Source organism: Vulpes lagopus, chromosome 16, assembly GCF_018345385.1.
Source record: "Vulpes lagopus strain Blue_001 chromosome 16, ASM1834538v1, whole genome shotgun sequence".
Lineage (NCBI taxonomy): Eukaryota > Metazoa > Chordata > Mammalia > Carnivora > Canidae > Vulpes > Vulpes lagopus.
Window position 1 is genome coordinate 44,733,825 of NC_054839.1, and position 144,179 is coordinate 44,878,003.

Here is a 144,179-nt window from a genome sequence, read left to right on the forward strand (position 1 = left end):
CTCCTGGTGCTAAACAGTATAAAATAAAATCTAAACAAGAATCATAAACTATACCCCAAAACAACATCTTAATCTTCCCCTTAAAATCTGCTCAGTCTTCTTTAGTTAAGTTCATGATAACTCCATCTACCCAGTTGTTCAAGCAAAACCTTTGGTATTTCCTTGTATTCTCTAGTTCTTTCATAACACAAATCCAATTCATTAGAAAATTCTATCGGCTCTATCTTTAAGACATATCCAGAATTCAACTGCTATTCATCACTCCTACCAGAACCACCTCATTCTAGGTCACTATCATCTCTTGTCTAGGTTACCAAGAGCCATTCCTAGCTATTTCTGTTTCTATTCTTGCTTTCTTAGAGTCTATAATTCTCAGCACAATAACTGTATTAGTTTACTATTGTAGCTGAAACAAATTACCACAGAACTAGTGGCTTAAAACAACTATTTATTATCTTATAGTTTCCATGGTCCAAAGTCCAGGAACAGTGTGGCTCAGCTGGTGGGTTCTCTGTTTCAGCCAAAATCAAGGTGTCAGCAGGGTTGTGCTCTTTTCTGGAGGTTTTAGGGAAAACCATGCTTCCACAATTGTTTGGGTTGACAACAGGATTCAGTTCTATGAAATATAAATCTAAGATTCCTATTTCCTTTCTGGTTTTTGGTTGGGTGTGGTTCTCAGCTTCCAGAAGCTGCCCATATGCCTTGGTTTATAGCTTTTTCTTCACCTTTGAAGCTATGAATAGTGACTGGCATCTCTCCTATACTTTCAATCTCTCCTCTGCCTTCCTCTCTCTTCTGCTACATCCCTTTGACTAACACCAGATGGAGAAATTTCTCTGTTTTAAGGTCTTAAGTGATTATATTGGACAAGTCCAGATAATCTGTGATGATCTTACTATCTTAAGGCCTATAATCTTAATTACATTTGCAAAGTCCCTTCACATTAGTACCTAGATAAGTACTAATTGAATAATGAGGGGAAAGAAACTTCGGAGAACAGGTTTAGAATTCTATTTACCATAGCAATTAAAGGAGCCTGTGAAAACATAAAGTAGATTATTCTTCTCCTCTGCTCTATACTGTATAGTAGGTTCTTATCCCGTGCAAAGTAATAGTTAAATTTCTTAGAATGGCCTACAAAAACCTACACAATCCTTTATTCCATTATCTATGATATTTTTAAAAAGATTTATTTATTTATTTTAGAGTGAGAGATTGTGGGAGAGGAAGAGGAAGGGTGAAAGAGAGAAAGGGAGAGAGGAGGGGGCAGAATCTCAAGCAGACTCTGCACTGAGCACAGAGCCTGATGTGGGGCTCAATCCCATGACCCTGAGATCATGATCTGAGCCAAAATCAAGAGTTGGCTGCTAACCAACTGAGCCACCCAGGCACCCCTATGACTCCTATGACTTCATTTATTATCCCCAGTATTCATCTTTTCCTCTAAGAAGACATTTATTGAGTATCTTAGCCTTTTTGAAGAACTTTAATAGTCACATTAAGTATGCATACCTTTTATCTAAAGTACATTAATTTTTAAAAGTTTGTATAAACCAGTGTTTATCTCAGACTATTTACATTTTAAACCAGATAATTCTTTATTGCAGAGAGCTGTTCTGTATGTTACAGAATGTTTAGTACATCCCTGGCTTCTACTCACTAGATCCCATTAGCACACTCTAGTTGTGACAACCAAAATGTCTATAAAATGGGCAACGTCTTTAGAGTGGCAAATCCCACTGGTTCTAATTTCAGAACTTTTTAAACAGTTTATATAAATATATTATATTGAAATGGCAAAGCAGAAATGCTTGAAGTTTCTGTATTAATGAACAATCTTCATTCAATCAGAAACATGAATCAAACATAAGTTAAAAATGAAAACAAAGTATAAAAATGAAATGGGTGGGCTATAGCAATTACTGACATAGAAAATATAACTGGGCTGGTAAACAATACATGATCATCACCATCAGTCTTTTGTATAATAGATTAGCAAAATCTGTCTTTACATAAATGCCTGATATTAATATCCAATCTCCTGGTTTTAGGAAATCCATTTTCAATAAACTAAGGCTGCATGTTTAAGAAGTCTCTACTGAATATTTAAAATACATCATAAATAGATTTTAAATAAGAGCTTAATGCATGTCCTCTGGCATTCAGTGTAAGGTTAGTTACTACAGAACTTCAGGGTATTACAAGATTTGGGAAAAAAAACTCTAGTAAATGAATCTAAGTTATCCTCAAATGTTTTGGTGGAAAAATTATGTATGATGTAATGTTCACAAGCTATTTTTGGTTTCTGGACAGGAACAAAAGTATCAGTTCAGAAAAGAGCAAAGTCAAGGGCATATTCTAGTAGCAGCAGCAGAAAAAGAGAAATCAAACCTTCAGATACAACTACCCACGTTAATTGAAAAAGTTATCTCCAAGGTCATCAAAGAATGTATGTATCTTTAAATTAAAGCACCATTAAAAGCACAAAGAAATGTTTCATTTTCGCCAGTCAGTAAGCATATGAGTGATGTTCAGAAATAAAAATTAAAAATCAATTACACAATTATCAATTATTAATATTTGTGAACAAATTAACTACGCCTAGAACATTATTAGAACTGGTATTTCTAATATTTAGCATTCTTTTAAAAATTTATTTATTTATTTATTTATTTGAGAGAGAGAGAGAGAGAGAGCATGAAAGAGCATAAGTAGAGGGAGGGACAAATGGAGAAGTAACCTCTCTGCTGAGCAGGGAGCCTGATATGGGGCTCAATCCTAGGACCCTGGTTTCAGAACCTGAGCCGAAGGCAGACACTCAACTGAGCCACTCATGTACCCAATATTTAACATTATTTCTAAAATGATTTAGTCTATATAGTCCATGTTTTCAGTTAGACAAAAAAAGATACCATTTTAATTGTTATTGTTTTATATTTAGAGATGTCTAGCATCCATAATTTTAGAGAGACCTTCTTTTGTTAATATCCAATCTGCCATTCAACCAACATTTCCTGAGAGTCTTCTCTATGCCAGGCGCTGTTCTTTTGCGTTAGTGAACAAGAGAGATCTGGCCCCTCAGGTCATGGATCTTGTGTTCCAACAGAGGAAGAAGGCAAATAAACAAATTAAGAAATAATGAGTAATAAAACACTAGGCAGTGATAGCAATAAGGATGAAAGGATAGAAAGAGCTTGAGAGACTGTTAGATCAGGTTGTTGGGCAGGACTCCCAGACATAGTGATTCTCAGGCTTAAAGGACAAAAATATTTCTCACATTCTGGGAAAAGAAATAACCTTCAGGCTGTGTAAAATTAAGCACTCCTTAGGAGCAAGCTGAAGTGCAAGGCATGGTGTTTCTCCCTAGAATCATGGAAAGGAACAAAGTAAAAATAAACCATAAGAGGCCACAGGTTCTGCTTATTAGCATGTCAGCAGTTGCCATAATCTTACATACATCCTAGAAATATGACACTTTTATGACCTTGGTGATTCTTCAGGCAGAAACGAGTCCTATGATTTCTAAATTAAAAGTGCAAAGTTCCAATCAAATGGACAAGTTCAAGTTTCTGTGGAAAGGAATTCAAAATTCCAAAATAGAAAAAATTGGTAATCAAATACCCAACAAAAGTTCAGAAGACTGTAAGATTGAAAAGAAAGATGTGGTTGAAGTCAAAGAAATAACTGAAATGTTTATACGTCCTGGAGTCAAGGGGAGAGATGTTAAGGAAATGCTCAAATCCAGAAGTTCATGATTGTCTTGCAATTTTGAAGAACATACTGATTTCAAATATGCTGTCTGATTTTCTTCAGAGGCAAACTAGTATCTGTCAGAACATGAATACTGAACTTGAGCTTGAAAACTTTTTCTATAAAAATGAATCTAATATTCATGCGTGGGAACCCACCTTTTATTTTGTAGAAAGATACCACAATCAGCTCCTATTCTTGAAAACCACAGGACTCTAAATATACCCATTCTGTATCTTTTTTAAAGATTTTATTTTATTTTTTAAGTTTTATTTTAAAGTAATCTCTATGCCCAACATAGGCTTTGAATTCTCAACCTCAAGATCAAGAGTCACATGCTCTTCCAACAAAGCCACCCACGCACCCCTGCCCACTCTTTCTATCCTGATTTGGGAATATGAGTGAGTCCCATGTTAGGGGCTAGAAAAAGCTGAAACTAAGAATGAGGTAGGCATAAAGGTCATGGTATAAGGTAAAGAAGATGACTTTCTGTTGTTATCTTCAAAGATATCTTAAAAAATCTCTCCAAATTAAAGATCTCCAGTTCTTTGCCCCATTATAATTTATTTATGGCATATACCACTTACCTTCTCCAAATTTCACTCCTAGGCATTTATTAACCCCCAGTAATTTCTTTATCAAATTAATTATCAACATTAAGTTTTTTAAGTTTCATTGTCAATTATTAAATGTGTATTTTTATTTTTTAAAATTTATTTTTAAATGTGTATTTTTAAAACCAGTAATATAATCAGGCTATTTTCCATGTTTCCTACTTTCCATTAAAATTCTTAAGCATTTCTGTGCACTCTGATGGACCTGCATAAATATGACCAAAGGAAAAATTAGATTAAAAAACACAATCTGTTGGTTTTAAAATAAAAACCCAAAAGTAGAATGAATAAAATATTGGCATTTAGTTACTCCAAATACATTGCCAAATCATTTGTAAATGCCCGTGAATACTTGTAATACACATTGTTCTTTAAAGTTACTCATTGAGAAGTTTTTTCTATTTTCCGAAATAGAGGACTGCCACATGGTTCAAAAGCAAACAAGACCTATAACAAAGCATAAGGGTTTGTCCTTATTGTGAATAGATGTATTTAAAAGTGGTGATAGTGATCTCTAGGGTGATATATGAATAATTTCCACTTGGTAGATGTGTTAAATTTGTCAAGATGTCAGAAGATCATTGAGAAAAGAAGGAAATAACTTATTATGTTAATAAAAACTTAACTGGCACAGTGATTCTTAAAATAAAACATTTTTCCTCCTCACTGTTAAGATGAGAATTCAGGCATAACTAAGTATTTGCAATCAAACGCCATACCTGTATATTGAAAAAAGTTAGTATTGACATTTTAAGTATAAAATGACAGAGTGATTTGTTTTGTTACCAGGGATTTGATAAATTGCAGTTTAGCATGAGTAATTCCTATAAGCATATATAAATGAAGTGTGGACAAAAATATTGTTTAGGGAATTTTGTATTTGTGTATATTAATTGCCTGAGTTTTCAAGGATGACTGATGCATTATAATTCAAACTTCAAATGCCCTTCAAATTAACAGCCTGTACGTGAATTTAAATCCTTACAAAGAAATAGCACTGGAAGCTCTACTTTCTATTTTGAGGGTATCTAGAAATATAAATCACTCTTTTTATTTTTAATCTTAAACTGTCTACTGACCATCAAGCTTTATATGCATCTGGAATATGGAATATTTTTTCTAAAAAAAAAACACAACAGTTTGTTAAATGGGTATACTTTCAAGGTTAAAGAGAAAAAATGAAGTTAAAAGTCCTATTCCAAACTTTCAAAAATTCACTTTATCAAAATCAAACAGTAGTAAAATGAATGAATAAGTGTTTCCTGCTCTCTTCTTAGTACCAGCACATTTTAGAATGCATGGCAAGGAGATCTTCTCAGTGATTTGACTCAATCTTGATTATTTAAATGAATAATCAACTCAAAACCCACCTAGTTTTTACCTTGGAATAATCCTTTTTCCAAGTCTCCTAATATTTCCTGGCTCACTGAATGAGGAGTGGTGATTTTAAAGATATTTTTGATAGCTTTTTTTTTTTTTACCTGTTTTTGTGATTTCATTTCCATTTCCAGACAAAATAGGGGAGTGCTAAAAATAACAAACGTGACTAATTCTCAATTACCTGCAATAAAGAGAAGGCAAATGGAGACCCGGCATGATGGAATAAATTACATCCACTGATAGCTTAAAAATCCAATTTTAACCATTACTTTCAACCTCCTTCTTATTAACAAATAAAATTGGATTTCTCTAAATTCCATTTCCTCTTCCTTCATCTGAAAAATCCCCTGATGGAGTTGCTGGCATGAAGATAAATGTCCCAAAGATTTGTAAATGGAGACAAAAAAGTAGCAAAAAATATGGGTCATTTATATATTTAATGTCTCACTCCAAATAAAGAAAATTAGGAAAAAATAACTTAATTTTCTTAAACATTATTTCAAAGTACTTAACCCACTCACTTCAAAATCAAATTTTAAATGGGCACTAGGATTGGAAAAAACATAGAGGATACTAATATTCCTCTGAACTTTAAAAACACAGGCTTTTGTATATACTTAATAATACAGAACTGTATCTTCATAAATGGCTGCAAAATAATTTTTAAAATTCACAAATAGGAACACATTCATTTAAAATATGAATCTCCTATTTCATTAAACTCATTCAGTCAAATTCACTGTAATTCATTAAATTCATAATTCATTAAATTTCATTAAATTCATTGAAATATGAATCTCACAAAATATTGTGAGAAAATGTGGATTTTGCACAGAATGTTGATCTAGAAATCATGAATTCTGAGGCACGATTAACCTTCTAATTACCTTGCACCAATCATTTGATTTGGCCATAGATTCATTTGTGTAATGAAGAAGAAAATGAGGATGTTGAGAAGCACATGATCTCCAAATTCTATTCTAGATTTGATTTTTTAATCTAACAAGGAAATATAAGCTGTAAGCAAAAAATCTTAGAAGAAAACATAATTTTTATTGGTTGACAATCTGTGCCTGACATCTGTGTTGTACTTAAACATTTTTTTTATCCTTTAAAATTGAGTGGTTACTGGATAGATGGAGAGATAATATATACATATGTAATAAAGCAAACATATGAAAATAATAATTATTAGATTTAGGCATATATATTTATATGAGTGTTCACTGTACATTTTTTTCAACTTTTCTGCCTGAAACTTTTCATAATAAAATTTCGGAAATAAAAATCAGAATTCTCTGAGAAATTCTCTACAAGTAAATTTAAGGTAATATTAGAGGAGAATTAAATATTAAATAAATTGATCTTCTCTGAGCATATCAAGTGTTTTGAGTATGTGAACTACTAGAACCTTTAATATGGGAACAAAGGCAAAAGAAAAAAAAAAAAGATTAAATCTCCTTATTGCCTACAGCCCTTTGACAAGTCCTTGAAACAGGTAGAGTGACCTTCCTCTGCAAGCTCAACTGTCTTGATGTTGACACTTTGCTGAGGGCAAAAGGCAATTTTAGCCTGACCCCCAGGGTCCTGTGAATCTACTTTAACAATATAAAAATTCCTTTGGGAACTTATTTTGTCTCTACTTGTTAAGATACATGTTAGCAATCATCCTCTAGGCATATGGCCCAATGATATACATGTAAAGGGTTTCATGACTGAGAGTTTACTAAACAGTAATAAATGACCTTTTCCTAATGATAGCTAGTCCCCTTAAGGTTCTGGAAACCTTGTTTCCAAAATATCTTGGAGGCTTGTGCTGTCCTAACCCCCTCCCAACTTGACAGTATATAATCAATCACCTGTCACAACTCCAGTGCAGCTCTTTCTGCCCACTGGTCCTATGCTTTAATAAAACCACCATTTTGCCCCAAAGACGTCTCAAGAATTTTTTCTTGGCTCTTGGCTCCAAATTCTAACATTTCTTACATCACCTTCACACATTGCTGGTAGGAATATAAAATGGAACAACCACTTCAGGAAATAGTTTGGCATTATCTTAAAAATTTAAACATTTAACTACTGTGTAACTCAACTATTCCTATCCCAGGTATTCACCCTAGGAAATAAAAGAAAACATATTTGACACAAGGATAGTAGCTCTACACATAAGAGCCAAACACCAGAGAAAACACAAATATCTATTAACATGTGATGGGTAAATAGTTTACTGAAAGGAATATTCATCAGCAATAAAAGGAATGAGGTATTTATACATGTAGCAATACAAATGAACTTCAAAATCATTATGCTGAGGGAAAAAGGCTAGGCAAATGTACATATTCTATGTTTGCAGAAAATTCAAACTAATCTACAGAGACAGAAAGCATATCAGTGGTTGCCATCCGGCAGGGTGAAGAGAAGAAAGGATGGATTACAAAAAGGCACAAAGAAGCTTTTGAGGATGATAGAAACATTTATTACCGAGGATGCATATGTTGAGAATTGCCAAGTTTTGCACTCTAAATATGTGTACTTCAATGGACTTCCACTAGACCAAAATTATAAAAAATGGCATAGGTTGGGCTTTTCAATACCATTAGAAGCATTATACAGTAATGTGAAGGACTTTATAATAAAAAACTGATATGCACAGGGCTTTCCTTGTGTAGAATGTCTATCTAATGGGTATCATCTCCAAATAACCTTCATGGGCATGGGTCTTATTAGGTATGCCAGTTTTGGGCTTTGTGGTTGTGCAATTTGAGTCCTCACAGAGGATTCCATCCATCCCAGGCTTGTTTTAATGCCCTGCTGTTTCCATCTCAAAATTTTTCATAATTTTTATTTTTATTTATTTTTAAAGATTTACTTATTTATTATTTGGTGTGAGGGGGGAGGGCAGAGGGAGAGAAAGAGAGGGAATCTCAAGCAGACTTCCAGCTGACATAGGGCCTAATATGGCACTCAATCCGAAGATGCCAAGATCATAACCTGAGTGGAAATCAAGAGTGCAGTGGTAACCAACTGAGCCACCCAGATGCCCCTCTTCATAATTTTTAAACAAGAGGCTTCTCATTGTCATTTGCCACTGCACTTGGCCAATTATGTAGCCAGTTCAGTCCCAGATCATAGAATCTTCATGGAGGCAACTTAAAAGAACGAAGCCACTTGCTAATAAAGAGTACATCTGTATTCAAGGCATCTGTATCCATGTTTTAGAAATTCTACAAGGGACAAGATATGGGAAATTAGATGGCACAGTGTGGATTTTTTTGTATCATTGGCAGAATAGAGTGTTTATAGACCCAAAGTACATGCTAAACATAGACTTTCCTGATGAAACCAGGAAAGAAGAACTATTCGAGCTCTCAAAAGTTAATGAGAAACTTTTAGTCGGTCAGATTTCTTTCACTTTTTTTCTTTCTATATCAGGATATAAATTATACCTCATTCCCTGATATGTGCTCAGTAGTTATAGGCCATCCCTAAGAGTTATTTGAGCGTGATGACGTACATGTTATTTGCTATGGGGCTCTGCAGAGACAAACATGTTAAACCATCCTCCACAGATGTTTATTACACCACAATTGCAGAAACAGCCATGCACTGTACTAAATTTCCAAATATAAAGCAGAAACAGAGAACGATTGTAAGAGTACTGATGTTATTCAATCTCCTCCCTCCTCTTTTTTTTTTTTTTTTTTTTACCAACAGACATGATGAACATCAACAAAGTGATCCCTGCACTGTCAACAAGTGGAGCTGATTAATAATGTATCCCTAGGTAACTTGCTGGGATTTCTTTGTAAAACAAAAGCTTACCTTCTCTGTTTCCTCTCCCTCTTTAAAAGCTTCAGGTTTTTGCATATCACTGAGTAGAGGCCAAGAAAAAGCCCTTGCCTTAGCTACAGAAACTGGGAAGAAAAATAACAAGTCCTGGGCCACTTGCTTGATATCTTATAGCTAGATGCAGCTGCCTTTTATAGCCTGTTTATTAAAAAAAAAAGTTCTAAGACTTTGCTGAGCTATGAAACGTCTTGTTCACCACAGAAAAAATAGACAAAAATTCAGGACCTGAAAACAAAAAGTAGGTGAGGAGGTGTTTGCATTAGTAACTATGAATTGGGCTTGCAGGATGGGGAGATGTATAATAATGGTTATCATACTGCATATTTCAGCTCATAGGCAAATTGTTCATATCATTGAAGAGACTACTGTAAACACATTATTACAGGTTCGAATCAGAACTCGGAGGATGGAGGATGCGATATGTCAACAAGCACAGTAGACTATTGTAAGAGTCATGTCAAGTGGCCTGAGCATTTCATCAGAATGAGTTTTATGCCTTAAATACTGACAATTTGTTCCATCCATGGTACAAGGATGACCCTGAGCTGATTATTGGTTGGTTGACTGCCTGAGGAGTATCTCATCTCAAAATTTGCATTAGCACACAGCTCAAGAAATTTGACTCTGTCCTGGATTATCCTAGATCCAGAGTCTAAGGCAAACCAAGAAAATTACTAGACTAACTCAGGGATTCCAGGTTCCAAGCCAGGATTCCTCAGCCTTATTCAGTCATGACCTTTAGGCTCAGATGATCACCAAATATCTCATATCATGATTTCAAATGCTGTAGTTACTTTTAAAACCCATTTCAGTGAATGCTCTATAAATTAAAATAATATATCACACAGATTAACTGAAATCCCTAACTCAAGTTAAATGTGGCCACACTGCTGAAGTGGACATTATTCATATTTTCATCTTTGTCACTGAGTTTTGGCAGTCACTTTTTCAAACTTTACTTTTATCACATTGAGTTTTATCCCACAATCTTGAAGTACATACACTATCTCCCTCCCTCAACCCCAACAAAAAAAAGTAAAGGAGGAAAAGATGTAGAATTAAATTTGCCTTCCTAAAAGGCAGGAACTGTTCATCCTACCTAGGTATAAGGCTATAATAGAAGTCTGCTTAGCTATCTTTCTGGTAAGATCACAGAGAGGAAAAAAATTTCAGAATGCCAGAATAATAAAGTCCTTAGAAGAAAGCTATTCTAAGTCCTGCTTCTACTCTAAAGGCAAAGATTTTCATTTTCACAATAATACTATTTTGTGGTTAGGAGTGCAAGTGAGAAAAATACATACTTAAAAAAGCAAGCACATAATAACATAATTTTACATTTATTTGGAAAAGGGCGACGTCCTAATAAAATCTCGATTTTTTTATACTGACCCCACCTTGGTGTTGTCTATACCAATTTCTCAGCCTTGGCACTGTTGTTATTTTGAGCCAGATAATTATTTGTCTTGTACATTCCAGAGCATTTAGCAGCATCCCTGGTCTCTACCTACTATATGCCAGCAGCAGCAATCCATAATCCACAACTCATGACAATTAGAAATGTCCCCAGACGTTGCCAAGTGGCTCCTTGGGTGAGCAAAATCAGCCCTGGTTGAGAGAACCACTGCCCTAAATGATACTGCCTAGAATAACAAATGTCATAGTCTCCTCACACAGCCTCTGTATATAGTGTTTTCTCTTCCTGGCTTGATCTTCTTCAGATACACACACACACACACACACACACACCTCTTTCAGATTTTTAAAAAATGACTTTTTAAGGGAAATGTTAAAATTTAAGAGCTATATTTCCTTATTTGAGTTCAACCAATATTTACTAAACACTTACTATATGCAGAGCAGTGTGCTATTCATTAAATAAGTTATAAAAGTGAATAAAGAAAATTCTCTTCCAAAAAGGGTTTGCAATCTATTAAAGAGGGATTCAAATTACTGGAACACATTGCAAAGTAAAGTAGCACCATAAGAGGGGAAAGATGATGAGGAAATTAAAAGAAGATATGACACCTAGGCTATTGCTCAAACAATCTCCTCAGGGCTCCTTGTAGAGTACTGTGCTCCAGCCCTGCCCTGCTTCTTGAGGACATATTTAAAAGCTTCTGAATATAAATCTATCTCCCCAAACCACCTTCTCATTTTTAGGAGTGTTAAGAGACATAGAAGCACACAGATTTCCCTCAAGTGACAATAAATTTTGGGGTACCTAGGTGGCTCAGTCGGTTACATGTCTGCCTTCTTTTGGCTCAGATCATGATCCCAGGGTCCTGGGATGGAGCCACACAGGGCTCCCTTCTCAGCGGGAAGTCTGCTTCTTCCTCTGCCTACCGCTTCCCCTGTTTGTGCTCTCTCTCTCTCTCTCTCTGTGTGTGTGTGTCAGATAAATAAAGAAAAGCTTTACAAAAATTTTAAAATGTGACATCAAATTTCAAGGCACTCAATCAGAGGTGTGTGGTTATTCATCACTATTCAGTGTTAATACTCTTACCTCACGTTCCCTGCAGATGACTATTTGCTCTTCACAGAACTTTGGTAATTAACTGAGAGAATTACTAACTTCATTCTGTGGGAAAGAACTAAAGACCAAGAAAAACTCAGATTTTTTTTTAAGACTGCTGTGAGAATTAACTTACATTCTCCTTTAAAAACTTAACTTACATTCTCCTTTACAGACCTAATATTGTCAGCTTAAAGGTGGATTAAAAGTTATATTCTAAAAAAAAAAGTTATATTCTAATGAGTTTTTTATTGAAAGATTTTATTTTTTTTAAGATTTTTAATTTATTTACTCATGAGAGACTCAGAGAGGGAGGTAGAGACATGGGCAGAGGGAGAAGCAGGCTCCCTGAAGGGAGCCCAATGTGGGACTCCATCTTTTATATTATATTATATTATATTATATTATATTATATTATATTATATACACTTATATTAAGGACCCTGGGATCATGGCCTGAGCCAAAGGCAGATGCTCAACCACTGAACCACCCAGGTACCTCTAAATATTTTATTAATTTATTTGGGAGAGAGAATGATTTGGGAGAGAGAATGAGAGAAAGCACAAGCAGGGGGGAGGAGCAGAGGGAGAGGGAGAAGCTGACTCCCCATCCAGCAGGGAGCCCAGTTTTGGACTGTATGAGTTAATTTAATGGTGGGGCAAGTATAGCGGAGAAATGCAATAGCTCCCAACATGTTGACCTTATACCAAGTCACAGAGTGGCAGTATGTAGAATATTTTGACAGGAAAATCATCAGAAAAGACAACAACCTCATCCATTTAATAATCATGGATAATGAGATCAGGGGCAGTGGGTTAACTGCAGGCTTCTTTGGTATTTTGATAGCGTTCAAGAAGGTATTTAAAAAAACTTTTCTAAATTTTGAAATAATTTTGGCTTATGGAAAAGTTGCAAAAATAGTAGAGTTCTCACATCACACAGTCTGCCTTAATGTTAACATTTAATATATTTTTGAATAATTGTGTGAATAATTAATATTGATAGAATACCATCAAACTACAGACATTATTTGCATCTCTTTTGTTTTCTCTCTATTGTTTTTTTGTCTGGACCAGGATCCTACGTTGCTTCTAGTTGTCATGCCTTCTTAATGTCCTTGAACTTGTCACAGCTCCTTAGTCTTGGTCTTTCATGACCTTAACATGATTGAAAAACATTAATCAGTTATTTTCTCCCTTAAAAATATCCCTTAATTTTGGTTTCTCTTATGTTTTCTCATGATTATATTAAGGACACTCTTTTTTGGCAAGAATACCACAAAAATAAAGTAATTACTTTCTCAGAACATCATATTCGAAAAAATAAATAAATAAATGACAATACATCTCATTACTTATGATCAATATTGTATCTGCCCAGATTTGTCTGCTATAAAATTAGTAGAACCTTCAGAAGAAACACTGCCCTATGGACACATTAGTTTTAGCCAGTGAACCCATTTTGAACTTCTGACTCTCAGAACCATAAAAATTTTTTTTGCATTGTTTTAGACTACTGAGTTTGTGGTAATTTGTTATAGTATCAACAGGAAACTGATACAGTACCCTATTATTCGTTAAAATAAAGATATCCAGTTGTTAGATATCAGAAGAAAAGGTATTTGTATTTTTTTAAATTTTTTTTTAAATTTATTTATGATAGTCACACAGAGAGAAAGAGAGAGAGAGAGAGGCAGAGACACAGGCAGAGGGAGAAGCAGGCTCCATGCACCGGGAGCCCGACGTGGGACTCGATCCTGCGTCTCCAGGATCGCGCCCTGGGCCAAAGGCAGGCGCCAAACCGCTGCGCCACCCAGGGATCCCGAAAAGGTATTTGTATTAATCAGAGTTTATGTCCTTTGAAAAATAATTTGACCTAACACTCTGGAAAACGAAGAAGCTCTAATTCCATAGACCACAGTAGGCTGGAAACTACAGACTTTGGATCTGAAAATGTCAGCATTTACATTTGCTGTTAATTCTATGATTAGCCTGCTCCAGAATCAACAGAGTCATAGTACATCCTCAAAGACATAAAAATCAGGAAAAACTTTTCAACTCAGTTGGGTAAATTAATGAAGTAGAGAGTACATGAAGTGAAACCCAGATTTCATTGTAATGAAGAAATTTTAGAAAACCATTCAAGGTTATCTAACTAAATTCTTTGGCTTGAATTTAACTGAATAACATCTTCCACATATAATTTATTTTTTCTGCAACCAAATATATGTGTTCGCATGCATGCATGTGCCTACATACGTCTATATTCATAGGGGATTAAATACGGAGTTAATGAGGTTTTTTAAAAATTTTTATTCATTTATTTATTTGAAAGAGGGAGTAGGAGGGGTGGGAACAGAGGGAGAGGGACAGATTCTGCCCTGAGTGGGGCTCAATCCCACAACTCTGAGATCATGACCTAAGCCAAAATCAAGAATTAGAGGATTAATTTACTAAGCCACCCAGGCACCCCTAGAGATAATGTTTTAATTTCATTAAAACAATAGGTATTGGGGATTCCTGGGTGGCTCAGTGGTTTAGCACCTGCCTTTGGCCCGTGGTGTGATCCTGGAGTCCCTGGATTGAGTCCTGCGTCAGGATCCTGGTATAGAGCCTGCTTCTGCCTCTCTCTCTCTCTCTCTCTTTCTCTATCATGAATAAATAAATAAAATCTTAAAAAATAAAAAAACAATAAGTATTACATAAGTATTTTCTGTTGATGGGAAACATGATGTCGATAACAATGAGAAAAATATTCACATTATTCTTATTTTTTTTCCCTTGGACCACTGTAGCCATTCTTTAATATCAGTTTGATTTTCTCTGGGTTCATTTTTCAAAATATCGACTTTTTTTAACTTCAGCTTTATCGAGATATAATTGACATATAATCTTGTGTAGGTTTAACATATACAATGTGATAATTTGATACATATATATATATTGCAAAATGATTACCACAATAAAGTTAGTTAACACATTCATCACTTCACAGAGTTATCCTGTGTGTGTGTGGTGAGAACATTTAAGGTCTACTCTCTTAGCAACTTTCAAGTATACAACACAGTATTATTAACTATAGTTACTTGAATCCCAAGCGCTTATTCATCTTATAACATAAAAATGAACATTTGCATCATTTTATCAACATCTCCCTATTTCCCCCATACGCCAGACCCTGGCAATCACCAACCTACTCTCTATTTCTATAACCTTGGCTTTTAAGATTCCACATATAAGTGATACCAGGTAGTTTTTATCTTTCTGTGTCTGACTTATTTTACTTAGCAACTGACTATGTTATCCATGTTATCACAAATAGCAGGATTTCCTAAATTTTTGTAGCTAAGAAATACTCTATCATAAATGCATGCATATTATACCTATATATATATATATACACATATATATACACACACATATGTATATATACATATCACATTTTTTTTTATCCATTCATCCTCCAACAGACATTTAGGTTGTTTCCATGTCTTGGTTATTATGAATAATGCTACAGTGAACATGGGAATGAAGATATCTCATCAAATTTCATTTCCTTCTGGGATATACACCCAGAACTGGGATTGTTGAATCGTAAGGTAGTCCCATTTTCAAGTTCTTGGGAAACCTTCATACTGTTTTCCATAGTTGCTAAACTAATTTATACATCCGCCAACAGTGCATGAGAATTCCTTTTTCTCTACCACACTATTCTTAAACATTTCATAAATTTTTCCCTTTTCTTGGATACTAATTGAAAAAGTCATATACTTCTGTGGTTACAGGAGTACTGTTTTCACTTTGGATATATCCTTTATAATCTTACTTTTGCTGTTCTTCTTGACTGGGGCATAAAAGTAAAGCTTGAATTTATTATCTTGACTATTTCTGACAAAAAATAAATCATTACTCTTTTAAGTTTACAATTTTTAATTGTTGCTATTAGGTATCTAGATTTTGAAAGTACTCCCAAGGAGTTATCTCATTTTGGTAAAATAAATTTAATTTCAGTAATACTGCTTAAATTTAGAAAATTCTAAAGGATGTCTTTTGGTATTAAATGAAATATAGTTTTTTTACATTGACTTAATTCATTTCAACTTATTTCCTTACAAAAAAAAATCTGCAGTGCAAAACAGAAGCTAAAATAAGACCAGATGATAAAGGTGATGATTCAGATAAATCTTTTAAATCCTACTTCATTTAGAACATTATCAAATCAAGAAACACTCTTATTTTTTCCTTAGTTCCTAAAATACAATTGGGAAAACAAGAATTTTCTTATCTTTTAGAGAACTCAAATGAATATCCTTACTTTCTAAAAATATATTTTGCTTTTCAGAACACAATGCAAGAAAGATTTTGTTTGTAACCTTTATATTATCATATATAAAAATGATCATAAAAATCTATATTAATTTCTGTTATCAGTCATGGAATAAAACATTTCTGAGTGATAAACATAACCAATATGTAAAAATAAACAATAAGATACAGAGAAGATAGCTGGAAGTGTTATTAAGCTTTTGGCTAGACTTTGCTTAGGGCAACACAGGCCAAGAATGGTAATAATAAACTGTACTAAGGCAGCCCAACATGTCAGGCTGAAGCCTGATGAATGAGATGGAAACACAAGGCACCACTGAGCATGCTTTGCTTACACTGATTTAAGTGTAAGAGATGAAACTTAGAAAAGTAAAGCTTTCCCTTAGGCAGGGAAAGAGATGCATGAGTGCTTCTCCAGGGGATGGGCAGCTGCCAGTCTAGAAAACAAGCTAACTAGTGTACCAGTCACAGCCAAGAAAGCCAGGAAGCTTTGCCAGGCAGGCAAGGATGATTAATATTCAACCATTTATTCACCCAACGGGACACATTCACACTTCAGATAGCAAAAGTTGAACACAAAAAGCATTTTTTTCCCCTTTGCAGTCTTTTGTGATGGCTTGATTGTTAACTAGCTTGCTTAGTGATCATGGTGATCAAATTACCCATATTGTCATCACTTTATTTATCCTCTCATATTCTGGAAATATACCATTGAATTGTTGGTGATTTGTTTCCTGTTAAATATTCTATATTATATGCTGAAATTTTTAGAACCTTGTAGTGCCTTCACATGCTTCTTGTTCTAAATTACCTTAGAAAATTAACAGGAAGCACAGCTTTCTTAGAAGCTCAGGGACACTTTATATTTCCCAACATCAATGAGAAAACTGGTACCCAAAAACATAGCTACAAATTTAGGAGGTTAAGCAAAGGTGATAGGGACCTTCATTTATTTGTTATGCTACCCTTCCTGTGTCTTATTTGCTTAACATTGCTCTATTGTTATTAGAACCCCTACAGTTAGGTAGAAATAAATCATAATTAACATCAAATACTTACCTTTTGGGGAAGAGGATGCCTAGGTGAGTCTGGCACAGATTAAGCCTTCCATGAGAGTCTAATTAGAGTATTACTTATTCTCTAGCTACTACTTGCAATTATTCAACATAATCTTTGATCATCAGCTTATTTCAACATCTAAAAATACTAAGGTACAGTTAGGAGAGGTCTTTTTGAGATTAGCTCCTATACTTCCCTGAAACAATTAGGGAAGTAAAATAAGGAAAAACCAAGATTGTCTTCCTTGGATGATTTAGAACACAAAATGCTACCTCTATTTCTGTAGCACAATTCTTTTACTGAAGTTCATGATATGATAAGATTCACAAGACTTAGGAAATTATATCCAGACTACTTTTATGAATAACTGTGTACTTAAAACTTCTGTGTCTTTTGTAACATCTGGGAAATGTTGCAAGAATTTTTAGAATTCTTTGAATCCACTAGTCTATAAAATGCACAGAATGTAATAAGATCCAATAAAAATATACCAGTAGCAGTCAAAAAGGGGAGTTACAACTTTATGCCTTAAATCATAAAATATAGTCACCAAAACAAGGAACAGAAGGTTCTGGGTTTGCATTGCGCTCAGTTCCTTCCACTGCTCCCATCCTTGCCAAAACAGACTGAAAAAAATAAGTGAAAAACATACTCATTAATATCTTCCAATTTTCTGAATTTGGAGGAAAAATGGTTAATAATGAGAAAGGTCAAGGGGCAAGATTTCATGCTTAGAAGCTCTGACATACCACTTTGTGAACTATAGCAGAGATAAGAGGGGTATCTAGGGCTTCCTATTCTCAAGGACATTGTACTATCAGAGAAAGAGATGAGGAAGGTTATAAAGGGACCAATGATTAATACTTTTCTTTTTCTTTTTTTAAAAGATTTTATTTATTTATTCATGAGTGACACAGAGAGAGAGGCAGAGACACAGCCAGAGGGAAAAGCAGGCTCCTCACAGGGGGCCTGATGTGGAACTTGATCCCTGGACCGAGATCACGCCCTGAGCCAAAGGCAGATACTCAACCGCTGAGCCACCCGGGTATCCTACACCTTTCTATTTCTTAATCAGATTCTGAATGTGTCAAAAAATAAGGCAGAAGAATCAGTCTATGGAAACAAAAAGTTATCCCTGCTAGTGATAAAATGGCATAGGAGGATGTAGCAAGAGTTGCAAGGTAGTGAGCAGGCTTCCTAATTCTAGGATATTGATTTAGATTCACTAGCCCATGCAATAACAACCAGAGTTGGAAATCTGAAGACTTCCTCCTGTGAAGTCTCACCCTTGTAAAAGTTAACAGGATCTAAGAGCAGACCAGTGCTCATGCTTCTTGTAAGTACCTTGGTTCCCAAAAGGAAAGAGTGACTTGTCTACATGCATGTCTATTTCTGTGGCCCAAACACCAAGCAAAACTCCTTCCAGCTCATTTCCAAAAGTAGTGGATAAAGGTGGTCTACTTAGGGGAAATGTTCTGTTGGTAAAAGCTAGAGAATTGAGGACTAAGCTCCCTTCCAACTAAGATTATTCTCCTGTCTGCACAGAGTGGGTTCTGCTAACAGAAAAGTAATTGAGTCTTAGAAGAAAGATCAAAGTCTCAGATAAACCCAGCCTCATCCCAGCTCTCTTTATAGACTCCAGAAATTCCAGGTCTCAAGAAAAGGAACAGAAAAAAGTGGTGAGTGGAGTAAGGAAAGGCAGATTGGTCCCAAATAATGTAAGTATCAAAGGAACATCTCCCACATTTCATTAGAACAAATAAAATGTTTGCATAAATATGCCTGTATCAGAGAGATAAATGAAAATTAACTTTTGCAAACATACTATAAACACACGTGAATGAAAGAATGAACCAAGAATGAAAGAAAAACAACAAATGCAGAAGAGAGACAACGAACTCTGCACAGGAAAAAGTATCATCTAAGAAATAAAAGCAGCAATACATAAAGTGGAGAAACACCAAAAAAATGACATAATATAAAAAGAGCTCAAAATTGTATAATTAAAAACTCCAAATTAGACGAAAACATATGGACACATATGGAAACAACAAGGGCTTAAGGAAACAAATACAGAAATAAACAGTTTCATTACAAATATATTGCCTAAGTTAAAAAAAAGTGATGAGTAGAATAGATGTGGATAAATAAGAAAAGATTTAACAGAACCATAATGGGTAGGAAAAAGAAAGTCAAGAATAAAGAAATGACCAATGAGGAGGTGAAAATTAAAGCAGGCAAAAAATGATTCAACATAAAGATAATATCTTTCAAATAATGATTATAAGGAAAATGGATCTGAAATATAGGAAGAAGAAATGACTAGACAGATTAAGAATATACAATATCTCCCCAGAATCCTGATAAAAACAAGTATGTAAATTATGGCTAACTATTGAACTATAAAGATAAAAAAGGTGGAAGCAATTCAAGATGGCAGCAGAGGAAGACCCTGGAGTCACTTCCTTCTACGGATACATCAAATTTACAGCTACATTCAGGGCAATTCTCTCTGAAAAAGACCTATAAAGTAGATGAGCAGCTCCTCCACAACAAAAAATAAAAAGGCCACATCAAGATGGGTAGGAGAGGCAGAGACATGGTCTTGCCAAAAACTCTACCCACCAGTGCCACACCTATAAATGGGAGGGATCTCACAAATGTAGAGCATATTCCTGAGGAGTGAAGGGTTCAAGCACCATATCAGGTACTTCAAATCATGGGAAATACACAGAAAGATGAGCCCTCAAAATGTCTGGGTTTGAAAACCCATGGAACTTATATCCAGGGGACATCAAGAGCTATGAAAAACTGATACTTCATTCTTAAGGGGCTTGAGCACAGACCTACTTATCCTAGGACCTAGCACAAAAGTAGCAAGTTGCAAAGTACCTCAACCACATGTGAAGGAGATTACTGGCTAACCTTAAAACATCTTCTGGAGGAGTAGGAGTCTGTTGGAACTCTCTCCAGGGATGGAGGCACTGGTAGGCACCATTTCTTACAGGCTCCCTCTACCTTCATAGCACTGCATGCCCCAACCTAGGGCTTCCTGGGGCCCCACCCTGCTAAGTCTGGCAGGTGGGAGAACCCAGGCCATGTGTTCCCCCATGGCCCTTCCCTGTTAAATCCAGTTGGCAGGCAAACCCTGGCCTGGCATTCTCCTGTGGTCCCACCAAGGCTGGTGGGTCCATTTAGTCCACAGAATGGATACTCATTGAATGCCCAGTTCTGATGGCCAGAGAAACTTGTATTTCTGGGCCCCATGGGACTGAAACAATTTGAGACACAGTTCTTGGCAGGCTATAATCCCCAAGGTACTGCACAGACAGCAGACTGAAACATCCCTCTGTCTTCCTGTGACCATTCCTTAAAGACTGGGAGAGATAGCTGTTTCACCTAATGCATAAAAATAAACAGAGAAAGCCAAGTAAAATATGTTCCAAATGAAAGAACAAGATAAAACTCCAGGGAAAAAACCTTAGTGAAATGGAGATAAATAATTGACCTGATAAAGAGTTCAAAGTAATGGTCATAAAAATACTCACTCATCTCAGGAGAAGAACAGATGAACCCAGGGAGAGCTTCAACAAACAGATAAAAAATATAGGTAAGTATCAAGTCACAAAGCTGAAGAAAACAATAACTGAAATAAAAAATATGTTAGAAGGGTTCAACAGGAAACTAGATGAAGCAAAGGAAAGGATCAATGACCTGGAAGATAGGTTAGTGGAATTCACTCAAACAGAACAACAAAAAGTAAAACGAATTTTTTAAAAAATAATTTTAAAAAGATTTTAAAAATAGTTTAAGGGATCTCTAGGACAATGTCAAGTGGAACAACATTTGGATTATAGGGTTTCCAAAAGGAGAAGAGGGAGATAAAGAAACAGAAAATTTATTTGAATAAATAATGGTTGAAAACTTGCTTAACCTGGGGAAGAAGGAAAAAGACATCCTGATCCAGGAAGTCCAGAGAGTTCCAAAAAGATGAACCCAAAGAGATATACATTAAGATACATTATAATTAAAAGGTCAAAAGTTGAACATAAAGAGAGAGTCTTAAAAGCAGCAAGAGAAAAACAACTTATTATATACAAGGAAACCACCATAAAAATATAAGCAGATTTTTAAGCAGAAATTTGCTATTTAGAAGACAATCACATTATATATTCAAAGCGTTGAAAGCAACAAACTTCCAACTAAGAATACTCTACCCAGCAAGGTTTCATTCAGAATTGAAGGAGAGATAGAGTTTTCCAGAGAAGTAAAAATTAAAGTTCACCACCACTAAATCACCCTTAAGATAAATGTTGAAAGGACTTTCTTGAAAAGAGACGGCACTAACTGGCAACATAAAAACATATGAAAGTAAAAATCTTACTGGTAAAAGTAAATATATAGTTAGGATAGTGGACTAATGATCACTTATAAGCTAACATAAAGGTTAAAAGACAGAAGTAGTAAAAACAACTATAACTACAACAATTTATTAATGAACATAAAAAATAAAGAGATGTAAAATGTGACATCAAAAACAAAAAATAAGAGGGGAAAAAAAAGAGAGGGGGAATATCATGCTTCTGGAATTTCAAACTATATTACAAAGCTATAGTAATCAAAATAGCACGATATTGGTATAAAAACAGCCACATAGATCAATGGAACAAAAAAGAGCTCAGAAATCAACCCATGCATATACGACCAACTAATTTACAACAAAGGAGGCAAGAATATACAACAGGGAGAGGACAGCCTCTTCAACAAATAGTGTTGGAAAACTGGACAGCCATATGCAAAAGAATGAAGTTGGACTAACATCTTATACGGTACACAAAAATTAACCCAAATGGATTAAAGACTTGAATATAAGACCAGAAACTATAAAACTGCTAGAAGAAAACATAGGCTATAAGTTCCTTAATATCAGTTTTGGCAATAATTTTTGGATTTGATTCTTTTTTTTTTTTAGATTTTATATATTTATTTGAGAGAGAGAGCAGGAGAACGCAAGTGGGATGGGGAGGGCAGAGGGAGAAGGAGATGCAGACTCCCCACTGAACAGGAAGCTCAATGTGGGGCTTAATTCCAGGACCTTGAAATCATGACCTGAGCTGAAGATAGATGCTAAACTGACTGAGCCACCCAGAAGCCCTTAAATTTGATTCTAAATGTGGGGCAAGAAAAGCAAAAATAAACACATGGGACTCAATCAAACTAAAAAGCTTCTGCACAAGCAAAGAAAACAACAAAACAAAAATGCAACCTACTGAATGGGGTCAGATAATTACAAATCATAAATTCAATAAATGACTAATACCCAAAATGTATAATGAACTCTCCCACATTCAATAATAAAAAAACTAAACTAATTAAAAACCAGGCAGTGGATCTAAATAGACACTTTTTCAAAGAAGACATACAGATGGCTAATAGGTACATGAAATAATTCTCCACATCACTGATCATTGGGGAAATGGAAATCAAAATCATACTATATCATGTCATGTATGTCAGAATGGTTACTATCAGAAAGACAAGATATAATATGTATCGGTGAGGGTGTGGAGAAAAGGGAACCTTCATGCACTTTTGGTGGGAATGTAAACTGGTACAGCCACTATGGAAAGCAGTATGGAGTTCCCCCAGAAAACTTAAAGTAGAACTACCATACGATCTAATAATTCTACTTCTGGGTATTTATCTCTAGAAGTGAAAGCAGTAATTTGAACAGATATACTTACCCCTATGTTTCTTGTTGCTTTATTTATAGTAGCCAAGATATGGAAAGAACAAAATTGTCTATCAGTGGATGAATGGTGTTAGAAGACGGAGGAGGGTCAGCAATGTAACCTCTGAACTGAGAAGGCACTTTGAGATTGAAAAACAAAGCTATCCATACCACTTACATAGAGTTTTATTCAGGGTAACTTACTGACAAAGGGAGTGGATGGATGGATGATCTAGGTGCTATTCTCCATCCAGTCTGGACCTGAATCCACAGCTTTTAAAGAGGCAAGGGACATTGTGGTGAAGCCGAAGGATAATTATCTAAAGTGGCACCATCTTTGTGACAGAGGATCTCTACTAGTTACTTAATGTGAATTCCAGTCATCTCTACTAGTATCTAAAGGGGCATCTTCTGTGTGTCAGTCATCTCTACTAGTTATTAAGTGGTGCCTTCTGTGTGCCAGTTTAGGGAGGATCAGAACAAATCTTCTCGTGTTCTGGTCAGGGCATTTATTAACTTTCAGTGGGCCTAAAACATAGCGGGCTAAAGATGGAGAAGATGGAGTCAGTGTCGTCAGCACTCCTACAAAAGGATAAAGAAGATGTGGTACAACAACAACAACAAAAAAAAAAAAGAAGAAGAAGAAGAAGAAAATGTGGTACATATACTTACTCAGTGGAATACTACTCAGCCATAAAAAGAAGGGAACGTTGCCTTCTGCAAAACCATGGATGGATCTTGAATGTATTATGTTAAGTCAAATAAGTCACAGAGAAAGATATATACAATATGAATTCACTTACATGTGGAATTTCAAAAAACAAAACAAACCAACTCATAGATGCATACTGGTGGATGCCAGAGGGAAGGGAGGTTGAAGGTAAGTGAAATGTGAGAAGATAATAAAAAAGTACAAACTTCCAGTCATGAAACTAATAAATGGTGGAGATATAATGTACAGGTTGGTGACTATATCTACCAGTCAATAATATTGTACTACATATTATGTAACTTTATATGGGGAAACTAGACTTATTGTGATAATCAATTCATAAGCATATGCAAATATTGAATCATTAAATTGTATACCTGAAACTAATATAATATTGCATGTCAATTACACCTCAATAAAAAAAAACAAATAAGTTAAAGGAAGATTTGTGACATCCAGGTACAAAAGGTAAACTATTTACAAAAGGTAAATTATCTAAGAGAATAAAATTAAATCTAGATCAATCTCAGATATAACCCAAGCAACAATCAATGCCAGAAGATATGGAGCAACTTCTAAAAATTTCTAGGAAAGACACTCTGATTCAGTACCTAAGACAAAAGTTTTCTTCAAGTTGGATAGAAATAGTCAAACACTGTAACCATGCACTAATTCAGGGAAGAAAGTAAACATTAAAACAATTATCTAGATTTATCAGGAAATAAATCATTATCATGTCCTTATATAACATGGATAAAACTGGTGGTATGGTTTGCAATGACATTTGAAATATTATTTTTTCTTGCTTTATACTATTTGAGTTTACTCAAAATGAACATATATTATATTAATAAAAAGCAGGAAGTCTGTACTTTTCATGTATAAATAGTAGTATTCCATATAGGTAAAAATTTAAAACAGTCAAAATTAATTTATACATACAGAAATAAGTCAACATTTGACTGGATCCAAGACTGCGAGTTACTTGCAAATGTGTCCACGGGAGCTTTTGAAAGATGGAAATTTCTACTTTTTGACTGTGCTAATCTTACAAAGATACATAAATTTATCAAAACTCATACAACATTATATTGAAAATAGGTGCATATTACATTGCAATATGAGGAACTGGTGAAAAATAATCTGGGGCACAGTGATTGTTAGTCATGTAGAAAATACACACACACTTACTTTATACCTAGTGTCTATAATTATTTTCCTATTAAATGTATCAAATGAATTTTGATACTACAATTTAGGTAAAAGGTTAAACCAAAGCTCCAAAATTTAAATCACTGCTCCTGTGTGTGATACAAAGATCCCCATGAGAAAATTTTCCTAAAGTCATTTCTCATTTCTAGTCATTTATACCTATGTCTTTATCTTTTCACAGAGATTTTTGTTAATTCCAGTATATTACCATATAGTATTATTTCAGTTTCAGGTGTACAATATAGTGATTCAGCAATTCTATACATTACTCAGTGCTCATCATGTTAAGTGTAGTCTTAATTCCCTTCACCTATTTCACTCATCCCCTTACCTACCTCCCCTCAGATATGCTTTATTATAAACAAGCCTCAGTTAAAGTTATTATTTTTTCAACAAGAACATCTTTTACTTGAAGCATACTTCAGAATACATGGTTCCTTTTTATATAATTTTTTAAAATTTATTTTTTAGTAATCTCTATACCCAAAGTGGGGCTCAAACTCATGACCTCAAGATCAAGAGTCACATGCTCTTCCAACTGAGCCAGTCAGACACCTCCAGAAACATGGTTCTAAAAGATAAATATAAAACATTCCATCCAAGAAAAATAGAATACACATTTTCTCAAGTACACACAGAAGAATCTCCTGGTTAAATCACATAAAAAGAGACATAAATACTACAAATTTAAGAAGGCTGAAATTGTACCAAGTATATTCTCCAACCACCATGGTACAAAACTAAAGATCAACAATAAAACAAAGCTGGAAAATATACAGTGCAAATATTAAGTAATATGTAAATATTAAACAACATGCTATATACTGTACAAGCAATGGGCCAAACAAATCAAATAGCAAATCAAAATATATCTCAAAACAAAAGAAAAAACCCCCACAATATTTCAAAATCCATGGGATGCAGCAAAAGCAGATGTTAGAATGAAATTTATGCTATAAGTGTTTGTATTAAGAAAAAAGTTCAGGGACGCCTGAGTGGTTCAGTGTTTGAGGTCTGCTTTCCACTCAGGGCATGATCCCAGAGTCCAAGGATCAAGTCCCACATCCGGCTCCCTGCAGGGAGGCTGCTTCTCTTCCTCTGCCTATGTCTCTGCCTCTGTGTGTGTGTGTGTGTGTGTGTGTGTGTCTTGTGAATGAATGAATAAAATCTTAAAAAAAAAAAAAAGAAAAAAGTCACATAAAACATTGCACCACAAAGACCTAGAAAAAGAAAAAAATTAGTAGAGAAAGGAAAACACAAAGAAAAATCAGAAGAAATAAATAAAATAGAGACCAAAAAACCCCAATAATATAACATTGGAAGTAATGACCAGTTCTTCAAACAAAACAAAACAAAATTGGCAATGCTTTAACTACATTAACTAAGGGGGAAAAAAGAAAAAAGATTCAAAAACCAAAATGAGAACTAGAAGAGAAAACAATACACCAGATAAGCACAGAAATACATAGTGTGATAATAGATTACTATGAACAACTATATACTAACAAATCAGATAACTTGAAAAAAACAGATTCCTAAAAATGCACAAGTTACCACAATTAAATCATGAATCTTGACTCCAAGAAACAGGAAATTTTCTTAGAATAATAAGAATGAAAGTTGAATTAGGAAATAAGGAAATTAGTAAATAATTTTGGATATCTGCAGATGCAGAAACAAATACCCAAATTTATTTACTAATTTCATCGTTAAACTCTGGCTCAGTATATTGTGATAGAGAAGAACTTGATAGATAGAATTCAAACTACTATTTAACTTTACTTCTTTAGTTCTGAAATACAATTTCAATGAAGTATAAATTTGTCATTATCCTGGGTGACGGGCACTGTGGAAGGCATTTGATGAGATGAGCACTGGGTGTTATACTATATGCTGGCAAATTGAATTCAAAATTTAAAAGTGTAAAAAAAGTTGTCATTATTATTTTTAAGAGTTTAGTATATATTTCATATTTAAGACCTGCTCAGAACTCTTTAATTCATATGATTTTTATATTCATAAATATTTGTTTTACTTCATATATTGATGCTTATAACTACTGTTCAGATAGATGAAAGATTAGGTAGACTTTATTTTTTTTTCTAGATATCTCCAAAAGTCAGTCTTTGCAGTTCTGAGAAACCATCTTCAGAGTAGGATCGAGTGTGAAACTAAAGAAGCTCCAGCCTTAGGCACCCTGACTTTTGGGAGCTTCTATGAGTGCCAGAAGTTGCCATAAGGTTGCATCCAGATTTCTGTTTTGAGATTTTCCAGGTAGCAGCACAGAGGAGGAACTCTGGTAGAGTATGGAGTATATCCTGAGTTGAGGTAAAAAGCCTCATGAAAGGGTAAGGACAACAAAAGGGCAAGAGCTCACAGTCAGGATCAAAGAAGAAAAACCTACCCACAAGAAAAACTAGAAGATCTTCACAGAGTCCACCTCCAATATTCAGCACATGTCTACAAGGAAACTACACAAATCTGGGAAAAGAATCATCCTAAATGATTACAGGGGGCAGTCAAGAATGCTCACAGAAGGCCAGGAATAATTCCTTTTCACAGCAGTGAGACTTGCAAACCTTATTACTATGGAACATTAGAAATGTTTAATCATAAGTGTTTTATCCTAGGAATGGCGAATAATTAGGGTCAGACTAAATATTGCTCTGGTCTAGCCCAACAAACCATAAAAGCATCACACTGTTTCCAAGAACCCTTACTGTATCCCAGAATAAAGTTCAAGAGGATATACAGAAATATAAACATTATCAAATTCAACAAGTTAAAATTCATATTGCTTGGCATCCAATCAGAGATTATGAGGCATGGAAAGAAGCAGAAAAACATGACTCATGAGGGAAAAGTCAATTAATAAATGGACACAGAAATAATAAATATATAAGGATTAGTAGAAAAAAAACATTAGAACAGTAATGATAACTGTAATCACAAAGTAGACAAATGTAAAATATTTTAAAAATATCCTCAAATTTCAACTGATAAAATCGACCATGTCTGAGATAAAAATTACTATAGTGAATGAGATAAATATCAGACAGAATTTGTGGAAGAAAAGATTAGTAAATTTGAAGACATTATAATAGAAACTTCCCATAATGAAACATACAGAGAAAAGAGAATATTAAAAGGTGAAAAGAGGATGAATTAATGACCTGTGGAACAACTTCAAGTGGCCTAGGATACTTACAATCAAAGTCTCTTAAAGAGAGGAAGTATAAAGCTGAAAAGATATTTGAGGTAATAATGACTGAAGGTTTTCCATATCTCATTAAATTGTAGACCCCCTGATGCAAGAAACTCAACAAGCCCCAAACACAACAAACATGAAGAAAACTGCCACTAGTCATAATATAATAAAATGTTCAAAACCGGTGACTAAGAGAAATATTAAACATAGCCAGAAAACAAAGACACATTATGCAAAGAGGCACACAAATAAATATGACAAAAGATACTTAATTGGAAACAATGCAAAGAGAAGAAAGAGAAGCAACATATAAAAGTATAATTTAAAAAAAAAAAAACTATCAACTGCCAGTCTCTTCAACAACTGCTGGGAAAACTGGACAGTAACATGCAAAAGAATGAAGGTGGATCACTTTCTTACACCATACACAAATGAATTAAAAATGGATTAAAGTTCTAAATATGAGACATGAAACCATCAAAATCCTAGAGGAGAACACAGGCAGTAGTCTGTGTTTGACATCAGCGCCTTCTTACTAGAAATGTCTCCTGAGGCAAGAGAACAAAAGTGAAATAAACTTTTGGGAATCAACAAAATAAAAATCTTCACAGTGAAGGAGAAAAAAATAAAAAAAACGAAAAGGCAACCTATGGAATGGGAAAAGATATTTGCTAATGATATATCTGATAAAGGATTAGTATCCAAAATATATAAAGAACTTACACGGGGATCCCAGGGTGGCTCAGTGGTTTGGCACCTGCGTTTGGCCCAGGGCGCGATCCTGGAGTCCCAGGATCGAATATCACGTTGGGCTCCCTGCATGGAGCCTGCTTCTCCCTCTGCCTGTGTCTCTGCCTCTGTGTCTCTCACGAATAAATGAATAAAATCTTAAAAAAAAAAAACACAACTGACACAACACCCCAAAAAACCAATAACCCAATTTTAAAAAGGGCAGAATGTATTTAGAGAAATAATACTGAATAGTGATTATAAGCAAAGACCCTAGAGCCAGCTAGAGTTTGAATATAGTTTAGTCATGATATTGGGTAATTTACCTAGCCTCCAGTGCTTCAGTCTCCTTATCTGTAAATTAGGAATAATAGGACCCCATAGGTTTATTTTCAGCATTAAAATTGGTGAATATAAGTAAAGTGCTTAGAACATTACTAGCATGTAGTAAGAGCCATAATGTTGCTATTATTATTACCACCTTTTAAAAACACACACATATATATATACATATATTTATATATATCTTACTTTGTTAAAATATAATCCATTATATATCACAAAAAAATGGACAGAAGCCATGAAGAGACATTTTTCCAAAGAAAACATACACATGAAATCATGTGTATTTGTCTTTCTCTGACTTATTTCACTTGGCTTATTTTTACGTATTTCTCTTTCTCCGTCCACATCATTGCAAAAGATAAGATTTCATTCTTCGTTTATGGCCAAGTAATATTCCTGTGTATGTGTGTACACTATATATGTGTATATATGTGTAAATATATGTATATATATATGTGTGTGTGTGTATATATAAAATTGTTTTGAGGGGCAAAATAACTTTTATTTTTTTGAAATGAATACACCAGTGCTGCCAGCATTAGATGCAATCCTGGGCCATAAGTCTGCACACTCCTTTGCAACTATGACCCCTGCATTATCTTTAAAGTAGAGAAACACATAATCTGTCAGAATGGTTAAAATTAACAACACAAGAAACAATGGGTGTTGGTAAGGATGTGGAGAAAGGAGAACCTTCCTATACTGTTGGTGGGAATGCAAACTGGCACAGTCACTCTGGAAATCAGTACAGAGGTTCCTCAAAAAGTTAAATAGAACTATCCTGTAATCCAGCAATTGCACTACTACCTAGTTACCTAAGAATACAAAATACCAATTCCAAGGGATACACTTACCCTATGTTTATAGCAGCATTATCTATAATGACTAAATTATGGAAGTCGCCCAAGTGTCCATTGACTGATGAACAGATAAAGAGGTGATATATAGAGAAAGGCAAACCAGAACACAGAAAGAAGATACACCCAGCAGTGGTCATTTGACAATGAAAGTCATATCAGAGGAAAGATTATGTGTTTCTCTCCTTTAAAGATAATGCAGGGGTCATAGTAAACAATAAAGGTGAAATGAGAGGTTCTGCTATCATAGGACCAGTTGCAAAGGAGTGTGCAGACTTATGGCCCAGGATTGCATCCAATGCTGGCAGCACTGGTGTATTCATTTCAAAAAATTAAAAGTTATTCTGCCCCTCAAAACAATTTTATACACAGACACACACACACATATATATATACATATATTTACACATATATACACATATATAGTGTACACACATACACAGGAATATTACTTGGCCATAAACAAAGAATGAAATCTTATCTTTTGCAATGATGTGGACGGAGAAAGAGAAATACGTAAAAATAAGCCAAGTGAAATAAGTCAGAGAAAGACAAATACCACATGATTTCACTTGTATGTGGAATTTGTGAAATGAATAATGAGCAAAAGGGGGAAAAATAGAGAGATACAAGCCAAGAAACAGACTCCTAACTAAAGAGAACAAACTGATGGCTGCCAGAGGGGAGCAGAGTGGGGGGATGGGTGAAACAGGGATGGGGATTAAGGAGGGCACTTGTTATGATCAAAACCCAGTGTTGTGTGGCAATGTTGAATCACTAAATTGTGCCCTGGAAACTAATATTACACTGTATTTAACTAACCAAAATTAATATAATAACTAATAAAAACTTTTTAGAAGTTAAAAAATTTTTAAAAAGCGAAAAAACTGTCAATTTAGAATGTCTTGCCAAACTGATTTCATTATTATTGTTTTTGATCTTACCATTAGTTTATAAACATGCCAGTGTCGTTAAAGCTTCACAAACTCTAGACAGTATTGTTTTTAACCATCCTCAACTGATGGCAAAAAAAAATAAAAAAGGTATCTCATCTTAATTAAATAAATTAGTTTAATAATTAAATAAGATCAACGAAATTTTAGATATGTCAAACATTTTGCATTAAGATGTAGAACATTCTGCATATTGGCCTCTTATATTTTTCTTTTGAGATTTGCAAAAAGGAATTCTACTACACATAATTTATAGAATGGAATCCCTAGTCACAGGGTTGAATTTGAGAAGCAGTATTCCTTAGGGAAGACCCTCAATCAAAGGTAGGGTTATAAAAACATCAAGGTGTTTGGCAGATTATTAATTTTTTTAAGTTAGGCAAAGAAGACAAAAAGACAAAACAGACCTTTCTCCATTGTCAAAATTCATATAAACATTTTGACTCAAAATAAGGTAAATGTGAGATGCAATTAGTGAGACGAAAAGACACAGGTGAAGTAATAAAAGACAAAGTTGGACACAGACCTAGTATCTAGCAGTGTGCTTGACATACACTAATTGGTCAATAAATATTTGTTGAATTATTGAGTGACTGAACAAACCATGAAAAACAAATTCGTGGGATCCCTGGGTGGCGCAGCGGTTTGGCGCCTGCCTTTGGCCCAGGGCGCGATCCTAGAGACCCGGGATCGAATCCCACGTCGGGCTCCCGGTGCATGGAGCCTGCTTCTCCCTCTGCCTGTGTCTCTGCCTCTCTCTCTCTCTCTCTCTCTCTCTCTCTCTGTGACTATCATAAATAAATAAAAATTAAAAAAAAAAAGATTTAAAAAAAAAAAAGAAAAACAAATTCGTCTGAATGTTCTTTCCCAGCAATAACATTTGTTTCTCTTGGTATTTTTTTCTGCTAAAATCCTTGTAATGTTATTTCTTATTATCTTTTAAAATGTCAATCTCCCAGATGTTCCAGCATTTAGTACAGATCTGGACTATATTGAACATAACATAAATATTTTTAAATGAACAAATGAAGGAAGAAAGAAATGAAATAAAAAATGATAAAATATTTCATATGTTAGGGTTTACAACAAATTATCTATTCAACATTACCTATACAGAGACACCTTTACCACTTCAACAGCATTTTCTTCAAACTGGAGATAAGTTCTGGTATTTAGACGATGTCTGAATTTCCACATTTTGGACCAAATATAAAAGATCTTTACAATAATGGTCTCCATAATCTAGAGAAAAATGTAATTTTTTTATGGTTTCCAAACTTTTCCTGCATATCATTTTTAAAACCACATGTCAGATTGTAATACCATTTTACAAGTAAAACAACCTAGTTAATTGCTGATTTTTTAAAAAGCGAGCTTACTGGAGTCATTAGGATTTAAATAATTTATCCAAAAAACTGCCAACATGTTCATTTCAATTTGCTTTAAAAAAAACTGGAGGGTGTTACTTTTGCTCTAGAATTAAAACACAGGTCTGATCCCAAAGGTCTTATTTTCTCCTGCCACAATCTTACAGGGTCTTCCATCCATGAGTGTCACTGAGCATCTGAAACAGCAATATAAAAATGCCTCAAGAACTTTTGAGTTTCACTACAATTTTTAGGCTGAACTTTACAGTAAAAAAAAATCTTTTCAAGAGAATAGTCATTCGAAAATAGTTTTATCTGCTCCCATATGATATCCCTTACAAATCTTGTCAAGAGTTCTGCTGAGTTCTAAGTGAAGGAAATAGAAATAGAAAAAAGAAACACAGCGTTGTATGGTGACGGATGGTAGTGGGAGCTAACACTTGGTGGTGAGAGTGCAGCATAACGTAGAGATGTTGAATCGCTATGTTGTACACCTGAAAGTAATGGAACATTGTGCATCAACAATGCTCAAATAAAAATATAATGAGAATTAAAATGAATTTAAAAGCAGGAAGAAAGAAACAGCAGAGATAAACACAAAGATATGTTTCTTAAAAAATCATTACTTGTATACTGGAATTAAACTTGTCGCTTTTAAATTGGGCTTTTTATTGTCTTTTAAAATCAAACTGATGCAAAATATATGATTACATATTTTGACTTCTACTTTATTCAAAGAGCATTTATTCTGTAGAAAACTTTTTCTAAAGTCCATTTTTCTTCTGTTTATTAACTTTAAGTGCCACAGGGTTTTACAACCATAGTTTTGATAAAGATAATTTCATTTTCTCCGCTTAAAAAAAATTTACAGATAGATATTGGTGCCATGAGAGAGAACAACGGACAATGCATTTTTAATTACTTTAATTATGCATAAATACTGCTTTTTAAGGAAAATAATGCATTTTAAATTATATATAAGCTTTAACTTCTATTACTTTTATATTTCTTTATTCACTGCCTAAACCTGTTTCAAAGTACTAAAATCTTAGTGCAATTTTTAAAAATTAGCAGTATTCATAATTATCACTTAATTTTACTAGTTAATTACTAACTGCATTGCTTTTGTAAGGCATAGTTTAACATAAGATTTTCCAAGTTTCCAATTTGAAGCCAAAAAAATTTCCGAATTCATATAGCTAGTAGACCTTTCTAACAGTTTAAAAGAATATTACTTGCTCTTCAATCTTGATGACATTTTATAATTGTCTTGTGACTTCTAAAGTGGAGGCATAACAGAGGGAAATAAAAACTATCTATCAAAAGGTAGGAAGAATTGCCAGAAGTTATTTTGTTAAAGGCCAATATCCATTTCTAGGACTTGGTCAATAAAATTGCTTTAAGTTTTACCTTAGTCAGAAATTCTTTAACTACATTACTACCATTTTAAATGAATACTTACTTAAAAGAGGTACAGACAGAACTTTACTTTTTCTGTAGATGGTCTTGTATCCAATCTGGAGGTATATTTATGTTAAAAATGTGAATACCTATTTTTTCTCATTTCATGTATGTTTCAAAAAAAAAAGCTTGGTAAATCTTGTTAGACAACATTTCAGAGAAATTCATTGGCATCTACTTCCTTGGTAAGAGCAGGAACAGGGGATCCCTGAGTGGCGCAGCAGTTTGGCGCCTGCCTTTGGCCCGGGGCGCGATCCTGGAGACCCGGGATCGAATCCCACGTCGGGCTCCCAGTGCATGGAGCCTGCTTCTCCCTCTGCCTGTGTCTCTGCCTCTCTCTCTGTGTGTGTGTGACTATCATGAATAAATAAATAAAATCTTCAAAAAAAAAAAAAGAGCAGGAACATTAATTATCACCAATCTTGGTCATCTCCAAAGTACTTACCCACCTTGTCCAAATCATGTGCACAGACTCACACTATGAGGTTTAGAAGGGCCAAAGTAAAAGAATGAATTGTAGATCATTTAGTTAACTTGTATATGTGTATCTGCTGGCTTCTGGGCACCCAGCTATTTCTGGGTCATTACTGCTTTGTCTGGAGGTGTATGTCTTGGCCACAAGTGACTAAACTACATATTGTCATCTTTAATGAACATGCTGTTAGCCATTCACCACCCCTTTTTCACTTGCCATTTATGTTACCAGACAAGTATGCTTTGTAAACCTCATCCAAATTTTATTTTTGGAAGTGCTTTAAAAAGGAAAATTCTTGGCTGAAAAGTCATTGGAGTAGGGATATATTTTAATCTTTTCATGTGGGGAATATCTATATTGGACTCTCTAAGCTTTTAAGATGAGATCACGAAATTTCAAATAATCTAGCATTCTTAAAGAATATATGGCTTAAAATAGATGTTTGCAAGAAAAACAGAGGTGAGATATATAAACGCTGGCTAAAATATAGATAAAGGAAAGCTTTCATAAGGAAATGGGTTGTCCTGAACATTTTAAGGTTTGATTAGTCAGTGTCTCATCTCACTCTTCATTGCTGTAAATGTTAGTATTTTCTATCTCTAGCATTTTTCACTAACACGGGTTTTCACAGAAGATTACTTTTGAAGACTTTAATATTGTTAATTCAGTTATAGCCAACTCTAATAAATACAAATTCAAATTTATGAGCACAGTGTGGTGGTGAAGAAGGCTCTGGTGTTCTAGTACTTGGTTTTTCTTGGGCTCTATCACATGCTAACTTTATGATGCACAGCAATTTGTTTGGTTCCTCTGTACCTCCATGGCTTCATTTCTTTTTTTCCCCCAAGTCCTTATTTAAATTTCAGTTAGTTAATGTACAGTGTAATATTAGTTTCAGATGTAGAATTTGGTGATTCATCACTTATATACAACACCCAGTGCTCATTTAAACAAGTTCCCTCCTTAATCCCTATCACCCATTTAACCCATCCCCTTGCTCATCTCCCCTCCAGTAACCCTCAGTTTGTTCTCTAGAGCTAAAAGGCTCTCTTATGATTTTTCCTTTTTCTCTTTTATCCCCCATGTTCATCTGATATGTTTCTCAAATTCCATCTATGAGTGAACTCATGGTATTTGTCTTTCTCTGACTTATTTTGCTTAGCATAATATTCTCTAGCTTCATTCACGTTGTTGCAAATGGCAAGATTTCATTCTTTTCATGGCTCAGTAATATTCCATTGGATATATATATATACTGTCTCTTCTTTATTCATTCATCAGTCAATGGGCAGTTGGGCTGCTTCCATAATTTGGCTATTATATACAATGCTGCTATAAACATTGGGGTGGGTGTGCCCCCTTTGAATCAGTATTTTTGCATTCTTTGGATAAATACCTAGTGTACAATTGCTGGATTTTAGAGTAATTCTATTTTTAACTTTTTGAGGAATCTCCATACTGATTTCCAGAGTGGCTGTACCAGTTGCATTCCCACCAACAGTGGAAGAGGGTCCCCCTTTCTCCACAACCTCCTTTACACCAATTGTTTCTTGTGTTGTGAATTTTAGCTATTCTGACAGGTGTGAGGTGATATCTCATCATGGTTTTTATTTGCATTTCCCTGATGATGAGTGATGTTGGGCATCTTTCATGTGTCTGTTGACAATCTATATGTCTTCTTTGGAAATATGCCTTTTGCCCATTTTTTAATTGGGTTATTGGGTGTTGAGTTTCATAAGTTCTTTATATATTTTGGATACTAACCCTTTATTAGATATATCATCTGCAAATATCTTCTCCCATTCCAAAGGTTGCCTTTTAGTTTTGACTGTTTCTTCACTGTGCAACTTTATCTTGATAAAATCCCAATAGCTCAATTTTGCTTTTGTTTCCTTTGCTTTAGGAGACGTATCTAGCAAAAAGTTGCTATAACTGATATCAAAGAGGTTACCACTTGTGCATGGCTTCATTTCCAAATTGCAATAATAGTAACCTAAAACATAAGCTGTTTGGGGGCACCTGAATGGTGCAGTCAGTTGAGCACCCAACTCTTGGTTTCAGCTCAGGTCATGATCTCAGGGTCATGAGATCAAGCTCCACATCAGGCGCTAGTCTCAGTGCAGTCTGCTTGAGACTTTCTGCCCCTCCTCAATCTCCCTCACTCTTAAATTTAAAAATGTCTTTTAAAAAATTGGCTGTTTGGAGGTTAAATGAGATAATGCTGTGCTTTACAAGAGTAAACATTCAAATATCATTATTACTGATAGTATTGCAAATAACTTCATTGGGTCTCTGCTTCTGCTCTTGTTTGCCTATAATTTGTGTTTCCCATAGCAGCAGGAAAAATATATTTAAAAATTAAAATAAATAATACACCACTATGCCTGAACCCTTCAGGAGATTTCTGTACAGTTATAATACATTCCAAACCTCTTACCAAGACCTAAATGGTAATGGTGACCTGTCCCCAAATGTTTTTCTGGATTTGTCACCTAATGCTTAGTGCTCTGGCAACAATGGCCTTCTTGCTTCTCTAGCACACCAAAGTCTTACGGACATGGCACTTCGTGCTAAGCTCCTCTCTTTTCTTAAAGCACAGGATGTGTGCAAGGTTCATACTTTATTTTCCTTTAGGCCTCAGCTCTGGTGTTGGCAAAATCTTCTTTAAGCATCATGTTTCCTGGGTTCTTTTCTTCGTAGAATTCAACATTAGCTAAATTACCTTATTTATCCATTTACTATTTGTTATCCTTCTTTCAATTAGGCTAAAAGTCTCACAGGTACAGAGACATTTTCTATCTTACTTTCTATTAGCTCCAAGACCACGATTGTACTTGATAAATATTTGCTTAATGACTTATTAAGCTTAGCCTGGTTCAAAGGTGATATAATTTATGATAATTTGGCCAAAGCCCACTTTAGAGTAAAAATCTCTATGGCAGGAGAGGGTTTCTAGACTAGGAGTGTTTTATTTTGTTTAAATTTTACAACCCCTTTATATTAGGGATATGTAAACCATGGGAGGTTTGTGACTGCTGTTTTTTTAAACCACATATGATCATTTCAGTCTCAAAATTCAAGTTCTAAGTCAATAATTATGTGAATATATGTAAAGGCTACAAGATGACAGAATTTTTATGAAAAATAGCCTAAATACTATCCAAAAGAACTGATTTCTGACAAGCTTCCCTAAACAAAACTTTCCTCTCCTATATTCATCTCATCCAGAATCCACGCTCTGATCACTGTACTCAAGACATTTTGTAGATTTGCTGCTCCTTCCTCTTGTTTTTTTTTCTAATGCTAACACTGTATTTATTGATTATAATATTATATAAAACAGATGACACATTCAAAATTGGAAAATGTGAGGAAAAATTAGTAGGGGAATTATTTCATAGAGATGTGGGCAGGAGGCTAGTATATAGGCTGTTGTTGTTAACTGATCTGAGACTTCACAACCCTTTGATCTTAGGGTCACCAGAATTCAGTCAAGTGCCTGAGGAGGGTAGCCAGACCCCAGCTGGCTTGAGGGGAATTCAGCCAACTGGTTGCACACTAGCAAGGGAGTCAAGCAATCAACAGCCCATCTTACTTCCCCTAACCTGTAGACATCTCCTGCTGGTGCCTTACACTGGCCCACAGAGGTGGTCCATATGAACTATCTGTCCCTGCCCTCCTCCAACAGGGAGGGTGCAGACAAGGGAAAATAGATCTGAAGTTATGAAGAGAAGATGAGCAGCACCTCTTCCATTCTGTCCTCTCTAGAGTTGTGATCCACCCCTAATAAATTTGAAAGGATTAAACCCAAACCTACCAGCTTTGCTATGGAAGCCCTTCCTGAGATCTCTGTGCACTCTGAATGCTACACATTCTCTGTACTCCTAATCTCTACTCCTCAGACTGTCACTGTTTCCTCCTCACAGTTTTGTCCTTTCTGTTGGAACATACGCTGATCCCAACCTAGAGTGAAGGAAGCAGCAAAACGGGCAGTACATCTTAAAAGGCCTCTTCTATATTTTCTCTTCCAAACTCTTCGAGGAAGTAATCTACTCCTCTTGCTCCTATTTTATCACCTCCTCTCTCCTTTAGTTTGCCATACCAACATGTTTCCACTAAATCTTCAAACATCCACTACAATTATTTTAAATTCAGCCTACCTCTAAACAAATAGCATTATCTTTCCTCCATTTTCCATCCTTTTTCCTCTGTCACCAAAGGCACCATCATCTACAGGGTTCTGCCCTTTGTTATCTTTCTACATGCTATTTTGATTTTATCTTAACTCTGAACAGTTTTAGGTCTTCTTACTTTTCCTTTCTATTCAATCCCTAATTTATTTAATACCATTACTTTAAATACTTTTATTTATCATCTTGCACATTGGCAATGCCTCCAATTCCATTTTTACCTACCTAATAATTATTTCCTCCCACTGATCCACTTTCAAGCCTGTTTTGCTTCTCTTGGTTATACTTTAGCTATCCTTCTTCTAATGTCATTGGAGAAAAAAATAATCTCAACATTTATTCTACCAAATAAATTGGTAGCCAAGTCCTTCCATATTTTCTGTTGTACTATCTCTACTATCAATTTACATCATCATCATCCTAGAAGATCTAGGCCTTGATATTTCTTGACTAGATGGTTGAGACTAACACATGTATTTCCCTCCCTCAAACTCTTCCCCAACCAAACCATCCTTCTCACCATGGGCCAGAACCACCTCGTAAAATCACAGAACTTATAAGGTAATTCCCTTGAGGAGAAATTTTCAATGGAGCTTCCACTGCATTCTGAATAACTCCAACACTAATGCATGTAAGCAATTTCCCACAGAGTCTATAATCTTCTAGTTAATGTTTTATTTTTTTACTTGATGTTAAAGATTCCAAAGAATAAAACTTAATTTATTGGTTAAAATGAAAATATTATAAAAATTTTACAAAGTCACTGAGAGAAAAAAATAATTACTTGTGAAATGACTTAGCCTGATATTTTAGTTGTTTTCATGACTCACTTTCTGAATTTTTGTTAGATGTGGAGGAGAGAAGAAAGCACTGAAGTTCACATGGCTTTATGACATTTTCCAGTTAAAATATTTTCACTCTTGTTGGTAATTAATTTTACCTTTTCTTTTTTTAAATTCCACATCTGTTTAAGTTCATGGCAAGATGCAACTTTCCGACTAAACTGGGGATTTTAACTGTAGAATTAGGTCTTACATGTTTTGTATTATGGATGATGTTGATTAAAAGGGTAATAGGGAATGACTATAATTTTGATATTAATTATATATAATAGAATTATCCTTATAAGAGCTTTATAGAAAAGAATCTAGGTACTTTATGCAGAATTAATTTTACTTCTAAAAAAATTTAAATTATTTCAAAATGAAACATGAGAGTACAACAACATTAAAATGTAGTGGGGGAATTATATGAAAAGACATTTGAAACAATCATGTTAAGGGGAAAGGACTGAGCATTGCACCCAGGGCAGCCTAGGAAGTTGTCAGGAACAGACACACAGTCTCTGGAAGGAACTCCAGGAGACTAGCTACCACAAAGTCAGGCAGCCAAGGAGAAGCAAACTCATCTTTTGTAGATGCTGGCAGTGAGAACTTCACCTCCCTGGGAAGGGCCCTGGTAGATGAGAGTGCTATTTCTATGGATGAGTTTACCTGTCCATATAATCTGAAGTATACAAATTTATTGGCTCCCTTCATTCTCCAAGCACACTCAGAGCCTGTCGACTGAAAGACATAGAAACTGGCTGCAGCAGGACTAGGCTGGGGTGTGATAAGGGCTTGATTTGGAGTCCCCTGCATTGCTGTTCACAGCAATGTCTGAGAAGCCCTCCAAGAGCCCCTCTGCTCCTCTGACAGACATCACCCTGAAGCCAGCCATGCAAACTGTGCTCAGCTGAACTGAGCACAGCAATGGCCAGCACCATGTCCACCACCAAGATCATTATGTCAGCATTGGTGGCCCACAAACTCATCAACTTGCTGCACTCCTTCTGCTTCACCCAGTGGATCAAGAGCCAAGTATGCTGCCTACAGGAGCAGTAGAGAATGACGAGCAGAAGGCCCTGTCACAGAGGGTCAGCCAATATAACAGCCAGGTACACAAGCTTCAGGAGAAGCTGGAGCTGCTTAAGTGAGTACCTACTGAGCAGCCTGCTGCCCCTAGCTGTGAACCCCCCAAGATGAACCCAGTGATGGAGCCATTGTCCTGATGGTTAGTATCTGGATGCCAGATCCATTCACTGGGACCTACCTGATGCTACAACTCTTCTAGTAACTAGAAGAGGTACACATCTCCAATGTGGGCCAGTCCATGTAGAACTTCTGATTTGATGCCTTCCGCCCTGACATATAAACCATGCATAGGGAGTGTAGCTTCATCCACCTGAAGCCTGACACCAACAAGAAGGCCTTTAGTACCCAGAACTCAGGTACTATAGAGGTGGAAGGTGAAGTGAACCAGTAGGAGCTATGCTTGGCATCCCACTCCATCACCAGGCTGCCTTTGCCAAGGAGCTCCATGTGGGTCAGATAACGTGAAAATTCAGGTTGAAGGCAAACTTGAACAGTCAGTCTCCATGGCAACTACTACCCAACCCATGACTCAGCATCTTCACATTACCTATAAGAAGGTGACATCCTGATGCAGAGTAGAACTTTGTCCTGGGTGGGGCCTGGTCACCTGTGTGTCATGAAACCATCTCAGTAGATGCCCCACAACAGGTGTGACCACAGTTCTCCACAGGTTCAAGAGTGTTGCCACCACTTGTACCTGTAATAATATAGAAAAAACAAATAAAAGACTTTTCTTTTTTATAAAAAGAAAGAAGGAAGTCCATACAGATAAATGATTTAAATTATTTTTATTATTAGAATGAACTTTAGAATATATAAAACTAATTACTTACATGTTTATTACTACAAATATTATTTTAAGTTTCTAGCTATGATTTAATACTGCTATACAGGTCTTGAAGCAAGAATTTGGCTAACAGCCATGTTCATTAGTATTTCTGAATAATGAAATCCTTGAAAAATTAAACCTTTTCACTTTCTCATAATTGTTCTTAGAATTATTTTATGAATCAAAAATATATACTAATGCAATACAGAATCATGACATTAAATTATATTTTATAGCAATTGTAAGATCAGAATAATACTAACATCCTTTGAACTAATAGCAATGTCATCAAGACAATGCAAATCATCTTCAAAAATAGTCTGTTTGATGTCAAAATAATATAAAAATTAAGCAATTATTAATCTGAAATAGTCACTCAGACATGCATATCTAAAAGTATCTAGTAAGGATTAAAATATCTGATGGAATAATTGCTAGGAAATATATTTTTACCTTCCTATTATTTTGTTATCTGATCAGTCATCCTACTGCTAGAGTATGCTCCATTAGCTAATTGGACTAGTTGAAATAAAAGACTAACTATGATCTAGATTAAAAACATTCAAGAATTTTTTTAATTTAGAAAAATATATGAAGTTAAAAATTTAGCCATGTTCAGCCAGCTGAAAATAACTGAATGTCAACTGGCCAAAACCTATTGCCAAGTATACATTTTTGCAGTTTTTGAAGTGTTAATAGTAGGTTTTAGCGTGTTATTAACTTCCAAGCTCAACAATAAGCACTCATCAGTATTCTCCTAACCTTTTCAGAATGAATTGTGCAGGACTTACTGTGAACTTCAGTGTTAACGTGACCATCTAGTAACAGTGGTCAAATTTCAATAAGATGGCCTCTCCCATATAAGAATATATCAATGATAATAGTGCTTTAAATTTTTAGAACATTTTTAGAACCTTCATTTTTTTTCTAATAAATGAATTTGTGAAATAGGGAGATCAGATACTTTTCTCCCAACTAACTAAAGGAAGAAAATAATTTATAAAAAGTTAACTGACTTACTAAAATGCATACAGATATGTAGAACAACAACAACAACAACAACAACAACAACAAAACAGAAAACTAGGCTCCTTGACATCCTATGTTTTTGCAATGAGCAACAAAACCTGATGTGCAGCAAGTACATTCTCTTAAAAAACATTTTATCATCATTGTTATCTCCATCAACAGCTCCACTGATAGGCTCAAGACAACCCATATTTCTATTTCTGTTACCATGGCGATTTTCTAATTAATATTAGCTAATCTTTCCATTCTTTTTTTTTTAATTTTCTTTTTTTAACAGAAACCACTCAGACTGTCTCCTCTTCCTCTTACTCCTCCAAAGGAGGAAAAGTACAATCATCAATGGCAATAGGCAGTTGCAGAAGCAACATCTAAAGACAGCTTCATGCTCAGGAGAGAACACTGAGCCTCCTCCTTGTGATCCTTTCTTTCAAAAAGATATCTTTCAATGATATCTGAACAGCATGGCCCTGACTTTCCTCTGTAACAGTCCATCCACAGCATTTCAGTGATATCATTTTTCCCATAAGAGACTACCTAGACCTTCTGTTCCTCTGGAATGATGGTCACAGCAACTCTAATATGTTCATCTAAAATGTAGAAAATCCTAGATTGCCCAGAAAATGGTTGTATTAGCTCACATAAGTAAGATGATTGCTGAAAATACTGATTAGAAATTTAGGGTCAAATAATCTCTCCTTGCCTCCCTATTTTATCTGTTAATAAATATGTCTTAAAGAACACCACTATGTCAAAGGTTAAAAAAAAAACAGGCTGTTCATAAGCTCAATCAAAAAGGACAGTGATACAGGCCTACCCCAAGAAACAGGAAAAAGTTCAAATAAACAATCTGATCTTACCCCTAAGGAACTACAAAAAGAAGAACAAACAAAATCCAAGATGAGTAGGAGAAAGGAAATAAAAAAGATTAGAGCAGAAATAAATGACGTGGATATTTAAAACATAGAAGAAAACCAATGAAATCAAGAGTTAGTTCTCTGAAAAGATAAAACTGATAAACCTTTAGCCAGAATCATCAAGCAAAAAAGAGAAAGAGCTCAAATAAATAAAATAAGAAGTAAAAGAGAAGTAACAACTGACACCACAGAACTATAAAGAATTATAAAAGAATACTACAAAAAATTATGCCAACAAATTAGACAATCTTAGAAGAAATAGATAAATTCCTAGAAACACATAATCTTCCAAGACTAAACCAGGAAGAAATAGAAAATCTGAACAGGTTATTAGTGATGAAATTAAACCAGGACCAGATAGATTTACAAGTGAATACTCTCAAACATTTAAAGACAAATTAATACTTATTCTGCTCTTCCAAAAAACGGAAGAGAAAGGAAAGCTGCCAAATGCACTCTCCAGGTCCAGCATTACCCTGATACCAAAATCAGACAAAGACACCATAAAAAAATAAAACTACTTACCAATATCCCTGATGAATATATTTGCAAAAGTACTCAACAAAAAATTAGCAACCCACATTCAACAATACATTAAAAGGATCATTCATCATGATTAAAAGGGATTTATTCCAGGGGCCAATTATGGTTCAATATTTGCAAATCAATCAATGTGATAAATGATAGCAACAAAATAAAAGATAAAATTCATGTGATCCCCTCAATAGATACAGAAAAAGCATTTGAGAAGATTCAACACCCATTCATGATAAAAACTCTCACCAAAGTAGGTTTAAAGGGGACATACTTCAAATAATAAAGACCACATATGAAACATCCTCCGCTGATGTCATACTCAATGTTGAAAAACAGAACTTTCCCTCTAAGATCAAGAACAAGGCAAGAATAATCATTCCTGCCATTATTATTCAACATAGTACTTGAAGACTAGTCACAGCAATGAAGCAAGAATAAGAAATAAAAGATATCCATATTGAAGGAAAAGTTAAACTGTCACTATTTACAAATGACATGATACTATGCATAAAAATCCTGAAGACTCCACCAAAAAGCTCTTAAGAGTAATAAATGAATTCAGTTAAGTTGCAAGATATAAAATTAATACCCATAAATTGGTAGCATTTCTATACATTAATAACAAAGTAGCAGAAGGAGAAATTAAGAAACCAATTCCACTTGCTATTGCATTAAAAAGAATAAAATACTCTGAACAAACTTACCCAAGGATATGAAAGAGTTGTACTCTGAAAACTGTAAAACACTGATGAAAGAAACTGAAGATAACACAAACAAATGAGAAGATATTCCATTCTCATGGACTGGAAGAAATGATATTGTTAAAATGTCCATACTACTCAAAGCAGTCTACAGATTTAATGCAATCCCTTTCAAAATACCATTAGTATTTTTCATAGAACTGAAACAAATTCTACAACGGGACCACAAAAGACTCTGAATAGCCAAAGCAATCTTGGGAAAGAGGAACAAAGGCAGGTATCACAACCCCAGATTTTAAGATATACTACAAAGCTGTAGTAATCAACACAGTACGGTACTAGCACACACACACACATACACACACACATGCAATCAGTAAAACAGAAAAGAGAGTGCAAAAAACTCACACTTACATGGCCAATTAATCTATGATAAAGGTGGCAATAATATACAATGGGGAAAAGACAATGTCATCAACACATGGTGCTGGGAAAATTGAACAGCTATGTGCAAAAGAATGAAATTGCCCACTTTCGTATACCATACATAAAAATAAACTCAAAATGGATTAAAGGCCTAAATGTGAGAACTGAAACAATAAAAGTCGTAGAAAAGAACACAGGTGGTAATTTCTTTGACATCAGCCATTGAAACATTTTAAAAATAGGTCTCCCAGGCAAGGGAAATAGAAAAAAAAAAAAAACTATTGAGACTACAGCACAATAAAAAACTTTTTGCACAGTGAAAAAAACCATCAACAAAACAAAAGGCAATGTACTGAATGGGATAATTTGCAAATAATATATCTGACAAGAAGTTAATGTCCAAAATATATAAAGAATTTATAACTTAACAACAAAAAAATAAACAATATGGTTTTAAAAATGGTCAGAGGAGCTCAACAGATGTTTTTTCAAAGACCATATAAATGGTCAACAGACACGTGAAAAGATGCTCAACATCATTAATTATCAGGAAAATGCAAATCAAAACCACAATGAGACTCTGCTCATATTTGCTAGATGGGTAAAATAAAAAAGATAAATAACAAAGCTGGCAAGAATGTGGAGAAAAAAGAACCTTTATACATTGTTGGTGAGAATGTCAATTGATAATAGCTATTGTGGAAAATGCTATGGAAGTTCCTTTAAAAAATTAAAAATAAAAACACCATATGATTCAATAATTCAACTATTGGATATTTACTGAAAGAAAACAGGAACACTAATTTGAAAATATATAAGATATATTCACTCCTATGTTTATTGCAGAATTATTTACAATAGCCAAGATATGGAGTCAACCTAAGTGTATACTGATAAATAGATAAGGAAGATGTGATACACACAAACACACACACGTATATACACAATGGAATATTATTCAACCATAAAAAGGACAAGATTGTGCCAATTGAGACAACATGGATGAACCTAGAGGGTATTATGCTATATGAAATAATTCAGACTGAGAAAGACAAATACCATATGATTTCAATCATATATGGGATCTAAAAAAACAAAACAAATGAATGAAGAAACAAACAAGAAACAGGGTCATGGCTGTAAATACAGAGAATACACTGGTGGCTATCAGAGGAGATGGAAGTAGGCGGTTGGTCAAAATGTGTGAACGGGAGTGGGAGGTACAGGCCGCCAGTTGTGGAATAAACAAATCATGGGAATAAAAGGCACAGCATGGGAATATAGTCAATGATACGGTAATAGTGTTGTATGGTGACAGTAGGTACACTTGTGGCAAGTAAAAAAAAATTAAATAAAAAAATAAAAGATATAGAATAATTTCATGGAATTCATCATTAGGAAGACTACTCAGGATTCAGTTAAGTAGTAAAACATCAATCGGTCGCTCCCTTTGTCTTTCTGTATCCTCCCGGAACCTCTCTCTTTTGTTCTTTTGCTCTTTATCTAAGTGCATCTACTTCACTGTTTTTCTGAAGATCCACTTCTCCACTCATCTAATTGCACATGGAAATTATGACTTTCATAAAAGTAATATTAATTCTTGGTCAGTAATGATACCTGGCTTAGACTTTCCTGTTAAGTCACCTAGTTTTCAGGTCTGAGTTTTACTGACTGAAGAAAAATCTGTTGAATACAACTTGTGTTGAGCCAGTTGCCTCACAGCCCCACTCTGTTCAGCTATATTTGGAGTTGCATGACCATGTGATACATCAGGCTTCCTATTCTGGGCTTAGGAAGAGCTAGTTGTCTCTTATGAGAATTTACCCAGTATTTCTAGAATGTTAACCTTTGAAATTAGCAAAGATGTTTTATATTTTTTAAGATTTTATTTATTTATTCATGAGAGACACACACAGAGAGGGAGAGAGAGAGAGAGAGAGAGAGAGAGAGAGAGAGGCACAGACACAGGCAGAGGGAGGAGCAGGCTCCATGCTGGGAGCCTGATATGGGACTCAATCCCGGATTTTGGGATTACGCCCTGGGCCTAAAGCAGATGCTCAACCGCTGAGCCACCCAGGCGTCCCACCAAAGATGTTTGAAAGGGCTCGAATACTGTTAATCAGGGTCTAGAGAAACAATGATTCTAATAAAATATTTTTCCAGCTGTAAATCGATATATTTTCTTGAAGAAAAAAAATGCATCATTATCATTAAAAATAATCATATATATTGATTCATTCACTTCTAATAATTTGTATTAAGGAAAAAGGCAGAGGTGAGCAGCAGCATTACGGTAGCAATGCTACTACTGTAAATACTGCATGATATTTATAGTAATTGAAAGCTAGAAGGGACGCCTGGGTAGCTCAGTAGTTGAGCATCTGCCTTTAGCTTAGGGTGTGATCTTGGAGTCCCAGGATCAAGTGCTGCATCCAGCTCCCTGCATGGAGCCTGCTTTTCTTTCTGCCTCTGTCTCTGTCTCTCTCTCTGTATCTCTCATGAATAAACAAAGTCATTAAAAAAAATAAAAGCTAGAAAGAACCTAAAAATGTAAGGACAGAGAAATTGTTAAAAAATATTTCAATATGTGGAATACTATGCAGATTAAAATGATAATATAAAGGAATATTTAATGATAGATGAAACGCTAAAAATATATTTAAAGATAGAGGACAAATTTGTACATATCTGGAGTAAATAAATGAATAAATGTATCCTCTGAGGAATGCCAGACACATACTAAGTAAAACACATACTAAGCACCTAATAAGTACTAGAGCTTATCCTGGTTGGTTTGTGAATGTTTGTGAACACAGAGGTGAGCATGCATAGAAATATACATAGAGTTTGGAAAATTTTTTATGCCTCTCAAATCACCAATCCCTTCAATTAGTGAATGGAATAAATCCTTAATTGCGATACAGCTCTGTCTTGCTTGGTATATTAATCCTCTCAACCCTTTTGCCCAAACTTTTTCTTTGCATAAAACAGCTTGACAGTACAATGAAGACTGTGATACTATAAATTCCGAGACATGCAATTCCAAAAATTATAATGAAGACATGAGGGAAAAAAAAAAAGAAGCAAATCTGGTAACTGGAATATAAAATTTTCTAAGTGATTCTCAAGTATATTTAACAGAATGTCATTAGTGTCAGCGTAAAGGGAAAAATATCCCTAGTGAATTTAAAGAATATGGTGTAAATTATATGTCACACATGAATTTTCAAATTACTTTTCTGGTTTTATAAAATTTCATTAAGTTTTCCTCTCCCCCCACCCCCAATCTCTCTCTCTCTCTCTCTCTCTCTCTCTCTCTCTCTCTCTCTCTCGGAGTCCCAGGATCAAGTCCTGCATTGGGCTCCCTCCATGGAGCCTGCTTTTCTCTCTGCTTCTGTCTCTCTCTCTGCCTCTCTGTCTCTCTCTCTCTCTCTCTCTCTCTCTCTCTCTCACACACACACACACACACACACACAGAATGAATCTTAGAATTTGAACCAAGTTTTAAAATATGGCTTAACACATGAGAAAATGCTCTGCATCACTTGCCATCAGGGAAATACAAATCAAAACCACAATGAGATACCACCTCACACCAGTGAGAATGGGGAAAATTAACAAGGCAGGAAACCACAAATGTTGGAGAGGATGCGGAGGAAAGGGAACCCTCTTGCACTGTTGGTGGGACTGTGAACTGGTGCAGCCACTCTGGAAAACTGTGTGGAGGTTCCTCAAAGAGTTAAAAATAGACCTGCCCTACGACCCAGCAATTGCACTGCTGGGGATTTACCCCAAAGATTCAGATGCAATGAAATGTCGGGACACCTGCACCCCGATGTTTCTATCAGCAATGGCCGCAATAGCCAAACTGTGGAAGGAGCCTCGGTGTCCATCGAAAGATGATGGATAAAGAAGCTGTGGTCTATGTATACAATGGAATATTACTCAGCCATTAGAAACGACAAATACCCACCATTTGCTTCAATGTGGATGGAACTGGAGGGTATTATGCTGAGTGAAGTAAGTCAGTCGGAGAAGGACAAACAGTGTATGTTTTCATTCATTTGGGGAATATGAATAATAGTGAAAGGGAATATAAAGGAAGGGAGAAGAAATGTTGGGAAATATCAGGAAGGGAGATAGAACATAAAGACTCCTAACTCGGGGAAACGAACTAGGGGTGGTGGAAGGGGAGGAGGGCGGGGGGTGGGGGGGAATGGGTGACGGGCACTGAGGTGGACACTTGACGGGATGAGCACTGGGTGTTTTTCTGTATGTTGGTAAATTGAACACCAATAAAAGTTAATTAAAAATAAATAAATAAATAAAATAAAAAATAAAAAAAATAAAATATGGCTTAAAATCTCTCTAGGTTTTTATTATAAATGACTGTAGTGTTTATTGGCAGTTTTTTATACTGTACTTACCCATTCTTCAGTTCATACTTTAGTATCTCATATTTACATGCAGTACAATCTTCAAGTCAAAATTTCATTAATGACATTTAGCTTATTCTTGTTTTCCCTATTCTTGAATGACTTAGAATGGGTTTCTATTTATTTCTTTCATGTAGTAAACTTGGCTAAATATATAATTTTGTGCCATTGACTTACTCTGTAACTGTCAGTAAACCCTACAATTGTTGCACTGAGCAAGTTTGGGACAAATTTGGTTTTAACATCTCTTATAGAATATGAAATCATGGAATCCTGTGCTTCTCAAAGGAATGCACTGTTACCACTGAAGACACATAATGGTATCACAGGTTTTATGGAGGCTTAAAAGACAAACATAGCACTTCTCATCTTTCTTAAGATTTCTTAATTACACAAAAAGTGGTTTGGTTCTCTTTTTCTTTCTTCTTTCTTTCTTTCTTTCTTTCTTTCTTTCTTTCTTTCTTTCTTTCTTTCTTTTTTTAAAAGAAAAAGGACACAGTTTATAACAGTAAAACACTCACATGTATATTATAAATCAGGGTAGGAAAACTTCATGAAAGCAGACCATAAATATATCATGCAAGCTGAAACCCATACAAAGCAATCTTTATCATTAGCAGGAAAAGTTGCAGTTGCTCTGTGATGTCTAACTTGCTTTGGATTATCTTTTCAAAGATGTTTGTTTAGCAAGCAGCCTTGGAAGATAGGCACAATCTACTGGAGGAGATTTACTATTCAATATAATAAAACTAAGTTCTCCCTCTGAATCAGTTGTATTTGCAGGGTGTAACATGTAAGGCCCCCCTCTCAGATCAGACTTCCCAAAGCTGAGGTTCTTTTGTAATATATTCCACTGTGTGTACAGGCATCACCTGTTGTTCTGTGGGAACTGGGGCTTAGACAAGCAACACCACAGTGTTACTCTGGCTACTGCTATTGTTCTAAGTGATACACTCTCTTTTCCATGTATCCAGGAGTCTCCTGTCTTCTGCCACTGTTTATTAAACTATAGCAAGCTAAATTTCCCATGGACGTCACAAATAGGTCAAGGATTCCATTCCTTCTACTATTCGAAATTATTAAGATTTAGAAAGCAATTACCAAAAAAGGGCCTTATATAATTAAAAAGGAGAACATTTTTGTTTTATTTTCAGATAACAGGATCACACACTTGTAGAAGCAACAAATATTAATTGTGAATTTGACTGAAATGCAAAATATTATAACTTATTTTGAATTAGTAATTTAAAAACTATAATAGCCTTTTTCCCCACCTAAAACAGTTGAAAATGAAGACTAATCAGAGACCCAGTCAGATACTAAAACTTAATATAAAGCTAACATAAAATGAAGTCACTGGGCTGTATAGACTACTTTGCATTTGAGTTGGGAGACACTCCTAAACTTACTAGTTTCATAATTTCATATTTTTATATAAATTGGGATTTTTAAAAAATGTTAACTTAATCTTTGTTTTATTATTTGTAGTTAATAATATTGATAATAGTTTTTTTAGGAGATCTTAAAAATCACATAATGTATAAAAATAGAAATCAACGATTCCATCATGCAAAGAAATATTTATCTTTTTTTAAATTATTACAAAGGCAACACATTTTGACCATAGAAAAATGAGAATCTACAGATAAGTCAAAAGGTGAAATAAATTTAAAATCTCCCACAAGCACATCTCTTAAAGAGAACTACTGGTAATACTTTCACAAACTTATTTCCACACATTTTTCCATCATATATATTAGTGTCAATATTATATTCTGCTTAGTAACTTGAATTTTTTACTTAACCATACATCATAAATATCTATCAATGCTAATGGATATTTATCTGCAATATCATTTTTAACTAGATTAAAGGTGTTGCATTTTATTAATGCACTATAATTTATTTAACACCTATTTATAGATATTAATGGTTTTTTCCTATATTTTTTAAAGATTTTATTTATTTATTCATGAGAGACACACACACAGAGAGAGAGAGAAAGGTAGAGACACAGGCAGAGAGAGAAGCAGGCTCCATGCAGGGAGCCTGACGTGGGACTTGATCCAAAGACTCCAGGATCAGGCCCTGGGCTGAAGATGGCGCTAAACCGCTGAGCCACCCAGGCTGCCCATCAATATCTTAATAAATAAGGCTATAGTAACTCCTTCTCAGAACCATCAGATATATTGCCTGAATTTTATAATCTCAACTCCTGACTTTAAAGCTTATTTTAAGGACTAATAATCTTTTTTTTTTTCTGTAATACATTTTGCTTGTATCACATCCTGCTAATGGATCCTGTTCAGGTTCCTAAATGTGTCTCTGCAGTCACTACCCTCCTCAACAATTGGTCCCATAGTAAAAGAAGGAGGAGAGACTGAATCTAGTCCAACCACAGTCTACATTTTCTAAAGAAATTCATTTCTTTAGATTTAGATTTAGAAATTCATTTCTAGGTTGGGTACCTGGGTGGTTCAGTCGATTAAATGTCTGCCATTGGCTCAGGTCATGATCCCAGAGTCCTGGGAACATTGGGCTCTCTGCTCAGTGGTGACTCAGCTTCTTCCTCTATCCCTGCCCCTGCTCGTGCTTTCTTGCACTCTCACTCTCTCTTTCAAATAAATAAATAACATCTTTAAAAGAAAATAAATAGACTCCTGATCAATAAGATCTTAACAATGGCAGAAATTCAGATGGCATGGATAAATATCTTGTGGCCTGATTTCATCTGTTCTTGATCTAAAGAAGGGGCTAAAAATGAAAAAAAGTGGCCTCTGACATCTAGGAAATGCTCTGTACTGTCAACTAGGTCTTGGTTTTCTCATATTGAACATGAATATTTTTTTTAATTTAAAGATTTTATTTATTTATTTGAGGGTGAGAGAGAACATGAATAGGAGGAGGGGCAAAGGGAGAGGGAGAGGGAGAAGCAGACTCCCCACTGAGCAGGGGGCCCCACACGGGTCTCCATCTCAGGATCCTGGAATCATGGACTGAGTTACTCAGGCACCCTGAACATAAACAGTTTTATAGAATATCAACATCACATATGACTATATGATTATGATGGTTCAAGACCAAAGAAAGACCACTCTATAATCATGTCTTAACATAGACGAAAACCTGAACATTGTCCAAACAACAAAAATAACCCAAACATTCCCCTATCCTGCCAAACAAGTGACTGTTTTAACAATTATATCTTTAGCCTCATTCTAGCTTTCCTTCTTTCTAGATAAGATTAGCATAACCAATCATAAAATTACCTTCACTTCCTGACTACATCCAATCTGGAGCAAAGCCCTGCTTCCTTAAATCTCCTGAAAATCATCAATATAAGGAAAATAAGCCTAAATATGTCAATCTTTTTAGTAGTCTCCCATTGAGATGCCCCATGGTTCTCCATGATGTGAGCTCTTTTTCTTCACTGTGAATCATAATCCCAAATTGTTCAGCTGCAGGGGTGGCTGGTAAGCAATTACACATTTAAAATAGAAGAATTTCTGGCACAAGGTAAGTGCTTAATAAATATGAGTTGTTATCATTATAGGAAGCAGCTTATTGTAATGTCACACCTATGGATTTAGAAATCTGAGGAGCCTGGGTGGCTCAGTCTGTTAGGTGTCCTACTCTTGATGTCAGTTTAGATCATGATCTCATGAGTCTTGGGATTAGAGCCCCGCCCTTTCAGTGAGGCTCCATGCTCGATGGGGAGTCTGCTTGAGATTATTTCCCTCTGCTCCCTCCTTCTCTCTCTCCCTCTCAAAGAAATAAATAAATCTAGAAAGAATGAAAGGGACACATGGGTGGCTCAGTGGTTGAGCATCTGCCTTTGGCTCAGAGTGGGCTCCTGGTCCGGGGATCAAGTCTCACATTAGGCTCCCCACAGGGAGCCTATGTCTGTGTTTCTGCCTCTCTTTCTCTCTGTGTCTTTCATGAATAAATAGATAAATCTTAAAGAAAGAAGAAAGAAAGAAAGAAAGAAAGAAAGAAAGAAAGAAAGAAAGAAAGAAAGAAAGAAAGAAAGAAAGAAAGAGAAATCAGACCTCCCAGTGCTGCACTATCTTGGCCAAATCCCAGATTTCTCTAACCTCATTTCTTCATTTGTAATGCAAGTTACAACAACATTTTTTCTGCAGAAAGTTGAGTATTATTAGATGAAGTCCTCATTTAATATTAATTTTTCCTATATCTTCCTATTTATTCTATAAATTCATATTGTATTTCTAGGACAGTAAGTGAACTCTCAATGGAACAATCCATTTGTTTTTAGTTTTCTCATGGATATACACAATAAGCAGAAATAAAGGCATGAACAAACCTTTTAAATAGGGGATCATTTATGCACATCCATTTTTAAAAATATTTTTTCAAACAAGCTACTTTAAACTCGTAAGCAGAGGATAAAGGAATGAAAGAGTGAAGGAATAGCTTTGTTCCTTGACCAATATAGAAGAGATCAGAACCAAACAGAAACATTTCTTAGAGACTAGATGGCAATTTTAAAAAAAAAATTTTTTTTAATTTTTATGTATTTATGATAGTCACAGAGAGAGAGAGAGAGGCAGAGACACAGGCAGAGGGAGAAGCAGGCTCCATGCACCGGGAGCCCGATGTGGGATTCGATCCCGGGTCTCCAGGATCGTACCCCGGGCCAAAGGCAAGCGCCAAACCACTGCGCCACCCAGGGATCCCTAGATGGCAATTTATATAGAGCCATTCCTACACATATTTAACACATGGTTTTAAAAATTCAACTTATAAACAACTTCAATAATGATTTACTACATAAATAAAACAACACTTCAAGATAAACAGTTAGCCAATGTACTTTCTGAGGACATTTGGCATGAAAAGATGGTAATATAACCTTTTATCTGCTTTGAGGCACAAGTATACTATAGAAAAAAAAAAAAAGAAAAGAAAAAAAGAAAAAAACTTTTTTATAAGGCCCTTTCTCCATCAAGAGTTGAATAAGAGAACAAGTGAGGATGAAAAAAGACAAGGACAACAGGCCATAGCCAAAACAAATATAAAAATAAAAATGTGTGTATTTCAACTAAACCAGTGATGGTATTACATAAACACTTTAATTCTCTTGCTTCAGATATCTTTAGGTTTACTGAAGCATATTATATACTGTTTTTCTAAGAGACTGATGTTCTTCACTAGGGAGGAAAAAAAAACTCAGAATAAAGGACTAACATGAAAAAAAATAGTGAAGAAAACTGTGTCCAGTGGAAACCAATTTTCGGTACATTAGAAAACATCTAGTCAGTTTGCTTAATTTTGAATTTTTTCCATTTGGTTACTTAGAAGAACACTTAATGGAATTTTAACCACATAATTTAAATTACCTCAATTTCTGGTGAAAAGCAATAGAGTAAAATATCAATTTGTGGATTTACTAACATAATGAATCTACTAACATTATGGGTTGATCAGGAAACCACTCAGGAAATAGGAAATAGATGTAATTGAGGAGCAATTTTATTGGAATTTATTGATATAATTTCATTCATGTCATTTTGTGATTTCTGGAATCTTTTTTTTTGTACTTGTATTCTAATATACTTAAATACATACTCCACTTGTATACATATAATTGTACATTCCAACATTAACCATCTCATACAATATAGTCACATCAATTTAAAATTCATTTGTTTATATAATTTCTAAATGTAGATTTTGCATTTTCTCTTATACATGTTCATAATTATTCTTTTTTAAAATTGATTATCGAGTTTATATCAGGTTACGGTTCTATTTACTGATTGTTCTACACATAATGAAAACAATACAAATATCCTATTGGTTTCACCATACGTGGACATATTTGAATTAAAAAAAAGCTGGTAAAACTTTGGTATTGGTTTGGGACTTTAGTTGAAGTTTGGGAGGGCTATAAATAGTTAAGTCTCTAAAAAGCTCTTTAGGGAGTATGTAAATGGGAAAAATTATTATTTTTTAATGTGTGTGTTAATGAATTTATGAGCCAAACCAGTTGTGCAAAAAGTGAAGTTTTATATTTTGTGCAATGACATTATTTTTGACTCTGAATCAATTCCATCAATCTAATAGGAAATGAAAATAACTTTAGTTTTTCCTGTATTTCTCCTTTTTCCTCTTGGAGTGGATTGGGAAATTGATTAGGAATTTAGGGGTGGCCCTCAGCTTGACTAAATTTTAGACTTCTTACTGACTTTAAGCCCCCTTTCTTCCCTTTTTTTCCGAGCATTTATTTTGTAATACTTACTTTATAGAAAACTTACAATTTTTTTTTCTCTGCCCCTTGAAAAAGATGTAAACTTTTTTAAAAGCTTCCTGCCAGTTTTACACTCTAAGAATGTCCTTCTGAAGGACCTATGCACCATCTTTTTTAAGTCGAGGATGATAACACCCCTATCTGCCTTCTCTGTGACAGAGAAAAGGCTTATCTTCAGTAGGAGCCAATTAACAAGCACAGATGGTCTAATCACAGAGAAAAGCATCTGCAAACTTGGAATAACTCAATGTACTCCACATATCCCATTGATCACTTTCACACTGATGTCCTCTAGTATTTTCCTAGTAGTTCACCCCAGCACTTAAAAACCTCCCACTCTTGGAATGCCTTGGTGGTTCAGTCAGTTAAGCATTTGCCTTCGGCTCAGGTCATTATCTTGGGGTTTGGGATCAAGGCCCACGTTGTGCTCCCCACTCAGCGGGGAGTCTGATTTTCCCTCTCCTTTCTCCCCCTGCTATGGTCTCTCTCTCTCTAATGAATAAATCTTAAAAAGAAAACCCTCCCACGCTTTATTCTTACAATCAGACACCAAAACTTTCCATTCATTCTCAAAAATTACTTGTCTATTACACTCGCTCAGGAGCTCACCTACACATGGATAAATCATTTTCTATTCTTCTCACTAGAATGCCCCTGGTTCAGATCTGCATGCACCAAAAACCAATCCAGTCAACCTACACAAAAGTGGCATTTCTTGAATAGGTTGTGAAAATGTCACTGGAGGAACCCCAAACCATCACTGGGGCTAAACAGCCAAGAGCTGGGGCATAATGTTGCAAGAGTCACCAACATTCTTGCCTGTCTTAGACTCAGAAGCTACTTGCCAATTGCACTGACTTGGCATATTGTTGCCTCTGCTTCCCCTGGAAATAGGAAATAGTTCCTTCTGCTATTGATACCACTGATGGTACTACGAACTGACACCCATTGCCAGACTGGATCCAGTGAGGATGTGACTGCCTCATGGTAGCCTTGTAGATGTGTCCATTCTCTAGCTGCAGAGGACCCTGGGACCGTATTTTGTATTCAGTAGTGAGAAATGAACTCTGCCATATAAGGCTGGAAAATCCCAAAATTATCGGGAAGTGTCTTAGATGTTAAGCTCTAAAATAATGACAAAGCTCCATTTAAGTTCCTTTACCTATCAGTCTTACATAAAAATCTAACATTACTTTCTCCATTATCTTGTCATGCCCTTGCTTCCAAAATATTCACTTGTTGCAGTGATATGAATGAACCTGGAGGGTATTACACTATGTGAAATAAGCTAGACACATATAAATGATACTGTACAACATTACTTATATGAGGAATCTAAAATAGTCAAACTCAAAAAAGCAAAGCATAAGATAGTGGCTGCCAGAGGCAGGATGAGGAAATGGGAAATAATAGTCAAAGGATACAAAGTTTCATCTATACAAGATGAATAACTTCTGGAGATTTATTGTATAGCATAGAGTCTATAACAATAATGTATTTTATACTTAAGATTTTGCCAAGAGGGTAGGTCTTATGCTAGGTAACTTTATACATACAAAAAATAATAAAGAGGGTAGGAGCAAGTTTTTGGAGGTGATGGATATGTTGACAGCATAGATGTGATTTCATGGTTATATACTTAGCCACAAACTCATAAAGTCGTCTGCACACATATGTACGGCTTTTTATATGTCAACCATACTTCAATTAAAGTGGTTAAAAAAACAACAAATGTTGGAGAGGATGTGGAGAAAGGGGAACTTGCACTGTTGGTGGGAATGTGAACTGGTGCAGCCACTCTGGAAAACTATGTGGAGGTTCCTCAAAGAGTTAAAAATAGACCTGCCCTACGACCCAGCAATTGCACTGTTGGGGATTTACCCCAAAGATACAGATGCAGTGAAACGGCAGGACATCTGCACCCCAATATTTATAGCAGCAATGTCCACAATAGCCACACTGTGGGAGGGGCCTTGGTGTCCATCGAAAGATGAATGGATAAAGATGATGTGGTCTATGTATACAGTGGAATATTCCTCAGCCATTAGAAATGACAAATACCCACCATTTGCTTCGATGTGGAGGGACGTGGAGGGTATTATGCTGAGTGAGAAATAAGTCAATCAGAAAAGGACAAACATCATATGGTCTCATTCATTTGGGGAATATAAAAATTAGTGAAAGGGAATAAAGGGAAAGGAGAGAAAATGAGTGAAAATATCAGTGAGGGTGACAAAACATGAGAGACACCCAACTCTGGGAAATGAACAAGGGGTAGTGGAAGGGGAAGTGGGTGGGGGGTTGGGGTGACTGGGTGAAGGGCAATGAGGGGGGCACTTGGTGGGATGAGCACTGGGAGTTATGCTATATGTTGGCACATTGAACACCAATTAAAAAAATTTAAGCGGTTAAAAAAAACTGGTTCTAAGTAATCAGCTGAGAGTAATATCCTTAATGGGTATCTATGATCCTCTAGGTTCACATTTTAACTACCCAACCTCCTTCCCCTATTACTCAGTGTAAATCCTCACTTTCTATTTTCCTAGGACACAAATTCTAAGGCCAATCCTTTGCACATGTTCCACCCTCTGCCTAGAATGCCCTTGACTTAATTTCTCTATACAAATCAGGGGTGCTAAAACTTCTAATGATATCTGTGATGAAACACAGGGTCTTCCTGCAACACTACCCTGAGAATGATTAATACCGCTTCCAGGTTTAGTGGGAAGATGACTGATCTTTGGTGTCTGCCATGGCTGAAGGAGAAGTGATTCCTTCATGCAAGATCTCTGTCCTCCCTGGTCCAATACACACTCTTTTCAAAACTCTGCACAATTACCTCTCCTATTAAGCCTTGCCTATCTATTATAGCTCACTATGACCGATGTAATTTAAAAACTCAGCACTAATTTTTTCACATTCGTTTTGACACTTCTCTATTTCTTTTCACAGTCTCATGAATATATCATGGCTTCATGTATCATGTTCCTTAGGTAGCAAGCACCTAAAGGTTAGGATCCTTTCCTCCTCTTGCTCATCAGCACATGAATCTGTACTCTGTCTTCAGCAGATAGTCAAGAAGTCTGTTTGTTGAAAGAGCAAATGCCACTGTAAACCCAACTCACATTTTGTCTTCTTCTTTAAGATGCTGGGATCTCATATTCTCCACAGTGACTCCTATGATATTTTATATTCCTGATGTACAAAGCTGGCTTCTCAAGATCCTAACACATCCTTGGCAATGATGCTAGTAGATAAATTGGCTCAGCCTCTCAAGTACATTCCCTAAGGTTCCTTGAAGCTCAGCAGCTGCTACAAATGTGCTGTACTTGATTCCCTTGGCAGGCTCATTATGCTCACCCCAGTCACCTGCTCTCACATTGCTTTGGCAAATTCACCTGTTGTGACAAATGTCCTCTCTTTTCAGCCAGACAATGATTCATCAAATATCTTACTTAATCAGGTATTTCCTCTTCTAAGTCTCTGTATGCATTTGTTCCTCTCATTATTCTTGTGTGCTGAGTAAAATAATGTCTCAGACCCTAGAGCAGGGAAATCCTCTATTAAAGAATCTGGTATGAAAAAACTATGGTAATGTTTTTTGAGGGTACAGGTTTTGAATTTTGAGTATCCAAGTACACTAGTTCTTGATGACTTACCAGAAAATTGTCTGGCAAGAAAAAGGGGCCTTAGGAAAGCATTATATACACATGTCTCTCTCTCTGTGTGTATGTATATTACCATTTTCCATAAAATATCATTAATTATGAAGAAAGTCAAAATTACTTTTATTACTAGCTCCAACTTTAAATAAGTAAAATGAAAAAATCTGTATTCAAGTAGGAAGCTGTTCAGCTGCCTTACAATTTCTTCAAAGAGCAAATGTATGTTAAGCATCTTCTAATATCCTCATTCATTTCTTCCTTAAATTTCCAGCTTACTGAATATTTTCAATACCAGAAAACTTTCAAATGCCTAATCTAGCAATTATTTAAAATCTCCCTTTCCACTATGATCACCACCCAGCCAAACGTATACCCTGCATCAGTCATAGTTCACCCTTCAGCCACCACAATACTCCCAGCTCTGTACAGAATGTCCAGATGCGTTCTTGATTCTTCATCTGGCAATAAGTACTTAAGCCCACTTTTTGATCAATTTTCTTCTAAGTCATCATGAACCATCTCATATACCTCCTTTTCAGTGAATCTTGCCTCAGATTCTCAAGGCCAATTAAAAGTGGTCCACTAGGGAGCATCTGAGTAGCTCAGTGGTTGGGCATTTCCCTTTGGCTCAGGTCATGATCCTGGGGTCCTGGGATCGAGTTCCATATCAGGCTCCTTGCAGGGAGCCTGCTTCTCCCTCTGCCTGTGTCTCTGCCTCTCTGTCTCTCTGATGAATAAATAAATAAAATCTTCTAAGAAAAAAATAAAAGTGGTTCACCAAGTTCCCACAGAACAGTTTTCATTACAATTGACCACGTTTCTAAGAGTCTTCATGCCTGGAAATCCAAGAAGGCAGATCCTATCCCATTCTTTATGAATTGATACCTGGCAAAATATATGACACGTATGATGAACTCGATCAATATAGGAAAAATGATTGTAAATTAAGAATCATTTTTGGTAGATTTTGTTTGTTCAAAAAAAAAAACCCTAAGATATTTGCAATAACATTACCACTGAAAAAAATTCACAATGCTACACAAAATATAAAAAAGCATAATTACAAACCCACTACTGGACTGATGAGAGTATTAGAAATCCATAATAAAAGTGAAGGCAAAGGAGATAACTGGTGATTTTGAGGTTTGTTTTTAATGTATATATGGACTATGGTGTGAGAGGTCAGGAGGAGTGGGCCTCTCCTCCAGGAGGAGTGTTAACTCCACCCCCAAGCCAGTGAATATGACAACAGACAGCTGAATAAGGCTGAAACTTAAAACAGTACATGTTCAGTGTGACAGTGAACTTGAAATAAACTGCTATGCATGAGGGAAAAAGCAGCAAGGGAGCTTCCCTTTCCCCATATCATTACTGGGTCTAGGAGAAGCTATATTTTCTCCCTGTAATTTGGCCCTCCTAAAATCTGTGCTCCCAAATCCCAGTACTTGGATGGTTCAAAAATCCTCAAAGGGAAATTATAAAGTGACTATTGGTTAACGGCATTACAGGAACCTGGTAGAAGCAAATGCAAATCCTTTTTGGATTAACAGTTCTCAGGAAATCATCGCTAAAAGAAATGTCTAGCAACAAAATTCATAACAGAATCACGATCCACACAAATAATGCATGTGCCATAATACCCAAGAAACAACAGAAAGAAACAAAACACACAAAGGTTTAGATACTGAAATTACTGGATATGGAATGTATAATAAAAACATTCATGTGTTTAAAAAAAGGTAAACTGAAAAATACGATCAAGGAACAAAATCTTTTTATAAATAAAAAAATTTAAGAACAAACATAACTTCTAAAAAGGAAATAATTTCAACTAATAACTAAATTTCACAAATGAGTTAGAGAGTAGATATAAATAAAAAAAGACAATTAAAGAAATTAAAGATTCACTTGTGAAAACTATGCATATCACAGTCATGAAATGAAGAGATAAAAATGTAAACGGTGTTTTAAAAGATTATCTAAAAAGATTAAAAGGCTATATTTCATTTTCATGAGTAGGAATAAATAATAAAATAATGATTCACTTATTTCCAAATGCTCTGTAGATTCAGTGGCATTCCAATAAAAATACAGTTTGGAACTTGAGTAAGCAAATCTAATATGGTTTTGTATCAGAAAATACCCAAGAAGGACCAAGACACATGGAAAATAATAAGGAAGGAGACTCACTATGCTAGATATTAAGACCAAACATTTTTATATTAAAATAACATAATTAAGATAGTGTCTAAAAGCACAAAAATGAGAAACAGAGCAATGAAACAGAATGAAGGATTCAAATTATAGTGAAAATGTATAAAATGTAGCTCCATGCATTTACCATGGATGGATATCTCAAACGTGATGTTGAGCCTGAATCATATCATGAAAGAAACATCATTATTATATTTATATAAAGTTCACAATTACATAAAAATGAGTGACATATTTTAGGAATGCTTTCACATGTGATGAAACAGTAAAGAAATGTAAAAGAATATGAGATAAAAATCAGGAGAATGTTCCTCATGAGGAAATTAAGAGAGACTGGAGTAAGTCTCTGGAGTAAGGATGATGTGAGAAACAAGGGCAGAAGAAAAATTATTCAACTTCCTTACTATTTGCAGCCCATTGACAAGTCCTTGAAACAGATAGAGTGACATTCCTCTAGGGACTCAACTGCCTGGATGTTGACTCTTTGCAAAAAACAGCAGGCAATCTTAGCCCAACCCCCAGGATCCTGTAAGTATACTTGAACATATATAAGAATTCCTTTGGAAACTTTATCTTTAAGCCCCCTCCCCCCACTGATTATATATGTTGGCAACCATTCCCCAAGCCTATGACCCACCAACATACATCTGAAGGGTCTCCTGACTAAGGTTTTATTAGACAATAATAAATGACCTTTTCCTAACAATAGCTGGCTCCCTCAAGGTCCTGGAAATGTTGCTTCCAAAATTCCTTAGAGACTTATGCTGTCCCTAACCCCATCCCAACTTTAAGATATATAATGGGCCACTCCTCATGACCCTAGTGCGGCTCTTTCTGCCCACAGGTCTTGTCCCCGTGCTTTAATAAAATTACCTTCTTGCACCAAAGACATCTCAAGAAATCTTTCTTGGCCGTTGGCTCGAGACCTCACCAACATTCCAACACTATGTCATTTGGTGACCCAGAGAGGACCCCTCCTCTCACTCTAGAGAGCTTTTTTTTTTCTGTTCTCACTTTCACTTAGTAAACTGACACTTCGCCCTTTTGTGTCCACGAGATTCATTTTTTGACTCTGCAAGACAAGAACCCTGGAACCCTGTAGCAAGGACACAGCAGAATTCTATGAAATTAGTAATATTCTCTTGCTTATATGGTGTGGTGGGAATAGAGGTATTTGTGTTGTATACTTTTTGCTTCCATTCACATCTTAGAAATATTGCTTTCTCTCCTTATAATAAAAATTGAGATTTGATTTTGAATAACTAGGATTTATTAATTAACTCAACAAATATTTATTGAGAACCTTCTGCATTCAAAGCACTGTTTCAGGTGCTGGGATACAGTAGTAAATAAACCAGATTAAGTTTTTATTCTGGTGCAGCTAACATTCTAGTTTTAGAAATAAAATGGTGAACATAATTATTTTATTTCACTAATGAAGAAACTGAGAAATTGAAAGTCCAGATGACTTTTTAAAAGTTCCAAAATGAGGATAAATTCAGACTTAAGTATCAGGTGTCCTGATAGCCAGTGCAGTGTTCTTTTCATTACAAATTCAACTATCTATATGCAGGAGAAATGCTATGTAATAGAGAGGTAGAGAGATGAATCAAAGGTGGAGAGAGGGAGAAAAAGAGAGATACACACTCATAAATATTATACCTAAACAAAAGCAAAAACAATACACCGAGGATGTGTTCCTGCAAGCATTTATCTGTTGGATGACAGCCTGTACTCTTTCATTTCCGAATAGTCCTCATAAAAGGTCATCTCCTGACAAATAATCATTAACATCTCGTTTTCGTTTTAAATGGTGACAAACATTAAAATATGCCTTTCAATACCTCCAATTAAATGGGAGCAATTTAGCATCAATGATTAATCAATAATAAGTCAACAATAGCAAACTGCTTACATGTGAACGTATAGTCTTTAGTAGTGACCTAGTGCCAATAGTAATACTTTCTTATTTTCTTTTATGCTTCTAGGCCTAATGATAATTGATCAAAGCAAGTAAGTCTTTGCTAATTTGGAAAAGACCAGAGCTGGGTGACACCCTATATATATTTAAGGGTGTGTATCATGTATTTATGCATCTTTAAAATGAAAATGTGTAAAGCACACATAAGTATTTAAAATTCTGTACAGACTACACATACTGGTGAATATTAAGAAAACTTCGTGAGTCATAATGTGTAACTCCACCTATCCTTTTTTCTAGGAATGTCAGTTCTACTTACAATAATATAATAACTCTTTAATTAAAGGGACTTAATGCAATATTCCCAATGCTGGTTTGATTAGTTATTCCAAAGAGCAACTGGTTAAGAACTATTGACTGTTTTCCCTTGAGAAGAATAAATAATCATTCAATAATTGCAGATTTTCTTTAAACCAGCAAGAATACAAGTTACAACAACAAACACACACTACATCATATAATACATATTTTTCACAATAGGGTTGGGAGACAATGAGACAAGATAGAATTAGAGAGACAGCATCAGAGGAGAACACAACCAAAACCAAAATCCAAATAGTTAATCAATATGGCTTTCTCTAAAAATGTCTTGAAATTTGATTTTTATAGAACTATAAAATGTATCATGCAAGCTACAAATTATGTACATTATTAAGTGAATTTAAAAGATTGATTCAAAAGTCCCTGAATCTGTCACAGTTTCAAATTATTCAGCACTCAGAAAAATGCTTCTCATTAATAAAGTCTATTATTTTCCTTTTTGTTGTAAATAAAATGGTGTTTGGGTTGTCAAATAATCTTTTCAGAGACAAACTCATCTTCATAGAGATTCCTAGAGATAAATAAAATGGTGTGATGTGACCCAGAATTCAAAATGACTAAATGAAGAAAGTACAGGATATGGTTTTAGCTTATTTAATATCTCTAATAAATAAACCTATCAGTCCTAGAATAGATGAAGGAATATGGCATTTTAAAAAGCATATGGTGTTAATGGCATCATCACTTATACTCTGAATCAAAATGACAGGATCACCAACAAACTAAATGAGTACTCTCTGATCTGGAAATATAATTCAAAGGCTCATAGCTTGACTAGTCAACGGTGGTTATAATACTTATTTCTACTTTATTTAAGTCTGTGTTGTCTGTATTGCCAGCTAGAGACATAAGTATGTCAATCACTTAATATTACATCATATCCTTTGGAAGAGTTGAGGTTTTCATAAGCTAGTTGAGTCTCCTTATACTTATACTTACTCAATAATACTTAGTTCTATCTTATTAAAATCTCAATATATTCCCACATAGCAGTGACCCTTATTCCCATAATATTCCACATGTTTCCGATAGAAAGATGAATGAGACATTGCCATTGGCCTGTGATTGTGGAGAAAGACAAGAGTACATAAATAATTATGACATCTGTGTAAAGTGTTTTATTCAAAATGCTTTGAGAAATATAGAGTGGCAGATGCTGTATATTACCCCACATCCATGGTTATTCCTTTCCCTTACTAATTTATTCCATTGATATCTATTAGCCAAAAGCTGATTGTTAAGCTAAAAACCAACTAACTAGACCCACTGCAGACAGGAATTGCTTTGCTCTTCAATTCCAGACTTGTGCTTGGGGTTGCCTACTTCCTTTTCTCCTTCTTCCTACCTAGAATGTGAATGTGATGCCTGGTTTGGGGCCATCTGTGTTGTAACCATAAGGACAAGCCACATATTAAAAACGGCAGAACATATGTTGACTTCCCACATCAACGCTTAACTACCATCCTGGAATCCCTGGTAGTGTGATATATAAAAAACCCCTACCTATTTCAGCCACTGTTGTAGGCTGTTCTGTTACACTTGGATTTGATCCTAAGTGATGCAGCAGAGAAGGGTAAGCTAGTGCTGCTCTTGATACCAAGGGAAGGTTTCTTATCTGAAAAACATTGGCAGAGCCTTGAAAGAAGTAGAAGAGCTCAGAAACAGAGGAAGAAAATATGAACAATGTGGAGGGAATAGTAGTCTGTGTTTGAAGCATGGGTTTGGGGGAGTGGGTGCAGGGATCCATTTAGGCACACAGATGCAGAAAGGTGGGCTGGAGTTAGATGCTCGAAGGTCTTGTGTTTGAGGCACAGGAGTCTGTAGTTTACTACGAAGTTCAATGATCTGCGGTCATCTTCCATTCACAATCATTTGCTTTAAGGTTCTGGATTAACATTTGCCAATGCACTAAATTGAAGCAAGATTTAGAAAGTGAACTAAGCTGGAAGCCAATATTCTCGCAGGTCATGTGGGTCAGTCACTTACTAAATCTTGCTATAAGCTCACATTTGATGACTGCAGCAGCCAATGATGATTTTTTGTGACTTCCCACAAAAAGAGAGGCTTTTCCAGCATCTCTACTCATTTGCAGAAGTCACTCATAACTATTTCTGCTGTGACTTTCCAGATCTTTTACTTCCCATGCCTCTCCCTCCTGCGGCGAAAACACAAGCCTGATTCCTGTAATCAACACTTTATTGGTAGAGCAAATTTACACTGGTATACCTGGTAAGCAGCAAAAAGCTAATTTTTCATTAGTTCTTATCTGGTCCTTTTGCCTGTCATCTCTTCTCTTCCACCCATGACACTGTGATCAGAATGCTCTTTCAGAGCACACACTATATATTTTCATGACTTCAAACCCTTGGAGAGTTTTCTACAACCCACAAAAACTGTTCCTGACACCTGCTAGATAATTGAGGTAGAGTAGCCTCCTTCATACAGTCTAACATCAGCTCTCTCATTACCTTTGTTTTCAACCTGACATCAAGTTACATCGAAACTGTTTGCTTTCCTGGCTTAAAATGCTTTTCTGCACTCTATACCTTTGTACATCCTTTCCCATGGATTCTCCCTCAATTTTTATCTCATAAATTTCAATTCACTTATTCGAGATATAACACAAATATCTATGATCGGCTCTTTGCCATTACCTCCAACCTTGCCCTTGATTGACACCACTAGCTCCCTGCATGTTTCTCAACATCCTACACACACTTCTATTACAGACTAGTCATCTACTGTGTCATTTACACTTGCCTTTCTCCCTCAGGAAGACATGACTCTACTGTGAATAATCTTTGTAGCTCCATTGTTTAGTTTAGTAATACCATGCTCTAAATACTTTTGAAATCAGTGGCTCTGTTTTTATTTTGAATTGAAGGTTTTTAAGCATAGAATAGCATAATTGGATTTGTACCTAGAGAGATACTGTCATGGGAAATAAGTGTGACATAAAGAGTGGAGTGAGAAGAGACAAAAAGGCAACTAAAAGCAATATACAATTAGGAAATGTATGAGAAAATTGGCTACATTTCCATTTGGAGTGGTTACAATCTACGACATTGTCTCTACATTGTCTCTTGAAATCCACATTTTTCTAGGCATTTGCTGCTGAGAACGTGGCAATAGTTTCCCAACAAATTTGAAGGCTGAATTAGTTCTCCAGAGCATCCAGAAAGACTGCTGCTACACTATTCTACTGTGCTATGAACCCCCAGGATCCTCTAGGATCACTATGTGCCCTAACTTCAGGGCCACTGAAAAGACATCAAAGGACCTCTTCAACCCAACCACTAATACTTGAGGAATAACATCTGTCAGCCGATAGTTAGTGATGAAACATAAGATTGCCCCTAGGAGATGCAGCACTCCAGCTTTGAGCTGTATTTTTAAGTTATGACTAGCAAGTGATTTTTTTTTTGTACCAGGCTTTGTTGAATACAAAAAGACAGACTGCCAGGCGTGTGAGTTTCTGAAAGAGAAGTAAGAATAAACCCCATGAAACCCATCAGATTGAATGCACTAATTGAAAACTTTACATTTGTGATAATTTTGGCCTTAGATTAACTTCCATGCATCCGTGTGGTTATTTTTGCAAAAATTTACTGGCACCAACTAAGTATCGAGGATATAATTGGATGCTACAGATACAGAGGTAAATTATCATCATCATTTCTGTGTCAGACAATAAGGAGACAAATAGAATACAGCCTGGACAACGTTCTGATAGGTCTCTAATAAGCAGCCTTCTAGCACCAACATTTTCCTGCTTTAAAATACAAATTTCTAAACGTTTTCCAGTTAACATAAAAAATAATCCCACAATGATATAAATCCACCATTGCATCAGGTACTTATAATCCTGGTAATCCACAATCCACTATAATTGACATAAGGACACCCCATAAAACATCCCATTTGACCTTGGAGTCAAGTGTACCTGACTCATGTTGTTTCGTACCTGATTCTCTAAGGCCTCTGTCTTTTCTAGTTAAGTAATGCTTCTATTTACTTAACTTCATATACAGCACATTAAAGACTTATGTCCTTGGATGCACTTCTGCCCAAATCACATGCCGTTAGAGGCCTTGAAGAGGGTCATTCCTGTGCTCTTCTATGGCCACTGCTGCTCGGTTGGCTACTGACCTTTATTTAGGTCAATGCACACACGACTCCCTTCCCCAATTCCAATACCCTTAAATACAAACCATTAGCATCCAAGGTCCCACCACTAGGTCCATGCTTTTTGTTATTTTATTTGTATAGATGTTGAGAATTTACTCTGTGGATACAACTTGGTGTCCTGCTCAGAGGGTGTTTGTTTTGTGAGATTCCCAAGATTCCCTCTCCTCCCTCACTTTTGCTCAATACACTTCCTCAGACCCTTCAATTAGTGTCTACAAGTCTTCTTTCGCTTTTCTACCCAGCATCTATGGCCTCTGAGAAACCCTATTTTCCAATTCTTCATAGGGCCCCAAACATTGTCACTAATAACATTTACAAATATTAAACTCCTATAAGAGCTAGCAAACCTACTTCTAGAAAGAAACTCCACTCAGAACTTCACTGGGCCCTCAGTCTTTAGAAATTAAAAAATTCACAAAATATGTTGTCCAGTCAAATCCCCATCATATTTCTTAACACACTGACATAAAACTGTGTTAAAATTGTTTTCTTAATTAGCTTTTAGCCTCTAGTGAACTAAAAGCTCATGATATTTGAGGTCATGTTTGATTCATTTATTGTTGCTTCTGCACTTTGCCCACTGACTTGCACAAAGTGGAGCTGAGAAATATTTGCTGAATGAAACAATAGATGCCTAGGTGGATCAACTCACTATGCACCTTTTAGGGTCTAGAGATCTTATTCTACCAGCCTTCCTGTTCAACCTCTTCCCACATCAAAGCTCAAAAACCTCCATTTGTATAAATCCTGACTCCACCCCTTACAGCTATGTGAGTTTGGGAACTTACAACTTAGAAACAGTCTGCTACCTATAGAATGAGGATCGATGGCAGCACCCAACTCAGAGGGCTGTTATAAAGTTTAAATTAGTGAATACATGTAAAATATTTTTTCATAGAGTCTGGCATCTAGACATACTTCAGACTACTATAATTAATGTGCTATATTTGCCAACTTAATTTGAGAATAAATGACCCAGTTTTGTTTATAGAACACTTCTAAAGGGAAATTTTCTCACATCTTTGTTCTCCTTAATCAACAAAGGTTGATGTAGCTAATGCTAATATGAAATAATCTTATGATAGTTTCTTCAGAAATGAAAAAGCCTACTCCGTTACCTCTCCCTTTTCCAGATGTTAGCAGGAACTAAAAGAGGCAGAGAAAAATTGAAGCATGACAAGTAAGTAAATGGTAAAAAATATTCTATGTAAGATTGAGGTTTTATCTTTGTAGGATTTGGCACTCTACTGTCTGTTTAATTGAAGATTATTTCAAAGACTGTCTAATGAATACAAAGTTAATTCATTTTTTCCTGTGATGAAAAATATATATTAACTTTGAAATATGGTCTGAACCATTTTCTCTTTTCATTTCAAGGACATTTTAGACACCTCTACAATTCAATCTTTTATGTAATTTCTTATCAGTAAGGCACAAAGGATTGTGTATGTCAATAACTGATTATTCAGGCATGAAGATAAAACTTTAATAATCAATGATAATATATCTTAACAGATAATATCAGCATATCTTTAATGTGGTAAGCTTTGACTATATTGTATAATTAACTCCTTATATTCCTCTTTTATTGAAATCCAGGGGAAATATTATCCTCCATGTTAAAAATATTGATGCTTAACTGATTATCCTTAAGAATAGTAGAGACTTATTGTGCTCATCAGAATACTCATATTAAAAAAATTATATTGTTAGGGATGGCAGGGTGGCTCAGTGGTTGAGCTTCTGCCTTTGGTTCAGGGCATGATACAGGGGTCCCAGAATCAAGTCCCACGTTGGGCTCCCTGCAAGGAGCCTGCTTCTCCTTCTGCCTGTGTCTCTGTCTCTCTCTCTGTGTCTCTCATGAGTAAATAAATAAAACCTTTAAAAATAAAAATAAATATAATAAATATTTTTACATCTGGTAAGTTGCAGGGCATATTTTATTGCTTTACACACAGATACAAAATTTAAGAGGAGATAATCAATGTTGACAATTTACTCCGCTTTATTAATTTTGGTTATTAAACTCAAGTTGGTCATTCCAGTGGCGGAATATAAAACTGTGTAAGCCTTAAAAGCAAGCACAGAAATGCTGGATATTTGCTTACTATGTTTGTGATATATTTTTGTGATAAGAACACTTAACGAGATCTATGCTCTCAACAAAATTTTAATAATATAATACAGTAGTGTTAACTAAAATATTAATGGTGACAAATGAAGAAGGTTGGAGGAAACTATAAGGAGGTGATACATATGTTCATGGCATGAATTATGGTAATGGTTTCACAGGTATATATTTCTCTCCAAACTCATCAAGTTGTGTAATACATTAGTATGAACACCTGTTTGCACGCCAATCATACTTCAATAAAGTGATTTTTTTTAAAAAGAAATGCCAAAATATTTGTGTCTCAAAGCTTCTTATTAGGGGCCCTCATTCCAGAATTTCACTAAGTTTTTAAGGAATGTGGTTGTACTTGGAACTAAGAGATTTCTTATTTTCTGGGGTCTGCTAAAAAATTATATAGTTAAAAATAATAATATGATTTCTATAATGTAGATTGCCCATATGAAAGTACTGACTTCAAAACATTTAGTTACATGCAAGCACTTAACTAAAAATAAACAGCAACTTACTATTTGACTATGAAAGTTATTCATTTTTCAATAAAGGGTGATTTTTACTTTTCAAAGATTTCCTAACTTTTCTTTTCACTTTTTAAGCACTATATCCTTCTTGACAGTTTTCAAATGAAATACTGAGGGAAAAAAAATGACTAATGAAATTAGGATATCCCAATTACCTTGTAACTTTTCCTTTTAATCACTTAAATGCAAATAAAATGGTTTTTAGAAAGAGTAGTAACACTCTGCCAAAATGTAATGGTCTATAAGCATCGATTAAATCTCTTTTTGTGCCTCATATTTAATTATTTTACTTTGACACCGTATCCTCACTGGGATTACTCATGGGATCATAGCTATCTATATTTTGCATTTAGATCTGTCATTTAAAAACACTGCTCCTGCTTTAACTTATACAGCCAATGAAAACCCTTGAGTCCTAACATTCTAGAATACATATTATTTGGGAATCGAAACAAAAATACACAGGTTAAAGGAACTACTAGTGTCAGAATTAAGGAAGTATTTTTGCTTGTGACACTTCCCTACTAGAGTTATTATTTGCTTTAGTCTGCTCACACATCATTAGTTATTGTGAAATGTAGAAATTCCAGGGATAGACGGAAGTGCAGTGGGTAGAGAAGAGGGAGACAGACACTAAAATGCACAGTGAAACCTGCTAAGCTTGGGAACAAAAAGCAAAAGCTTTCTCTCACTCCTGTAACAGACATGTTGAGTTCTGTGACAAAGAAGTAAGAAATCATGGTAGGTCCAAATGTTCAATTTTCAACCAAGAATTTGGTTGTCGAGACCTTACCAATTTAACCTGCTGGTAAGAAATTTGATGTTACTCTGAATTGAGGCAGAGTAAGCGTAAGTTAATGTGAAGGTAAGTAGGTTGACATGCTGTCATGGAAAGTTGTACTTTTCTCCAGGCTTGCTAAAGGTCAGAGACAGAAAACATGTGTTATATTCTTTACTCAAGCACACAGAAAACCCAAGAAACTGTGTACCAAAGATACAGTACAGTTTAAAAATACAAATTGTTTCAATAAGAATTAATGAAAATTGAAAATACTTTAAATGGTCTATAATAGGAAATTGCTACTTCTGGTAGATTGAGTCAATGCAGTTGTAAAATTTCATAATTAGGGAAAAAAGAGATACAAAAATTCATAAAATAATAAGTAAATAAGCTTAGAACAAAGGCTATATTTAAGCAATTAAGATTGATAAGGTCTAGATGGGAATAAAAACAAAACAGTTTGTATGTTAGTGGAATTAGCAGGACTTTCACCCTAAATTTCTTTTATGTATTTTTTACTGTTTACACAAAGTTTTGTGCAACAAAATAAAATAAGGATAGTACAGGGAAAGTGTCTCATTTTTGATCAATTATAAAGCTAGTAAAAGAACACTAGAAAATTATAAGCATATAAACTTAACACATTCTTACTATATATATAGTCCAGAAATTTCATTTCTAGATATATACCCAATATAAATATGAATAAAGGTTCATCAAAAGTCAAAAGACATGCTCTAAAATATTCTTGGTAGCACTATTCATAATAACTTCAAGCCAGAAACTATTCAAATACCCATCAATGGTAGAATGGATAGGTAAACTGGATATTCACCCAGTTGAATGTTTTAGAGCAAGGAGAATGAATGTCTACAACTACGTGCCATAATATGGACAAATCTCAGAAACACAATTTCAAGGACAGAAGAACATATTGTCTTGTGTCTGGCTTTTCTCACTCAATATTATGTTTGTGAGATTCCATTTGTATAATGTAATTGAAAATCCACAATAAATCCTTTCAGAACAAATGTACAACACTTTAGGCCATGGGAAAAAATGTGCCAGAGAAAACTAAGAATTTCAATGGGCTATTAGGAGTCAAGATGTACATCAAAGTTCAGATTTGCTACAATGACGTACATTCATTTTACCTTGAAATATTTATAATAGTTTCTCGTTATAAACCTATGTGCATGCCCATATATGTATGCATTCTATATATGTAGAGAAGAGGGAGACAGACACTAAAATGCACAGTGAAACCTGCTAAGCTTGGGAACAAAAAGCAAAAGCTTTCTCTCACTCCTGTAACAGACATGTTGAGTTCTGTGACAAAGAAGTAAGAAATCATGGTAGGTCCAAATGTTCAATTTTCAACCAAGAATTTGGTTGTCGAGACCTTACTAATTTAACCTGCTGGTAAGAAATTTGATGTCACTCTGAATTGAGGCAGAGTAAGCGTAAGTTAATGTGAAGGTAAGTAGGTATACTTAGACATGTATTATATTATATTAGACATGTATACATATGTGTGTGTGTGTGTATATATATATGTGTGTGTATGGAGATATACACAGATCTTATCACTTTACAATAGAGCTATGCCTGGACAAAATCATTGTAAGTTAAAAATACTATAAGTTGAAAATGCATTTAGTATACCTAACCTAGCTTTAACCTAACTTAAATGTGCTCTGAACACTTAGATTGGGCAAAATCATAGAACACACATCCTATTATATAATAAACTATTGATTATCTCTTGTGATTTATTGAATACTGTACTGATGGTGTACAAAAAAACAGAATGACTGTAAACTAAACTCTTGTGATTACATGGACTGGGATCTGCGGCTGTTGCTGCTCCGCATCCCAAGAGAGTGTTCTAGGGCATATCACTAGCCCAGGGAAAGGTAATACTTCAAAGTATGGTTTCTAGTGAATGTGTATCGCTTTTCCACCATCATAAAGTTGCAAAGTCGTAAATCAAACCATCCTAAGTTTGTCTGGGGACCATCTACAGTCTAAAGCTTTTCTGTGGCAAAAACAGCTATATGTCTACCAAAGTATTGCCTTCCCTTTCCATAGTAAGGACTATTGCTGAGAAGTGGCCACTTAGCCAGGGACTCTCTTTACTAGACCCTCAACTCTTCTCTCCTCAGGTGAGATAAAATGACTACTTCTAGCCAATGGAACATGAGCATAAAGGATGTTTTGGTTAAGAACAAGCACACTTTCTTCACATTACCCTCTTCCCTCCATTTGCCAACAGGATCCAGAAAATCCAGAATAAAACTCCAAGATATTATTTGATGAACAAATCATAAGGTGGACAAAGCATGAGTCTCTGAATATCCACACAGGAGGCTGCCCATCTACCAGAATCATCCACATTGACTGAACTTTTACATGAGCCAAAAATAATCTATTAAGTCTGAAATTTGGAGGTTTGTTTGGTAGCAAATTAGTTTAATATAGTGTTTTGAGTTTTCTTTAATGCTGCCTTGACCCAGACTTGAGACCATGCCTAAAGGCTAGTCAGTTTCCCTTTTTGAAGTTAAGATCACACTCTAACCATTTCTCCTATCAGGTGCTCACACACCAGCCTACTAAGCTCCTGCCCTCATCATCCTCAGGCCATCTACAGTATTTGTGGCCCTGGAGCCCACAAAATCATCCAAATTAGCCAATCTACAAGAAGACTAAGAAACCTAGATAACTCTACTCTTCTTGTACATAATGTGCCCTCTATAGCTCCAGCTTGCTCTTCTCCTGTCCCAGGTGCAACTCTCTTTGTGACCCTGCCTCAAAGCCACCTCTTGATTAAAGATATAAGTAACAAAGACTTCTGCCTGTCATCTATCCAAGTGTTGTGTCCCACCATCAAAAGAATCTTAAATCTTATAAAATATGAATTCAGGGCTATCTTAATTAAAATATATCCCACACTTCTTTCTGTAAAATACATTTAGCATTCAAAGATTTAATATTTGTGGGGGGGTTTTCTCCAAAGAATACCAAAGATTCATTACAAGTAGTAGTTTGTATATTTGCTGAAACACAAATTTGAATAACTTCAAGGACGGTTGAATACACACGCTATTTAACTAGCAATTGGGTTTACGGAGTTGCCCAGTATCTATCTGCATTTCAATGTGGTTTTGTTCTTGCCTTATAACTACCTTTGCAGAAAATATATTAAAGTGCCAAAATCTGTATTTCTTTGTGAAAAACAATCATTGAGTGAAGGATAAACTTCAGTGAAATCTGAGATGGTTGAGGGCAGCCCCGGTGGCTCAGCGGTTTAGCGCCGCATTTAGCCCAGGGCGTGATCCTGGAGGCCCAGGATCAAGTCCCAGGTCTGGCTCCCTGCATGGAGCCTGCTTCCCCCTCTGCCTGTGTCTATGCCCCTTTCTCTCTCTCTCTCTCTCTCTCTCTCTCTCTCTCTCTCTCTCTCTCGAATAAATAATAATAATAAAAAAGAAATCTGGGAGGGTTAACAGGGCACAAGAAACAAATGGCTCTGCACAGAAATGTGATTGAGGAATATGTTGAGAGACTGTATAAATGCAGTAATTCTCTTGAATTTCATGTTTTCCAAAGATATCAACCATATCTCTCCAAAATGATAAAATCTAATCATACAAATGCATAGGTATTACATATAAACCTATATAGTTCTATTTTTTCTTATCTTTTTGGTTTTGTCTTTGTCAATCTACTCCATTTTTTTCTTATATAGTACTAATATGAGAAATGTGAATTATTGGAGAAAGGGTGATTGTGAGCAATTAGTACTTGAAATTAGGGGAAAAAAAAAAACAACAATCTCAGTATCTTCATCCTACTTACCTCCTCCTTCCCCATTTGTACAAAGAAGAGCATATCTGGGACTATTTAACTGGAAAATTTGCAAGTTGGTGATATGTGAATATTATTAGGAAATGTGCATTACTTTGTTTACTAAAGGCTTTGGAGATTTAAAAAGGAACTAAGAATAAAATATACACACTACCATAAGCACAAATTTATTGTGCAAATAATACCCATTCAAATAACACATCAATTAAGTTAAATCATCTATTAAACAAATTTCTAACCAATGACTTAGCAGAACTATTCAGTTGTAGATTTAAACAACCAGCTAAAGGTAACAATGAAGTATACCGGCTAATGTCACAGGCTCTGGAGCCAAACCATCTGGGTTTGCATTTCAGTTCCTCTCTCTATTGCTGTGTAATCTTGGATAAATCACTTCACCTGCTTGGACTTGAGTCTGATCATCAATAAAACAGATATAATAACAGTAATATCTTATAGTGTTGTGAAGATTAACTGAGTGAAGATGTATAAAGTACTTAGAACTGTGCCTAGTACTAATGAAATGCTGCTTATCACTATTACTTGCTATGAAAGATAGAGTCCAAATGAGGAGATTCTAACTCTGGAGCTAACTCTCTACATAATCTTAATAATCTTAATATCTGGGTCTCCAAGTCTATATCTAAAATGAAAGATGTGGGCTACATCATTTCTAAGGTCTTTGCTGACTCTAATTTTTTTGGAAATCAAATAATATTTTACAGAAATCACTTGACTGTCACCTCAGTTACTACGCTCCTAATGACATTCTCATAAATGCTTTAAAATAAGCTGTATGCACAATCTTTAGTGGCTGGTTGGTTGAAAGTGAGTTCTGAATGAATCAAGTGCTGAGATCTTTCCAGATTCAGATTATATTTTTCTTGCTATATTTTTCTTGCTATAAAAACAATAGGAAATGGTGAGTTTAAGAAATTTCATTCCATAAGAGATATTGTATCATACTTATGGATCACTAATTTAACCAACGTAAAATAAGTTTGCACTGATATATGCCATGTTGTGATGGACTCTTTCATGTTAATCAGTTTATCTTAACTTTTTAAGAAGTAGATTTATGATATGTCATTTAAATACCAAAATTACATGTTCCTTTGTAAGGCTAGCTCACTACTAAAGAACACTATCTGCTATGTATAATAAATTCAGCATAACACCTGATTTTGTAGTTACATTACTGTACTGTATTAAAGTGAATTTGTATTAAGAATAAAAGGAGAAAGATCATTTAGTAGCAGTTTCAGATAAAAGATGAGCATTTGTATAAGATTTTCAATAACAGGGATAATCAAAAGTGCCTTTCTCTTTCAATACTGCCTTCATCCAATAGTGTGGCCATGGTCAAAAGATGTCTATGGAAATTAACCTGAGGTATAATACAATTTGGAAAATAATTATTAGTCAATTATCAACTTTTAAATGCGATTTTTAAAATCCTCACACACTGAAGTCTATAACTGCTGTCATTCTGCCACAGATTGCACCCGATTTAATCAGTTTTAAACTAAGACGCAGATGGCTCTTGTTCCATAAAATCTCTGGTTTCTTTCTCCTTCACTGACCATAGTCAATCTGCATGAATCTCATAGCTGAGACTTAACATTTTCTTCAATTAGCCCAGGGCAGTAATAAATCAAAGATTCATTTCTGGAGAAGGCAAACCTTACAGATACAGTGCTGTGAATATCAGATAGACATCTGTTTTGTGAAAGAATGTTGCTACTGGTGATCAGTTACACATTAATATATAATTTTCACTCATCTTTCCTGGGTCAAAATTGTATTATTTTACTACTATTTTGTGTTACTGAAGTGCAGGCTGCTTTAATTAAACGGATACATAATAATCAAGATTTACTCAGTCCAGATATAATCAATGTATACCTTTTCTACTTCAGCTTCTTGATAGATCTCAAGCAGTAGGCAGTAAACTGGAACCAACTTCACCACACTGATCAACACAAACCCTGACCATATTTTTCCTTCTAATAGTTGGTATGAAAGTGGTTTTTTCTGGAGACACATATTGGTCTTATTTAGAATATACTTCAATAAGCTTTTTGGGAGATAGAAACTATGGCAGAACTCAAAAATCTGAAATTAAGAGGAACTGTTATTAAGATCTCTTGGAAAGAAATTAAGGACAAAAATGACTGACATTTGAGGCCAGGTAGGGAAAGAGTAAGGATGGGGAAGGCTCCAACTAGGAGGAAGAGCCAAGGAGAAACTTCAAAAGAGAAATGTATGTAACGAGTTTTCAGTTGAAATGTAATATAATATGATTTTGAATCCTCCTGATGACCCCTGGAATTATCAATTAAATTACCTTCAACAAAATTATATTATAAATTTGATATGAATGTTTTTTGTAGAAATCAGAAAAAAGCCCACATCTTGCAACGGGATGGAAGAGTCAAAACAGCAGGGGGTGGGAGCAAAGAATAGCAGAAAACGATGTCTCATGCATTATGGCACTGGGTCATTTTCCAAAACCAAGTAGGATGCATCATAAGTTCTCCATGTCATTCCAGTCAGATTCATAGAGTGGATGTTTGGAATTTGTGTAAATAAAACATTACGATAAATGTCCTGGCAGTAATGGATAGAGCATGAGGGTAGAGAAGGGGAAGGGCCATTTACCTCCATTTATACTCTTGTCTGAGCTCCACAGATTTTGGGACTGGGCCTGAATCTGACATTTGTGCTTTAAAAGATCATTTTGTCTATTTTTCAGAAACAGAATGGAGGCAAAAAGGACTGGTAAAAAGCATAGTATTTAGTAATATGTTGAATATTCCTAAAAAAAGTCAATATGGTGTAGCCTGGCTAGTGATAGTGGGGATGGAGATAATTTGACAGAACTTGGTGCTTGATTGCTGTGGGAGCAGAGTTGAGAGAGAAGTCAAAGGTAATGCTCAGATTTTCAGTTTTCACAACTGGGTTGATGATAGTAGTTTTTAGTACAATAAAAAAAACAAAGAGGAAAAATTGTTTATAGACCAATGACGTTGACCTCAATTTGGAGGATAATAAAAGTGTTTGTGGGTAGGGTGCCTGGGTGGCTCTGTTAGTTAAGCAGCTGCCTTAGCAGCTGGGCCATGGACCCAAGCAGCTTGGGTCATGATCCCAGGGCCCTGGGATGGAGCCCCACATATGACTATTCCGTACTCATGAGGAGGCTGCTTCTCCCCTCTACCCCTCTGCCCAGTTTGTGCGCATTGTCTTTCTATTAAATAAAATCTTTAAAAAAATAATAAAAATAAAGTGTTTGTAGGACTCAAGATGGAGAAGCCCAATAGGGCACTGGATTTTGTGATCTAAGAGCAATATGACAGAAAAATACATGTGGGATTTATTAGCAAACAATAGTAACTAAAGCCCTTGGAGTAGATGAAATCAACTGAAAAGTGGTAGATGAAAAAAGATCCAAGGACAAATCAGTGAGTAAACCCAGTATTTTCAGAGATAAGAAGAGAATTCCACTATTAAATGTGTCCCCCGATATAGGTAGTATGTTGTAAAGAAGGTTAATGAAATAGACTAAATAAAATGAAAAACATAAATCAATTCATAAAATGAATCAACAATACTAAATTCAGCTTATGCTTCAATAGCCAACACCACCCCACCTAATCCTGGGGGTGTTGCCTCCAGAGATTTTCAGCAATTTTTAAAATGTATTTAATATATGCAATACACAAGCCAGTATAAGTACCCCACTTCCCATCCATGATATTCTTTAAATGGTTGTTTTTTAAAATCATTAAAATGTGCCATATTTAGTAATTATAAATTTTTTTATTATTATTTATTTATGATAGTCATATATATAGAGAGAGGCAGAGACAAGGCAGAGATAAAGGCAGAGGGAGAAGCAGTCTCCATGTACCGGGAGCCTGACATGGGATTCGATCCCGGGTCTCCAGGATCGCGCCCTGGGCCAAAGGCAGGCGCCAAACCGCTGCGCCACCCAGGGATCCCCATATTTAGTAATTATAATTGAAACTGAAAGTAGTTGGTCATACTATTATGTATTGTTTACAATAACTGTACTAAATTAATTTATTGACTGCATTGAATACTATATGCCAGACACTATGCTAAGAACATTTCACTCATAATCTCATTTAATCCTCATGAAAAATTTATAAAGCAGCTACTATTATCCCCTTCTTACAAATAAACAAACTAGAGTTTAGGGAAATTAAATAACTTGGTTATAATCACAGACCTCATAAGTGCCAAGCTGGATTTTTGAACTTAGGCTGATCAATATCAAACGTCTTAACATTATTAATTTATTTTGATGTTGGGAAAGAAAAAGATAAAGATACTCTTAGCAGTTAATTTAGGTTTAAGTGGCCTTTCTTGACTCACCATAATTTATAATAATAAGTAATTTGAGGACATCCACATATTGACTTTCTTATGTGCTCTCTATTAAAAAAAACTGAATCAACTTTGAGTTAGCTATTTGTTTTTGCAACATAAGTGACTAGCATATAATCAGTTTTAACTGAAGCAGTTAAATATTAATTTACCTTGGTATATAATATCCAACCAATTCTTGGCAGCTGCATTACTCAAGTTATAATGTAGAAAAATCTCATTAGCTTAAAAGAATTGAGAAAAAAAATTTTGAATACATGAAAATTCCTAACTAGAGTATATCATATCTGAAACTCAGTTTGTTAATTAAATCATATCTAACACAAAATTACGACTAATTCTAAAGAAAATCACAGAGAGGCAAATTCTAGGTAAAATAATGTAACATAAAGTAAAATAAAATACGTAAATCAAAAGAATTTCAACTGATCCATTGATTACATCATGAAAAGTGACACTACTAAGGACTCAAAACATTCTCACAGTTAAACAATCATCCTAAATTTTTATGTACACTAAAAATATGTTTAACACATTTTTTCTTTGCATATAAAAGTATACTTTAGCATCATTCCTACTCAAATAATCATAAATTCCTAATTAGTTAGGCATAACTAATGAGACATGACACTATTTTTAATTACTATAATAACTCATAAGCATCTCCATATGCTATAGTAAATATAAAGATGAAATATACAAATGGACTTTAGTTATTCATGTTATGAGGTAGGTCATGTCATAAAGTTGAGTCTATAACACTGAGGACTATAAGGTAGATGGACAATCTCAATAAATAAATACCCTTTCAGAAGCAGAGCAATAGAAACTTGGGCAAGAAATGTAATGGGGGAGAGGGAAATATTTACTTTCAGAAAATCAATTCAATAAAGATGTTCCATCTCCTCATAAATACACATAAATATAAAACATCCATTATTCTTCTTTAAGATTGATATATATGCACATATATTAGAGAGAGGAAGGAAGAGAAAAAGAGGGAAAGAGACATTCAAGTGAGGTAGACAAACAAGTAAATCTATCATTTCTAAAGTATTGATTTTAATTAGCATTTTATGCTTTCTCTGACTATGGTCTCTTTTTCCATAACCATTATCATCAATAATGAAATTTTATCAAGTCAAAACTGCCCCAAACATGAATACCGTCTTCAAGTACATTAGGTCTCCTTAGCGCATCAATTTTTGCATACTCTGAGGGTTTCCAATTTGTGAATTACTCTTTTAATATATTGAGCTTATATCTGTATTTTCTGATCTATCATTTTTTAGTGACTTAACTCCTTTTATCTACTCAAAGATTTTACAATTCACTAAGACGTGGTAAGAAGAGAAAAGAGTAGTAGGCTTAGTATTAACAAGTTGTCAACAAAAAAGAAAAGCTATGTGCTGCTGCTACTTTAGAATTTTATGGTCTTATGATAACCCTGTTCTTCCACCCAACTATACATTCAGCTTTTAGTAGGTTAATTGCTAACCTACACTTCAGAAATTTCCCTTTAATTAACCATTCATTCAAAAAATATTTGAGATCATCTCCTTTGTACTAGACATTATATTTTGTGCTCAGAGTGCAGAAATGAGCAAGGTATTTCCTGATCTCATTAAACTCATATTCTATAGGGAGAGAAGTAAAAAACCAATAATTACTATGGGGTTTGTTATTGCTGTCATAAAAATTTACCCAGGTGCTATGAAAGCAAAGGAAAGAACAGATTTTTTTAATAGCCCATCAGATCAGGAGAATTTTATTAAAAGAGATTAGTTACTCTTGAGATAAATCCTGAAGTCCACGAAGAACTTGCCCAAACAAAAAAGAGGTAAGAATGTTCCATGGCTGAAGAATAGCATGTAGGAATGCAAAGCACTGACTTAGTATCAGGCATCCAACAACTGCAATTAATTAAAATGACTTAAGTAGAGATAGCATATGGAGCAGTAGCAGAAGATAGAGAGCTAGAAACAGAGGCAGGAGCCCTGTACAATAAACTAAGAGGTTTGAACACCATTCTGAAATCTAGAAACCACAGGAGACTTTAAAATAATTTTGTGTATTTAGCTAAGTAGCACCTTGACACAATTAACCTGGCAGCATATGCTTTGACGAGAGATTCAGATATTGGGTAAGAAAATGAGGAAATGTGCTATTGCAAGAATCAGAAAGGTGAACCCACTGTAAGGTAGTTGTGGGGATGACATTAGGAGGAAATATGAAGAAAGGATTGCATGCAGGCCTTTGGCTGACATGAATATATTCACTGAGGACAAGGTTACAGATATAAAGATGAAAAGCATTTTCAGTATAGTAGATGATGGACTGTGTCTTTGGAATATTAAAGTATCACTGGCCAACTAATGAGATACTCATATCTGGATCTCAGAAGAAATGCAGAGGTAAACATCAGGAAAGCAGCATTTGTATAGGTGATAGGGTTTGGTTGAAGTCGCCCAGGGAAGAATACAAAAAGTGAGAACAGAATGCAAGGATAGTGTCAAATCATTTTACTAAGAGTAAGAAATTTCAGTTTATGAAACATTAAAATTCAAATTTTCAAATGATAGAAAGCCATTGCTTTTTCAAATGCAAATAACTCAAATCCACACAGACACATTAAGCCATCTCTAACATGATCTTTATTTTATAAACATTTACAATGAGCATGATTTCCATCTGACTTTTGATCTAATCTTGCCACCATGTTCAGAGAAAGATCCAATTTAAAGGTAATGAAGCTTAAATATCAGGGCCTCTCATTTGCATAGTTTCCTTCCAAGACCTAGAAAAAAGTCCAGCTATGTGCTGCTCATACAGTCATACAATTTTTTAAAAGGTTGCAAAAGTAGGATATTTTAACTGTAATTGATTAATACTAATGCTCTTTTCTACCAATCTTCCCTTCTTGTTAGGTAGCATAGGATGACTTCGGCATTTTGGAGATACAGCTAAGGGGAAATTGAAGGAGAGATATATGCAGTTTCAATTCAGTGGGAAATGTTTTTATAATTCAGTCACTTCTATATACAACTAAATTATTGCTACCTGTTCCAGAATGGGAATGAATTCCAGAAATACCCTTTACCCATTGACCTGAAGTGCTACAGGAGCAGAGTCACATGGTGATCTGAGTAGGCCTTAATGGTACCTTGACCCACGAGTTGAGGAGGGGAATCTGGTTGTGGAGTGTCTGGAGCCAGCAGGTGGTCTGCTAAATTCTTCTAAATCTCAGTCATATATTTTAAAAACCTCTCAGAGTCTTTCCAAATTAAAAAAAAAAATCTAGAAATTGCATAACATTTTCAATAATACATAAAGTTAAAAAATATATATAAGCTGTTAAAAATAAATACATTTTGATCCAACATGTTGGCAAAAAACATTTTTTCTCTTCTTTGTGTAGAAAAAGATATAAGGAAACTATTATACAGACTTGATCAAAGAGTAGGCAACCAAAAATGTAGAAAAAAAAAGAAGGCATCATGAAACTAAATACCATACTAGTTTTCTGGATCTTTATGAAGTTTGTGGCTTCTGACCATTTTTAAAAATGTATTATTAATTATGGGTTTTTTCATCCTAAATACTCACTTTTGTACTTAATTATACATTTATAATTTTTCATTACTTTGTCAAATAGAACCTCTGAAATTATATAAGATCTACCTTCTATAAAACCTAGTTCTTCCCTAATGAAGAAAGGAAAACAGCTTGAAAACATTTTTTAAAAATATTCACTATGCTACTGTGGAAATAGTAGAGAAAAAACTTATTGAATACTATCCAAAGATATTCATGAAAATTATTTCTGAGTGCTACACTGATATTCTAATTTCTTTAAATGGTTCTTAATCCACTCAATATTATCATGAAAGTAACACTATTTCAAAAGCATCATTTCATATAACAAATTTGCATGGATTTTGGAATGCTATAATCCACACATCATTGATTTAAAAGCATGTTGATCTGTTTTATATTTTTGAACAATTATCTACTGCTTTGGCAAAATATTGAGTTTAATAGTATAAGGTATATTCTTATCACTTCATTGCTTAACCAGAAAAATATATACTGAATTTAAGTCCTAGGGAAAAAAATCAGTTATTTTTTCCAGATATAATGGTAGCTATAAAAAAACAAAAAAAAAATGTTTTTTTTAATCTAGCAAAAATATCACACTGACATACCACATTACAGCCAGACCTACTCTTAAGTATCTGTAGAAGGGCCAAAAAAAGTCATAAAAATGACTGTTCTAATATATTAAGTGTAATCCTTGCAGGTACTGATATTTAGAGATGAATAAAAGAAGAACCTCATTTTCTAAAATGTCAATTGTGCAGTTTGTGCTGGCCTAAAGCATCTCAAAATTGCAAAATACCCCTCTACCAGACAATATGAGGAGCTTCACCTTCCTAGTAGAATGGAGGGAATGGATTTCTGAAAACCAATCATTTTTACAACATGTCTCTGTAGCACTGAGTGAATTTGATGTATACACAATTTCCTTTAAAAGTCCTTTATAACCTAATTTATCAAGATCAATATTTTAAGCTATATTTATAGGCTTTAAAATTTTATTTATCTCTGATATGAAAATGTACAGTCTTAAAGAACTGAATGGGTAAATTTTCCAAATTATTTAAATCTGGATGTGTATGTCAGATTATTTTCACAGGAAAATGTTCCAGCTTCTAAACTAGGTATAGATGTCTAGCTCTTCAGGAAAAAAAAAAAAAAAAAACATAGGAAGAATTCTCCTGAAATTTCTTCAGTGTAAATGTGTGCGTAATGTGCACTGCCTCCAGTTCACACTAATCTTACTTTTTCAAGTTCTCTCTATCCTCTCACTTTTCACTGAAATAGCAATTTGGACACATGAAAATGCATACATATAATAGCGCAAAACAATATGGGTAGCACTTTATCATACACCAGAATCTGGGAGGAGTTTACCTAAAATATAATACCAGTGGGCTGGGTCTCAAAAACTCCAAGTAATGGGGTGCCTGGGTGGCCCAGTTAAGTGTCTGCCTTCTGCTCAGGTCATCCAGCCCCATGCTGGACTCTCTGCTCAGTGGAAATCCTGTTTCTCCCTCTTCCTCTGCCTGTCATTCCTCCTGCTTAAGCTCCCTCTCTCTGTCAAATAAAATCTTTAAAAACAAATCCAATTAGTATCATGCTATTATTCACACCCTGCCTCTGGTTCTAAATATCGTATGTAGTAGATTATTGTCCCCTTAAATATCTAGCTATGTTATTTACTTACATGCAAGTTCTCACCATGCTTTCTACCTACTGTAACTTGGAAAAAAATAAAAGAATATTAGAGTTTCCCAGTAAATGTTGTTTATTGTTTTGTAACTGAAGCTTAGTATAAGTGTGAGTTCTTAGACAAAAAAAGTAATAGTTTGGTTCCTAATCTAAAGTATTGGTTAATTGTGCATTATAAAATTATTGTTTAAATTCATATATCTGCTAAATTAAATCTTGAAAATTAAACTCCCATTTCTTTTATAGATCAATTAGAATTATTTTTATTGGGTAATTAATTGTGGTTCTGTGCCTATTGTATAAAAGAAATTGCCTGAAGCTTTAGCTAAATGTTGTTCCCTAAATTTATTTTATGTAATCATTTTGGCTATCAAACAATTAAATTTCAATCATTCTACAGTTGGTTTTAGGATAATTCCCCTAACAAAGTATATATGGACTGCCTACACAGGCTAGTAGATATTTTTTAAGTTTCCAGAATATTCTTCCTAAAGGTATAGAGGAAAGCGAAAGAAATAAAAGAAAGATTCTTCAAAGATTCTATCTTGATCTTTATAGCAAAAAAATAATTCATCATTTCACAAAAGATGAACTAAATTGGCATCCTACCATTTTAATGCACTTCTGTATTAGCCTGACCCTATCTGTACACATTGATTGGACTATTTTTCTGTGTTTTCTTTACAAATAGCTCACAATAAATGACCCTGCTGTGCAACAGTCATTACAACACAATTTAACTGGTGCTTACAGCTCTTTGGTTGTTGAAAGAAAGGAGGGAGATTATCCAGAACTAATAAGGTAGAAATGACATTTGTAGATCAAGATAAAAAGCAGAAAAAGTGAGAGGGAGGGAGGGAGGGAGGGAGGGAGAAAGAGAGAGAGAGAGAAAGAGAGAAGAAAAGAAAAGAAAGAAAAGAAAAGAAAAGAAAAGAGCAAAAGAGTTGGCAAATCTTCCTGTTCCATGAGTTAAGATTGATTTAGAATCACAAAATAATTTCTCAGGTTCCTGCTGTGGAAAAAGTTACCATCAAATACAAATATTTATTTGTATCTGCATCTGATATTTACATCACAACTAGTCAGGCAACTAAGAAGATAACTCCTGTTAGTAGTTGTAATGAACAATTAAAAGCAAAAAAAAAAAAAAAAAAAAAAAAGGTGAGGGTGTGTATTTTTTTTTCATAATGAAAAATAAGTCAGGATAAGTGTCCTTATATCAAATGAATAGCTAAGTAACCAGAAGCTCTGAAAATTGCAATGTGTGCTTTGTGGCAAAAATGCCAGGCCTCAGGCAACCCGGGTGGCTCAGCAGTTTAGCACCACCTTCAGCCCAGGGTGTAATCCTGGAGACCTGGGATCGAGTCCCACCACAGGTCCCCTGCATGGAGCTGCTTCTCCCTGTGCCTGTGTCTCTGCCTCTCTCTGTCTCTCATGAATAAATAAAATCTTAAAAAAAAAAAAAATGCTGGGCCTCAGTAGATAATTCAAGGTTCAATACTTCAAATCACTATAACATCATCAGTGACAATAGTATTACAGAGCCATGGTATAGGGGGTATTCTAAGTGTTGACTTGTCCCCACTGTAATTTCTTTAAAAAAAAAAAAAAAGCATCAGAATGACTTTGAGAACAGTTGGAAATACAAATGTTACTAGGCCAGAATCAATAATGTAAATCGAACTTCATATTAAGTTTGGGTTTTCATAGAGGAGAACTTTCTGGTTACAAGAAAAAAAAGTCACTTTGGTTTTATTGTTTGTTTGTTTGTTTGTTTTACTTGTCCTTATAATAATAAGAGATGTGTTTCTCTGAGTCATAGTCTTGTACTATCAATATGTTTTAAAATATCTAAGAGTCTTATTTAGGACTCATTTGAATTCATCGGGGAAAATTAGACTCAAACATATTAGAAGTAGGAACATAAATTTCATGGAGATAACATTTTAATATCCCTTTTTTTCTCTCGCAAGTTGGAGAATGTGTGTGAGTGGACTTATATTGGATAGAATGGATTCAATATTAAGAGGGGTTAGGAATGTTCCTCAAATGGCATAGTTGATTTCACAAAAGTGAGTTACAAGATACTAGTTCGCAATGTCGACAATGCTGTTGTGTTTAATGTAGTATGGCCACATCTACTTATGAAAATAATACACTACCACACTGTTGTATAGAATGTAAAGCCCTCCTTCTGTCCTCAGAGTCATTGACTTCTGTCATGAAACCTGTGACCATTTTCACACTGTATTATTTAGTTCACAATTTTCTAAAGAGTTTCCAGGGACAGTACAAACACATGAGAGGCTCACTATGGTACTGTATTATTTAGTTCACAATTTTCTAAAGAGTTTCCAGGGATAGTACAAACACATGAGAGGCTCACTATGGTACTGAATCTCAAGGGGGTGAGATGCATGTCCCTTTTGGGAAGATGTCAAAGCTTCTGATAGTTGGTTAGAAAAGATCCTACAGGTGATTGTAGTGTGTGACTCCAGGTGAGGAGAAACCCCCACCTCATGCTTAAAAATGATGGGTTTGGATAGTTAATCTGAAGTTCTTGCTAAGAGCTCTTTAAAAACAGGTTCAGATCTTCCTCATCTGAAGACAAAAACCTGCTAATCATCTCTTTTACTTTCCCTCTCTTTTACATGCTATATTTTAATTTATCAAGTACTGCTAACTCTACTTTTTTTTTTTCTAACTCTACTTCTAAAACGAATTTGGAATCTATCCACTCTTCTCCTCTCCAATGCAGCAAGACAAGTCCATGGCCTATCATCTTTCACCTGAACAACTGCAATACCCTCCTAATCATTCTCATTTCTTTACAGCTCTTTTCTAAGCCATTTCCCATACAGCACCAGAGCAATCAATTTAAAACATGGATAAACTCATGTCACCCATAAAACCTTCAGTCACTTTGCAAAAACCCTAGAGTGGGAACTGAGGGTGAGGTAAGAAAAAATATATTACCTTTATATAATCCCCAAGTCTCTCTGCTAATTATCCCTGCCCAGCATTCTTTCTGTTTTTCAAGATCCTACAGGTTATTTCCTTGCTTTTCTGCCTGAAATTCTCTTCCCTGATGTTTCTGCTTCCTAATGTCACTCTTCCTTGAGATCTTACCTTAAAATAATCACATCCCTGAGATGAAATATATATTTCTTACAGGTATTTTTTATGCCCCCCCCCCCCATTCTCCTTTAGTAAGTTTCTAGGAGCAGAGACTGTTTGTTTACCACTTTGTATTCAGAATGTAGTATAATACTAAGTATACAGTAGGTGCTCAATAAATTGATGAAAGAAAGAATGAATTTACAATGGTGTTTTTAAGGTGTCAACATGGCTAGGCTACAATCCCCATAAGTTTAAAAAAAAAAACCCACAGGATTGTGTTTCAACACAGTACTGTTGAAGATATTTTGCAGATGCAGTTAAAACCAAACAACTGACTTTAAGAAAGGAAGCTTATCCTGGACAATCAGTTGAAAGCCCTAAAGTTCAGGGTTGGGATTGTTCAAAGTGAAAAGAAATTCTCCCTCCTGATTCTACTTCTTTGGCTGCACTCTGACTGATAGAGAAGGAATGAATGAATGAATACTATCTGTGCAAATTTACTACATGTGTAACCTTTGGGGAAAATAATTTATTTACTCTATGTAAAATTTGTAAAATGCAAAATAGTAGTGCCCAACTCATTTGTTTCTAGGATTACAAATATAACAGCTACAAAAATTTGGCACAATGTTTAGTATATAATTCAGTAACTACCGCTATTATCATTATGACAGAAAATATGTCTTTATTAAAATAGACTTACTGTTTTCTTATGAAATATATGCTCTATCTTTAAAAGATATCTTCTAGTTGGCTCCAGATTTCCAATTTAATGACATCAAAGTAACACAATAATTAAAGAAAACTATAAATTACTGACTCAGAAAGAGTAAGTATTGAGAAATTAAGGCAACATATCTCCTCTTTGGTTCTCTTATTTGTATATATTTCTTGAGCCAGTAATATTCTTTATTTAACAAAAGACGATGACAGTGGAGTAAGAGGCCCATAGGCTCGCCTCATCCTATGAACACAACTAAATAACAATTAAATCATCGTAAATACCCCAGAAATTGACCTGAAAACTGACAAAACAAACTCCACAGCTAGCGTGAGAGAGGAGGCCACACTGAAGAAGCAGAAAGTCCAGAGGTGTGGTTTATGGGAGAAATAGATCATGGGTGCTGTAGAGGGGAGAGAGCCCTGTTTATGGAGAAGGGTGAGCAGAGAGCAGCACATGGGGGAACATACAAGAACAATTCCTTAAACCCACTGGCTTAGAAAATGAAAGGGGCTGGATTTCATGAGTTCTTGCAGCCAGTGGCGCTTAAAGCCTGGTCTCAAAAGCCAGTGGGCTTGGCTGGGATAGAGTCCTGAGCACACTGTGCTGCTCCTACAGAGAAAGCAGGCAAACAGCCCAGGGACAGGCAACACGAAACAATGAACTGCAACACACAATGGGGAGATTATTTGCTCTTCTCCAAGCATATCACTGACCAGACAGCATTTACAGAGACACCTATCCAGGAACAAAGGAGCTGGCTAGCACCATTTCCCTCCCTCACCCCTCAGCACAAACACAGAGCCAACTGTGGGAAGCAATATAGTGCCAACACTGGCTGCCTAACTTGCTTACACCAAGGGCCATCTACCTGCACTCCAGTGGAACTGCTCTTCTCAGTCATGTTTGCTTTAGCCCAGTGTGGCAGGCCCCTCCTCCAGAAGACCAGCACAAACCCCTGCTCACAACACATCTCCTGACCACAGAGTTTTGTGGGACTTCAGTTCTAATAGAAGTGGTAACAGTAACAGGTCCCAGTTCACAGCAGACCAGAGCACACCACACCCTGGCCAAGGACCAAACATTGCCCACAGTAGGCAAGGAGAGCCTCTGCAAATGACTGACCTGAAGGACAGAGCAACCAAAACACAGTAGTAGAGTGCATGCAGCACACAGCAGACATTACCTGAAGTGCCAGGCACTGGGCACTACATGATCTCTTCTGTATACACACAAATTCTTCCATTACTTTCAGAAGCAGGAGACATAACTGACTTTTCTAACACACAGAAGAGGGCAGGGACTTAGAAAAAAATTCTAAGACAGGGGAATTTATCCCAAATGAAAGAAAAAGGCCATGGATAGAAAGGAAAACAGATATAAGTAACATGCCTGATGGGAAACTTAAAGGGATGTTCATAAGGATTCTCACTGGTCTTGGTAAAGAATAGACGACATCAGTGAAATCCTTACCACAGAGATGAAAGAGTTTAAACAGAATCTATCAGAGATTAAGATTACAATAAATGAGATTAGAAAAACACTTTATAAAATGAACAGCAGGCTGGAAGAAGCAGAGGAATGAACTAATGACCTAGAAGACAAAGTAGTGGCAAATAATGAAGCCGAACAAATGAGAAAAGAATTCTGTAAAATGAGAATACACTTAGGGAACACAGTGATTCCATAAAATGTAGTAACATTCATAATATGAGTCCCAGAAGAAGAGAGAGAAAGGAGGCCAGAAAATTTATTTGAAGAAATAATAACTGAAAACTTCCCTAATCCAGGGAAGAAAATAGACATCCAAATCAAGGAGGCACAAAGACCTCCCATCAAAATCGACAAAAGCAGGTCAACACCAAGACATACCACATTTAAATGTGCAACATGTAGTGATAAAGGAAAAAAAATCTTAAAAGCAATAAGACGAAAGAAGTCATTAACTTACAAGGGAAAACCCATAAAGCTAGCTGGAGATTTCCCAACAGAAACTTGGCAAGTCAAAAGAAAGTGGCATGATATATTCAAAGTGCTGAATGGGAAAAATCAGCAGCTAAGAATTTTCTATCCAGCAAGACTATCATTCGGAATAGAAGGAAAGATAGTTTCCCAGACAAACAAACACTACTAACCTTAATATTTCATGACCACTAAACCAACCAAAGCAAGGAATATTAAAGGGGACTCTTTTAGTGAAAAGGAGAGACAAAATAAGGGCAGGAAACACAACAGCAGGAAAAATGAGTATGTCTGTAAAAATCAAAGAACTCACATTCACAAAAAGATACAATATATAATAACATATACCTAAAATGTTGGGAGGAGAGAAGAATGGGTTCAAACTTGAACAAACACCAACTTAATAGACTACTATTTGCAAAAGTGGGTATATATAAGCCTAATGGTAATCATATATCAAAAACCACTAAAAAAACACACAGAGAATAAAGAGAGAAATTAAAATATATCACTAAAGAAAATCAGCAAAATATGAAAGAGAGAAAGAAAAATCTCCAAAAACTGTGACTAAATAACTAATAAAATGGCAATAAATACATACCTTTCAATAATTACTTTGAATGTAAATAGATTAAACACTCCAATCAAGACATAAGATTTCAGAGTGGTTTAAAAAAACAAGACACATATATATGCTGCATACAAGAGACTCATTTTAGATCTAAAGACACTTGCAGATTGAAAGTGAAACATTTGTCATGCAAATGGATGTCAAAAGACAACCAGGGTAGCAACACTTATATTGGATGAACTAGACTTTAAAACAAAGACTGTAGCAAGAGACTTGAAGGGCACTATATAATAATAAAGGTAACAATCCAATAAGGAGATATAACAATTGTAAATATTTACGCACCCAACATGGGAGCACCCGAATACATAAAACAATTAATAACAAACATAAAGGACAATGAGATATCACCTCACACCTGTCAGAATGGCTAAAATTAAGAACACAGGAAACAAAGATGTTGGCAAGGATGTGGAGAATTCCCACTGTTGATCGGAATGCAAACTGATGCAGCCACTCTGGAAAATAGTATGGAAGTTCCTCAAAAGGTTAAGAACCAAATTACCCCAAGATCCAGGAGTTGCACTACTAAGTATTTATCCAAAGACAAAAATACTAATTCAAAGGGATACATCCAACCAGATGTTTATAGCAGCATTACCTATAGTTGCCAAATTATGGAAACAGCCTAAGTATTCCATCAGTTGATGAATGGATAAAGAAGGTGTGATATGCAATGGAATATTACTCAGTCATAAACAAAGAATGAAATTCTGGCATTTGAAATGGTGTGGATGGAGCTAGAGAGTATTATGCTAAGCAACATGAATCAGTCAGAGAAAGACAAATACCATATGATTTCACTCATATGTGGAATTTAAGAAACAAAACAAATGAGCAAAGGGTAGAAAGAGAGGCAAACCAAGAAACAGACTTAACTATAGAGAGCAAACAGATAGTTACCAGAAAGAAGGTAAGCAGGCAGATGGGGGAGATAGGTGATGGGGATTAAGGAGCACTTACTATGATAAGTACTGGGTGATATACGGAATTACTGAATTCCTTTACTGCATATCTGAAACTAATATTACACTGTATGTTAACTGAAATTTAAATAAAAACTTAGAAAATGGATAAAAGGCTTAGGAAAGTATCTAGCATATAGTAAGTGATATATATATATATATATATATATATATATATATATATTTAGCTAAAAAAATAAATACTGTGTTACTTTTGTCTACACTGAAACAAAATTTTATATATATATATATATATATATATATGTCTTTAATATATAAATTCAGATCAAGTACTCATTCACATCATGCTTGATTCATGCATCAAGCTCTGCCTGAATATTCAGGAATCAATTTGGATTCTAAATAGATTCCTTTAAGCAATAAACTTTAAAAATATTCTATTGTTTAGCAGAGATAGTAATGGAAGTATAATTGAGGGCATGATTGAATTACATTTGATGGAGGTTAACACTAGTCATTCTGTTCAAATACACAATAATCTGGTATGTTACAGAATGAGCTTGATTTTCCAGCTGGACTATTTTCTAAGGCCTTTGGAAAAAAATTACACTTAAATAAATTCAGTTGATTGTTCTCCTTTTATATAGCAATATGGAAGATCAATAAGAAACACAAAGCTTGGGATGCCTGGGTGGCTCAGCGGTTTGGCGCTTGCCTTCAACCCAGGGTATGATCCTGGAGACCCGGGATCGAGTCCCACATGGGGCCCCCTGCATGGAGTCTGCTTCTCCCTCTGTCTCTCCCTCTCTCTCTCTCTCTCTGTCTCTCATGAATAAATAAAATCTTAAAAAAAAAAAAAGAGAAAGAACCTCAAAGCTTTAATCTCACAATATTCCTTCACCATGGAACTAAATGCAAAGGTCTTTCATTTTCAATTAAGAGATATAACAAAAAGACTAGCAATGAGACAGACAGTCATATTTATTTTTAGCTATGGGGAGAAGGAAAAGATCCATATTTTTCTAGAGAGTTTTTGTTTTTCATATTTTCCTAGAGTACTTTAAATTGATTATCAATATTGTCATCACAATGGAAGAATATAAGACACTCTCTTACATGACAGGTCTGCATAGTCCAGTTTTATCAAGAATCCTGACAAGTCTGTTAGAGAGAATCTTTCACCCTCAATATCTGATCACCTTGGCCTGTCTTCAGCAAGAATTGTGTTGAGCAGTTTAGCTAGAATACAGCCTACACTCGATATTTCTCTTAGTAATTTGCCACCCACCTAATCCTCAACTCATTCCTCAGCTACAAAGCCCCACTTTTTGTTTTCTGTACTCAGAGTAAAGACCAGTCTCTCTCCACTACAATGCTAGTTCTGTATTGTCTTCCTTACTCTTTCATTGTGTGTCAGAATAATATTTTTTACTTTAACAAGACTCTAAAAATGGATCAAAATAAAGGAAGATCTTTTTTTCTTTCTCTAAGCTTAGTATATATCTAACCTGCATGTAGAGCAATTCAATAATACAAGAGACAAAGTTCAACCAAATCATGAGTTTATTTTAAAAGAAAACATAAGAGGGCAACCATATAGATTTTTACAATCTCTCCCTTCCCACTCACTCCTCTTTTCTTTCTTTTTATGGTTACCTTGAAATGAAGACGAATCTATAAGATTTACATTTGCAACAAACCATTTTAGTATTTTGGATTTTGAATGGAATAATAAAGACTGCAAAAATAACTCTATTAATATTTTTTCAAAAACAAATTCATCATTCACATAATAGTCCTTAAAAATTTTTAATGCAAATTGACAGGCAAAATCTTTGCACTAAAAAGTTGAGTTACATTTCTTATTTGCATTAGGTTAAGGATTTACAGGTGGAATGATTTGAATTGGAAAATATCTAAATCTCCTTTATATTGAAAAATGTAAGATGAGGGAAAAATTGAATGGGTTGGAAAGGTAGTTTTTACAACTAATACTTCATTCATTTTAACTATGGATAGGAGGGAAAAATTAAAATGTTCTCACAAATCCTGGATACAAACTCTCATATTTTATGCTACTTTTAATCTTAAAATCTTAAAAGAAGGGCCATCTGGTATTACAGTAGAAATCACCACACTGTAACATTTTCAATTAAAAATAATTGTATATATGATAAGCTTTTCCTTAGGGTTATTCCCCTTAGAGAATAACCATCATTTTCTAAAATAATCGTATCAAAGACACATGATTTTTAAAAAGGAATTATCTATAGACATGTTAAAAGTTTAGAATAGAGCTATCAAAGTTTTATTCTGCATTTGGGTACATTAAATTGGCATTTCAAAAGCCAACATTTGTAACCTAAAATATCTTCAGACTTTAACACTAGTTAATTTAAGTTCCTCTGAAAATAAATAGGTGCCAGACAGGTTTTTGTTGTTGTTGTTTTCTTTGTTGGTTTTTGGCTTTTCATGGGAGGAGACCTAGGGGGAAAAAAATCACCTCTTTGATTTCATGAACTTCTAACTGAATTTTTTTAATGAATAAACTTTGTTTTTAGCACATTTTCCTATGGAAAAATAATTGCTGGAAAGGTAAAAATATTGGTAGAAAGGTAAGCTCAAATAACCAATGGTGATACTTTATTACTCACATAATATCCTCCATCTTTTCTGATATTTGCATGCTAACTTGGAATTTGAAAGGAATAGAAGATATCCCTGAATATCTGAAGTTTGGTCCTGAATGCCTATTTGAGAACTAAATTTCTTTTTTCTTTTGTTCTTCACCAATCTCTTAGGTGCTAAGAGTAGATTTCATTTTTGTTTTTAAGCAGAGAAATGAAGGGAGTAGAACCATTTAATAGCCACATGTCCAAAGATTTAAGGCTCAATATGAAAAATACCAATTCTAACAATCAGAATTACCTAAAGTTTAGTTTATTTGCCCTAAGATGAGTATTTCATCTTTAAACATGATTACTTGTCAAGAGTTTCAAGTAGGTGCTCAACTAAATGGTGAACCCATTAGTATTAGAGGATTTGGTCTATATGGGACAATATGTTCAAATTAGTACACATAAGGATTTATCACATAAAAGTAGTCTCAACAATGTAAATAATCATGGTCATAAGATAACTCTGTGACCCATTTACTTTCGCAAGACAAGAGAAAATTTAGAACTGTCATTTCTCTTCAAGCAAATCAAAGTCAACAATTAAAAATCTATTTGAAAACATCATCAAACAACTTTCACAACCATTATAATATTTTAACTGATTTGGGACTTCTTTTGGATATAAATACATGTGTGCTACGTGCAGGTGAATGAGCATTTTTTTAAAGATTTTATTTATTCATGAGACACAGAGAGAGAGAGAGGAGCAGAGACATAGGCAGAGGGAGAAGCAGGCTCCATTCAGGGAGCCTGATGTGGGACTCAATCCCAGAACTCCAGGATCACTTCCTGAGCCGAAAGCAGCAGATGCTTAACCACTAAGCCACCCAGGTGTCCCCAGGTGAATGAGTGTTAAGTGTATGTATATTGTGTGTACATGTGAATATACAGTATACATGTGTCTGTGATTTTTTAAAAAAAAATTTTTTGTGTCTGTGTTTTAAAGAGCCATTTTGTGGTGAGCCCAGATTAATGCCAATTTCAACTGGATGTGAGTTAAATTATAATTATATTAGCTAATCTTTAGAAATAAAGTTTAAGGATGAAGTAGTTATAGATTTGGACTTTTAAAAATAGTTTAGATCTAATACTGTAATAGATTAATAAATAACATCATCAAGGAGACCTATTATATTTTCCTAAAGTCACTCATTAAGCTAGATGGCAGGCCTGTGATTTGCTCCTATGCAATTAAGTAAGAACTAAAGGGTCTGATGCTAATAATCCAAATTACACTGTACTACTTGAACCACTTAAGTTCTTTCCTCTGTAAAATAAACACCAAGCATGCCCCATCCATAGATTCATAATGACTGGCAACCAGTTCCAACTTCTAAAGTGAAATAACAGCAACCACACCTTTCTTCACTCATAAATGCAAAATCGCACACAGACCACACAGCTGGCATCAATTAACTCTGATTAAAAATATTATAGCTGATTTGGCATCAGAGCGTTCATTCCCAACCCTTCCGTTCTGCACTGTGTCACTCAGCCAATTTCATTTACATCAATTGAAAACTAGCATAAAAAGGATTAGGCAAACGGCAATCTAATAAAATGCAAACAAAAGAATATTAAAATTTCACCACCCCCTGTTTTTTTCCTATTTCAGCTGTAGTTGAGATGTAGCCAAATGGAAACCATTTAAAATGTTAAAGATGTTTTGGGACATTTTGTGATAGACAGCTTATTTAAACTGACTGGATCCAAAGCAACTATACCATATCTATGAAAAAACACTATAAATGAACAGTGCTTACTCAATAGCAGGATAATTAGAAGCAAATGGAAAATTATAGCAAAATGTAAAACAGTACTGTTTCACTTTATGGCCTATTTTAAAGTGAACAGAACACTTAGTTTGCCAAAGGCCCTTGTTTTGAAGAGTACTATAAAAATGTACACACCTGCTTGAAGCTAATTGTAGCATTAACTACCTGAATTGCAAATGGTAATAGGCAACTGTAAATACTGGGAGTGATTTGAGCCAGTGACTAGATGCACATTTTTCCAGGCATTATTCAGCAAGATGCCTTTGTAATCTTAAGCCTAATATTTTTTGTAAAGATATAGCCAACATGTAAAATAAAACTTTAAAAGATTCATTTAAAATAAATCTTTTTATTTTCTATTTTAAAGTTCTTTTCTTAAATTAAAGATAGAATTCAGCTATTATGCAATCTGTGTCTAACTTTTAAATACATTATTGTTTTAATTCCCTTTATGTCTCTGAGTCTCTCTTGCCCCTAGGCACTGAATGCAATATTTTCTTTGAATATGACATTTCTCAACCTAGAATATTCACCTCATCTCATTGTTCTTTAATTTTGTTCTCAGTTTAGGGGCCGCTTCCCTTGAAGAATCTCCTAGACTCATTAATCATATGTTGGTGCCCAGTGTATATGCTGCAGAGTTGCATTTATTACCTTATCAAAAGGCACTTGAATTGCCTGCTTACTCATCTATGTCCTTATTGACTAAGTTCTATGGGATAAGGAAACATGTCTGTCTTATCTGACATTGTATCCCAGCCCTGGTACACAGTTAAGTCAATACGTGTATACTGAGCAAATGAATGAATAACACAATCTGCAAAAATTCGTACTTGGCATTAGTTGAAAGGGAAAACAATAACTGGACTTTAAGGATTGACTGTCTCTGGGGGCTAAGAGTAAGTGAGGGACAAAATCAGTCACTGTCCCTTGAGAAAGTTACTTCACCAAAATAAAATGAGATGACATGGAGATAATGATAATGGTGCCTACCTATCTCACAGGATTTTCAGAAACTTAAATGAAATAACATATGAAGGTATTTGGAAAGGGCTTTATTTGTGTGTATGTTATAAAACAAAAAGTGCACCAGACCAGTTAAAAAAGCAAGGAAGACTTTATTCAAGATTACTGCAATAGAGGGAAGAGACTACTGCAATCAAAGAAACTGAATGCTGGGATGCCTTGGTGGCTCAGTGGTTGAGCATCTGCCTTTGGCTCAGGTCATGATTCTGGGGTCCTGGGATTGAGTCCCACATCAGGTTCCTCACAGGGAGTCTGCTTTCCCCTCTGCCTATGTATCTGCCTCTCGCTCTGTGTCTCTCAGGAATAAATAAATCTTTTAAAAGAAAAGAAAATACTGAATGCAACTCCACTGAAACAAAAGGTAGAAGTGTTTTTAAGTACTGGGATGAGTTGGTGAAAAAGTACTAGAGGATATTAAGGCTCACAGATGATTATGCCATCTGTGTTTGCTGACCTGGTACTTACTGAGCTAGGGTCCTACCTTTCCACAGAGATAGGCATTATCCTTCCTGATGATTACATTTTTAAGGAATTGCTCCCAGGTTCTTGAAACAGGCATTTTTGGGTTGTTGATTTACATCTCAAAAGGACAGAGAAAGAATCTACAACTGCAAGTTTCCCAAAGTAAATGTTCTAATAAAAGGGAGGTCAGAAAGAAACCTGTCTAAAGTTTAGTCAAGCTGAGGGGAACTCTTTAAAGCTATGTTTACCAGTATCAACTATTTTACCATTAATTAAATAGTAGGGATAAAGGTAAACTGATTTGATATTTTTTAGGGATAAAAGTAAACTGATTTGATATTTTTTAAACATTGTGGATCTGCATTTTTTACTATTTCCAATAATATCATTTGTATATGCCAAGTAAGGCCAACACATTCTTGAAATTAAAATGACATTTTATACTGCTAGAGACTTTGCTCCATAAAATATACTGTGCAAGTCAGAACTGAAGCTAATGAGACTATAATGAGATATACCTTCAGATAGTAGCAAAAAGAAAGGCACTAAGGTACTAATTAGCAGGTGATAGGCCATACCAAATTTACATCACTTAACTCCTGGCTGGAAATTATAGGCTGCTAATCTGGAGGCCATGGAATTCTAGAACATTATAAAATGTATTTTACCTCCTAGGAAGAAGCATTTTTCTCAAAGTTACTTGAGTATTTGAATAGACCTGTCTGAGAAGTTACTAACCACCTTTAACTCATCAAATTTGTTCAACTTCTTCACTAGGTTTCCAATTTTGCTAAAAATGTCATAAATCTCATGTCACAACACAGACAACTACTATTTAATCAAGAGGGTAACGAGCTAAAGTATGACACCTTGCTGATTGAACTTCCTAATGTAATTTCAACCCTCAAAAGCAGCTTTTGTGTAGTATTCGTATTTAAGGGAAGCAAACATGATGGAACTAACACTCTAGGTTCAGGTACAACTGTAATGACTACCTGCTACCTTAATTAAGATACCTTAGCTTCAAGCTTACAGAAAAGCTTATCACCTGAGAAGTTGCTGTTAAGAAAAGAGTTAAACTCAAATGGTGCTTCTTACAGTAACTAGACTTCAGTGACCTCAAAATGGAAATAGAGAGATACACTTAATCAAGAAGGATGAAAGAAAATGTTAGTGCCTAAGAATAAGAATTATTCTGATCTCGGGATCCCTGGGTGGCTCAGTGGATTAACGCCTGCCTTTGGCCCAGGGTGTGGTCCTGGGGTCCCCGGATCGAGTCCCACATCGGGCTCCCTGCATGGAGCCTGCTTCTCCCTCTGCCTGTGTCTCTGCCCCACCCCCCCGTCTCTCATGAATAAATAAACAAAATATTTTTTTAAAAAATAATTATTCTGATCTCAGGTGGGTGCTGTGTGGTTCTAGCAAAGCCTATGCTGTGAGGATAACCCCCCTACATCAGCTTTATGCACAGAGAAACAGCCTCATGATTCTAGTCTACACATCCAGGCCAACTCTCTCACAAGCAGGTTCTTGTTGGGATAAGAAGGAGAAGAGTATGAATAAGGGTGGGGAGGCACAGAATTATTTTTTAAAAAATTCCTCAAATCTCATGCCTTCTTTTTATTAGGCAAGGCAAACACAAAGGACAAGATATTTCACGTAAGTTGCAAAGATCCTCAGAGAAGAGTCTCTTCTTATTTTTTTTTTTAAATGTTTTTTTAAATTTTTATTTATTTATGATAGTCACACACACAGAGAGAGAGAGAGAGAGAGAGAGAGAGGCAGAGACATAGGCAGAGGGAGAAGCAGGCTCCATGCACCGAGAGCCTGACGTGGGATTCGATCCCGGGTCTCCAGGATCGCGCCCTGGGCCAAAGGCAGGCGCTAAACCGCTGCGCCACCCAGGGATCCCCAAGAGTCTCTTCTTAAAAAAAAAAAAAAGATTTTATTTATTACTCATTTGAGGGGTGGGAGAGGGTGGAGCAGAAGGAGAGGGACAAGCAGACTCCATGCTGAGCACAGAGCCCCACATGGAGTTCAACCTGAGCTGAAATCAAGAGACCAATGTTTAACCGATTGAGCCACCCAGGCACCCCTCCACAACCTTATTTTGCAGCTAATGTTTGAAAGGCTACTGCTTAGGAAATTTCCTAAAGCTTTAATGTAGTTGTTTATGATCCTTGGTAAAACTATGCAAGAGCTTATCAATCTCTTCTGCATAATTTCTGAGGTTATATAAGGAAGGTTGTATAAGGGAAAAAATGTATCTTTGGAGCAAGATAAAAAAAAGGACTGAATACTTTTCTAAGGTTATTAACTGCAGAGAGAAGTTTAAAATCTCTCTGCACCTCATCTTGTCCTGAGAAGGTACACTCAATCCTATATTACAGTTGCTATAAACATCAGAAGGAACAATATATTTGTACATGTCTAACACAGTATCCAGCACATAGCATTAATAAAAATTAGTTTTCTTCCCTCATAACTAAAATTCTATTGCCAGATTTCTCAATAAAATTAGGGGGCATTAGAAACTCTGAAGGTATATGTTAATTAAAATGGGGGAAAACTTAAATACTGCCTTGGGAAAATCAGCCCATTTAACATTCAGCCCATTTGTTATTTCCATGTATATTCTAGAACATTAGAAACTAGTAGGAAAGTGTATCCAGCACTAGCCTCAGAAGATGTAAACATATTTCTTTGTTTCAGCTCTATTCTTCTATTGTATTTTTTGAGGATTACTTTAGAGTTCTTAGTTATATTATAGCTGGTCCAGGATGGCTAAACGACAAAACAAAAAAACCCACAAATATGAAATGTTTTGCTTCCTTAAAGTCAAGACTGTTGCAAGGTATAAGGCTCTACTGGGAGTCTCTAGGAGATAGTCTCTGAGATATGCATGTCCTTCTAGCCTTGCATAAAGGAAAATTCCAAAAAATAATAATGTTATAAGTATTTTAACTGGTAAAAATGACAGATAAACATGTCAGAAGCCAAAGTCTACTGTAAACTACCTGCTGATATTTGACCTACAACTGAGCATATATTAAAATTAGGTGTCTGCTCTGTCTCTCCTTAAATGTATTAGACAGTTCAGAAAGCAGATCTGTAATATCAGCTACAAAAATCTAGAAGATAGTCTGTATTTCCATAAGCATGGGGACTTATTCCATGTACCACACAAACACCTCCTTTGCCCTTTTAAGATGCGGAGTGCAAGGACTAAAGAGACATCCCATGCACGAATGGCAGCAGAGAGATTCCATGTATTTAATCTATAAAAGGCTATTAGTTACTCAAAAACTAAGATGTATCAAAGAGCCAACACCATAAAACTCTAATATTCCTCAACATCAGAATATTTTCTATTACCAAGATTTTTCCACCCTGAAAAGAATCTAGTGTTAACTCATGCAGGGTGTTACTATGGAAGCATTAAGAATAAATTTAAAAATGTTGCAAAACCCCTGAAATAATTAAGACCTTTTTAAAGCTAATCTATGATCATCAAAAAATTTCTTCAATATGATCAGAAATTTGCAAATTTGTGCTTAAAATCCTGTTTTAAGGAATTTATAAATGGGCTACGAGCTTAATATATTATAACTGCCTGAAGAGTTTGCTTTATGCAAGATTGTTTTTGTTCTATCAGTACAAATGCTGTGAAAATGAGAAAGATGTCTTACTTTGACAGTAATTTATAATATAGACATTGGTAGATGTAAAATTCAAATGTAGAAGTTGTATGTGTTACAAATTTAATTATTATAACTACTTGTTTTTGATTGCTGTAGAGCAGTTTTTGTTGAAAAAATAGTTTTGTTATGCTTAAGATTAATACAACAAAGTGGAATAACTGCTATTAATACTCCCAATTCTGGGCCTGCAAAATATATTTAAAAATCTGGCATTATAAAGACTAACAAAGGCAAAAGTCAGATTTAAAGATGACAAGAAGATCTCTAAGAGCTGACCTAAGTAATCTACTAATATTGTTGTTTAATCCTAATAATTCATTTAACATTTAATGAACAAATACTATGTATCAAACACTGGAAGCAGCTCTGGGGATACAGCAGGAAGCACAACAATATGATTTCTGATTTCAAGAAATGCAGAATCCAGAAACAAACAAAAGAAGGCAAAGATTGAACAGACTGAACAGGTTGATTAACTCCTTGCCAACTACCCTTCACTTACATCCTTTCCCCATAAAGGTGATAATTAGTCATGGTAACTTCAGTGGTGAACCTTCATGGTCATAAAGCTGATTTTTGCTTGTGTGTATTTTAAGCCATTTTTGGCACACATACAACTGATGAAACATTTCTAGAAACTCTGATATCTGAAGTTTTAAAGATTACTAAAAGCCTATCAGTGTTGATAGCACACACTATTTGACTTTCGAATTCTTAAAACAGCAGAAGTCCCAATAATGAGTTTCCAAAATGGATGGATTCAGAGATGGCAATAGTAAAACACATATGATGATACAAAACAATTCAATTTAACAGAGATTATTGAGCTGTCACTAGGTACACAGCACCATTCCAGGTGTTATGAGAGATTGAGAGATAAAAATAACATCATTCTTTCCTGAAAAAAATTTCCTGATTAAGGTCTTCAGCCGCTCTAAGTTTCTAATATGCTATTGGATGTACAACCTCAGGTATCTTCAATGAGTTAGTATTTCTGCTTTAATTTTGTAAAACACCTCAGGATCTACTGATCGCTTTGCCTTCAATTTTTCTTTGCTTTTACTTATTTTGGATTTACCCTGATCTTCTTTTTGTGCACATACTGAAGTTGTCGGGTAAGGATGCTGTATACATGTGAATAGAATCAAATTAAACAGAACGTACTGTTTTTGTTATCCCTATTAATTTTATTTCTATTTCTTGTCCTATGAACATCAAGAGAAGGGTACTAAAATCTCCGATCAAAATTATGGATTTATCTAATTTCTTTTTACTTAGATCAATTTTGGCTTAATGTATTTTGAAGTAGTGCTATAAGATACATAACTACTTAAGGCTGTTAGGCCTTTTTGATGATTGACCCCTTTATCGTTATGAAGTGATTATCTTTATTCCTAGTAATATTCATCATCTTAATGTAGGCTTTTCTGATATTAATGCAGCCATGATGGCTTTCTTATAAAGACTAGTAATTCTATGGTATTTATTTCTCCACTTTTTCTTTCAGTTATCTTGTCTTTATTATTTTTCTGTAGAAAGCATATTGTTCAGTTTTTCCTTTTTTTAAAGGAATATTTATTTGAGAGAGAGAGAGAGCATGTACACATGCATGGAGGGGAGGGGCAGAGGGAAAAAGTCTTACACAGACTCTACACTGAGTGTGGAGCCAGACATGCAGAGCTCAATTTCACATCCCAAGATCACGATCTGAGCCAAAACCAAGAGTAGGAGGTTTCATGTGGTATTTATTCCTTTTTTTTCCTTCCTTGGAATTATTTAAATTGTGTAGTTTTAATGACTTTCTTGTTATATACACTAATGGCTTAATAGCTATGCCTTTTATTTCTTACTGATTTCCCTAGGATTTATAATATTCATTTTTAATGATCACAGTCTATTTTCAATTATGTTATACTAATTTATTTAAAGTTTAAGAAATATATTCATATTCCTCTTTCCACCTTTTGTGCCTTTTGTTTTGGCACATGTTAAAAACTGTATAAAATATTGTTCCATTTTTGCTTTAAATAGTCAAACACCTTTGAGGGTGCCTCGTGGCTCAGTTGGTGAAGTGATCAACTCTTGGATTCAGTTCAGATCATGATCTCAAGGTCCTGGGATTGAGCCCCAAGTTAGGCTCCACAATCAGTGGGAAGTCTAAGGATTCTCTCTCCCTCTTCCTCTGCTCATTCCCCTGCTCTGTCTCCTCTCTCTCAAAAACAAATAAATTAAAAAAAAAAAATGAGTGAAGCACCTTTGAATAAAATTAAAGGATAAAAGAAAATTTTTTAAAAAAATAACACATATTTACTATTTTCAATACTTTTCATTTCTTGGCTTAGATCTAAAATCATTTTCCTTCTCTCATATTTTTTTGCTTAAAAATAACTTTTTTACTTTAATTTTTGAAAGATAATTTTCTGGTAAAGAATTTTGTATTGACAGATTTTCCTTTTTTACCATTCAGAATATTAAAATCATCCCTCTTTTCCTTTGGCTCTCAGTTTCTAATGATAATTCTATGGTAATTATTTTTGCACCTATGTAGGTATTATTAAGATTTTCTGTTTTACATTGGTTTTCAGAAACTTGATAATGATGTGCTTGGTGTAGTCTTCCTTGTTAATATTCTACTTAAGTCTCATTAAACTTTTGTATCTATGAGGTTCTGATTTTCTCAAATTTGGAAAAACATCAACCACTATTTTTCAATTTTTCTGCATTTTCTCCCTGGGACTCCAATTACTCATACATTAAAGTACTTGATGCATTCCCAAAATTCACTGAATCTTTATTTTTCTCTGTGCCTCATTTTGTATAATTCTGTTATGATTTATTCAAGTTCACTAACATTTTATTCTTAAATTGTTCTTGCATTTAATTCAATGTTTGATCAGTTATTAAACTAATCTAGTAAAAGTTTCATTTCAGAAATTTAATGTTTTCATTTTTAGAATTTCCTTCTGATCCATATTTTTCTCTAAATTCTGAGCATACTGAGCATATTTTTTTTTAATTTTTTTATTTATGATAGTCACAGAGGGAGAGAGAGAGAGAGGCAGAGACACAGGCAGAGGGAGAAGCAGGCTCCATACACCGGGAGCCCGATGTGGGATTCGATCCGGGGTCTCCAGGATCGCGCCCTGGGCCAAAGGCAGGCGCTAAACCGCTGCACCACCCAGGGATCCCCATACTGAGCATATTTTAATAGCACACTTAATGTCTTTGCTAATTTCATCATCTCCATCATTTGTTTCTATTGACTGATTTTTCTACTGGTTATGGATCACAAATCCCTGTACATATTAAGTATTTAAAAAAAAATTTTTATTTCATTTTGAGAGAAAGAGAATGATGAAGAGAAAAAGAGGGTACCTGTGGGGTAGGGGCAGAGGGAGAAGTAGACTCCATGCTGAGCAGATACCCTGACATGGGGCTCCATCCCAGGACCCTGGGATCATGATCTGAGCTGAAGGCAGATGCTTAAAGGACTGAGCCACATTTTTTAATGGATTGCAAACATCTTAAATTTTATATTGTTTAGTGCCCGGTATTGCTGTAGTCTTATTGAGTATTTAAACTCCTTTTGGCAGGCAATTAAGTTACTTATGAATCAGTTTAATCCTTGGAAGTCTTGATTTTTTTTTTTTTCTTTGAAAAAATGAGTCTTAACCCTACGACTAAAGTATGGTATTTCTGGAATCTCCATTGCATGTCTCCTGTTTTCTTCAAAATCTCTTCACTCTGACTCCTAGAAACTCAAGCAAATAGTGCTAAGCTGGAAATTAGACTTATAATTCCCTGGCAATTCTTTCTTCCTTATAAATTTTTCACTGGCTACACAAATTTCACCCTATTCATGCATAGACTGGTAAAGATATAAAAACCCTCCGTGGATTTCTAGAGCTCTTTCTCCATGTATCTCTCTCCTTTCAACTATACTGACACAAACTTTCACCACCTTGACCTCCCCAGACTTTCATATCTGTTCCTTCAACCCATCTAGGTTCCTTTTGCGATTCTTTGCCTAAGAAGATGGTGGAACTTCGTTTATTTTCCTTTCCTCAGGAATCACAGTCTTACTTTGATTTTAGCTTTTCTTTTTTCTTTTTCTTTTCTTTTAATTCTTTTTCTTTTGTGACTTTGGTTTAAATTCTAAAAATAGTTGTTTCATATTTTTTTCCATCTTTCTGGTTGATTTTGGTGGATGGAAAATGTGGACCTAGAAAATGTAGACCCTCTTCCTATTCATTATTGCAGCATAAAAATTTATTTTTATTCTTGGATAAAATCATCATTAGTACTAAAAATGAGGATTTAAGTCTTCCAAATAAGTAAAAACAATATTCTAGAATTTTAAAATAATTTTATATATTTCTTATTAAAAAGGTCAAAATAAATAAAAAGCTATGAAAACAAAGAATAAAGATATTAAAAATAAGAAAAAAATGAATGTTATGAAAATAAAAAGCAGGGTACAAAACTCAATATTTTTGGTCCTGAATCTGTGTGATTTGAGAATATGTACTATGATGGTGGTAGTAGTGGTCTGTGTGTGTCTGAGTACACAAAGAAAAATTACACTAAAAAAAAAGATATGCTGAGATTATCTTTCTTTATTACAAAGTTACTGAATACTTGTTTCAAGGTCCTTTGATATTGTTCACAGATTGCTGAGCTGGAAGAGTTTCCAAGATATCAGTTGCAGGTTTCTATTTGTATTCCCAAGCATAGGCGAATAAAATAAGAGTGTATTAAACTGGGCTATTAGACAGTTCTGTTTTACTTCTTTGTTGAAAAAAACTGACCTTGACATTCTGTCACAAAACTGAACTAACCAGGAGTACTCTTAGCTCTGTTTACTAATATAATGAACTCCAGACAGATACATTTACTTAGTAAATGATAACTAATATATTGACATATACTTCTAAGTTCAATAATGCCATATTTCTATTATATCTGGTTATCATGTGCTGTTTAGGTTTTCACCTGAATTTCTCATTGGTATTCTTTATGTTCTTAACTAGACTACAGGTTCTTTGCTGTTAGCATGGTTCAGCCCACTGACTTTAATTCTATTCCTACTTTGTTTTTTAAGTTTTGCTTATTTAAGTAATCTATATTCCCAATGTGGGGCTTGAATTCATGACCCCGATAACAAGAGTTGCATGCTCTTCCACCTGAGTCAGCCAACATCCTTATTCCTAGTTTTGATACTTACTAACATTATAATTTTAAGTAACAGCCTCTCTGGACTTCAATTTCCTCATCTCTATGTCACACCTACTTTTGTTCTTAAAGTCATTTGATTTTTATTTTTCTCTGTCTTATATAGGGCTTGGGACTAGGCTATTAGTATTACTCTAGAGAAATGAAAAAAAGGGAGATGGTTTCCTGGTATTTTTTAGAAGCCTAAGATAGACCAGATAGCAACACCTCACATGCACACAAATACACACACACACACTAAATATCAAATCCATATATATATATAGACACATTTATGATCGTACATATATAAAATTAAGAAAACATAGATGTGAAAAAGACAAAGCTCATTGTCCTGAATATCAGAAAATAATTCTTATATAAATGCAATGTATAAAATGTAACTGGATGGAAAACCTTCTACTAAACAGTTGCCAATGCCCACATATACTAATTTATAAATGTAGTGATTACAAATAAAAGTCACAAAATACTGTTATTTAAACTGAAAAAAGTATTCCACATTTTTCTGAAAAAAGTGATCACAGGAAAATAGATTATCTTAAAGAAAAGAACTTTGTGCTAAATATTCAAGGGTATTCAAAAGTTAAAATAATGGGAACTCATAATATTAGTACATGAAACTGATGAAAACAGGATAATCCAGGAACATCTATAACTATATTCTATTATGTTAGGTAATAAAGTGTGATACCCCGTAATTGTGCAATGGGTGAAGAAAGCAGGAAATGGTTATTTTGTCACCAAACATTTGGGAACAAAATAACAAATTACTTCTTTACATAATGCTAATCAACAAAATTATTTCCAATGAATTAAAGAGCTAAAAGACAATATAAACCTTAAGAATTCTGGATGAAAATGTAGGTAGCTAATAACATATACTTTGTGTGGGAGAGGCCTTAAGACCTCTGAAGAACCCAAAAGAAAAAGACCAAGGGATCAAACTACATAAAAATTCAAACATCCGCACCTTTAAAAAAAAAAAAAAAACCCTCAAAAACAAATTAAGATGACAAAAACAAACTTGAAGAAATTACTTATATTTTATGGAAAACAAAGGACAGCTTTACTTACTTGTTTTTCCATATCAATAAGAAAATATAAACACAATTAGAAAAAGTCAAAGGACATAACTAGGCAACCAATCACAAAAGAAGAGATACAAATGGTTACCAGACATAACGAATACTTAGTCTCTCTAGTGGAATAATATGCAGAAATCTTGCAAAATTGTCAAATATTAAAAGTACTAACACTCCATGTTTGAAATAAACATTCTTGTTTGTATTTTTAGATTTTGCTATTGGAGATACCATATAACCTTCTGCATAAAATAGAGAGATAATATATCTATAACCCTAGGAAAGCTTATATCTTTCCACACAGTGATTGTGAAAATTAATTATGAGGCATTGGCTTAGAACTCATTCCAAAGGCATGATGGTGGGAACAGTATGCCCAGGGTGCTGGCAATAAGGAGGGGCATTGTGTATAGAGAATTTATAACAATAATAAAGCTGACTAAAAGCCAGTTTGCTTTTTATGATCACCATGCACAGGCAATTTGAAACAATATCGGTGATTTAAATACTCCTCCCCACCAAGTTGAACTGCCTCACTGCCTAACCTTGGTGTTCTACTATTCTAAGGAAATACAAAAATACTTCTGTGCAAAAATATTTGATAAATAATATTCACCATCCTATTCTTTAATATTAAAAAACTGTCCTAAATGACTAACATTATAGGATTAGTAAAATAAATCACAGAACATTCATATTTCACAATCATTAAAAATCGTGGTGCTATTTTGTGTTTGTTCACCTATGGTGTAGTATTAAATCAAATACCGAACAAAAATTCTACTCACAATGCATTTTTAAATATATTTATTTATATTACAAAATTCTGAATAGCTTTAGTCACAATCTGATTTTAAGTGTATTTTTATCATACTATAGGAGATATCAGTAAAGATAAGTAAGATCTGTAACACCCATTCCTCCCGACACATAAACATAGACACACATTCATATGCACATTTTTTTTACTAGAACAGTTGTTCTCAAACTTGGCTGTACATTAGAACAGCGCCGGGGGCTTTTAAAATCCTAATACCCAGGATACATCCAAATCCATTAAACCAGAAACCCGGGTGGGAGAGGGGAGGGATGTGGCATCAGCATTTCTAAAGATCCCCTGATGTGTCCAACGTTCAGCTAAATTTAGAACCAATCAACTACTGCTGCTCACTTGTGGTCGGTGGACCTGCAGCGGAAGCAACCCCTGGGAGCTGGTTAGAAGGCAGGATCTTGGGCCAGGTTCAGACCACAATCAACATTTTAACAAGATTCTCAGATGATTTCATTAAAGTTCAAAAAGCACCGATAGGGCACTTCTATTTTTCAGCTCTCCAATACACAATTTCATAGGAGGAAAGGACTTCTGATGTTTCAAGTAAGTCTGAAAAATACTAGATTTCTAAAATTCTCTCTAAAACATCTGTGATTCTTATTCATTTTACCTCCCTTCATCTAGAAGTGAGTGCAGATCAGTTTTGCTTATCCATATTCAATAGGAAAATTAAGCAATTAGAGATTCCTTGGAAACAGGTTTAGAAAGTAATTCATCTCCCTTGCTCTTGGGACCAACAAATTCATGATTTTTTTTTCTCTTAGACAAGAGAATCAGACATTCTTTTCTCTTAGACAAGAGAAAGAATTTTCCAGACTTTGAGTTCAATATAAACTTACTGGATTGTCTTTTTGCAGCGGTATATTAGCCAAGTAATTTCATAAACTGAGCTTTAGTAAATTTGCCAAGTCTCTAGGAATTAATGATATCTCTTGTCCAGATCAAAAGAATAGCTGAGTCACTCATATATGTCATTCTAATCCCAGAGGTTGTATAAGTAACAAACTGCAAGGGTGTAAAGTTAATAAAAGAAAAAAAAATCGAAGCTTGGGGAGGGGTATTAAAGTGAGATAGACTTTTAAATTGAGAAAGCAATTGCCATACAAAGTATTTTGGGTAGGGACTAAATTTACATAATGGAAATTCTAGGCAACCTGAATCAATGCAAATAACCCAACGCAATAACAACTTTATTAAGATAACAGCTATATACATATAGAAAATAAAGGCTTTTCCCTCAGCCATGAAATAGTATTCTCCTAATAGAAACCAGCATTACAAACTCTCAGTAACAAGAAAATTAACTGATACACTGATGTTTCTTGTGTTAACATATTAATGCAAACTCAGTTTCTCAGTAGTTTCTGTTATAAATATCACTCCTGTTATATATGGTGGATGAAAGTTTAAATTGAATTCCACACCAAAATTTTGATTAGTGCTCTAGAGTTTTTAAAGAATTTTCTCTTTCTTTATTCATCGAATCTGCATCACGACTCTGTAATGGATTGTCATCCCCATTTTAGTGCTAGAGAAACTAAAAGTTGGAGGAGTGCTAGGTATTTACCCAAAGAATACAAAAATATTAATTCAAAGGGATATATGCACCCCACTGTTGGTAGCAGCATTATCTTCAATGGCCAAATTATGAAAATAGCCCAAGTGTCCATCAACTGATGAATGGATAAAGAAGATGTGGTATACATATAAAATGTAAATATTATTCAGCCATAAAAAAGAATGAAGTCTTGCTATTTGCAATGACATGAATGAAGCTAGAGAGTATTATGCTAAGTGAAATAAGTCAGTCAGAGAAAGGCAAATACAATATGATTACACTTATGTGGAACTTAAGAAACAAAACAAATGAGGAAAGAGGAAAAAATAGAGGCAAACCAAGAAACAGACTCTTAACTATAGAAAACACACTGATGGTTACCAGAGGGGAGGCAGGTGTGTGTGTGTGGGCGGGGGGATAGGTGAAATAAGTGATAGGAATTAAGAAATGTACTTGTTGTGATGAGCACCATGTGTTCTATGGATGTACCAAATCACTGTATTGTACACCTGAAACTAATATTACACTGTATATTAACTAACTGGAATTTAAATACAAACTGAAAAAAAAGTGGGAGCTACCATATACAAGAACACCTGGATGTGGTAAAGCATATACTTAAACCTTGATCATTCATTTAAGCTTCCCCCATTCACAGCTTCTTCTCATGTAATTTCATTTTATTTCTTTCAATATTCATTTTGTTCATTATGTTTTCTGAGACAACACACATACCTATACATAACATCCACACCCTCACATACACTTTTGGATAATCCTGGCCAAAATCCATGTCATAGGTAACTTGTTAAATACATTCATGAAGGTTGACATTTTTAGATTCAGCTGCCCATCTCCACACAACCAAATATGATAGAATAGGGTCTTTTATGGTTTCACCCATTTATTCTGGGAGTCAACATTAAATTCTACTTCTCACACAGATTATTTTTAGTCACACTTACTCAAATCAGCAAGGGAATAGTTAGAAGAAAATATTATCAATCATTTTGCAAGGTAAAATTAATTTTTAACTGAATTCTATGCTTTTTTTTTTAAAGAAATGTCATACCACATCTCTTCATATGTGCCTAAACACTCACTACTGTATATACCCTGTTTTATTTTCAATGCTATTTTTTTTTTTAGTGTTAAAAATTGTCTAGTATATTTTCATGGTACAACACAACACATGGAAAATTGGTGTATACATATCTAGAAGGCAGGTTAGAGTTTGTTTATTTAAATATAATGGTCACAAAATTTCTTGTTCCATTTTTCTTTCTTTTTTTTTTTTTTTTAAGATTGACTGATTTGACACAGAGGGAGAAGTATAAGCAGGGGGAGCAGCAGAGGCAGAGGGAGAAAGGAGTTGACTCCACACTGAGCAGGGACCCTGACATGGGGCTCAATCCCAGGAACTGAGATCATGCCCTTTTATGAAGGCAGACCCTTTACTGACTGAGCCACCCAGCCACCCTCCCACTTCATTTTTCTACAACTCATTTGGATTTACTCCTAATTTGTGAAGTTCACTTGATTATGTCCTTTTATGTGCCTATGGTAAGCATTTCTATGCATATCAAGGTGAAAGAGAATTTTTAGGGATTCTAAGAAATCTTGATATTAATGTTCTCGTATTTAATAGTTTTGCACTTAATAAAATCTCTACAGAAATAAGAAAACTCAAAGAGAAAATATTTGGAAATATATCTAAAATGAATGAATAATACCAAATACAATATGAACATTCAATACTCAAGTCCAAATAATTTCCATTCTAAATAATTCATAATCTTTCTAATCCCGTTTTATTTTCATTCAGGTAACAGGACAATTTTCAATATATAGGGATACCTTAGGGATATTCTGGTTATTAACACAGTATATTATGTCTTCCCTGTTCTTTGAAGGTAATTGTGGTCATTGCACAATATAGAAGTGAAAAATTTTAAAACCTTTAATTAAAACTATTTGAAATTCAAAATTTTTTAACAATGCATTTATTTATCTATACATTTATACTGCTGATATGGATGCAACTGATTCAATTTCAGATCAAACTAAATTTTCAATCTAGCTCATGGAAAATCGGGGGGTTCTTAGTAAAGATTAAATGTTTTCCCATGTATATCGTTAGAGTTAGAAAATCATACATTAACCAACTAATTTTTAAAAAGGAGAAACAAGGTATAAAATTTAAAGAAACATATTAATTGTATCAAAAAGAAATTTATCTTCGTGGTAGTAATCTTCAAATATAGTCCCCTAATCCCCAACAGACTCTTTACACCCTTAATATAAGCTGAAGTTTACTTGAGTATGGGCTGACACCACAATTTGCTTTTGAACCATCAAAGACAGTGTCTCTTTTTTTTTGTCTCTTTTTTCCTGTCTCTTATTTCCAAGGTTACATAATTTTAAAAAACCTTGTATCTTATACCTAGATCTCTGAAAATGCTTATTGTGGGGGATGCCAGCCCTATCTTGTAAAGAAGCCCTACTACATTGAAGCCACCATGCTGTGAAAAACCCAAAATGAGAGAGAGAATCAGAGACAGAGAGACAGAGAGAGAGAGAGAGAGAGAGAGAGAGAGAGAGATGATTGGCTAGCCCTCAGTTTTTTAAGCATCCAAATCCAGGCATCAGATATGTCAGTGAAGACACCTTTTCAGAGATTTCAGTCCCAGGACATATCTTAGGGAAGAACCCAGAAATCAGGCTAACAGGTAGAAAGAAATGAGGTTCCCAATATCTGGCTTCAGTTGACTCATCTAACCATCTCTAACCACCTGAACCCCAGTTTATCTCAGTTAAGACTTCAGAAAACAGGAAGAAGACTTAAGCCATTCTGACTCTATTCTGATGTAAATTTTGACCCAATTCAAGAATTGTAAGCATAATTGTTATGTAAATGAGTTTAAAAGAAGGTTTCTACATTTGGCCTCCAGATTGTTTATTCCTCACTGCAGACTGAGACCTGTTACCCCCGAATCCCTCCAATGCCAAACACAAATTTTTACAGATCCTTTTGTCTTAGAAATAACTACAAACAAGCAGATTTTTGGCCATTTAAGACCTGTCTGCTTTGCATATCCTGAGAAGACTCACTTAACATCTGATTGATGTTACTGATAAAACAAGCCAGTGGTTCAAAGACTCCAAGCTGCCACTGTTTTTCAGAGCCTTCGGACTCAAAAGACTTTTCCCATGCTGGTGATCAACATTACCTAGATCTCCTAGACAAGTAAACCCCCTCAGCAGCCTGTAGAAGACTCTTGCTTTGACGGATTTGCCCACATGTAAACCTGTCTAAACACAGCCCAATAAAAGGCTTCTGTCACCTCTTGATCATATGTTATCCCTTAGGCTAGTCCCCCAAATCCCTTAAACTCCTACAATAATAAAATGACTTTCATTTCATGCAACTAAATTTTAGGGCTATTTGTTATGCAGCAACAATAAATAATAGAAGCAACTTAAATCATTTCCTTAAGGCATTCAAAGCCAGTTGTAAAACAACTAACTGCCCTGAGATACAATGTTGTAAAATTATAATTATTTTTAATGCATAAAAACGATCCAAGGTTGAGATGGTAAAGTTCCTGAAATAATGTTACTTTTTATGGTCTATCACATCCTTTGAAGAACTCTGAGATGAGAAAATGATTTAGAAAAAATAAGGAATAATATTCACAAGAGGAACTTCAACTGTTAATAATATGCAATATAAAATCACAACCACAAGCAATCTTGTCCATCAAAGACAAAAGGTTTTGGAAGTAATCAACTGTTCCTAAATTGTTAATATTAATGTTCCTTTTTTATTTGTTTTCATTTGCTTTTTGCCATCCATTAACATTCATTAGCAAAGAAGTTGCAGAAAACACTGAAGTAAAAAGAAAACCAGGAAAATTAATTTATTATGTGCAAACTCATAAATAAGAAACAAACTTCTTTATAACTAACATAATTAACCCTCTCAAAACTTACAGACTCTCATTATTGTTTTTTGGCAGTGTAACACTCTGATCCACTTGCCAAACACAGGTGTTCTATGTTAGTATCATCTGAGAACAGTGATGTGGAATTGTCCTACCACACATTTATGCTCTGCAAAATAGAGCAAAGGAGAATTAATATGGTGAGCCCTCTATTAGTTAATCTATTTGGCTATATCACACCTGGAGTTAAAAGAAAAACTGCAAACTGGTCTCTGAACACTTATATTACAACTGAGCATGTCTCCTAGGGAAAGTTCCCAGATTGAGAATACCCCACTAATTCACAGGTGACTGATGTATGCTATGACTTTACTCAGCCATGTGAAAAAACATACCACAGACCAAAAAATTTGATAAAGGAAAGCTTGGTTTTACTTCTCCCTTTGCTACTTACAGTATGATTTCAGGCAAATTTTATAACCAAACTAAGTCTTCATATATACATTTATAAAATCAAATTAATTTCAAATGCTCATTTTGAGGATGAGATATTATACATGTGAGACTGTTTCATATTAAGTAACTCATTATATAAGCAAGTTATTGTCTTCTTGGACTATTTTAAAATAGCACAATATTACATGAGTTTCAGGAAGAACATGATCTCTTTCTATTTTACTTACCAGGAATGTCCATCACATGACCTAACACTTTCAGAAAAAGTAAGTAGGCTCTGACTTTCATTATATTTAGCTAATGCCACTTATTTGCCATTTACATGGCATAATATGGCAAGATACATTGATTGGCAAAGAAATTATAAATAAAATAGTCCTGTAATGTCCAGTTAGAAGCTTTAAAAACAAAAAAAAAATATTGATATGATATGAATTGCCACACCTAACTCAAAATATCCAATTACATTCAACTTACAGAAAATTATTAATTATGATTTATCTTTATATTAATTAATCTTAAAATCAATGTGGAATAACTATTTTCTTTATTTTACAAATAAAGATTTGTAGGTCTCAGAGAAGGGCAGAGCCAAGTCTCTGAATTCTCTTCAACCTCTCCTTTATAAAAATTTGATTTCCACCTGCCAATTCTGAAGGAAGGCACAGTAACTACCTTTTGTTTGAAAAAGGGAACTGAGCCCTCATGGCCTCTGAAGACCTGTCTCCCCATCAGCACGCCTTGCCATCACCCAGCAGAAATATTTTGATTACCCGCAGTCCTTTGCCAAATCAGGCCAGTTTTGAGACACTAACTGGCTCCTCAACTCACTCAGGCCCATGCCAAAGATGTAAAATTTAGTTTGAATGCCCAATCCTTAATGCTTCAAAGTGTAGACCTTTAGCCAATGCTGTAGCCATTACTATGGAGCTAAACAAAAGAACAGAGATTACTGAACAGAGTTGGGAAAGTCCCAAAATAACAAAAGATGTTGTGAGTGTTGCAAAGTCAATTGACTTAAAAGATAAATGTAAAAATATTGGTGTTAAACTTGTTCAAGTTGTTGCCAAGAACACAAATGAGGGGGCTGGGGATGGCACCACTGCCACTATTATCTTGGCACACTCCATTGCCAAGGAAGGCTTTAAGAAGATTAGTAAAGATGCTGGTCCTGTGGAAATCAGGAGAGATGTAATGTTAGCTATTGATGCTGTAATTGTTGAACTTAAGTAGCTGTCTAAATCTGTGACGACTACTGAAGAAATTGCTGAGGGTGCTAATGTATCTGCAAATGGAGACGAACAAATTGGCAAAATTCTTTCTGAAGCAACGGAAAAGGTCGGAAGAAAGGATGTCATCAGATGAAAGGATGGAAAAACACTAAATGATGAATTAGAAGTTATTGAAGGCATAAAGTTTGATCAAGGTTATATTTTTCTTTATTAATCATCAAAATATTAATTCCAAGATGCCTACGTTCTACTTAGTGAAAAGAAAATTTCTAGTGCCCAGTCTATTGTACCAGCTCTTGAAATTGCCAATGCTCACAGTAAGCTCTTGGTCATACTTGCTGAAGATGATGATGGAGAAGCTCTGAGTACACTCGCTTTGAATAGGCTAAAAGTGGATCTTTAGGCTGTAGCAATCTAAGCTCCAGCTGTTTGTGACAATGGAAGGAACCAGCCTAAAGACATGGCTATTGCTACTGGTGGTACAATGTCTGGAGAAAGGTTGACTCTAAATCTTGGAGATATTCAGCCTCATGACTTAGGAAAAATTGCAGAGGTCATTATGACCAAAGGTGTTGCCATGCTCATAAAAGGAAGAGGTGACAAGTCTCAAATTGAAAAACATATTCAAGAAGTCATCCAGCAGTTAGACATCACAACTAACAAATCTAAAAGGAAAAGCTGAATGAACCTCTGGCAAAACTCTCAAATGGAGTAACTGTGCTGAAGTTTGGTGAGACAAGTGATGTTGAAAGGAATGAAAAGAGTTACAGATAGATGCACTCAATGCTACATTAGCTGCTGTTGAAGAAGGCAGTGTTCTAGGAGGAGGTTGTGACCTGATTCGGTGCATTCCAGTTTTAGATTCAATAACTCCAGATAATTAAGATAAAAAAATCGGCATTCAAATTATTAAGAAAACACTCAAAATTCCTGCAATGACCATTGCTAAGACTGCAGGTGTTGAAGGATCACTGAGAGTTGGGAAAATTATGCAGAGTTCCTCAGAAGTTGGTATGAAGCTATACTTAGAGATTTTGTGAATATGGAGGAAAAAGGAATCATTGATCCAACTAAGGTTGTAAGAACTCTTTTCTTGGACACTGCTGGAGTGGCCTCTTTGTTAGCTACAGTAGAAGCTGTAGTCCCTGAAATTCCTAAAGAACAGAAGGACCCAGGAATGGGTGGAATGGAGGTTATACGGCAGATGGCATGTCCTGATTCCTAGAATAGTGCTCTACCATTATTAATGAACTATGAGAGGAAGCTCAAGGAAGAGCTCCTCAACAATAAATTCAGAGAAGTCAGCTGAAGGAAATGACTGAAGAAAATCACTACAACCATCAGTTACTGGTTTCAGTTGACAACATATAAAGGTTGACTAATGTCACTGTGCCTACAAATAATTTTGTATTTTTGACTAAGACATTTGTATATTAATAATAACTGAGGAGAGCAAGAGCCACATACCAATATACTGCTTTCAACTTAAATCGCTGAGGCATTTGTACTTCTATTCTGTTAAAATTAGGAGTTTAGTGTTTGCCACACCAGATAAAAAGTTAAGAAGCAGTCTTTCTGTGGAGGGTAATAATTGTGTACAAAGTAGATAAATATCCATTTATGTGACAACTTTTGTATAATAAAAATTTGTTTAAAATGAACAAAAGGGAACTGAAACTGCATTAAGGTGATGATTCTCATTACCAAGTTTAGAGATATTTGACTTTTTGGAAGGTAACCATTGTATATCTAATGCTATTAAATACTTACTGTGGAATATCTGGCATTAGTGATAGTCTAGTCATGTACTTCTATGTCTCACCTGGCATGGCTCAGAAGACCCCAGAAAACCAGGAGATCATTATGTATGATTCATGGGTTCAGTTAATCAAGGCATGAAAAACAGAAGCCAAAGAAGGTCAAATTGAGACTGGATATACAAAGGTACAAGATACAGACAAGTACTCTAGGTAGAGAAGATAAGCTAAGCTGGAATGGAGGGATAGAATCTTAGGCCAAAACAATGGCAACAATTCATCATAGTATGATGAGTAAAAGTATGGATTGAGAAGAACAGAGAGAAGGTACTAAAATGCCAGAAGCAAGTTGAAATTGAACAGATTAGAGGAGTAAAAACAATATGTAAATCTATTTCATAAACTAAAAATCATCAAAAAATTTAAGTAGGTATTTTTGGTGGATTAAATTTCACAATATGGCTCCAAATTCATCTCAGAAATTTATGAATTGCTCTCCTTTACTAGTTCTCCCTTGCCCAAATCCTTTTAGAGATTAGTTAACACTTATTTTACCAATATCTTCAATCTCCATTCATTACTCCCACCACTCCATTTAGCTTACAATCCCGTGATCCTACTGTGACAATTCTTCATCAGGTCACTGTGACATTTCTAAGTAATCTAAATCAGTAGGCAACGTTAGCCCTGATCTTATTTGAGTTTCAACAATACTAAACCCATTTGAGTACTCCATCTTTGTTTCAACACTCTCCTCCCGTACTTCTATGATATCACATCCTCCCGGGATGTCCTCTATTTTTCTGGCTGCTCCTTCTCTTTCTTCTTTGCTGACGTAGTTTTCTCAAAATAATCCTTAAATGTCAAATGCCTTTCAAGGAATATTCTTCAGTCCTTGTCTTTTTTTCATTCTGTACATTCCTCGTGCATACACTCTTCCTGTGGTCTTCAGTTACCAGGCATATTTTTGTGACATTTAAATCTCTAGCAGGCTTCTCAGTTTCAGGTGCTATATCCAATTCACAGTGTTTTCACTCACAGGTTCCGGAGATATCCTAAGAAGCCAGTTTAAAGCCAAATTCCTGACCACCTCCCCCAGTCCGTTCTCCTCCCATTGTTTGCTATTGAAGAGCATGCTCATACAACCAATTCTTCAAGCCAGAACCCTTACCAAGTTATCCCTGGTTCTCTCCCTCCTTCTCCATAGCCAATACATCACTAAGTTTTGTTGATTTTATTTCATAAATTTAAACCTTTCCATTCTTGTTCCTATCCTTACTGAGTTCAGGTTACTATGGTCTATCATGTGGACATATTGCTATAGCTTCCTGACTAGGGCTTCCTGAAATTTACTCTCTAAATTGAAGCAAAAGCATTTTTAAAAACACTCTAACCAGGTATTTTCTCTGTTTAAATCTCTCAAGAAAAGGTTCAATATCTCTAAATCTGGCTTACAGAGCCCCAACTGATCTGCTCCCTATAGCCATGTCCAGCCTCTCCCATTCCTCTCCACTGCATTCTGCTCTCCAGCCACACTACAAAGTTTCCACTTCTCAAATACATTGCACACCCTCCTGCCACAGCCTTTGTACAGGCTGTTCCCTGTGCCTGGTGTGCTCCTCCCCATTCTTCGGCACTGCCTAAAATAACCCCAACTTATCTTTGGATCTCAGCACCAGAGTCACTTCCTCAGAAACTCTTCCTTGATCTGCACCCTCTAGCTTCCCCCAAAAGAGTCAGGTCCCCTTGATACTCTCACTATACCCTAAACCTTTTATACACAGCATCTGCCATGGTGTAAAATTATATAGTTATTTATGTGATTGCAAACCCTGGGAGGAAGGGATGATGCTGGTCTTTGATCATCATTGCAAGCTCAATGCCAAATATGGGAGTCGTCATAGAGCAGAGGTTCAGCATTATTTGTTGAATAATTAAGTGAATGGACTGAACCCCCTGGGTGAATACCTTCTCATCTTTTCAAGGCTCCAAAATGTCTTCCTCAAACAAATATTTCTTCCTCTGCACTCATAAGTAATTCTGTTTATGTTAGTAACATATTTATCACATTGATGATTGTATAAGTATCTTTTTTCCAACACAGATTATGAGTTCTTTAGAGGCCTGAGGTTAGAAATGGTATCTTGTTCACTGTTGTATCCTGGGGCCTCTTGCAGTGCTGGGCATTTCACAGGCACTCAGAAGTGGGAGGAACTGAAGTAGAGAAAAAGATGAATTTTACTGGTTTTAAGATTTCAGTTGGCCTTGCATCAAGAATACACCCATTTGCACACAGGAGGCAAAGCCAGGCATTACTGAGGAAAATTGCTTAATCTGCTCTATATATTACAGATAATGTCTTGAATCTGCTATCAAGCCCTGCCAACCTGCTGAGTTCCTGAATAATTCAAAGCTTTCTTCTGTTTCTTCTTCCTCTTCTTCTTCTCCTTCTTTCTTCTCCTTCCCCTCCTCTTTTTCCATTTATAAATATAATCTGTATATTAAAACTTCATAACCTTTCAGAACAAACAAAATGCTTCATGATAATTTCATATTTTCTTGGAAAAAGGTAGACTTTACATCCAAAATAGGTAGTTGGGTTTTATTTTTTATTAAACAATTACAGCATTAATTTACAAAGCAGATGATCAAGTTTTAAAATTCATTATCCAGAGATATGTTAGAAATAAGAAATAAGAATGGATTTTATTTTTAAAGAGTTGATTATATATATGAGTAATAAAAATCTTAATTTTTCTTACTAAGAAAATGATATAGTTAACCTTTAAAATTCACATTATAAAGAAAAATTGTGTCCTCTCATTACCTCTCTCTTGAGGCATTTGTTATCAATATAATACTTCTCTCAGGAGTCAGTGGTTCTCACTCAGGTCAATTCCTAGCTTATGTACTCTGTTAAATAAAACAGAGAAATACATTTAGGATTTTGTTTTAATAATTGGCAATCTCTCACACAATTTAGAAAAAAATATTATCATTAGCTTGTTCCTTGACTTTCAAACCTGAAAGATTATCATTAGCCAAGTGAAGGGTTGTATTTAGTTTGTAGGGAAATTTGGAGCACTACCTGTGACATAGATAATGGGCCTCAATTGAAAAAGATAAGCACAGGAAGCTTTGAAGTTTTCAGATAATAATCTCCTAGATACGGAAAGAGTAACTATCTTTACCTGTTTTTAGCAACAAAGCACATCATCAAAGCAAGAACACACTAGACAGAATGCCGTAGATATGACCTAATGAGTAATATTTTAGAATAAACATTATACGGATACTTCATTTATATGTATTAGCTGATATGCTTATTAGGTGTAACTATGTTTGTTGGAAAGAATATTTCCAAAAGATCTCATCTTCACTGGTTTAACAGATTTCACACAATTAACTACAGATTAAGATAAATAGAAGATATTAATAGATAGATAGCAATTATTCCCTGTAATTTTACAGTTGTTAAAAACAGATACAGAAAATTACATTTTTAATTTTTTTTTTAAATTCCTAATGAATTTTTTATTTATTTATGATAGTCACACAGAGAGAGAGAGGCAGAGACGCAAGCAGAGGAAGAAGCAGGCTCCATGCACCGGGAGCCCGACGTGGGATTCGATCCCGGGTCTCCAGGATCGCGCCCTGGGCCAAAGGCAGGCGCTAAACCGCTGCGCCACCCAGGGATCCCCACATTTTTAATTTTTAATTCAAATTTAAGATTCAATATGTACAGAATAATACACCATTATTTTTTAAATGTATAGATCAATGAGTTTTAACAAATGTGTATATCATGAAACAACTGCCTTAATGGAAATCTAGAATATATGAATGTACAACTTATTCATCTGTTGATAAATATTTGAGTTGTTTTTAGTTTGGGGCTATTATAATTAAAGCTATGATGAACATTCATGTGCAAGTCTTTCTGTGGATTTTTTTTCCCATTTCTTTTTGATAAATACCTAAAGGAGGAATTGTTGAATCATACAGGAGGTATATATTAAACCTTATAAGAAACTGCCAATCTAAAAAACAGTATTTTAATTAATAAAATTCAAAAGTATCAGGAGGGCATAAATATGTATTCAACATGTATTCATTCATTCAACAAATGGTAAACAATCATCTATTATATGGCAGCATAAGTATATGCATTAAACGTATAGAATTTAATAAGACACAGTCCCTAACCTGAGGACATTTAGAGAATATGGGAAATATTCTGTTGTGCATGTTTGAAAAGATATCACTCTATGTGCAATGTATCTGAGAAAGCAATGCTTGTATAATTGGATATGCTAAGCCCCAGGTCTGCTATCAAGTAGTTATTTAACTTTGAGAAGACTCTTAATCCCTCTGAGCTTTATTATCTTTAAAAAGACAAGACTGAAATAATTAGCTATTTTCAAAGACTAAAATAATTCTGTAATTTGTAATGAAAAAGGAAACAGCAACAACTTTTCAAATTTGTTAACTCCAAATAAAGTTGATAACCTAAAGTTTTACATTTCGAAGTAATTGATAGTTTTGTTAAGAGGGTGATTAACAGAGAGGCACCTGGGTGGCTCAGTGGTTGAGCATCTGCGTTTGGCTCAGGTCGTGATTCTAGGGTCCTGGGATTGAGCCCCACATTAGGCTTCCTGCAGGTAGTCTGCTTCTCCCTCTGCCTATGTCTCTGCCTCTCTGTGTCTCTCATAAATAAATAAAATCTTAAAAAAAAAAAAAAAAAGATGAATAGGGTGATTCCTAGTAAGTATGAGCAACATAAATTATTCCTTAAAGCACAATAACAGTTCATTTACTCAGCATTGGAACATTAATGGTAGGAGAAATCCTATCAATGACAGGCCTAAAAATCTACTTTCCATTGAATCTCAACCAATCTGAAATCTGGGAATAAAGACAAACTTCAGCCAAACATAACAGAACACTGAACTGAAAAAGAAAAGCCAAAGCTTCCAATAGCTCCTGACATCATAACTTCCAACAGTTATATTTTAATGCTTTAGATACCAAATAAACTGAAAACATAATTTATACAACAGCTGTTAATGAGACCTCTCCTAGCAAACAGTTCAAAAATTGATCTTCATGGAAAATCAAAACAGGGCAGGTAGTCAACCTCATATAAGAAATATGCATATAACAGTTCTTGTCCATAATTAAGAAATCTTTAATTTATACTTACAGATTTACATGGAGAGAATTCCTAATTCTTTTTATGGCAATTTAAAGGCCTTATGTGAAGAAAAGTGTTTGGTCTTTTTGTTTATTTGTTTTGTTGTTTTGATAACATCCTCATCTGTCATTTATCTCTGCCATGACATTCACACTATGACTCCAATTCCTAAACATTACTCATTAATTGCCTTTCTCCCCTACCACCAATGGCCAAACAACAGAGACACCAGTCCTTTGGATTCAGTCAAGACTACAAAGTACTGGGTGGAAAAGATCCCTTATCAGGAAAAAAATGAAGAATGGAAACTATCTTCTCCCACCATTTGAATAAACATGCAAATCAACACATTAGTCAGAAAATCACCAAACACTAAGTAATAGAATGACAACTGCCTACGATGGAGGTCTTAGAGAGGTCGTTAGGGTCATGAAATCAGAACAGTAACCAGAGTCAATGACTTACTGTTCTGTGTAACCAGAGGCAAGTCAATTATTATTTTTTTTTATGCCTTCTTTTCCTATCAGAAAAAGAATGCTTGGTTTTGTTCACAGCTCTATAATAGTTAACAGGAAAATCATGTGAAATATTTATCTTTATGTAACATAAAGTTACATAAAGTTCAGGAAATGATAAATATAGGTATTTTATTCAATATTGACCCTGTACAAGTGTAAAATAATCCTTATGGTACTAATTTTAAATGTAGATACCATTTAAGATTTCTAGGTGGGATCGGAGTATACTTCTTAGAATAATAGGAATTTCTCATGAATTCTTAAGCTTCAAATTGAGCTCAAGAGTAAGGCTAATTTTCCATCAGTGCTGGGACTCATGCAATGATCTCAAACTTTACCACTTACAAAATAACCGTTAAAGATGTATGAGAGGGCAGCCCTGGTGGCTCAGCGGTTTAGCGCCTGCCTTCGGCCCGGGGTGTGATCCTGGAGACCCAGGATCGAGTCCCACATCGGGCTCCCTGCATGGAGCCTGCTTCTCCCTCTGCCTGTGTTTCTGCTTCTGTGTGTGTGTGTGTCTCTAATAAATAAATAAATAAAATCTTAAAAAAAAAAAGATGTATGAGAGATGATCATCCTGGGATCAAGCCCCACATCAGGTTTCTGCAAGAAGCCTGCTTCTCCCGTCTGCCTATGTCTCTGCCTCTCTGGGTCTCTCATGAATAAATAAAATCTTTTTTTAAAAAAAGATTAATAGGGTGATCACATGCATATAATGAGTGTACATCCACTCTTGGATATAACCCCAAATTCATTATGTTACATCTATTTTCCCTACAGTGGTCCCCTGTATCAGTGGAAGACTCATTCACCCAAGACATTAACTAGAACCTTGTTTTCATGTACTAATTAGTCATGAATCATAGCAGAATGCCTAGAAGATAGAAGAGGTGGCTTATAAGTACCTTTTGGCTCTCAGTTCTGAATTTAAGTTCTGAACAATTTGGGTCCTTTTTTTCCCCATTCCTGATTTATTTAAGTCCATCTTCTGTTACCACTTTATTACTCTCTAGTGTGGTAGGAAGTAGGAGAAAATGGAGGCATTACTAGAATGAGTGTGTGGTGACTATTGGTCTTAAGGCTATCAAAACCACTGGCATTGTCCAGGTTGAAAACAAAAACAGTAACTCTATCATCTAGTCTCTTCTTTGCATCCATGGCTAACATTAAGTCGATGGCTTTCTAGGGTTAGATGGGGCTAAATAGAGCCACACAATCTTTCCTTTACTTACTAGCATCTCCTAAGTAACAGACTATGCTGCTAGTAGCCTTCTCTCTTACTTATAAAATCATTTCTCTGTTGCTTTAATCTTTCTTGACTTTTTCTTTTTAATTAAAAATAAATAATATATATATTTTTAATAGTAAGCCATGCAAGGTAGTTATTGAGCTAAGTGAATTGCTTGACCCCTTCTGTGTTTGGTTAAACATTTCTAAACATCAAGTTGAACTTTGCAGAAACCTTTGACCAGTAAAGGAGTAAGAAGCAGGGAAGTCAATGGCATACAAATGCCAAAATTATAAACTACAAAAAAAAAAAATAGCTTAAAAGCGTGTTCCTACAGTATCCCCAAATTGTAGGGTCAAATGGTTTAAAAAAAATTCTTCTTGGGATCCCTGGGTGGCGCAGCGGTTTGGCGCCTGCCTTTGGCTCAGGGCGCGATCCTGGAGACCCGGGATCGAATCCCACATCAGGCTCCCGGTGCATGGAGCCTGCTTCTCCCTCCGCCTGTGTCTCTGCCTCTCTCTCTCTCTCTGTGACTATCATAAATAAATAAAAAAAAAAAAAAAAAAAAATTAAAAAAAAAAAAAAAAATTCTTCTTCCTAGTTTATTAAGCAGAGATACCAATGAATAACTGTTAAGACTTGGACAATTTTTTAAATGGGGAGGTAGCATTTTATTGTTTCATCTGTTTCTGAAAAAAAACACTGCATTGTTTGGCTGATTTGGGATGTTTCTTTTCTTTTTTTATAATAAATTTATTTTTTATTGGTGTTCAATTTACCAACATACAGAATAACACACAGTGCTCATCCCATCAAGTGCCCCTCTTAGTGCCCATCACCCAGTCCCCTCCACCCCCCGCCCACCTCCCCTTCCACCACCCCTAGTTCGTTTCCCAGAGTTAGGAGTATTTATGTTCTGTCTCCCTTTCTGATATTTCTGATTTGGGATGTTTCTGAAGTCAGTTATTGAACTTCCCCCTCAGGGTAGATCACTTCCTCTAAGTTCCATACATATACCACAGATCTCAGTGAAATTTAAATAGTAACATTACATAAAAGCTGAGATCCTCAAAAACATAATCCACTTATTTTTATTTTTATGTATATAAAAATGGAAATGAAAAATATCTAGAATATATATAAAGATAGTATTAGATGAAACATCTTATTTGAACATATATTTGAGCAATATTCTTTAGAATTAAATTTCACAATAGGAACATGAGTCTATAAATTACACAACTAGTTTCTTTTGGAGAAGAGCATGGTCTATTTTTACCCTCTCCAGAGCATTCTGGCAGTCACTACCAAAATTTTATCTGCTTTATTTGATAAGGACATTGCTAAAAGGTAGATTACTAAGAAAGAGTGAGTGAGTCATAAGTGGATGGTTTATCTTTAAGGCACAGAAAATTTGTACAAAAATTAATGCAAGAGCAATGTACTCTGTTTTTTTTTTTTTTGTTTCAGTCCTGACATCTTATAGTAAGAAACAGCCCGACCTCAGGATAAGTGGCCTGAGAAAAAGTAGAGGAAAAATAGGATGGAGGATACCAGGTATTAGGGGAGACAGACAAAAGAGCTAAATGGGACTATCCTCACTAAATATGCTGTATATTTTTAAAATATACTTTTCCTTTATATGCTAGAGAGGGAATTTAGGAAGTTAAGATGTCACAATTCATAGAATTAAGATTATTTCCTTATATTTAAAGTAAGTTGAAAATCAAAAGTATAAATCTAGTTCAACATGTCAACTTAATGCCTGAGTTTCTCAAATCTTCCTAAAATAAGTATGAAATAAACAAGTATAGTGAAAGGGACTATAAGGGAAAGGAGGGAAACTGAATGGGGAAAAATTAGAGAGGAAAACAAACCATGAAAGATTCCTAACTCTGGGAAACAAACAAAGGGTTGCAGAAGGGGTGGGGGGAAAGAGTGACTGCATGACAAGTACTAAGGAGGGCAACTTGATGGGATGAACACTAGGTGTTATACTATATGTTGGAAAATTGAATTTAAATTTAAATAAAGGAAAAAAATAGCAAGTAAATCACTAACGGTATAAGCAAGTAAAGAATAACTTGTGGTGAGTTTAGTAAAAGGAAGAAACACTGGCAAGTTGGCTAATGGTGACTTAATTATCTATAACTTTGCTACTCTAGAATTCAAATAAAATAGAATTCAAAGCTCTGGGAAGCAAAGCTTTGTCTGGTTTTAGATTAAATACTTAGAAATGCTTGGGCCAAAATGTTGTGAGAATATTTCCAACGAAACCATTAACCTGCTGTTTGACTAATAAAACCAAACATAATTGCTAGAAGACAATGGTGCGCTAGATTGATAGGACAGAGCAAAAGCTGGGATTTCTATTTAAATTACACACATGGTCAGACTCAAATCAAAATGGTAAGGATAGTGGGCAATACTGAAATAATCTACATTCTACTATGAATCTGTTTTCAGCTTTAGGTCTCTTTTGTAACATCTTGCATAAATTAAGTTCAAATGCCTTAGAGACCCAAGAGAGATATGCAAAGACAGACTCTTCTGAAAGGATAAGAATAAAGTTATAAAATGAGAGAACAATCCAACACACCTTCTTGGAAGACTCTATCACACCATATTTCAGTGTTGAAAAGATATCAAATTAATCGCTTATAACCCCTTTTTTATTTCTTCTTTTTTTTCCTGTTGCCTTTCTCATTTTCTTTACCTGTCTTCTCTGTGTCAGCACTAATATTATTGGCAGCCAAAGGGAGTTTTCAAAGCTTTAGTAGGAAAGTATGATCAGGGAACTTGGACCTTTTATCAAATCAATAGCAGCAACATCATTATTAATATATCACAGTACCTTCATCATTACCACAGCGCTTTATAACATGCAATAATTTAATATTTTTGTAGCATATGTAGACTCATACTTGTACAATATCTAAGTATCAGAGCAGTATTGTACTGAATGACATAAATAAATAGCTGTAAGTGTACAACATCTGAGTATCAGGGTAATATTGTACTGAATGATATAAATAAATACCTATGAGTGCATTTAAAATGCATTGTACTACAAATATCCATACCTAGTGAAGGACAGGATTTTAAAATTTTCTAAGTGTTAATATCTGACATGAAGAATTAGCCATACCTCAAAGACAAAATTTGGATTTTTTTATATAATGGTTCTCCTTGACACCCAGCTAATTGCTTTAGAATGTATCTCTTGCTTCCCTATCAATAGTATTCCTTGCCTGTTATTGGAATCCAATTTCACTTGTTTCATGCATAAATTAGACAACTTCAGAATCAGTAAACCACGATGTTGGAGTTAAACTATGGAAAGTAAGAGAATAGAGATTGTGGAATGGCCAGATATTGCAGCTAAATTGTAGCGGAGCATACCACTTAATATCTAACAAGACAATAAAGTAAATGGAAGAGACAGAATCATCAAAATCCACTCTTCTGGATCTTTCATATGGTATATGGAGAGTGGTTCAATTGAGAGGAAACTGGAAGAGCTATCATGATTATTGGCTTTAAAAAATATTTTGAAAGTTTGCCAGCTTGAGTCAGACTTGGAATGAGGTACCACCTACTTTACTTTCACAGAAGTCTTGATACTTCTCCTATTCATTGTTTCCTCATTTAAGCAAATGGAACTATCATCATCCTTGAAGTGTAAAAAAAAAAATCACTGTTAATTTTTGCCTTTACACCAATCTTAATATCAAATCCATTACCAAAGTCTGTCAAAGTTCTACTTTAAAATATATCTCAAATCGATTTTCTTTTATCTCCATTACCACCTCCCTAGTCAATGAGAGACAGTGGCTCTCATTGTCTCACCAAAAGTTTCAAATTAGCAGGTCTTATACCTCTACCCTTGTGCACAGTGAAATCATTCTTACCTAAGTAGATAGACTTACATTTCAAAAAAAAAAAAAAAAAATTACAACTCATTAGTACTCTGGTTAAAATCCTCCAATGGCTTTCTACTGCAACTGAATAAAAACATTCTCCCTAAACTGTGACCTTCAATGCCCTGAATGATGCTATTTATACTTCTTTTTCCCATCTTTTCTGAGATCAGTCTGAATCCATTTGCTTAATTATTTACTGCTGTCCTTTATTTGAATTTAGGCTTCAAGTTCCTAGTAATTGACACATATTATATAATTACATATATATGTACATATATAAATATAAAATATTTGATATTTATGACTTTTGATAAATGAGCAAATAAATGTATGCAACTCAATTATCTGTCTTCTCTACATTCCTTATAACACTACGGGACCAACCATAGTGACTCCAAGGGAAATGTATTTTTTTTTTTTTTTAAGATTTTATTTATTTATGATAGTCACACAGAGAGAGACAGAGAGGCAGAGACACAGGCAGAGGGAGAAGCAGGCTCCATGCACCGGGAGCCCGACGTGGGATTCGATCCCAGGTCTCCAGGATCGCGCCCTGGGCCAAAGGCAGGCGCCAAACCGCTGCGCCACCCAGGGATCCCCCCAAGGGAAATGTATTAAAACCACATTTGACAATCACTTGTTAAGCTGCATCCCCAACTCACAATTTTCTTTTTTTTTTTTCCCTAAAGATTCTATTACTTATTCATGGGAAACACACAGAGAGAGAGAGAGAGGCAGAGACACAGGCAGAGGGAGAAGCAGGCTCCATGCAGGGAGCCTGACATGGGACTCGATCCCAGGACTCCAGGATCACAGTCCAGGCCGAAGGCAGGCGCTAAACCGCTGAGCCACCCAGGGATCCCCCAACTCACAATTTTCTAGACAAAATTGTAATGAATTCCACAGTCATTCCACTTTTGTAATTAAACATTGTATTAACATAATTGGTCTGCAATATGACAAAGACTAAATATCATTCTCTTATCTTACAGATGAAATAAAAAATATACAAAGTATATTAGCATAAATCTTCACATTTAAAAAATGTGAAGATAACATATTGTTGAAAGTACAGGGGATTCTAGTCCAAGGTAGTAACACAGGAAGACCTTGAACTCAACTCCTCCACAGTATACATCAAAGAAGGGACTTCTTTAAGTGGAAAAGAAAAGGACATAATTAACATAAAATAATTATGAATAAAAAGATGTAAAATATGATAGCATATACATAAAATGTGGACAAGGGAGTTAAAAAAGTTTTTGTAGAGTGTATTTGAACTTAAATGACCAACTTAAAATAAATTGCTATACGCTTGGGATGCTACATATGAACCTCATCATAAACACAAACTCAAAATATATATAAGATACACAAAAAATAAGAAGAAAGTCAAACATAACGCTACAGAAACTCAACAATCACAGAGAACAGGAGAAGAAAGGAACAGAGGAGAATTACAAAAACAATCAGAAAACAATTAGCAAAATAGCAATAAGTACATATTTACCAACAATTACTTTGTGAATGGCCTGAATGCTCCAATCAAAAGACATAGGATGGCAGAATGGGTAAGTTAAACAACAACAACAACAACAACAACAAGACCCATCTATAAGCTCCCTACAAGAGACTCACTTAGGACCAAAGACCCATGTAGACTAAAAGTTAAGGGATGATAAAAACATTTACCATGCAAAGGGAAGTGGGGGGAAAAAACCTGAGGTAGCAATATTTATATCAGATAAAATAGACTTTAAAACAAAGACTATAACAATAAACAAAGAAGAGCATTACATAATGACAAAGGGATCAATCCACAAGAGGATACAGCAATTGTAAATATCTATGCACCCAACTAGAGTGCACCTAAAGACACAAAGCAAATATTAATAAATGTAAAGGGATAAATTGATGTTAATTCAAGAATAGTAGGGGACTTTGACATCCCAATTAACATCAATGAATAGATTTTCCAGGCAGAAAATGAACAAGGGAGCAGTGTCTTTGATACATTAGACCTGATGGACATAAGATATATATAGACCATTCTATCCAAAACAAATAGAATATACATTCTTTTCAAGTGCTCATGGAATATTCTCCTGGATATATCAGATGTAAGACAAGTTTCATCAATTTAAGAGTACTGAAATCATATCTGCATCTTTTCTAACCACAATGGTCTAAAACTAGAAACCAATCACAAGAAGAAAAAAAAAAGCAACAGAATAAACAAAAACAACTTGCTAATAAACAATCAGTGGGTCAATGAAGAAATCAAAGAAGAAATTAAAGAAATACAAAGAGACAAACGAAAATGAAAATTCAATAGTCCAAAATATCTGGGACATAGTGAAAATAGTTCTAAGGGGGAAACATACAGTGATACAGGCCTACCTCAGAAAGAAAAAAAAGCTCAAATAACAATCTAACCTTACACCTAAAGGAACTCGAAAAAGATGAACAAGCAAAGGTCAAAGTGAGAGGAAGGAAATAATAAAGATCAGAGAAGAAAAAAATGACAGAGACTATAAAACAAAACAAAACATAAAAAAATACAAGAAATTACAAGTATGGGTGAGGATGTAGAGAAAAGGGAACCCTTGTTCACTGTAAATTGGCAGCCACTACGGAAATCACTATGGAAGTTTCTCAAAAAATTAGAAGTAGAAATACCACATATTTTAAGAATTCCACTACTGAGTATTTACTGAAAGAAAATGAAAACACTAACTGAAAAAGATATATATACCTCTATATTTATTGCAACATTATTTACAATAGCCAAGATATAGAAGCGACCTAAATGTTCATTGATAAGATGAATGGACAAGGAAGATGTGTTGTGTGTGTATGTGTGTAATGAAATATTATGTATACATAAAAAATGATGAGATAATATCATTTGTGACAACATGGATGTACCTAAAGGGTATTAAGCCAAGTAAAATAAGTCAGACTGAGAAAGACAAATACCATATAATTTTATTCATATGTAGAACCTACAAAACAAATGAATAAACAAATAAAAAGTAGAATCAGACCTATAAATACAGAGAACAAACTGATGTCTGCCAAAGAGAAGGGGGTGGAGAAACAGGTAAATAGATGAAGCGTAGTGGGAGATACAGGTTTCCGATTATCAGATGAGTAAGACACAGGAATAAAAGATACAGCATAGGAATAAAGTCAATGATATTGTTATAGTGTTGGGTGGTGACAGATGGTAGCTACACTTGTGGTGAGCATAGCATAATCCATAGAGATATTGAACCACTATGTTATACACTTGAAACTAACAAAACATTGTGTGTCAACTATACTCAAAAAAATTATTTTAAAACAGTAGATCTGTCTTTTCCTATAGCACTACACAAAAGCAAACTGATAATAAAAATAATAGAGGAGACCACATAGATTAGCATATTATTAGTAACAACAAGGTATCTGATAACAAAAAAGAAAGTATATTTAATCATTCACCCTACAGACATCCACTGAGTGCCTTACTGAGCTGTCTCTGGTTTTGTGGGCTTTGAAGCATATAAAACTGGGGACAGGGGAGAGATTCTTTTAAAGAAGACAAAAATAGCTTTCAAGCATATGACCATATGAACGCATGTCTAGAGCTTCTCCCTAGCGCCTATGCAAATGAGGTGGCCTGAAGTTTAGGTGTGATATGCTTGATGGCAAGTGGTACTGCGCAAGCCTACAAAACATTGTACAGGTCACCAGAATCAATTGTGAAAGGCACTGTCAAGATCCAAAGGAGATGGTCAAAGATACAGAATTATAATACATATCACAACTCCTCGGATCCAGGTAAGCCCAGGGTGTTTGGGAAGCAATCAGGAAAGTGGAGGACAACTCAGGGAAGGCGTTGAAAGAGGTATCTTTGTGACTGAGTATTGGAAGTTCAGCTAAGACTTGTCCAGCCAGGAAAGTGGCCCTGAGAAGGTAGGGGAGAGGATGGTGTTGATGAAAATGAGGTAGTGCTTTGGACAGGGGTAATAGTCTTTGCAAAGACCCAGAGATATATATGAGATGGGTACATTTGTGAATTATCAGTATTGGGGTCTCCTTGGTATCTGAGGGGAAATCACCAAGCAATAATGAAATAATGGCAGCAGGCAAAAATCAGTGCAGAAAACATCTGGTGTCACACTTAGGTGTCTGTACCTCTGGAAAGCTACTAAACATGTTTAAAACAGAGAAATGGCATATAAAATATATGTCTTAATAAGATTATTCTTTCAGTAATGTGAAAGTGGGTTGAAGCGGACTGAGACTGGAAGAAAGGGAAATGGATAGAATGTGCTTATCATAAGCAATGTGGAAGATAATGATGAAATAAGGAGTGAGGAGGATACCCACTTCCAGCCCATGTTTCTCACTCAGGGATAAACTGTTTAAAGAATGTAATATGTAATGGGGATTTTATTCTTATTCAGAATGAAAACATGGGGAAATTAGGTGCCCTGACTAGTTGTCCCTGAACTGCTCCTACTGTGCCAGCCTTGACAGTTAATTAAACCTCAGTTTTCTCATCTGAGAAATGGTAAAACTGACCTAGATAGTCTTTGAAGCTCCCTTACAATTCACAAATTCTATGGGCAACACAGTTTTCCAATTTCCATTATAGAGCTGTTATTTATTACTCTTTTTCTGCAAGTTAGGAGAAGAAAATGAGCTCATTAACTCAGAATTAATCCTCCAATTGTGCCGTCTTATATCTGGAATGCCAGACATTGATATGGACTTTCTACAAATAGTAATTAAAACTCAGTTATCTTTATTGAAAAAGATTCTTCAAAAGAAGAGTATAATTTAAATATAAATTCTAAATTAAAGAGTTAGTTGTGTTTTCTCCTATGCCATAACAGTAGGAAGTTTCCCTCTTTCAACATATCATATATTGCTTATCTTAAAATAGTGTAAATTAATAATTATGACCAGCTAAGCACCTCAACATCCCATGCTTGTAGTTATAAATGAAGTTGAGGCTATTTTAAATAATTCTACTAATTAATTCTAACTATAGTTGTGCTGAGGTGTTCCTCTTCCACTTGAATCAGAAAATGGTATTAAGCAAGTGCTTCCTCATCATTTACCAACTGGACACAGGTAAACAAGCCATTTAAGTCCTCTAACTTACATAGACTCAAATATAATCCATTTAATTTTACATATTAGGTGGAAGCATATGGAATGGAATTGCTTATATTTGACCATATTTGATCCCAGAGCAGTGATTTCATATAGCTGACATATGAGGTGATAGAATATATGACAGATATTTTACATGGTTTACACTAATATATGAGAGTCATTATAAGATGATTTTTATTTTCAAGAATTTTAATGCATTATAGATATTTCATGGGGCATTAGGATGTAAAGTACAGGATATAAAATCCCAAAGTAAGCTATATCATGAAAAGACCACATCTTCAAATTTACTAGAAGCAAATTCTAAACAAAATACTAAAATTCTGAACCTAATTACTCATTCTGTTGAAGCATCACAAGAACTAGAATCTCTATACTGAGATTTTCTTTTTTCTTTTTAAAGAGTTTATTTATTTATTTGACAGAGAGAGAGACAGACAAAGCACAAACAGGGGAGCCAGAGAGAGAGAAGCAGGCTCACCATTGAGCAGTGAGCCGGAAGCAGGACTCCATTCCAGGACCCTGGGATCACAACCTGAGCCAAAGGCAGACGCTTAACCAATTGAGCCACCCAGCCACCACTATGCTGAGTTTTCCTAAATCATCTATGGAAGAAGAGAGCAAACCAAACATGCCAAGGTCTTGACAGACATGACCTGGAACTCCAGCTGTAAAATGCCAGCCTTCAAAGTAACTAGACTAGAAATATGGTGGCTTCTGATTACCAACAGGGAGCCAGGAGATTAGCAAGAGACAGAATAGAAGATTGGAATCTGCATGGTAGGACTGTGAAGTGAGTTTCTTCTAACAGGATATTGGAGAAAGTAAAATAAGGCAAAAACTTCAGGAAAAGTGGATCTTCCCTTTCATATATGTGTGTGTGTGTATGTGTGTGTGTGTGTTAATGACCCCAGAGAGGACTATTTCAAAAATACAGACATTTAGAGTTTGGATTTACAGTGCTAAGTTTAGAATATACCCACCCAAAAACAATTCCCATGGCATATCTGGGAAAAGTTAATCAAGATAAGGTAAACTCCATCATAGAGCAGTGTGGGCCAAAAGGAAATTATAGCAAATATATGGAAAAATAAAATGTTCAATAACATATTAGCACAAAATAAATTAGGCAGTGATTTATGTTATTTTGAAGTTATCTCAAGGAGACATTTGGGAGCTCATCACAAATTTTATGGCCTCTGATTAATATCTAAAACCACAAAGATTTCTGACAATTCATAAGAAAAAGACAAGCCACTTAGTAGAAAAATGAATAAAAAATATAATTAGGCAAATATCATAAAAGGAAATGACAATTTTAACAATAAATGTTTAATCTTACTAGTAATTAAGGAATGTCAATTAACACACTACTTTATATTCATCAGATTGAAAAAAATAGAAATTCAGGTATCATCAAGAGCACATAATGATGTAGGGAAAGAGCACCTCTCATGATCATGATCATGATATGATAAACTACTACAGCACTTATAGAGAGCGTTTTAAAGTATTTAGTAAATTTCAGTATGTGTATACAGTGTGACCTGTGACCAATGATCAATTCTGGCATTGGAAATAGACTCACAGATACGTGAGAAAACATTCAAGGACTCTCAAAGAATGAGGTTCATGGAAGTAAACTAGACTAGATATCCATCATTTGTCAAAATGGAGACAAAAATCTGGTGAAGGTTTAAACTACTATGCAGCAGTCAGAAGGACTGAATGACATATTTCTAGAACAGTATGTACAGAGCTCCAAAATAAGTCTTGATTAAAAACAAAAAGAAACAGGGATGCCTAGGTGGCTCAGTAGTTGAGCATCTGCCTTCGGCTCAGGGCATGATCCCAGGTCTGGGGATCAAATCCCGCATCAGGCTCCTTGTGAAGAGCCTGCTCCTCCCTCTGCCTCTGTCTCTGCCTCTCTCTGTGTTTCTCATGAATAAATAAAATATTTTTTAAAAAATAAAATAGCAAGAAAAACAAAACAGCAAGAAACAATGAGATTTATAGCATGATGCCATTAACTTATTTTTAAAACACACTTAATACTATAACGTTTACACAGATAGACATCAATGCAAATGATTGTGCCAAACGGGACTTGGAAAGACTAACTGAAAACCTAACAGAGATGCCTACAGGAATGAAGGTGTGAAGAAAGAGGGGCATGAGAGCCAAAGATGAAACATAACAGATCACAGATGGAGAAATGAGAAAGGAGGTCCTAGAGCGTCATAACTGAGGAACACAGTTAACTCAATTCTATATTTCTGATAAAATAAGAATAAAAACAAAGACAGAACAGCTCCCTTCCAGTCCACTTTTGAAACTTACTTGGGTATATTTATAAATTCCCTTCCTCAATCTCTTGTACAATTTTTTTTCTTTTCTACCATGTACATCATTGAGTTATTTATAATAAATTGCTGTAGTTAGCCTTGGTCAGGATTCTATTGTTTCCAAAGTCAATAAGTCTCAGTTTACTATCTATAATAATGGGGTTAGCAAAATTGAGAACTAAATGAAAGAATATGGGTAAACTGATATTTGGTATGTGTAATGTACTCAGGTTTTAATAAATATCAGTTCCTTTTCCTCCTTTCTTCCTTCATATTTATCTTCCTCTTTCTATCTCTGAAGTTTCTCCAGATTTGTACTACTCTTTCTACTATATGACTTTGCTAATACTTATTTTAACAATATCTAATCTGTTATGTTTGCTGCCAGTAATCTTGGTTTTGTTCAATTTTTCCTCTTTCTCTAATTGGTACTGGTGCTTCTAACAAAGGCTCTGGAGGTCTAAGGAAGGAAGGGAGTTAAGGGCATGAAAAAGTTCTCACTTGGCCACTCTAACCTCTCTCCCAGGCTCTAGGTATCTGGTTCTTTAACTCATTTCCGTGTAGTTTACTGGATGTGATGAACATCTTTCTCTCCAACGTGGCCTCTTTTTCATCTTGCCACATTAGTCCTCAATAACTTTTTCTGTATCCCTTGGGAGAGCTGGTTAATTCTATACATGGTATCACTCTGCTGGGCCTTGCCCCCAACAGGGCAGCTAGACATCACTCTCCTACCCTGTAAATTTTCTGGATAGGGGACAGATCTCAGCACAATGGTTTGCCTTGAGCCTCCTCAGGCATTTGTCTTTACTACTGGTCACCATATGAAAGCATGATTCATAATTAATGAATGGGGCCATGGGAAACCCTCACCATACCTAACATAAGAGGACAAGAAACTCCTCACCCTATTCCCATCAGCAACATCAGAGGTAGGAGAGGAATCTGAGCTTTCTTCAAAGGAATCTGCTCATAAAATCCTCTTTTCTCCATTTTCTCAGTCCTCTTAGATCTTAGAAGTAGATGAAGAGGCTCAAACGTCCTAGAACAGATTCTCAAATTGTCTTTCAAAATCCTTACGTTGCAATTTAGAATTAAAATTTTATAATTCTTTTTGTTAACACTTAAATTATAACATTGCATTACATATAGAAAACTAAAACATATATACAGAAAGAAATTTATTATCATTGTGGAGATTTTGAAATCTATAGATCATAAAAATTACATAAAAATATTAAAGACTGGGCAGCCCAAGTGGTTCAGCGGTTTAGCGCCGCCTTCAGCCCAGAGCCTGATCCTGGAGACTTGGGATCAAGTCCCAAGTCAGGCTCCCTGCATGGAGCCTGCTTCTCCCTCTGCCTGTCTCTGCCTGTCTCTCTCTCTCTCTCTCTCTCTCTCTCTCATGAATAAATAAATAAAATCTTTTTAAAAAAAGAATATTAAAGACTGATTTTTTAAATAACATGACAGTATATACATATATTAAATCACTGTTGCATACCTAAAACTAATTCAATGTTATGTCAATTATATTTCAATAAAAAAGGAGAAAAAAATCAAGAGGTCAATCTAATAGCTAATAAAACTATAATCAATACAGATAATATACATTCTTTTGAAATGTGTATGAGGATATGGTCCATGTGTTAAGTAGGACACAAAGTTAGTCTAAACAAATTCCACATTCTCTAATCACAACATAGTACAATTAAAAGTAAATAAAAAATTTATAGCAAAAGAAGCCTTTGCAGTTAGCAGTGGAAATTACAAAGATAGGTCTGATTAATAATCACAATAAAAATACTATGCATTAAAAGATGGAATATGGCTAAGGAGTAAAAGTTATAGCTCAAATAAATTTTTTAATGTTTAAAATAATACATCCAATGGTTTGGTATGAAAGCTAAAAGAAAGCAAGACATTAAAAGCAAATAAAGATAAATGAGGAAATAAAAAATTATTTTTGCTCTGAAAAAAATTAATAATACATAGTAAGCTCCAGACAAGATTGATTAAGAGTTAAGTCAAGGATTAACAATATTAACAATGGAAAAGGCATAGACAATGGAAGTAGCAGAGATTTTTAAAAATTCTTAGGTACTTTAATTTTATAATGAAATTTGAAAATGTAAATGAAAAGAACACTGAATATAAAATATCTGAAATAGATTAAATATCATTTAATAAATGAAAGTTCAAGCCAGAAATTCCACCATCTCCACAAGAGAGTCCAGGCTAGATGGCTTTATAGTTGATTTTTAACAACCTCTAAAATAAAGAAGAATGTATAAATTTCACAAAGTGTTCTAGACACTAGAAAAATAAACACCTCATATTATTCTATGAGTCATTTAAACCAGATTCCTAGTTAAGAGAAAAACAAGACAAAAATTTGGAAACAAAATTATAAGTCAATCTCACTTATGCCATTAGATGAAAAAATCTTAAATTAACTTTTCACTTAGGAAGTTTGACAGGTTTCTCTAAGGAAAGATTCATCACAAGATAAAATGATCAGGGTATTTGTCATTTTCTGAAATCTTACTTTTAAGAATTCCCAGGCATGTGTAATGCAATCATTGGTCTTTAGATTTGAGGGATGATAAAAAGTCCTTTGCCTTTGGCTCTTTACTCCTAATTGCATACAACTATATTTCATTTTCAGATTGAAAGTTGTGGGGTTTTTTTTGTAGATTTGTATGATTGTATTTAGCAACTCTCAGTAGGTCTTGGAAAATATAATAATTCAATAAAAGACACAGATAGCCTCAAAGGAAGTGAGGACAGTTTCTTATAGTGAGTGAGCTCATGGTTGTTATTTCTCTTTGCTGCCCAAATTACAAATGACAAGAGAAAGATAAAATTTGAAGCAAAAGCTCAGTGTTACTGACTTATTAAGTGAAAAGAAAAAACTACCAAGTGCACATTTCAAAAAAAAATCCTACATAAAGCTATATATATATATGTGTGTATATATATATATATTCATAGGTATATACATACATATATGTGTGTATATATATACCTTATACCTATGACAATATATACAAGGAAAAAATCAGAAAACAAGCCAACATATTAGTAATGATCACTTTCAGAAAGGTGGCTTAGAGATGTAGAATAGATAACTTTACTTCTTCCTTATAGGTAATTTTCACTATTCATATTTTTTCAGTATTTTCAAATAAAACACATTTAAAGAAAGAGGCAAAAGGAGAGGTACTGTTCAGCTGAAGGAGAGAAAGAGGACAGGGAGAGATAGAGAATGAGAAAGTGAGACAGGACAATTATTATAAACTGAAAAATTTAAGTAAATAAAATAGAAACACTGTCAAATTTCTAAAACATCTAAAGCAGATGGTCTGACGATCCCCACAACCCAATGTGGGTGATGAAATGATTATTAATTTCCCCAAAAGATAATGGAAGGTAAAGAATCAGTCACCAGGATTTGAAAATGGAAATAAGTTAAGCCATATGTAGGCGATCCCTGGGTGGCTCAGCGGTTTAGCGCCTGCCTTTGGCCCAGGGCGTGATCCTGGAGTCCCGGGATTGAGTCCCGCGTCGGGCTCCCGGCATGGAGCCTGCTTCTCCTTCCTCCTGTGTCTCTGCCTCTCTCTCTCTCTCTCTCTCTCTCTCTCTCTGTCTATAATAAATAAATAAATAAATATTTAAAAAAGGGCCATATGTAACTTGTGAAAGATACCCTGCACGAGCTACTCTTGCCCAATGACTGGCAGGTGTGTCCTTTCCCCAGGCCCATCAAGAAGTTTGCTATTTAAAAAGTAGACTGTAACACTGGGGCTTTGGATAAATTGACAAATACCAACCCGGAGAATAAGTAACTCACTTAACAGATTTGATGATGTAGCAGTAACAAATTGTTTCCCTACCAAAAATTGAAATTACAGATCATTCAAAAATAAGAAGAAGAATACCTTATAACAAAACTTACAGGACTCAGCCAAAAGAATGCCCAATGTAAATGTTACGGCATTCTGTCAGAAAACATGAATGAATGTAAATGAAGCGCAAATTCAACACGTAACAGAGAACAATAGAATAAACATAAAGGAAGCAAATGGATGAAGGAATCAAGATAAAATTAGAAATTAATAAAAACAAGTTACTTGATAAATCAAAAGGAAGTTCTCCAAAAAGACCAATAAAAATTGCAGCACTCTGGAAACTATGATGAAGAAAATGAGTGGGAAAATACAATAGAATAGACAGTAGGGACGAAAATGGGAAGATAACCACAGACCAAAAAGCATAACGCATTTTAGAAAATGCTCTGTACAACTTTATTTCAGGAAATGTGGAAATACATAGTGGATAATCTTCAGGAAAAAAAATGATCAATATTGACACAAAGAAATGAATTATATTGGTAACAACAGAATAAATTTAAAAGATCATTAAAACTCCATTGCCAAAAAAATTCCAGATGGGTTCTAAAACATCTCAGAGAATACAGCAACTAATCTGCTCCAGCACATGGTAAAAGTTGGAGAGATTCCTCTTTAATTCTACAAGGTTGTCAGAAACTCAACTACAAGAGGATAGCAATAGTCATAGTAGGAGTAGTAGAAGTAATAGTAGTAGTAGCAGCAATAGAGGCGGTGGTAGTAATGAAATCTAATCTCAACAATAAATAGAGATGAAAAATCCTAAAGAAAATTACTTCAATAATGCAAAAATGCTCTGATATTAGAAAACACTTCAATAAAAAGGGGAAATTTTTATAATAACCGTCATAGATGTCCAGAAAGTGTTAATAAAGTTCAATTTTGATTCCAAATAAAACTCTTAGTAAGATAGCATTTAAAAAAAAGCTCTTTGGATTTTGAGAAAGTGTATCTGTCAGAAAACAAGATCAAAACACCATATTTTGCAAAAACAGTACTTTTTTTAAAAATCAGGAACAGAGGTATATTATCACCACCATTATCCAATATTTTTCTAGAAATCTCAACTAGAGGATCTAGATTTTAAAAATGAAATGCAATACGAACAGTGGAAGAAAGACTACATTGTCTTCATTTGTTGATGAATCATTTTCTCCTTAGAAAAGCCAAGCAAATCAACTGAAACATTTTTAGAACTAGGCTGTCAAGGATAACATCTTTAGGGATTTGACATGGGAAATAAGATGTGAAGGGTAAGAAGCTGACTAGTGGTGTGTGGGCATGCATGTCTGTATATGTGTGTTTGTGTATGTATATGTATGTCGTATTTCTGTATGTGTCCATGTATGTGTCTGTGTACATGTATATATCCATGTACATATATATATAAATGTTTATGTTGATATGTATGTGTATCTGATTGTGTGTGTATGTGTGTGTGTGTGTGTGTGTGTGTGTGTGTGTGTTGGTAGATAAAGGAGTAAGAAACACTCCAGTGAGAAGGAACAAGAAACTCCAAGGCACTGGGATAGGAGAAAATGGATGTTCTTGGAAAACAGAGCAGGCCCTGAGTAGCTGGAGTTTACTGATCCAGGGAAACTAGTAGAACATGCTGTCTGAGAGGCAAGCAGAGGCTAGTCATGTAGAATCTTTTAAGGCATGAAAGGAGTCTGGATTTTGTTCAAAGTAAAGCCTTTGATGAAATATTAGGAGAGTGACACATTCAATTTATATTTTTAGAATATTACCATGACAACTGGGCAGGTAATTTAACTATTGTTCTAGAATCAAGGAAACTGCTTAAGAAACCTCTTATGGTTGCTCATGTGACAGATATGGTGGCTGAGATAAGGGAGAAAAGTAGACAGATGTAAGATATATTTTGGAAGTGTAACTAAACGTGTGAGTGGAATGAATGTAGGAGGTCAAGTAGAGGGAGTTTCAATAATACAATGAGCAACTAACTGTATGGATGATACTTTTGCCACTAATTGGGAGAAGGGATACTACGCTAAAAGGATGTAGTGGGGGTAATGAGATTCATTTTGGGTGTGCTAGACTGAGGTGCCAATTAGAAATCAATTCTGATACATCAAATTTGACAGTTGAAGAAACTGTCTGGAGTTCAGAAGAAAGGTTTAGGTTAGAGATATGAATTTGGAAAAAAAATCAATATTTAAGTGGTTTATAAGGCTATATAGCAAAATGAAATCACCAAAGACACAGAGGGAAAATAGAGAAGAGGATCCAAGCCTAATCCTAGAGACATTACAAAATCTATATACCTTGCAGATAAAAAGGTAAGAGAAAGAAGACAAAAGAGTAGGAAGAGAAGCAGACAAATGAAATGTCACAAAAAACAAAAACAAAAAAAAGAGAAGAAAGTGGTTTGTTTTTTAAAGACACTCAATTGGACCAAATTGTGCTAAAAATTCAAGCTTGATGACTTTGATGAAAAGAAGCCATATCCAGATCATAGTGTGCTAGCAAGAAAATGGAATATAAGAAAGTGGCTAGATACCAACAGTATAAGCAACATTATCAACAAATTTTGCCACCAAAAACCTGGATCAATAGCTGGAGGGTAAGCTTCACTGCGTCAGAGCCTCTTATGTTTTGGTATGCATACAAATCACCCGGGACTTTTGCTATACTTCAGCTTATATGTTCTGTAGCTCTGAAATTCTGCATGTCTAAGAAGTTTCTGATCAAGCCCCATGATACAGGTCTATACAGGTAAGTAACACTGTTTAATGAAAGATGAAAACTATAGCAGTGTATGTCCAGGTGAGCCACATAGGATAAAATTGTCAAGTCAGACCCACAGGAATCAAAATATTTCCTAGAGTCAAGCTTTACTAATAACACAAGTGAAAAAAGCATACTAAAGTCTAGGACATATCTTATGACTCCTTATAACCTTCTTCATCACACTAAAAACACAATCTCTGGACCAGAATAATAATAAATGAGTCCTTTTTTTAAATAGAGAGTCATCTGAAATGGAATTTGTGGGCTATAACTGCTCTGTTGAGAACATTTCAATTATGAAACATCTCTACTTCACACTCAGAATTATATGGTTTAGATGATATTCTCCAGGGAATGAGGTCTCATAAACCCAAACATTCTGGATTAACTATAAGAAATCCTTAAGCCAGAGACACCCCAGGGGGAGCATTTTCTAGATAAAGTCTCTTCCTCCTAGCAAATATCATCAGTCTGTTTACCTGGAGGTCCAGTTGACAAGTGGGTTTGACTACATCATCTGTTTCTTTTCCCTCCTCTAAGGTCCCAAGAGAAAGGAGGGAATGGTTCATAGGCCAGCTGCCCTCACTTGTCCTCCCCAGCAGGGTTATGGTGAAACCCTTATTCTCTATTCTCTTCCTATATCCACATAGAAGACAGGAAACTTCTCTCTAATCTCCAGGGAGCAATATGGGAGAGCCACTTCATCCACTCTCTCATTTCTTTGCTACATTTCTCTAGAAATAGTGTGACTATCCAGTGAGACAGGGGGAGCCTCATCACCAACTAGTGGGGTCAGTTAACTGAGAAGCTCTTTATGTGCCTGGCTCAAGCTTAGCCAGGTTGTCATCTGGTTTTCTGCCTAAGCAGATTCTCCAGAATCTTGCC

At 35.0% G+C, this 144,179-nt stretch overlaps 1 non-coding gene and 2 pseudogenes across 1 annotated transcript; 2 read left to right on the forward strand and 1 right to left on the reverse strand.

The window, feature by feature from the left end:
- Window positions 1–9,249: 9,249 nt before the first annotated feature.
- On the forward strand, window positions 9,250–41,212 carry LOC121476907 (annotated as a pseudogene).
- Window positions 41,213–42,780: 1,568 nt separating this feature from the next.
- LOC121477189 lies at window positions 42,781–42,992 on the reverse strand. Its single transcript, XR_005984125.1, has one exon. It is a non-coding gene; the product is annotated as a small nucleolar RNA U3 (small nucleolar RNA).
- Window positions 42,993–46,212: 3,220 nt separating this feature from the next.
- Window positions 46,213–117,720, forward strand: LOC121476908 (annotated as a pseudogene).
- Window positions 117,721–144,179: the final 26,459 nt, after the last annotated feature.